The 141618-nt window shown below is 49.9% G+C and overlaps 6 protein-coding genes and 1 long non-coding RNA gene across 8 annotated transcripts; all 7 read right to left on the bottom strand.

Annotated features, from left to right (window-relative positions):
* Window positions 1-11319: 11319 nt before the first annotated feature.
* On the bottom strand, window positions 11320-69409 carry LOC127951887 (fibroin heavy chain-like). Its single transcript, XM_052550021.1, has 2 exons — window positions 67378-69409; window positions 11320-14451 (listed from the first exon to the last, which is right to left on the bottom strand). Exons 1-2 carry the CDS (start codon window positions 69153-69155, stop codon window positions 11484-11486), a joined length of 4746 nt encoding a protein of 1581 aa, XP_052405981.1. The 5' UTR covers window positions 69156-69409; the 3' UTR covers window positions 11320-11483.
* LOC127951900 (fibroin heavy chain-like) lies at window positions 26632-29798 on the bottom strand. The gene has a single exon (XM_052550034.1). The coding sequence runs from the start codon at window positions 29673-29675 to the stop codon at window positions 26796-26798; it is 2880 nt and encodes a 959-aa protein (XP_052405994.1). The 5' UTR covers window positions 29676-29798; the 3' UTR covers window positions 26632-26795.
* LOC127951893 (fibroin heavy chain-like) lies at window positions 40461-44489 on the bottom strand. The gene has a single exon (XM_052550027.1). It carries the CDS (start codon window positions 44336-44338, stop codon window positions 40625-40627), a length of 3714 nt encoding a protein of 1237 aa, XP_052405987.1. The 5' UTR covers window positions 44339-44489; the 3' UTR covers window positions 40461-40624.
* On the bottom strand, window positions 48197-52598 carry LOC127951891 (fibroin heavy chain-like). Its single transcript, XM_052550024.1, has one exon. The coding sequence runs from the start codon at window positions 52438-52440 to the stop codon at window positions 48361-48363; it is 4080 nt and encodes a 1359-aa protein (XP_052405984.1). The 5' UTR covers window positions 52441-52598; the 3' UTR covers window positions 48197-48360.
* Window positions 69410-73032: 3623 nt separating the features above from the next.
* LOC127951894 (fibroin heavy chain-like) lies at window positions 73033-77135 on the bottom strand. Its single transcript, XM_052550028.1, has one exon. It carries the CDS (start codon window positions 76878-76880, stop codon window positions 73197-73199), a length of 3684 nt encoding a protein of 1227 aa, XP_052405988.1. The 5' UTR covers window positions 76881-77135; the 3' UTR covers window positions 73033-73196.
* An 18904-nt stretch (window positions 77136-96039) lies between these two features.
* LOC127951899 (fibroin heavy chain-like) lies at window positions 96040-99280 on the bottom strand. Its single transcript, XM_052550033.1, has one exon. The coding sequence runs from the start codon at window positions 99147-99149 to the stop codon at window positions 96204-96206; it is 2946 nt and encodes a 981-aa protein (XP_052405993.1). The 5' UTR covers window positions 99150-99280; the 3' UTR covers window positions 96040-96203.
* Window positions 99281-111586: 12306 nt separating this feature from the next.
* LOC127951923 (uncharacterized) lies at window positions 111587-119532 on the bottom strand. Of its 2 annotated transcripts, XR_008152762.1 has the most exons (5): window positions 119433-119532; window positions 116014-116040; window positions 115722-115924; window positions 112262-112421; window positions 111587-112137 (listed from the first exon to the last, which is right to left on the bottom strand). It is a non-coding gene; the product is annotated as an uncharacterized LOC127951923 (long non-coding RNA). The 2 variants fall into 2 exon arrangements; XR_008152763.1 differs by lacking the exon at window positions 119433-119532 and having other exon boundaries at window positions 116014-116093.
* Between the last annotated feature and the right edge of the window lie 22086 nt (window positions 119533-141618).

The raw sequence follows: 141618 nt of genomic DNA, 5'->3' as shown, positions 1-141618 counted from the left end.
ATCGGTGCGTCAGGACAAGCAGACAGCAAAGAACACAAAACTAAAACGATTACTTGTTGCTGCAATACCAACTTCTGTAAAATGGGATTTTAAAGATTGAAGGAAAACAGGTTAATTCCAACCCTGATCAAACTCACCTGCCTGTAGCTTTCTAGTAATCTGAAATGCCTTGATTAGCTTGTTCAGGTGTGTATGATTGGGGTTGGACCTGCTGAATGCTACGTTCTAGCCATGTCATAAATTTACGCTGGGTACACGCCAGAAGATAATCGGTCTGATTTTGGGCCGATTTCTCCCCTTCCGACAATCATAGCTATGTCCCGATTATCTTGACTGTTCTACAGATTATGTTATCTGATTTTCTCTTGCCGTGAGGTGTGTTACGAGTGTCCGAATCTGATCGGAAGAACATCGGAGACGCCCCGATCGCGAATCGTAAATATTTAACACGTTTAATATTTACGATCAGAATCCTGATGTGTGGGGGGGAAGCCCGAGGAAAAATGCGTGCACGCTCTGGAGATTATCACGTGAAACGAAACCGTATCCAATCAGAAAGCGAGATGATGGAAGACTGAAGCCGTCATGGCGCAGCACAAAGTGAAATTGTTGCGGACAGCAGAGATGGAGGATCATCTTGTTGATTTGTGGCAACAGCACAAATGTTTATACGACGTGTCGTGTATAAAATCATTCCAAACACTATCATTGCAATTTCTTCCTGCATATCGTCCGCCATGATTATTCTGAAGTCTCGCGAGATTTCCTGTGTTCAGTCGAGACTCTGGTTGAAAATCTGTTTGTGTGGTGCACTGTCTTTGTCACATCAGACAGACCGAAGCGGTGCGTGCCGGTTCTTCTTAATCTTTTTTTTTTTTTTTTCTTAAAATTATCCAGAACAAAATTTACAACAGTAAATGTACAAGAGTGTGCAAACCATTTATTCAGTAAATCAACAACTGTATTAAAAAAAAATTACAAGTCTTGTTTTTATTAACGATGTTCTCCAAACTGGTGCGGTAGTCCTCAAGTCTCCTGAAGAAAATGGATGAAATTTGGCTTGAACCGATACCTTACCCAAAATAATAAAAAGTTATTACATTCATCTGAACGCATACGTATCAAAGTTATTTTACTGGGAAGCAATACTTTTTCCATTACATTTTGCACATCCACCCAAAAAACAAAAATTCATATAAACACAATTACAAAATACATGTATAATATAGACTCCTGTTCCATTGACCAAACAAATCGCAGGGATAATCAAGATCCAGATTAAATCTCTAACACACTTTAGCCACATATACCATTAAATAGGGCTGTCACGATAGTAGATTTTTCATATCACGGTTATTGTGGCCTTATCGATATACTATAGAAACCTTGGGGGGGCGGTAGTCAAATTATTTTTTGTCTTTCAGTTTGTCCTTTTTCACCCAACGAACAGAAGGATAAACGCAGGACACAATACTCTGGCTTTCTCCATCTTCTTTGTAGCTCCTATGAAATATCAAGAGAGAAAATATGGTCAAGTTCAACAGTGAGGAATAAATATTTATGGTAACTCCTTACAATGAGATGGTTTGTTAACATTAATGTATTAATTAACATGAACGAACAGTGAACAATACGTTATTTTTATTGACAAACAAAGATTAATAAATTGTGTAGAGTCATTCATTGTTCATGTTAGTTCACAGAACATTAATGTTTACAAAGACAACTTGAGATTTTATTAATTCATAAGCTAATGCTGAAATTAGCATGAACTAAGTGCTGTGGAAATATTGTTCATTATTATTTGTCATTTATATGTTAACTAATGAACCTGATTGAAGAATGACCGCAGATGAGGCATTAAGTGCATGGCACTGCGACCAACTTAACATTTTACAAGTTTAACGTAGCAATGTGTTTGCTCAGTTTTTCGTAGCTACGCACAGGCCATATTGATTGAAAATACAAAAACAAGACGAGCAAAGAAAACGTGGTACTTATTAAATAAAATCACCCTTTACTTAAATGTAGGAACACAGACAACCGCTGTTAACAGGTTAATATAACATTTCCCAGTCTAGGACTAGGAAAAGAATGGCAACTTACTCTGAGAAACACTGCTCTCCTCAGAGTGGCTGTGTCTTCTTGTGTGACAGGTGCCAGCGTTAAGACACAATACTGCCACCTGGGAGCTCAACCAGGTAGTGGCGCTGGAGTATTAACGTGGTGTAATCATAACAGAACTGTTCATATAAAATATTGCGGACATGCTAATATCGGTATATCGCGACACCCCTACCATGAAACATTTTAAATAAAGCCTCTTACTTTATTTAAACCGTATTTTTCACAAACACGCCAAGCTTTATTCCAATTATAAGTCCACAATAAGCTTTTGACCTGTAACATCGGTTATGCTATTCCTATATTTATTAGGACGACTGTTTAAGAATCGACGTCTCTTAGAAACATGCCATCTTTAATGTATTGCCTCAAGAATCACAAGAACTTATGGAACCAATTTCAGCATTCATGAAAGGTTTCTAGAGCACCAAATCGGCATAATACAATGACTTCCAACTGGAATAATGGCTGCAGACTATTCAGCTACCCAAGAATAAATTTAAATACACAAAACAGTTCTTTTAAATTGGCAAAAAAGATAGATCATAATTTGCTAATTGTCCAGTACTCGGGGAGAGGAACTTACAGCACTGATGCCAGAGAGCGGTTATGTGAGAGCAAAATGATACCAAACACAAACTCTTCAAATCAAGCAATTTTTTATTTATTTGAGGTGATAGTAGTGGTAGAGAGAGTCAGAAAATCTTTCTAAACAGTTTGAGCAAACAGGGAAAACATGACATCTGAACAAAAGCATTGGAAAAGACCCCCAGAAAGTATTATGCAAAATTCCCATGAACATGTCCCTAAAGGCGACATTGACCTTTGCCACATCCCCGACACTTCCCTTGACCACTTCCCTGTCCTGCTCCTGCTCCAGCGCCCTGGCCATAGCCGCTTCCTTGTCCTGCTCCAGCGCCGCTTCCCTGTCCTGCTCCAGCGCCCTGGCCATAGCCGCTTCCCTGTCCTGCTCCAGCGCCCTGGCCATAGCCGCTTCCCTGTCCTGCTCCAGCGCCGCTTCCCTGTCCTGCTCCAGCGCCCTGGCCATAGCCGCTTCCCTGTCCTGCTCCAGCGCCACTTCCCTGTCCTGCTCCAGCGCCCTGGCCAGCGCCGCTTCCCTGTCCTGCTCCAGCGCCCTGGCCATAGCCGCTTCCCTGTCCTGCTCCAGCGCCGCTTCCCTGTCCTGCTCCAGCGCCCTGGCCATAGCCGCTTCCCTGTCCAGCTCCAGCGCCGCTTCCCTGTCCTGCTCCAGCGCCGCTTCCCTGTCCTGCTCCAGCGCCGCTTCCCTGTCCTGCTCCAGCGCCCTGGCCATAGCCGCTTCCCTGTCCTGCTCCAGCGCCGCTTCCCTGTCCTGCTCCAGCACCCTGGCCATAACCGCTTCCCTGTCCTGCTCCAGCGCCCTGGCCATAACCGCTTCCCTGTCCTGCTCCAGCGCCGCTTCCCTGTCCTGCTCCAGCGCCCTGGCCATAGCCGCTTCCCTGTCCTGCTCCAGCGCCGCTTCCCTGTCCTGCTCCAGCGCCCTGGCCATAGCCGCTTCCCTGTCCTGCTCCAGCGCCACTTCCCTGTCCTGCTCCAGCGCCCTGGCCAGCGCCGCTTCCCTGTCCTGCTCCAGCGCCCTGGCCATAGCCGCTTCCCTGTCCTGCTCCAGCGCCGCTTCCCTGTCCTGCTCCAGCGCCCTGGCCATAGCCGCTTCCCTGTCCTGCTCCAGCGCCGCTTCCCTGTCCTGCTCCAGCGCCGCTTCCCTGTCCTGCTCCAGCGCCCTGGCCATAGCCGCTTCCCTGTCCTGCTCCAGCGCCGCTTCCCTGTCCTGCTCCAGCGCCCTGGCCATAGCCGCTTCCCTGTCCTGCTCCAGCGCCGCTTCCCTGTCCTGCTCCAGCGCCGCTGCCCTGTCCTGCTCCAGCGCCGCTGCCCTGTCCTGCTCCAGCGCCGCTGCCCTGTCCTGCTCCAGCGCCGCTGCCCTGTCCTGCTCCAGCGCCCTGGCCATAGCCGCTTCCCTGTCCTGCTCCAGCGCCGCTTCCCTGTCCTGCTCCAGCGCCGCTTCCCTGTCCTGCTCCAGCGCCGCTTCCCTGTCCTGCTCCAGCGCCGCTTCCCTGTCCTGCTCCAGCGCCGCTTCCCTGTCCTGCTCCAGCGCCGCTTCCCTGTCCTGCTCCAGCGCCCTGGCCATAGCCGCTTCCCTGTCCTGCTCCAGCGCCGCTTCCCTGTCCTGCTCCTGCGCCCTGGCCATAGCCGCTTCCATGTCCTGCTCCAGCGCCACTTCCCTGTCCGGCTCCTGCTCCAGCGCCACTTCCCTGTCCTGCTCCTGTTCCAGCACCCTGGCCAGCGCCGCTTCCCTGTCCGGCTCCTGCCCCAGCGCCGCTTCCCTGTCCGGCTCCTGCCCCAGCGCCGCTTCCCTGTCCGGCTCCAGAGCCCTGGCCAGCGCCGCTTCCCTGTCCGGCTCCAGAGCCCTGGCCAGCGCCGCTTCCCTGTCCGGCTCCAGAGCCCTGGCCAGCGCCGCTTCCCTGTCCGGCTCCAGAGCCCTGGCCAGCGCCGCTTCCCTGTCCTGCTCCAGCGCCCTGGCCAGCGCCGCTTCCCTGTCCTGCTCCTGCTCCAGCGCCGCTTCCCTGTCCTGCTCCTGCTCCAGCGCCGCTTCCCTGTCCTGCTCCAGCGCCGCTTCCCTGTCCTGCTCCTGCTCCAGCGCCGCTTCCCTGTCCTGCTCCTGCTCCAGCGCCGCTTCCCTGTCCGGCTCCTGCTCCAGCGCCGCTTCACTGTCCTGCTCCTGCTCCAGCGCCGCTTCCCTGTCCTGCTCCTGCTCCAGCGCCGCTTCCCTGTCCTGCTCCAGCGCCGCTTCCCTGTCCTGCTCCAGCGCCGCTTCCCTGTCCTGCTCCAGCGCCGCTTCCCTGTCCTGCTCCAGCGCCGCTTCCCTGTCCTGCTCCAGCGCCCTGGCCATAGCCGCTTCCCTGTCCTGCTCCAGCGCCACTTCCCTGTCCTGCTCCAGCGCCCTGGCCATAGCCGCTTCCCTGTCCTGCTCCAGCGCCGCTTCCCTGTCCTGCTCCAGCGCCCTGGCCATAGCCGCTTCCCTGTCCTGCTCCAGCGCCACTTCCCTGTCCTGCTCCAGCGCCCTGTCCAGCGCCGCTTCCCTGTCCTGCTCCAGCGCCCTGGCCATAGCCGCTTCCCTGTCCTGCTCCAGCGCCGCTTCCCTGTCCTGCTCCAGCGCCCTGGCCATAGCCGCTTCCCTGTCCTGCTCCAGCGCCGCTTCCCTGTCCTGCTCCAGCGCCCTGGCCATAGCCGCTTCCCTGTCCTGCTCCAGCGCCGCTTCCCTGTCCTGCTCCAGCGCCGCTGCCCTGTCCTGCTCCAGCGCCGCTGCCCTGTCCTGCTCCAGCTCCCTGGCCATAGCCGTTTCCCTGTCCTGCTCCAGCGCCGCTTCCCTGTCCTGCTCCAGCGCCGCTTCCCTGTCCTGCTCCAGCGCCGCTTCCCTGTCCTGCTCCAGCGCCGCTTCCCTGTCCTGCTCCAGCGCCGCTTCCCTGTCCTGCTCCAGCGCCCTGGCCATAGCCGCTTCCCTGTCCTGCTCCAGCTCCCTGGCCAGCACCGCTTCCCTGTCCTGCTCCAGTGCCGCTTCCGTGTCCTGCTCCTGCTCCAGCGCCGCTTCCGTGTCCAGCTCCTGCGCCCTGGCCATAGCCGCTTCCATGTCCTGCTCCAGCGCCACTTCCCTGTCCGGCTCCTGCTCCAGCGCCACTTCCCTGTCCTGCTCCTGTTCCAGCACCCTGGCCAGCGCCGCTTCCCTGTCCGGCTCCTGCCCCAGCGCCGCTTCCCTGTCCGGCTCCTGCCCCAGCGCCGCTTCCCTGTCCGGCTCCTGCCCCAGCGCCGCTTCCCTGTCCGGCTCCTGCTCCAGCGCCACTTCCCTGTCCTGCTCCTGCTCCAGCGCCACTTCCCTGTCCTGCTCCTGCTCCAGCGCCACTTCCCTGTCCGGCTCCTGCTCCAGCGCCACTTCCCTGTCCGGCTCCTGCTCCAGCGCCACTTCCCTGTCCGGCTCCTGCTCCAGCGCCACTTCCCTGTCCGGCTCCTGCTCCAGCGCCCTGGCCAGCGCCGCTTCCCTGTCCTGCTCCTGCTCCAGCGCCGCTTCCCTGTCCTGCTCCAGCGCCGCTTCCCTGTCCTGCTCCAGCGCCCTGGCCATAGCCGCTTCCCTGTCCTGCTCCTGCACCGCTTCCCTGTCCTGCTCCTGCTCCTGCGCCGCTTCCCTGTCCTGCTCCTGCGCCGCTTCCCTGTCCTGCTCCTGCGCCGCTTCCCTGTCCTGCTCCTGCGCCGCTTCCCTGTCCTGCTCCTGCGCCGCTTCCCTGTCCTGCTCCTGCGCCGCTTCCCTGTCCTGCTCCTGCGCTGCTTCCCTGTCCTGCTCCTGCGCCGCTTCCCTGTCCTGCTCCTGCGCCCTGGCCATAGCCGCTTCCCTGTCCTGCTCCAGCGCCCTGGCCATAGCCGCTTCCCTGTCCTGCTCCAGCGCCGCTTCCCTGTCCTGCTCCAGCGCCGCTTCCCTGTCCAGCTCCTGCGCCCTGGCCATAGCCGCTTCCCTGTCCAGCTCCTGCGCCCTGGCCATAGCCGCTTCCCTGTCCAGCTCCTGCGCCCTGGCCATAGCCGCTTCCCTGTCCAGCTCCTGCGCCCTGGCCATAGCCGCTTCCCTGTCCAGCTCCTGCGCCCTGGCCATAGCCGCTTCCCTGTCCAGCTCCTGCGCCCTGGCCATAGCCGCTTCCCTGTCCAGCTCCAGCGCCCTGGCCATAGCCGCTTCCCTGTCCTGCTCCAGCGCCCTGGCCATAGCCGCTTTCCTGTCCTGCTCCAGCGCCCTGGCCATAGCCGCTTCCCTGTCCTGCTCCAGCGCCCTGGCCATAGCCGCTTCCCTGTCCTGCTCCAGCACCCTGGCCATAGCCGCTTCCCTGTCCAACTCCTGCGCCACTTCCCTGTCCAGCTCCTGCACCCTGGCCATAGCCGCTTCCCAGGCCATAGCCGCTTCCCTGGCCAGCACCCTGTCCTGCACCCTGGCCAAAGCCGCTTCCCTGACCCGCGCCCTGGCCATAGCCGCTTCCCTGACCCGCGCCCTGGCCATAGCCGCTTCCCTGACCCGCGCCCTGGCCATAGCCGCTTCCCTGGCCAGAACCGTTTCCATGGCAAGTTGCCTGACCTCTTCCCTGGCCACGCGGTTCACTGCATGCAAAGCCACCGGTGGTTGGGCAACATTTCTGTGTGGCAGGACACTGGCCATCATTGAAACAGCTATCAGCACAGAGTGGGATCATCTCCGGTATGGGACATTGACCTGGCTTCACTGCATGAACACAGATAGTCAGCTTTAGTTTGTGCATATAGACCAGAGATCCTTAAATCTGGACTTCGAGATCCACATTCCTGCAGAGTTTAGCTCCAACCCTAGTCAAACACACCCGAGCATGTTAATCAGTGCCAGTCAATGTCTTTGGGATCATTAGAAAAATCTGAGGTAGGCGGCTTTGATCAGGGTTGGTGAATGGCAAGTTTTATCTAAAGAAAGAATTCCATTCCAAGTCAGTGGTTCTCAATTCCAGTCATGGAACACCCTTACTTAACACACCGGATTGAAATCATCAGCTTGTTGGTCCAGTTCCTGGATCTCTCTCCTGACAAGCTGATGATCACAATCTGGGGTGTTAAATAAGGGGGACATGCAAAGGGATGGCTTTAGCAAGGGACGAGCAAGGGGTCCCCGGGACTGGAATTGAGAACCACTGTTTGAAGCATTATTCCTTTTTATTTTGTAAATCCATCCGGTCCTTAAAGCCATCCCAAGGGATGATTTCAATCCGACTTTAGAGAACAACTAAAGGCAAACTCTCTGCTTAGGACTTACATTGAATCCAGAGTGTTACTAGTATGTGTGTGTGTGTGTGTGTGTGTGTGTGAGTTTAGCCTTAGCATCGATTATTAACTGAAACTCACTGAAAACAGGCAGCACGCAAACAGGCCCAAATTCAAATCGACAGCATTTGTGCCCTCCAGGGCAGTCTTCATCAGAGGAACAGCCTCGATGGGATGGTTCGACCATCAGCCTCTCCGGACAGAAACCATCCACTAGAGAATTCAAGAGGATTATAAGGGGAGTGCGGTTTCACCATTTGTAAATCTGTGGTTTTGCAATGGGTCTCAAACCGAAATTCAAAGTTCATGCATTTGTCTGCTTCATATCAAAAGCGGTTTAAAACCTACTACTCATTCATAAGCGATGTTAACTATTTTCAAAGACTGAAAGTCACTCATTTCTGCATTTCTTCAGGTTCTGTAATGAAATTAACAGATCTTTTCACCTGTGGTTCGTCTTTGAATAGCGCGAGCTATGCTGAAGTATCCAAACAGACAGAAAAAAACAGCAATCAACGAGAAATACATTCGAGCTGTCATCCTCCCAGCCTGTGATCTCTGCTGGAAAATGCAGTGAATCGGTGCGTCAGGACAAGCAGACAGCAAAGAACACAAAACTAAAACGATTACTTGTTGCTGCAATACCAACTTCTGTAAAATGGGATTTTAAAGATTGAAGGAAAACAGGTTAATTCCAACCCTGATCAAACTCACCTGCCTGTAGCTTTCTAGTAATCTGAAATGCCTTGATTAGCTTGTTCAGGTGTGTATGATTGGGGTTGGACCTGCTGAATGCTACGTTCTAGCCATGTCATACATTTACGCTGGGTACACGCCAGAAGATAATCGGTCTGATTTTGGGCCGATTTCTCCCCTTCCGACAATCATAGCTATGTCCCGATTATCTTGACTGTTCTACAGATTATGTTATCTGATTTTCTCTTGCCGTGAGGTGTGTTAAGAGTGTCCGAATCTGATCGGAAGAACATCGGAGACGCCCCGATCGCGAATCGTAAATATTTAACACGTTTAATATTTACGATCAGAATCCTGATGTGTGGGGGGGAAGCCCGAGGAAAAATGCGTGCACGCTCTGGAGATTATCACGTGAAACGAAACCGTATCCAATCAGAAAGCGAGATGATGGAAGACTGAAGCCGTCATGGCGCAGCACAAAGTGAAATTGTTGCGGACAGCAGAGATGGAGGATCATCTTGTTGATTTGTGGCAACAGCACAAATGTTTATACGACGTGTCGTGTATAAAATCATTCCAAACACTATCATTGCAATTTCTTCCTGCATATCGTCCGCCATGATTATTCTGAAGTCTCGCGAGATTTCCTGTGTTCAGTCGAGACTCTGGTTGAAAATCTGTTTGTGTGGTGCACTGTCTTTGTCACATCAGACAGACCGAAGCGGTGCGTGCCGGTTCTTCTTAATCTTTTTTTTTTTTTTTCTTAAAATTATCCAGAACAAAATTTACAACAGTAAATGTACAAGAGTGTGCAAACCATTTATTCAGTAAATCAACAACTGTATTAAAAAAAAATTACAAGTCTTGTTTTTATTAACGATGTTCTCCAAACTGGTGCGGTAGTCCTCAAGTCTCCTGAAGAAAATGGATGAAATTTGGCTTGAACCGATACCTTACCCAAAATAATAAAAAGTTATTACATTCATCTGAACGCATACGTATCAAAGTTATTTTACTGGGAAGCAATACTTTTTCCATTACATTTTGCACATCCACCCAAAAAACAAAAATTCATATAAACACAATTACAAAATACATGTATAATATAGACTCCTGTTCCATTGACCAAACAAATCGCAGGGATAATCAAGATCCAGATTAAATCTCTAACACACTTTAGCCACATATACCATTAAATAGGGCTGTCACGATAGTAGATTTTTCATATCACGGTTATTGTGGCCTTATCGATATACTATAGAAACCTTGGGGGGGCGGTAGTCAAATTATTTTTTGTCTTTCAGTTTGTCCTTTTTCACCCAACGAACAGAAGGATAAACGCAGGACACAATACTCTGGCTTTCTCCATCTTCTTTGTAGCTCCTATGAAATATCAAGAGAGAAAATATGGTCAAGTTCAACAGTGAGGAATAAATATTTATGGTAACTCCTTACAATGAGATGGTTTGTTAACATTAATGTATTAATTAACATGAACGAACAGTGAACAATACGTTATTTTTATTGACAAACAAAGATTAATAAATTGTGTAGAGTCATTCATTGTTCATGTTAGTTCACAGAACATTAATGTTTACAAAGACAACTTGAGATTTTATTAATTCATAAGCTAATGCTGAAATTAGCATGAACTAAGTGCTGTGGAAATATTGTTCATTATTATTTGTCATTTATATGTTAACTAATGAACCTGATTGAAGAATGACCGCAGATGAGGCATTAAGTGCATGGCACTGCGACCAACTTAACATTTTACAAGTTTAACGTAGCAATGTGTTTGCTCAGTTTTTCGTAGCTACGCACAGGCCATATTGATTGAAAATACAAAAACAAGACGAGCAAAGAAAACGTGGTACTTATTAAATAAAATCACCCTTTACTTAAATGTAGGAACACAGACAACCGCTGTTAACAGGTTAATATAACATTTCCCAGTCTAGGACTAGGAAAAGAATGGCAACTTACTCTGAGAAACACTGCTCTCCTCAGAGTGGCTGTGTCTTCTTGTGTGACAGGTGCCAGCGTTAAGACACAATACTGCCACCTGGGAGCTCAACCAGGTAGTGGCGCTGGAGTATTAACGTGGTGTAATCATAACAGAACTGTTCATATAAAATATTGCGGACATGCTAATATCGGTATATCGCGACACCCCTACCATGAAACATTTTAAATAAAGCCTCTTACTTTATTTAAACCGTATTTTTCACAAACACGCCAAGCTTTATTCCAATTATAAGTCCACAATAAGCTTTTGACCTGTAACATCGGTTATGCTATTCCTATATTTATTAGGACGACTGTTTAAGAATCGACGTCTCTTAGAAACATGCCATCTTTAATGTATTGCCTCAAGAATCACAAGAACTTATGGAACCAATTTCAGCATTCATGAAAGGTTTCTAGAGCACCAAATCGGCATAATACAATGACTTCCAACTGGAATAATGGCTGCAGACTATTCAGCTACCCAAGAATAAATTTAAATACACAAAACAGTTCTTTTAAATTGGCAAAAAAGATAGATCATAATTTGCTAATTGTCCAGTACTCGGGGAGAGGAACTTACAGCACTGATGCCAGAGAGCGGTTATGTGAGAGCAAAATGATACCAAACACAAACTCTTCAAATCAAGCAATTTTTTATTTATTTGAGGTGATAGTAGTGGTAGAGAGAGTCAGAAAATCTTTCTAAACAGTTTGAGCAAACAGGGAAAACATGACATCTGAACAAAAGAATTGGAAAAGACCCCCAGAAAGTATTATGCAAAATTCCCATGAACATGTCCCTAAAGGCGACATTGACCTTTGCCACATCCCCGACACTTCCCTTGACCACTTCCCTGTCCTGCTCCTGCTCCAGCGCCCTGGCCATAGCCGCTTCCTTGTCCTGCTCCAGCGCCGCTTCCCTGTCCTGCTCCAGCGCCCTGGCCATAGCCGCTTCCCTGTCCTGCTCCAGCGCCCTGGCCATAGCCGCTTCCCTGTCCTGCTCCAGCGCCGCTTCCCTGTCCTGCTCCAGCGCCCTGGCCATAGCCGCTTCCCTGTCCTGCTCCAGCGCCACTTCCCTGTCCTGCTCCAGCGCCCTGGCCAGCGCCGCTTCCCTGTCCTGCTCCAGCGCCCTGGCCATAGCCGCTTCCCTGTCCTGCTCCTGCTCCAGCGCCCTGGCCATAGCCGCTTCCTTGTCCTGCTCCAGCGCCGCTTCCCTGTCCTGCTCCAGCGCCCTGGCCATAGCCGCTTCCCTGTCCTGCTCCAGCGCCCTGGCCATAGCCGCTTCCCTGTCCTGCTCCAGCGCCGCTTCCCTGTCCTGCTCCAGCGCCCTGGCCATAGCCGCTTCCCTGTCCTGCTCCAGCGCCACTTCCCTGTCCTGCTCCAGCGCCCTGGCCAGCGCCGCTTCCCTGTCCTGCTCCAGCGCCCTGGCCATAGCCGCTTCCCTGTCCTGCTCCAGCGCCGCTTCCCTGTCCTGCTCCAGCGCCCTGGCCATAGCCGCTTCCCTGTCCTGCTCCAGCGCCGCATCCCTGTCCAGCTCCAGCGCCGCATCCCTGTCCTGCTCCAGCGCCGCTTCCCTGTCCTGCTCCAGCGCCGCTTCCCTGTCCTGCTCCAGCGCCGCTTCCCTGTCCTGCTCCAGCGCCGCTTCCCTGTCCTGCTCCAGCGCCGCTTCCCTGTCCTGCTCCAGCGCCGCTTCCCTGTCCTGCTCCAGCGCCGCTTCCCTGTCCTGCTCCAGCGCCCTGGCCATAACCGCTTCCCTGTCCTGCTCCAGCGCCCTGGCCATAACCGCTTCCCTGTCCTGCTCCAGCGCCGCTTCCCTGTCCTGCTCCAGCGCCCTGGCCATAGCCGCTTCCCTGTCCTGCTCCAGCGCCGCTTCCCTGTCCTGCTCCAGCGCCGCTTCCCTGTCCTGCTCCAGCGCCCTGGCCATAGCCGCTTCCCTGTCCTGCTCCAGTGCCCTGGCCATAGCCGCTTCCCTGTCCTGCTCCAGCGCCGCTTCCCTGTCCTGCTCCAGCGCCGCTTCCCTGTCCTGCTCCAGCGCCGCTTCCCTGTCCTGCTCCAGCTCCCTGGCCAGCACCGCTTCCCTGTCCTGCTCCAGTGCCGCTTCCGTGTCCTGCTCCAGCGCCGCTTCCGTGTCCAGCTCCTGCGCCCTGGCCATAGCCGCTTCCATGTCCTGCTCCAGCGCCACTTCCCTGTCCGGCTCCTGCTCCAGCGCCACTTCCCTGTCCTGCTCCTGTTCCAGCACCCTGGCCAGCGCCGCTTCCCTGTCCGGCTCCTGCCCCAGCGCCGCTTCCCTGTCCGGCTCCTGCCCCAGCGCCGCTTCCCTGTCCGGCTCCTGCCCCAGCGCCGCTTCCCTGTCCTGCTCCAGCGCCCTGGCCATAGCCGCTTCCCTGTCCTGCTCCAGCGCCCTGGCCATAGCCGCTTCCCTGTCCTGCTCCAGCGCCCTGGCCATAGCCGCTTCCCTGTCCTGCTCCAGCGCCCCTTCCCTGTCCTGCTCCAGCGCCCTGGCCATAGCCGCTTCCCTGTCCTGCTCCAGCGCCCTGGCCAGCGCCGCTTCCCTGTCCTGCTCCAGCGCCCTGGCCATAGCCGCTTCCCTGTCCTGCTCCAGCGCCGCTTCCCTGTCCTGCTCCAGCGCCGCTTCCCTGTCCTGCTCCAGCGCCGCTTCCCTGTCCTGCTCCAGCGCCGCTTCCCTGTCCTGCTCCAGCGCCGCTTCCCTGTCCTGCTCCAGCGCCGCTTCCCTGTCCTGCTCCAGCGCCCTGGCCATAGCCGCTTCCCTGTCCTGCTCCAGCGCCACTTCCCTGTCCTGCTCCAGCGCCCTGGCCAGCGCCGCTTCCCTGTCCTGCTCCAGCGCCCTGGCCATAGCCGCTTCCCTGTCCTGCTCCAGCGCCGCTTCCCTGTCCTGCTCCAGCGCCCTGGCCATAGCCGCTTCCCTGTCCTGCTCCAGCGCCGCTTCCCTGTCCTGCTCCAGCGCCCTGGCCATAGCCGCTTCCCTGTCCTGCTCCAGCGCCGCTTCCCTGTCCTGCTCCAGCGCCGCTGCCCTGTCCTGCTCCAGCGCCGCTGCCCTGTCCTGCTCCAGCGCCGCTGCCCTGTCCTGCTCCAGCTCCCTGGCCATAGCCGCTTCCCTGTCCTGCTCCAGCACCGCTTCCCTGTCCTGCTCCAGCGCCGCTTCCCTGTCCTGCTCCAGCGCCGCTTCCCTGTCCTGCTCCAGCGCCGCTTCCCTGTCCTGCTCCAGCGCCGCTTCCCTGTCCTGCTCCAGCGCCGCTTCCCTGTCCTGCTCCAGCGCCGCTTCCCTGTCCTGCTCCAGCGCCCTGGCCATAGCCGCTTCCCTGTCCTGCTCCAGCGCCGCTTCCCTGTCCTGCTCCAGCTCCCTGGCCAGCACCGCTTCCCTGTCCTGCTCCAGTGCCGCTTCCGTGTCCTGCTCCTGCTCCAGCGCCGCTTCCGTGTGCAGCTCCTGCGCCCTGGCCATAGCCGCTTCCATGTCCTGCTCCAGCGCCACTTCCCTGTCCGGCTCCTGCTCCAGCGCCACTTCCCTGTCCTGCTCCTGTTCCAGCACCCTGGCCAGCGCCGCTTCCCTGTCCGGCTCCTGCCCCAGCGCCGCTTCCCTGTCCGGCTCCTGCCCCAGCGCCGCTTCCCTGTCCGCCTCCAGAGCCCTGGCCAGCGCCGCTTCCCTGTCCGGCTCCAGCGCCCTGGCCAGCGCCGCTTCCCTGTCCTGCTCCAGCGCCCTGGCCAGCGCCGCTTCCCTGTCCTGCTCCTGCTCCAGCGCCACTTCCCTGTTCTGCTCCTGCTCCAGCGCCACTTCCCTGTCCTGCTCCTGCTCCAGCGCCACTTCCCTGTCCTGCTCCTGCTCCAGCGCCACTTCCCTGTCCTGCTCCTGCTCCAGCGCCACTTCCCTGTCCTGCTCCTGCTCCAGCGCCACTTCCCTGTCCGGCTCCTGCTCCAGCGCCCTGGCCAGCGCCGCTTCCCTGTCCTGCTCCTGCTCCAGCGCCGCTTCCCTGTCCTGCTCCAGCGCCGCTTCCCTGTCCTGCTCCAGCGCCGCTTCCCTGTCCTGCTCCAGCGCCGCTTCCCTGTCCTGCTCCAGCGCCCTGGCCATAGCCGCTTCCCTGTCCTGCTCCTGCACCGCTTCCCTGTCCTGCTCCAGCGCCCTGGCCATAGCCGCTTCCCTGTCCTGCTCCAGCGCCCTGGCCAGCGCCGCTTGCCTGTCCTGCTCCTGCTCCAGCGCCGCTTCCCTGTCCTGCTCCTGTGCCCTGGCCATAGCCGCTTCCCTGTCCTGCTCCTGCGCCTCTTCCCTGTCCTGCTCCTGCGCCGCTTCCCTGTCCTGCTCCTGCGCCGCTTCCCTGTCCTGCTCCTGCGCCGCTTCCCTGTCCTGCTCCTGCGCCGCTTCCCTGTCCTGCGCCGCTTCCCTGTCCTGCTCCTGCGCCGCTTCCCTGTCCTGCTCCTGCGCCCTGGCCATAGCCGCTTCCCTGTCCTGCTCCAGCGCCCTGGCCATAGCCGCTTCCCTGTCCTGCTCCAGCGCCGCTTCCCTGTCCTGCTCCAGCGCCGCTTCCCTGTCCAGCTCCTGCGCCCTGGCCATAGCCGCTTCCCTGTCCAGCTCCTGCGCCCTGGCCATAGCCGCTTCCCTGTCCAGCTCCTGCGCCCTGGCCATAGCCGCTTCCCTGTCCAGCTCCTGCGCCCTGGCCATAGCCGCTTCCCTGTCCAGCTCCAGCGCCCTGGCCATAGCCGCTTCCCTGTCCTGCTCCAGCGCCCTGGCCATAGCCGCTTCCCTGTCCTGCTCCAGCGCCCTGGCCATAGCCGCTTCCCTGTCCTGCTCCAGCGCCCTGGCCATAGCCGCTTCCCTGTCCTGCTCCAGCACCCTGGCCATAGCCGCTTCCCTGTCCAACTCCTGCGCCACTTCCCTGTCCAGCTCCTGCACCCTGGCCATAGCCGCTTCCCTGTCCAACTCCTGCGCCACTTCCCTGTCCAGCTCCTGCACCCTGGCCATAGCCGCTTCCCTGGCCAGCACCCTGTCCTGCACCCTGGCCAAAGCCGCTTCCCTGACCTGCGCCCTGGCCATAGCCGCTTCCCTGTCCTGCGCCCTGTCCCGCACCCTGGCCATAGCCGCTTCCCTGTCCTGCGCCCTGTCCCGCGCCCTGGCCATAGCCGCTTCCCTGACCCGCGCCCTGTCCCGCGCCCTGGCCATAGCCGCTTCCCTGACCCGCGCCCTGGCCATAGCCGCTTCCCTGACCCGCGCCCTGGCCATAGCCGCTTCCCTGACCCGCGCCCTGGCCATAGCCGCTTCCCTGACCCGCGCCCTGGCCATAGCCGCTTCCCTGGCCAGAACCGTTTCCATGGCAAGTTGCCTGACCTCTTCCCTGGCCACGCGGTTCACTGCATGCAAAGCCACCGGTGGTTGGGCAACATTTCTGTGTGGCAGGACACTGGCCATCATTGAAACAGCTATCAGCACAGAGTGGGATCATCTCCGGTATGGGACATTGACCTGGCTTCACTGCATGAACACAGATAGTCAGCTTTAGTTTGTGCATATAGACCAGAGATCCTTAAATCTGGACTTCGAGATCCACATTCCTGCAGAGTTTAGCTCCAACCCTAGTCAAACACACCCGAGCATGTTAATCAGTGCCAGTCAATGTCTTTGGGATCATTAGAAAAATCTGAGGTAGGCGGCTTTGATCAGGGTTGGTGAATGGCAAGTTTTATCTAAAGAAAGAATTCCATTCCAAGTCAGTGGTTCTCAATTCCAGTCATGGAACACCCTTACTTAACACACCGGATTGAAATCATCAGCTTGTTGGTCCAGTTCCTGGATCTCTCTCCTGACAAGCTGATGATCACAATCTGGGGTGTTAAATAAGGGGGACATGCAAAGGGATGGCTTTAGCAAGGGACGAGCAAGGGGTCCCCGGGACTGGAATTGAGAACCACTGTTTGAAGCATTATTCCTTTTTATTTTGTAAATCCATCCGGTCCTTAAAGCCATCCCAAGGGATGATTTCAATCCGACTTTAGAGAACAACTAAAGGCAAACTCTCTGCTTAGGACTTACATTGAATCCAGAGTGTTACTAGTATGTGTGTGTGTGTGAGTTTAACCTTAGCATCGATTATTAACTGAAACTCACTGAAAACAGGCAGCACGCAAACAGGCCCAAATTCAAATCGACAGCATTTGTGCCCTCCAGGGCAGTCTTCATCAGAGGAACAGCCTCGATGGGATGGTTCGACCATCAGCCTCTCCGGACAGAAACCATCCACTAGAGAATTCAAGAGGATTATAAGGGGAGTGCGGTTTCACCATTTGTAAATCTGTGGTTTTGCAATGGGTCTCAAACCGAAATACAAAGTTTATGCATTTGTCTGCTTCATATCAAAAGCGGTTTAAAACCTACTACGCATTCATAAGCGATGTTAACTATTTTCAAAGACTGAAAGTCACTCATTTCTGCATTTCTTCAGGTTCTGTAATGAAATTAACAAATCTTTTCACCTGTGGTTCGTCTTTGAATAGCGCGAGCTATGCTGAAGTATCCAAACAGACAGAAAAAAACAGCAATCAACGAGAAATACATTCGAGCTGTCATCCTCCCAGCCTGTGATCTCTGCTGGAAAATGCAGTGAATCGGTGCGTCAGGACAAGCAGACAGCAAAGAACACAAAACTAAAACGATTACTTGTTGCTGCAATACCAACTTCTGTAAAATGGGATTTTAAAGATTGAAGGAAAACAGGTTAATTCCAACCCTGATCAAACTCACCTGCCTGTAGCTTTCTAGTAATCTGAAATGCCTTGATTAGCTTGTTCAGGTGTGTATGATTGGGGTTGGACCTGCTGAATGCTACGTTCTAGCCATGTCATAAATTTACGCTGGGTACACGCCAGAAGATAATCGGTCTGATTTTGGGCCGATTTCTCCCCTTCCGACAATCATAGCTATGTCCCGATTATCTTGACTGTTCTACAGATTATGTTATCTGATTTTCTCTTGCCGTGAGGTGTGTTACGAGTGTCCGAATCTGATCGGAAGAACATCGGAGACGCCCCGATCGCGAATCGTAAATATTTAACACGTTTAATATTTACGATCAGAATCCTGATGTGTGGGGGGGAAGCCCGAGGAAAAATGCGTGCACGCTCTGGAGATTATCACGTGAAACGAAACCGTATCCAATCAGAAAGCGAGATGATGGAAGACTGAAGCCGTCATGGCGCAGCACAAAGTGAAATTGTTGCGGACAGCAGAGATGGAGGATCATCTTGTTGATTTGTGGCAACAGCACAAATGTTTATACGACGTGTCGTGTATAAAATCATTCCAAACACTATCATTGCAATTTCTTCCTGCATATCGTCCGCCATGATTATTCTGAAGTCTCGCGAGATTTCCTGTGTTCAGTCGAGACTCTGGTTGAAAATCTGTTTGTGTGGTGCACTGTCTTTGTCACATCAGACAGACCGAAGCGGTGCGTGCCGGTTCTTCTTAATCTTTTATTTTTTTTTTCTTAAAATTATCCAGAACAAAATTTACAACAGTAAATGTACAAGAGTGTGCAAACCATTTATTCAGTAAATCAACAACTGTATTAAAAAAAAATTACAAGTCTTGTTTTTATTAACGATGTTCTCCAAACTGGTGCGGTAGTCCTCAAGTCTCCTGAAGAAAATGGATGAAATTTGGCTTGAACCGATACCTTACCCAAAATAATAAAAAGTTATTACATTCATCTGAACGCATACGTATCAAAGTTATTTTACTGGGAAGCAATACTTTTTCCATTACATTTTGCACATCCACCCAAAAAACAAAAATTCATATAAACACAATTACAAAATACATGTATAATATAGACTCCTGTTCCATTGACCAAACAAATCGCAGGGATAATCAAGATCCAGATTAAATCTCTAACACACTTTAGACACATATACCATTAAATAGGGCTGTCACGATAGTAGATTTTTCATATCACGGTTATTGTGGCCTTATCGATATACTATAGAAACCTTGGGGGGGCGGTAGTCAAATTATTTTTTGTCTTTCAGTTTGTCCTTTTTCACCCAACGAACAGAAGGATAAACGCAGGACACAATACTCTGGCTTTCTCCATCTTCTTTGTAGCTCCTATGAAATATCAAGAGAGAAAATATGGTCAAGTTCAACAGTGAGGAATAAATATTTATGGTAACTCCTTACAATGAGATGGTTTGTTAACATTAATGTATTAATTAACATGAACGAACAGTGAACAATACGTTATTTTTATTGACAAACAAAGATTAATAAATTGTGTAGAGTCATTCATTGTTCATGTTAGTTCACAGAACATTAATGTTTACAAAGACAACTTGAGATTTTATTAATTCATAAGCTAATGCTGAAATTAGCATGAACTAAGTGCTGTGGAAATATTGTTCATTATTATTTGTCATTTATATGTTAACTAATGAACCTGATTGAAGAATGACCGCAGATGAGGCATTAAGTGCATGGCACTGCGACCAACTTAACATTTTACAAGTTTAACGTAGCAATGTGTTTGCTCAGTTTTTCGTAGCTACGCACAGGCCATATTGATTGAAAATACAAAAACAAGACGAGCAAAGAAAACGTGGTACTTATTAAATAAAATCACCCTTTACTTAAATGTAGGAACACAGACAACCGCTGTTAACAGGTTAATATAACATTTCCCAGTCTAGGACTAGGAAAAGAATGGCAACTTACTCTGAGAAACACTGCTCTCCTCAGAGTGGCTGTGTCTTCTTGTGTGACAGGTGCCAGCGTTAAGACACAATACTGCCACCTGGGAGCTCAACCAGGTAGTGGCGCTGGAGTATTAACGTGGTGTAATCATAACAGAACTGTTCATATAAAATATTGCGGACATGCTAATATCGGTATATCGCGACACCCCTACCATGAAACATTTTAAATAAAGCCTCTTACTTTATTTAAACCGTATTTTTCACAAACACGCCAAGCTTTATTCCAATTATAAGTCCACAATAAGCTTTTGACCTGTAACATCGGTTATGCTATTCCTATATTTATTAGGACAACTGTTTAAGAATCGACGTCTCTTAGAAACATGCCATCTTTAATGTATTGCCTCAAGAATCACAAGAACTTATGGAACCAATTTCAGCATTCATGAAAGGTTTCTAGAGCACCAAATCGGCATAATACAATGACTTCCAACTGGAATAATGGCTGCAGACTATTCAGCTACCCAAGAATAAATTTAAATACACAAAACAGTTCTTTTAAATTGGCAAAAAAGATAGATCATAATTTGCTAATTGTCCAGTACTCGGGGAGAGGAACTTACAGCACTGATGCCAGAGAGCGGTTATGTGAGAGCAAAATGATACCAAACACAAACTCTTCAAATCAAGCAATTTTTTATTTATTTGAGGTGATAGTAGTGGTAGAGAGAGTCAGAAAATCTTTCTAAACAGTTTGAGCAAACAGGGAAAACATGACATCTGAACAAAAGAATTGGAAAAGACCCCCAGAAAGTATTATGCAAAATTCCCATGAACATGTCCCTAAAGGCGACATTGACCTTTGCCACATCCCCGACACTTCCCTTGACCACTTCCCTGTCCTGCTCCTGCTCCAGCGCCCTGGCCATAGCCGCTTCCTTGTCCTGCTCCAGCGCCGCTTCCCTGTCCTGCTCCAGCGCCCTGGCCATAGCCGCTTCCCTGTCCTGCTCCAGCGCCCTGGCCATAGCCGCTTCCCTGTCCTGCTCCAGCGCCGCTTCCCTGTCCTGCTCCAGCGCCCTGGCCATAGCCGCTTCCCTGTCCTGCTCCAGCGCCACTTCCCTGTCCTGCTCCAGCGCCCTGGCCAGCGCCGCTTCCCTGTCCTGCTCCAGCGCCCTGGCCATAGCCGCTTCCCTGTCCTGCTCCAGCGCCGCTTCCCTGTCCTGCTCCAGCGCCCTGGCCATAGCCGCTTCCCTGTCCTGCTCCAGCGCCGCATCCCTGTCCAGCTCCAGCGCCGCTTCCCTGTCCTGCTCCAGCGCCGCTTCCCTGTCCTGCTCCAGCGCCGCTTCCCTGTCCTGCTCCAGCGCCGCTTCCCTGTCCTGCTCCAGCGCCGCTTCCCTGTCCTGCTCCAGCGCCGCTTCCCTGTCCTGCTCCAGCGCCACTTCCCTGTCCTGCTCCAGCGCCCTGGCCATAGCCGCTTCCCTGTCCTGCTCCAGCGCCGCTTCCCTGTCCTGCTCCAGCGCCCTGGCCATAGCCGCTTCCCTGTCCTGCTCCAGCGCCACTTCCCTGTCCTGCTCCAGCGCCCTGGCCAGCGCCGCTTCCCTGTCCTGCTCCAGCGCCCTGGCCATAGCCGCTTCCCTGTCCTGCTCCAGCGCCGCTTCCCTGTCCTGCTCCAGCGCCCTGGCCATAGCCGCTTCCCTGTCCTGCTCCAGCGCCGCTTCCCTGTCCTGCTCCAGCGCCCTGGCCATAGCCGCTTCCCTGTCCTGCTCCAGCGCCGCTTCCCTGTCCTGCTCCAGCGCCGCTGCCCTGTCCTGCTCCAGCGCCGCTGCCCTGTCCTGCTCCAGCGCCGCTGCCCTGTCCTGCTCCAGCTCCCTGGCCATAGCCGCTTCCCTGTCCTGCTCCAGCGCCGCTTCCCTGTCCTGCTCCAGCGCCGCTTCCCTGTCCTGCTCCAGCGCCGCTTCCCTGTCCTGCTCCAGCGCCGCTTCCCTGTCCTGCTCCAGCGCCCTGGCCATAGCCGCTTCCCTGTCCTGCTCCAGCGCCGCTTCCCTGTCCTGCTCCAGCTCCCTGGCCAGCACCGCTTCCCTGTCCTGCTCCAGTGCCGCTTCCGTGTCCTGCTCCTGCTCCAGCGCCGCTTCCGTGTCCAGCTCCTGCGCCCTGGCCATAGCCGCTTCCATGTCCTGCTCCAGCGCCACTTCCCTGTCCGGCTCCTGCTCCAGCGCCACTTCCCTGTCCTGCTCCTGTTCCAGCACCCTGGCCAGCGCCGCTTCCCTGTCCGGCTCCTGCCCCAGCGCCGCTTCCCTGTCCGGCTCCTGCCCCAGCGCCGCTTCCCTGTCCGGCTCCTGCCCCAGCGCCGCTTCCCTGTCCGCCTCCAGAGCCCTGGCCAGCGCCGCTTCCCTGTCCGGCTCCTGCCCCAGCGCCGCTTCCCTGTCCGGCTCCTGCTCCAGCGCCACTTCCCTGTCCGGCTCCTGCTCCAGCGCCGCTTCCCTGTCCTGCTCCTGCTCCAGCGCCACTTCCCTGTCCTGCTCCTGCTCCAGCGCCACTTCCCTGTCCTGCTCCTGCTCCAGCGCCACTTCCCTGTCCGGCTCCTGCTCCAGCGCCACTTCCCTGTCCTGCTCCTGCCCCAGCGCCGCTTCCCTGTCCTGCTCCAGCGCCGCTTCCCTGTCCTGCTCCAGCGCCGCTTCCCTGTCCTGCTCCAGCGCCGCTTCCCTGTCCTGCTCCAGCGCCCTGGCCATAGCCGCTTCCCTGTCCTGCTCCTGCACCGCTTCCCTGTCCTGCTCCAGCGCCCTGGCCATAGCCGCTTCCCTGTCCTGCTCCAGCGCCCTGGCCAGCGCCGCTTCCCTGTCCTGCTCCTGTGCCCTGCTCCTGCGCCGCTTCCCTGTCCTGCTCCTGCGCCGCTTCCCTGTCCTGCGCCGCTTCCCTGTCCTGCTCCTGCGCCGCTTCCCTGTCCTGCTCCTGCGCCGCTTCCCTGTCCTGCTCCTGCGCCGCTTCCCTGTCCTGCTCCTGCGCCCTGGCCATAGCCGCTTCCCTGTCCTGCTCCAGCGCCCTGGCCATAGCCGCTTCCCTGTCCTGCTCCAGCGCCGCTTCCCTGTCCTGCTCCAGCGCCGCTTCCCTGTCCAGCTCCTGCGCCCTGGCCATAGCCGCTTCCCTGTCCAGCTCCTGCGCCCTGGCCATAGCCGCTTCCCTGTCCTGCTCCAGCGCCCTGGCCATAGCCGCTTCCCTGTCCTGCTCCAGCACCCTGGCCATAGCCGCTTCCCTGTCCAACTCCTGCGCCACTTCCCTGTCCAGCTCCTGCACCCTGGCCATAGCCGCTTCCCAGGCCATAGCCGCTTCCCTGGCCAGCACCCTGTCCTGCACCCTGGCCAAAGCCGCTTCCCTGACCTGCGCCCTGGCCATAGCCGCTTCCCTGTCCTGCGCCCTGTCCCGCACCCTGGCCATAGCCGCTTCCCTGTCCTGCGCCCTGTCCCGCGCCCTGGCCATAGCCGCTTCCCTGACCCGCGCCCTGTCCCGCGCCCTGGCCATAGCCGCTTCCCTGACCCGCGCCCTGGCCATAGCCGCTTCCCTGACCCGCGCCCTGGCCATAGCCGCTTCCCTGACCCGCGCCCTGGCCATAGCCGCTTCCCTGACCCGCGCCCTGGCCATAGCCGCTTCCCTGGCCAGAACCGTTTCCATGGCAAGTTGCCTGACCTCTTCCCTGGCCACGCGGTTCACTGCATGCAAAGCCACCGGTGGTTGGGCAACATTTCTGTGTGGCAGGACACTGGCCATCATTGAAACAGCTATCAGCACAGAGTGGGATCATCTCCGGTATGGGACATTGACCTGGCTTCACTGCATGAACACAGATAGTCAGCTTTAGTTTGTGCATATAGACCAGAGATCCTTAAATCTGGACTTCGAGATCCACATTCCTGCAGAGTTTAGCTCCAACCCTAGTCAAACACACCCGAGCATGTTAATCAGTGCCAGTCAATGTCTTTGGGATCATTAGAAAAATCTGAGGTAGGCGGCTTTGATCAGGGTTGGTGAATGGCAAGTTTTATCTAAAGAAAGAATTCCATTCCAAGTCAGTGGTTCTCAATTCCAGTCATGGAACACCCTTACTTAACACACCGGATTGAAATCATCAGCTTGTTGGTCCAGTTCCTGGATCTCTCTCCTGACAAGCTGATGATCACAATCTGGGGTGTTAAATAAGGGGGACATGCAAAGGGATGGCTTTAGCAAGGGACGAGCAAGGGGTCCCCGGGACTGGAATTGAGAACCACTGTTTGAAGCATTATTCCTTTTTATTTTGTAAATCCATCCGGTCCTTAAAGCCATCCCAAGGGATGATTTCAATCCGACTTTAGAGAACAACTAAAGGCAAACTCTCTGCTTAGGACTTACATTGAATCCAGAGTGTTACTAGTATGTGTGTGTGTGTGTGTGTGTGTGTGAGTTTAGCCTTAGCATCGATTATTAACTGAAACTCACTGAAAACAGGCAGCACGCAAACAGGCCCAAATTCAAATCGACAGCATTTGTGCCCTCCAGGGCAGTCTTCATCAGAGGAACAGCCTCGATGGGATGGTTCGACCATCAGCCTCTCCGGACAGAAACCATCCACTAGAGAATTCAAGAGGATTATAAGGGGAGTGCGGTTTCACCATTTGTAAATCTGTGGTTTTGCAATGGGTCTCAAACCGAAATTCAAAGTTGATGCATTTGTCTGCTTCATATCAAAAGCGGTTTAAAACCTACTACTCATTCATAAGCGATGTTAACTATTTTCAAAGACTGAAAGTCACTCATTTCTGCATTTCTTCAGGTTCTGTAATGAAATTAACAGATCTTTTCACCTGTGGTTCGTCTTTGAATAGCGCGAGCTATGCTGAAGTATCCAAACAGACAGAAAAAAACAGCAATCAACGAGAAATACATTCGAGCTGTCATCCTCCCAGCCTGTGATCTCTGCTGGAAAATGCAGTGAATCGGTGCGTCAGGACAAGCAGACAGCAAAGAACACAAAACTAAAACGATTACTTGAAATGCGTGCACGCTCTGGAGATTATCACGTGAAACGAAACCGTATCCAATCAGAAAGCGAGATGATGGAAGACTGAAGCCGTCATGGCGCAGCACAAAGTGAAATTGTTGCGGACAGCAGAGATGGAGGATCATCTTGTTGATTTGTGGCAACAGCACAAATGTTTATACGACGTGTCGTGTATAAAATCATTCCAAACACTATCATTGCAATTTCTTCCTGCATATCGTCCGCCATGATTATTCTGAAGTCTCGCGAGATTTCCTGTGTTCAGTCGAGACTCTGGTTGAAAATCTGTTTGTGTGGTGCACTGTCTTTGTCACATCAGACAGACCGAAGCGGTGCGTGCCGGTTCTTCTTAATCTTTTTTTTTTTTTTTCTTAAAATTATCCAGAACAAAATTTACAACAGTAAATGTACAAGAGTGTGCAAACCATTTATTCAGTAAATCAACAACTGTATTAAAAAAAAATTACAAGTCTTGTTTTTATTAACGATGTTCTCCAAACTGGTGCGGTAGTCCTCAAGTCTCCTGAAGAAAATGGATGAAATTTGGCTTGAACCGATACCTTACCCAAAATAATAAAAAGTTATTACATTCATCTGAACGCATACGTATCAAAGTTATTTTACTGGGAAGCAATACTTTTTCCATTACATTTTGCACATCCACCCAAAAAACAAAAATTCATATAAACACAATTACAAAATACATGTATAATATAGACTCCTGTTCCATTGACCAAACAAATCGCAGGGATAATCAAGATCCAGATTAAATCTCTAACACACTTTAGCCACATATACCATTAAATAGGGCTGTCACGATAGTAGATTTTTCATATCACGGTTATTGTGGCCTTATCGATATACTATAGAAACCTTGGGGGGGCGGTAGTCAAATTATTTTTTGTCTTTCAGTTTGTCCTTTTTCACCCAACGAACAGAAGGATAAACGCAGGACACAATACTCTGGCTTTCTCCATCTTCTTTGTAGCTCCTATGAAATATCAAGAGAGAAAATATGGTCAAGTTCAACAGTGAGGAATAAATATTTATGGTAACTCCTTACAATGAGATGGTTTGTTAACATTAATGTATTAATTAACATGAACGAACAGTGAACAATACGTTATTTTTATTGACAAACAAAGATTAATAAATTGTGTAGAGTCATTCATTGTTCATGTTAGTTCACAGAACATTAATGTTTACAAAGACAACTTGAGATTTTATTAATTCATAAGCTAATGCTGAAATTAGCATGAACTAAGTGCTGTGGAAATATTGTTCATTATTATTTGTCATTTATATGTTAACTAATGAACCTGATTGAAGAATGACCGCAGATGAGGCATTAAGTGCATGGCACTGCGACCAACTTAACATTTTACAAGTTTAACGTAGCAATGTGTTTGCTCAGTTTTTCGTAGCTACGCACAGGCCATATTGATTGAAAATACAAAAACAAGACGAGCAAAGAAAACGTGGTACTTATTAAATAAAATCACCCTTTACTTAAATGTAGGAACACAGACAACCGCTGTTAACAGGTTAATATAACATTTCCCAGTCTAGGACTAGAAAAAGAATGGCAACTTACTCTGAGAAACACTGCTCTCCTCAGAGTGGCTGTGTCTTCTTGTGTGACAGGTGCCAGCGTTAAGACACAATACTGCCACCTGGGAGCTCAACCAGGTAGTGGCGCTGGAGTATTAACGTGGTGTAATCATAACAGAACTGTTCATATAAAATATTGCGGACCATGAAACATTTTAAATAAAGCCTCTTACTTTATTTAAACCGTATTTTTCACAAACACGCCAAGCTTTATTCCAATTATAAGTCCACAATAAGCTTTTGACCTGTAACATCGGTTATGCTATTCCTATATTTATTAGGACGACTGTTTAAGAATCGACGTCTCTTAGAAACATGCCATCTTTAATGTATTGCCTCAAGGATCACAAGAACTTATGGAACCAATTTCAGCATTCATGAAAGGTTTCTAGAGCACCAAATCGGCATAATACAATGACTTCCAACTGGAATAATGGCTGCAGACTATTCAGCTACCCAAGAATAAATTTAAATACACAAAACAGTTCTTTTAAATTGGCAAAAAAGATAGATCATAATTTGCTAATTGTCCAGTACTCGGGGAGAGGAACTTACAGCACTGATGCCAGAGAGCGGTTATGTGAGAGCAAAATGATACCAAACACAAACTCTTCAAATCAAGCAATTTTTTATTTATTTGAGGTGATAGTAGTGGTAGAGAGAGTCAGAAAATCTTTCTAAACAGTTTGAGCAAACAGGGAAAACATGACATCTGAACAAAAGCATTGGAAAAGACCCCCAGAAAGTATTATGCAAAATTCCCATGAACATGTCCCTAAAGGCGACATTGACCTTTGCCACATCCCCGACACTTCCCTTGACCACTTCCCTGTCCTGCTCCTGCTCCAGCGCCCTGGCCATAGCCGCTTCCTTGTCCTGCTCCAGCGCCGCTTCCCTGTCCTGCTCCAGCGCCCTGGCCATAGCCGCTTCCCTGTCCTGCTCCAGCGCCCTGGCCATAGCCGCTTCCCTGTCCTGCTCCAGCGCCCTGGCCATAGCCGCTTCCCTGTCCTGCTCCAGCGCCGCTTCCCTGTCCTGCTCCAGCGCCCTGGCCATAGCCGCTTCCCTGTCCTGCTCCAGCGCCCTGGCCAGCGCCGCTTCCCTGTCCTGCTCCAGCGCCCTGGCCATAGCCGCTTCCCTGTCCTGCTCCAGCGCCGCTTCCCTGTCCTGCTCCAGCGCCCTGGCCATAGCCGCTTCCCTGTCCTGCTCCAGCGCCGCTTCCCTGTCCTGCTCCAGCGCCGCTTCCCTGTCCTGCTCCAGCGCCGCTTCCCTGTCCTGCTCCAGCGCCGCTTCCCTGTCCTGCTCCAGCGCCGCTTCCCTGTCCTGCTCCAGCGCCCTGGCCATAGCCGCTTCCCTGTCCTGCTCCAGTGCCCTGGCCATAGCCGCTTCCCTGTCCTGCTCCAGCGCCGCTTCCCTGTCCTGCTCCAGCGCCGCTTCCCTGTCCTGCTCCAGCGCCACTTCCCTGTCCTGCTCCAGCGCCCTGGCCATAACCGCTTCCCTGTCCTGCTCCAGCGCCGCTTCCCTGTCCTGCTCCAGCGCCCTGGCCATAGCCGCTTCCCTGTCCTGCTCCAGCGCCGCTTCCCTGTCCTGCTCCAGCTCCCTGGCCAGCACCGCTTCCCTGTCCTGCTCCAGTGCCGCTTCCGTGTCCTGCTCCTGCTCCAGCGCCGCTTCCGTGTCCAGCTCCTGCGCCCTGGCCATAGCCGCTTCCATGTCCTGCTCCAGCGCCACTTCCCTGTCCGGCTCCTGCTCCAGCGCCACTTCCCTGTCCCGCTCCTGTTCCAGCACCCTGTCCAGCGCCGCTTCCCTGTCCGGCTCCTGCCCCAGCGCCGCTTCCCTGTCCGGCTCCTGCCCCAGCGCCGCTTCCCTGTCCGGCTCCTGCCCCAGCGCCGCTTCCCTGTCCGCCTCCAGAGCCCTGGCCAGCGCCGCTTCCCTGTCCGGCTCCAGAGCCCTGGCCAGCGCCGCTTCCCTGTCCGGCTCCAGCGCCCTGGCCAGCGCCGCTTCCCTGTCCTGCTCCTGCTCCAGCGCCACTTCCCTGTCCTGCTCCAGCGCCACTTCCCTGTCCTGCTCCTGCTCCAGCGCCACTTCCCTGTCCTGCTCCTGCTCCAGCGCCACTTCCCTGTCCTGCTCCTGCTCCAGCGCCACTTCCCTGTCCTGCTCCTGCTCCAGCGCCACTTCCCTGTCCTGCTCCAGCGCCACTTCCCTGTCCTGCTCCAGCGCCACTTCCCTGTCCTGCTCCTGCTCCAGCGCCACTTCCCTGTCCTGCTCCTGCTCCAGCGCCACTTCCCTGTCCGGCTCCTGCTCCAGCGCCACTTCCCTGTCCGGCTCCTGCTCCAGCGCCCTGGCCAGCGCCGCTTCCCTGTCCTGCTCCTGCTCCAGCGCCGCTTCCCTGTCCTGCTCCAGCGCCGCTTCCCTGTCCTGCTCCAGCGCCCTGGCCATAGCCGCTTCCCTGTCCTGCTCCTGCACCGCTTCCCTGTCCTGCTCCAGCGCCCTGGCCATAGCCGCTTCCCTGTCCTGCTCCAGCGCCCTGGCCAGCGCCGCTTCCCTGTCCTGCTCCAGCGCCCTGGCCAGCGCCGCTTCCCTGTCCTGCTCCTGCTCCAGCGCCGCTTCCCTGTCCTGCTCCTGTGCCCTGGCCATAGCCGCTTCCCTGTCCTGCTCCTGCGCCGCTTCCCTGTCCTGCTCCTGCGCCGCTTCCCTGTCCTGCTCCTGCGCCGCTTCCCTGTCCTGCTCCTGCGCCGCTTCCCTGTCCTGCTCCTGCGCCGCTTCCCTGTCCTGCTCCTGCGCCCTGGCCATAGCCGCTTCCCTGTCCTGCTCCAGCGCCCTGGCCATAGCCGCTTCCCTGTCCTGCTCCAGCGCCGCTTCCCTGTCCTGCTCCTGCGCCGCTTCCCTGTCCTGCTCCTGCGCCCTGGCCATAGCCGCTTCCCTGTCCAGCTCCTGCGCCCTGGCCATAGCCGCTTCCCTGTCCTGCTCCAGCGCCCTGGCCATAGCCGCTTCCCTGTCCTGCTCCAGCGCCCTGGCCATAGCCGCTTCCCTGTCCTGCTCCAGCGCCCTGGCCATAGCCGCTTCCCTGTCCTGCTCCAGCACCCTGGCCATAGCCGCTTCCCTGTCCAACTCCTGCGCCACTTCCCTGTCCAGCTCCTGCACCCTGGCCATAGCCGCTTCCCTGTCCTGCTCCAGCGCCGCTTCCCTGGCCAGCACCCTGTCCTGCACCCTGGCCAAAGCCGCTTCCCTGACCTGCGCCCTGGCCATAGCCGCTTCCCTGTCCTGCGCCCTGTCCCGCACCCTTGCCATAGCCGCTTCCCTGTCCTGCGCCCTGTCCCGCGCCCTGGCCATAGCCGCTTCCCTGACCCGCGCCCTGTCCCGCGCCCTGGCCATAGCCGCTTCCCTGACCCGCGCCCTGGCCATAGCCGCTTCCCTGACCCGCGCCCTGGCCATAGCCGCTTCCCTGGCCAGAACCGTTTCCATGGCAAGTTGCCTGACCTCTTCCCTGGCCACGCGGTTCACTGCATGCAAAGCCACCGGTGGTTGGGCAACATTTCTGTGTGGCAGGACACTGGCCATCATTGAAACAGCTATCAGCACAGAGTGGGATCATCTCCGGTATGGGACATTGACCTGGCTTCACTGCATGAACACAGATAGTCAGCTTTAGTTTGTGCATATAGACCAGAGATCCTTAAATCTGGACTTCGAGATCCACATTCCTGCAGAGTTTAGCTCCAACCCTAGTCAAACACACCCGAGCATGTTAATCAGTGCCAGTCAATGTCTTTGGGATCATTAGAAAAATCTGAGGTAGGCGGCTTTGATCAGGGTTGGTGAATGGCAAGTTTTATCTAAAGAAAGAATTCCATTCCAAGTCAGTGGTTCTCAATTCCAGTCATGGAACACCCTTACTTAACACACCGGATTGAAATCATCAGCTTGTTGGTCCGGTTCCTGGATCTCTCTCCTGACAAGCTGATGATCACAATCTGGGGTGTTAAATAAGGGGGACATGCAAAGGGATGGCTTTAGCAAGGGACGAGCAAGGGGTCCCCGGGACTGGAATTGAGAACCACTGTTTGAAGCATTATTCCTTTTTATTTTGTAAATCCATCCGGTCCTTAAAGCCATCCCAAGGGATGATTTCAATCCGACTTTAGAGAACAACTAAAGGCAAACTCTCTGCTTAGGACTTACATTGAATCCAGAGTGTTACTAGTATGTGTGTGTGTGGGAGTTTAACCTTAGCATCGATTATTAACTGAAACTCACTGAAAACAGGCAGCACGCAAACAGGCCCAAATTCAAATCGACAGCATTTGTGCCCTCCAGGGCAGTCTTCATCAGAGGAACAGCCTCGATGGGATGGTTCGACCATCAGCCTCTCCGGACAGAAACCATCCACTAGAGAATTCAAGAGGATTATAAGGGGAGTGCGGTTTCACCATTTGTAAATCTGTGGTTTTGCAATGGGTCTCAAACCGAAATACAAAGTTTATGCATTTGTCTGCTTCATATCAAAAGCGGTTTAAAACCTACTACGCATTCATAAGCGATGTTAACTATTTTCAAAGACTGAAAGTCACTCATTTCTGCATTTCTTCAGGTTCTGTAATGAAATTAACAAATCTTTTCACCTGTGGTTCGTCTTTGAATAGCGCGAGCTATGCTGAAGTATCCAAACAGACAGAAAAAAACAGCAATCAACGAGAAATACATTCGAGCTGTCATCCTCCCAGCCTGTGATCTCTGCTGGAAAATGCAGTGAATCGGTGCGTCAGGACAAGCAGACAGCAAAGAACACAAAACTAAAACGATTACTTGTTGCTGCAATACCAACTTCTGTAAAATGGGATTTTAAAGATTGAAGGAAAACAGGTTAATTCCAACCCTGATCAAACTCACCTGCCTGTAGCTTTCTAGTAATCTGAAATGCCTTGATTAGCTTGTTCAGGTGTGTATGATTGGGGTTGGACCTGCTGAATGCTACGTTCTAGCCATGTCATAAATTTACGCTGGGTACACGCCAGAAGATAATCGGTCTGATTTTGGGCCGATTTCTCCCCTTCCGACAATCATAGCTATGTCCCGATTATCTTGACTGTTCTACAGATTATGTTATCTGATTTTCTCTTGCCGTGAGGTGTGTTACGAGTGTCCGAATCTGATCGGAAGAACATCGGAGACGCCCCGATCGCGAATCGTAAATATTTAACACGTTTAATATTTACGATCAGAATCCTGATGTGTGGGGGGGAAGCCCGAGGAAAAATGCGTGCACGCTCTGGAGATTATCACGTGAAACGAAACCGTATCCAATCAGAAAGCGAGATGATGGAAGACTGAAGCCGTCATGGCGCAGCACAAAGTGAAATTGTTGCGGACAGCAGAGATGGAGGATCATCTTGTTGATTTGTGGCAACAGCACAAATGTTTATACGACGTGTCGTGTATAAAATCATTCCAAACACTATCATTGCAATTTCTTCCTGCATATCGTCCGCCATGATTATTCTGAAGTCTCGCGAGATTTCCTGTGTTCAGTCGAGACTCTGGTTGAAAATCTGTTTGTGTGGTGCACTGTCTTTGTCACATCAGACAGACCGAAGCGGTGCGTGCCGGTTCTTCTTAATCTTTTATTTTTTTTTTCTTAAAATTATCCAGAACAAAATTTACAACAGTAAATGTACAAGAGTGTGCAAACCATTTATTCAGTAAATCAACAACTGTATTAAAAAAAAATTACAAGTCTTGTTTTTATTAACGATGTTCTCCAAACTGGTGCGGTAGTCCTCAAGTCTCCTGAAGAAAATGGATGAAATTTGGCTTGAACCGATACCTTACCCAAAATAATAAAAAGTTATTACATTCATCTGAACGCATACGTATCAAAGTTATTTTACTGGGAAGCAATACTTTTTCCATTACATTTTGCACATCCACCCAAAAAACAAAAATTCATATAAACACAATTACAAAATACATGTATAATATAGACTCCTGTTCCATTGACCAAACAAATCGCAGGGATAATCAAGATCCAGATTAAATCTCTAACACACTTTAGCCACATATACCATTAAATAGGGCTGTCACGATAGTAGATTTTTCATATCACGGTTATTGTGGCCTTATCGATATACTATAGAAACCTTGGGGGGGCGGTAGTCAAATTATTTTTTGTCTTTCAGTTTGTCCTTTTTCACCCAACGAACAGAAGGATAAACGCAGGACACAATACTCTGGCTTTCTCCATCTTCTTTGTAGCTCCTATGAAATATCAAGAGAGAAAATATGGTCAAGTTCAACAGTGAGGAATAAATATTTATGGTAACTCCTTACAATGAGATGGTTTGTTAACATTAATGTATTAATTAACATGAACGAACAGTGAACAATACGTTATTTTTATTGACAAACAAAGATTAATAAATTGTGTAGAGTCATTCATTGTTCATGTTAGTTCACAGAACATTAATGTTTACAAAGACAACTTGAGATTTTATTAATTCATAAGCTAATGCTGAAATTAGCATGAACTAAGTGCTGTGGAAATATTGTTCATTATTATTTGTCATTTATATGTTAACTAATGAACCTGATTGAAGAATGACCGCAGATGAGGCATTAAGTGCATGGCACTGCGACCAACTTAACATTTTACAAGTTTAACGTAGCAATGTGTTTGCTCAGTTTTTCGTAGCTACGCACAGGCCATATTGATTGAAAATACAAAAACAAGACGAGCAAAGAAAACGTGGTACTTATTAAATAAAATCACCCTTTACTTAAATGTAGGAACACAGACAACCGCTGTTAACAGGTTAATATAACATTTCCCAGTCTAGGACTAGAAAAAGAATGGCAACTTACTCTGAGAAACACTGCTCTCCTCAGAGTGGCTGTGTCTTCTTGTGTGACAGGTGCCAGCGTTAAGACACAATACTGCCACCTGGGAGCTCAACCAGGTAGTGGCGCTGGAGTATTAACGTGGTGTAATCATAACAGAACTGTTCATATAAAATATTGCGGACCATGAAACATTTTAAATAAAGCCTCTTACTTTATTTAAACCGTATTTTTCACAAACACGCCAAGCTTTATTCCAATTATAAGTCCACAATAAGCTTTTGACCTGTAACATCGGTTATGCTATTCCTATATTTATTAGGACGACTGTTTAAGAATCGACGTCTCTTAGAAACATGCCATCTTTAATGTATTGCCTCAAGAATCACAAGAACTTATGGAACCAATTTCAGCATTCATGAAAGGTTTCTAGAGCACCAAATCGGCATAATACAATGACTTCCAACTGGAATAATGGCTGCAGACTATTCAGCTACCCAAGAATAAATTTAAATACACAAAACAGTTCTTTTAAATTGGCAAAAAAGATAGATCATAATTTGCTAATTGTCCAGTACTCGGGGAGAGGAACTTACAGCACTGATGCCAGAGAGCGGTTATGTGAGAGCAAAATGATACCAAACACAAACTCTTCAAATCAAGCAATTTTTTATTTATTTGAGGTGATAGTAGTGGTAGAGAGAGTCAGAAAATCTTTCTAAACAGTTTGAGCAAACAGGGAAAACATGACATCTGAACAAAAGAATTGGAAAAGACCCCCAGAAAGTATTATGCAAAATTCCCATGAACATGTCCCTAAAGGCGACATTGACCTTTGCCACATCCCCGACACTTCCCTTGACCACTTCCCTGTCCTGCTCCTGCTCCAGCGCCCTGGCCATAGCCGCTTCCTTGTCCTGCTCCAGCGCCGCTTCCCTGTCCTGCTCCAGCGCCCTGGCCATAGCCGCTTCCCTGTCCTGCTCCAGCGCCCTGGCCATAGCCGCTTCCCTGTCCTGCTCCAGCGCCGCTTCCCTGTCCTGCTCCAGCGCCCTGGCCATAGCCGCTTCCCTGTCCATAGCCGCTTCCCTGTCCTGCTCCAGCGCCACTTCCCTGTCCTGCTCCAGCGCCCTGGCCAGCGCCGCTTCCCTGTCCTGCTCCAGCGCCCTGGCCATAGCCGCTTCCCTGTCCTGCTCCAGCGCCGCTTCCCTGTCCTGCTCCAGCGCCCTGGCCATAGCCGCTTCCCTGTCCTGCTCCAGCGCCGCATCCCTGTCCAGCTCCAGCGCCGCTTCCCTGTCCTGCTCCAGCGCCGCTTCCCTGTCCTGCTCCAGCGCCGCTTCCCTGTCCTGCTCCAGCGCCGCTTCCCTGTCCTGCTCCAGCGCCGTGGCCATAGCCGCTTCCCTGTCCTGCTCCAGCGCCGCTTCCCTGTCCTGCTCCAGCGCCCTGGCCATAACCGCTTCCCTGTCCTGCTCCAGCGCCCTGGCCATAGCCGCTTCCCTGTCCTGCTCCAGCGCCGCTTCCCTGTCCTGCTCCAGCGCCCTGGCCATAGCCGCTTCCCTGTCCTGCTCCAGCGCCGCTTCCCTGTCCTGCTCCAGCGCCCTGGCCATAGCCGCTTCCCTGTCCTGCTCCAGCGCCGCATCCCTGTCCAGCTCCAGCGCCGCTTCCCTGTCCTGCTCCAGCGCCGCCTCCCTGTCCTGCTCCAGCGCCGCTTCCCTGTCCTGCTCCAGCGCCCTGGCCATAGCCGCTTCCCTGTCCTGCTCCAGCGCCGCTTCCCTGTCCTGCTCCAGCGCCCTGGCCATAACCGCTTCCCTGTCCTGCTCCAGCGCCCTGGCCATAACCGCTTCCCTGTCCTGCTCCAGCGCCGCTTCCCTGTCCTGCTCCAGCGCCCTGGCCATAGCCGCTTCCCTGTCCTGCTCCAGCGCCGCTTCCCTGTCCTGCTCCAGCGCCCTGGCCATAGCCGCTTCCCTGTCCTGCTCCAGCGCCACTTCCCTGTCCTGCTCCAGCGCCCTGGCCAGCGCCGCTTCCCTGTCCTGCTCCAGCGCCCTGGCCATAGCCGCTTCCCTGTCCTGCTCCAGCGCCGCTTCCCTGTCCTGCTCCAGCGCCGCTTCCCTGTCCTGCTCCAGCGCCCTGGCCATAGCCGCTTCCCTGTCCTGCTCCAGCGCCGCTTCCCTGTCCTGCTCCAGCGCCGCTTCCCTGTCCTGCTCCAGCGCCCTGGCCATAGACGCTTCCCTGTCCTGCTCCAGCGCCGCTTCCCTGTCCTGCTCCAGCGCCGCTTCCCTGTCCTGCTCCAGCGCCGCTGCCCTGTCCTGCTCCAGCGCCCTGGCCATAGCCGCTTCCCTGTCCTGCTCCAGCGCCGCTTCCCTGTCCTGCTCCAGCGCCGCTTCCCTGTCCTGCTCCAGCGCCGCTTCCCTGTCCTGCTCCAGCGCCGCTTCCCTGTCCTGCTCCAGCGCCGCTTCCCTGTCCTGCTCCAGCGCCGCTTCCCTGTCCTGCTCCAGCGCCGCTTCCCTGTCCTGCTCCAGCGCCCTGGCCATAGCCGCTTCCCTGTCCGGCTCCTGCTCCTGCGCCGCTTCCTGCGCCGCTTCCCTGTCCTGCTCCTGCGCCGCTTCCCTGTCCTGCTCCTGCGCCGCTTCCCTGTCCTGCTCCTGCGCCGCTTCCCTGTCCTGCTCCTGCGCCCTGGCCATAGCCGCTTCCCTGTCCTGCTCCAGCGCCCTGGCCATAGCCGCTTCCCTGTCCTGCTCCAGCGCCGCTTCCCTGTCCTGCTCCAGCGCCGCTTCCCTGTCCTGCTCCAGCGCCGCTTCCCTGTCCTGCTCCAGCGCCGCTTCCCTGTCCTGCTCCAGCGCCGCTTCCCTGTCCTGCTCCAGCGCCGCTTCCCTGTCCTGCTCCAGCGCCGCTTCCCTGTCCTGCTCCAGCGCCGCTTCCCTGTCCTGCTCCAACGCCGCTTCCCTGTCCTGCTCCAGCGCCGCTTCCCTGTCCAGCTCCTGCGCCCTGGCCATAGCCGCTTCCCTGTCCAGCTCCTGCGCCCTGGCCATAGCCGCTTCCCTGTCCAGCTCCTGCGCCCTGGCCATAGCCGCTTCCCTGTCCAGCTCCTGCGCCCTGGCCATAGCCGCTTCCCTGTCCTGCTCCAGCGCCCTGGCCATAGCCGCTTCCCTGTCCTGCTCCAGCGCCCTGGCCATAGCCGCTTCCCTGTCCTGCTCCAGCGCCCTGGCCATAGCCGCTTCCCTGTCCTGCTCCAGCGCCCTGGCCATAGCCGCTTCCCTGTCCAACTCCTGCGCCACTTCCCTGTCCAGCTCCTGCACCCTGGCCATAGCCGCTTCCCAGGCCATAGCCGCTTCCCTGGCCAGCACCCTGTCCTGCACCCTGTCCAAAGCCGCTTCCCTGACCTGCGCCCTGGCCATAGCCGCTTCCCTGACCCGCGCCCTGTCCCGCGCCCTGGCCATAGCCGCTTCCCTGACCCGCGCCCTGGCCATAGCCGCTTCCCTGACCCGCGCCCTGGCCATAAACGCTTCCCTGACCTGCGCCCTGGCCATAGCCGCTTCCCTGGCCAGAACCGTTTCCATGGCAAGTTGCCTGACCTCTTCCCTGGCCACGCGGTTCACTGCATGCAAAGCCACCGGTGGTTGGGCAACATTTCTGTGTGGCAGGACACTGGCCATCATTGAAACAGCTATCAGCACAGAGTGGGATCATCTCCGGTATGGGACATTGACCTGGCTTCACTGCATGAACACAGATAGTCAGCTTTAGTTTGTGCATATAGACCAGAGATCCTTAAATCTGGACTTCGAGATCCACATTCCTGCAGAGTTTAGCTCCAACCCTAGTCAAACACACCCGAGCATGTTAATCAGTGCCAGTCAATGTCTTTGGGATCATTAGAAAAATCTGAGGTAGGCGGCTTTGATCAGGGTTGGTGAATGGCAAGTTTTATCTAAAGAAAGAATTCCATTCCAAGTCAGTGGTTCTCAATTCCAGTCATGGAACACCCTTACTTAACACACCGGATTGAAATCATCAGCTTGTTGGTCCAGTTCCTGGATCTCTCTCCTGACAAGCTGATGATCACAATCTGGGGTGTTAAATAAGGGGGACATGCAAAGGGATGGCTTTAGCAAGGGACGAGCAAGGGGTCCCCGGGACTGGAATTGAGAACCACTGTTTGAAGCATTATTCCTTTTTATTTTGTAAATCCATCCGGTCCTTAAAGCCATCCCAAGGGATGATTTCAATCCGACTTTAGAGAACAACTAAAGGCAAACTCTCTGCTTAGGACTTACATTGAATCCAGAGTGTTACTAGTATGTGTGTGTGTGTGTGTGTGAGTTTAGCCTTAGCATCGATTATTAACTGAAACTCACTGAAAACAGGCAGCACGCAAACAGGCCCAAATTCAAATCGACAGCATTTGTGCCCTCCAGGGCAGTCTTCATCAGAGGAACAGCCTCGATGGGATGGTTCGACCATCAGCCTCTCCGGACAGAAACCATCCACTAGAGAATTCAAGAGGATTATAAGGGGAGTGCGGTTTCACCATTTGTAAATCTGTGGTTTTGCAATGGGTCTCAAACCGAAATACAAAGTTCATGCATTTGTCTGCTTCATATCAAAAGCGGTTTAAAACCTACTACTCATTCATAAGCGATGTTAACTATTTTCAAAGACTGAAAGTCACTCATTTCTGCATTTCTTCAGGTTCTGTAATGAAATTAACAGATCTTTTCACCTGTGGTTCGTCTTTGAATAGCGCGAGCTATGCTGAAGTATCCAAACAGACAGAAAAAAACAGCAATCAACGAGAAATACATTCGAGCTGTCATCCTCCCAGCCTGTGATCTCTGCTGGAAAATGCAGTGAATCGGTGCGTCAGGACAAGCAGACAGCAAAGAACACAAAACTAAAACGATTACTTGTTGCTGCAATACCAACTTCTGTAAAATGGGATTTTAAAGATTGAAGGAAAACAGGTTAATTCCAACCCTGATCAAACTCACCTGCCTGTAGCTTTCTAGTAATCTGAAATGCCTTGATTAGCTTGTTCAGGTGTGTATGATTGGGGTTGGACCTGCTGAATGCTACGTTCTAGCCATGTCATAAATTTACGCTGGGTACACGCCAGAAGATAATCGGTCTGATTTTGGGCCGATTTCTCCCCTTCCGACAATCATAGCTATGTCCCGATTATCTTGACTGTTCTACAGATTATGTTATCTGATTTTCTCTTGCCGTGAGGTGTGTTAAGAGTGTCCGAATCTGATCGGAAGAACATCGGAGACGCCCCGATCGCGAATCGTAAATATTTAACACGTTTAATATTTACGATCAGAATCCTGATGTGTGGGGGGGAAGCCCGAGGAAAAATGCGTGCACGCTCTGGAGATTATCACGTGAAACGAAACCGTATCCAATCAGAAAGCGAGATGATGGAAGACTGAAGCCGTCATGGCGCAGCACAAAGTGAAATTGTTGCGGACAGCAGAGATGGAGGATCATCTTGTTGATTTGTGGCAACCGCACAAATGTTTATACGACGTGTCGTGTATAAAATCATTCCAAACACTATCATTGCAATTTCTTCCTGCATATCGTCCGCCATGATTATTCTGAAGTCTCGCGAGATTTCCTGTGTTCAGTCGAGACTCTGGTTGAAAATCTGTTTGTGTGGTGCACTGTCTTTGTCACATCAGACAGACCGAAGCGGTGCGTGCCGGTTCTTCTTAATCTTTTTTTTTTTTTTCTTAAAATTATCCAGAACAAAATTTACAACAGTAAATGTACAAGAGTGTGCAAACCATTTATTCAGTAAATCAACAACTGTATTAAAAAAAAATTACAAGTCTTGTTTTTATTAACGATGTTCTCCAAACTGGTGCGGTAGTCCTCAAGTCTCCTGAAGAAAATGGATGAAATTTGGCTTGAACCGATACCTTACCCAAAATAATAAAAAGTTATTACATTCATCTGAACGCATACGTATCAAAGTTATTTTACTGGGAAGCAATACTTTTTCCATTACATTTTGCACATCCACCCAAAAAACAAAAATTCATATAAACACAATTACAAAATACATGTATAATATAGACTCCTGTTCCATTGACCAAACAAATCGCAGGGATAATCAAGATCCAGATTAAATCTCTAACACACTTTAGCCACATATACCATTAAATAGGGCTGTCACGATAGTAGATTTTTCATATCACGGTTATTGTGGCCTTATCGATATACTATAGAAACCTTGGGGGGGCGGTAGTCAAATTATTTTTTGTCTTTCAGTTTGTCCTTTTTCACCCAACGAACAGAAGGATAAACGCAGGACACAATACTCTGGCTTTCTCCATCTTCTTTGTAGCTCCTATGAAATATCAAGAGAGAAAATATGGTCAAGTTCAACAGTGAGGAATAAATATTTATGGTAACTCCTTACAATGAGATGGTTTGTTAACATTAATGTATTAATTAACATGAACGAACAGTGAACAATACGTTATTTTTATTGACAAACAAAGATTAATAAATTGTGTAGAGTCATTCATTGTTCATGTTAGTTCACAGAACATTAATGTTTACAAAGACAACTTGAGATTTTATTAATTCATAAGCTAATGCTGAAATTAGCATGAACTAAGTGCTGTGGAAATATTGTTCATTATTATTTGTCATTTATATGTTAACTAATGAACCTGATTGAAGAATGACCGCAGATGAGGCATTAAGTGCATGGCACTGCGACCAACTTAACATTTTACAAGTTTAACGTAGCAATGTGTTTGCTCAGTTTTTCGTAGCTACGCACAGGCCATATTGATTGAAAATACAAAAACAAGACGAGCAAAGAAAACGTGGTACTTATTAAATAAAATCACCCTTTACTTAAATGTAGGAACACAGACAACCGCTGTTAACAGGTTAATATAACATTTCCCAGTCTAGGACTAGGAAAAGAATGGCAACTTACTCTGAGAAACACTGCTCTCCTCAGAGTGGCTGTGTCTTCTTGTGTGACAGGTGCCAGCGTTAAGACACAATACTGCCACCTGGGAGCTCAACCAGGTAGTGGCGCTGGAGTATTAACGTGGTGTAATCATAACAGAACTGTTCATATAAAATATTGCGGACATGCTAATATCGGTATATCGCGACACCCCTACCATGAAACATTTTAAATAAAGCCTCTTACTTTATTTAAACCGTATTTTTCACAAACACGCCAAGCTTTATTCCAATTATAAGTCCACAATAAGCTTTTGACCTGTAACATCGGTTATGCTATTCCTATATTTATTAGGACGACTGTTTAAGAATCGACGTCTCTTAGAAACATGCCATCTTTAATGTATTGCCTCAAGAATCACAAGAACTTATGGAACCAATTTCAGCATTCATGAAAGGTTTCTAGAGCACCAAATCGGCATAATACAATGACTTCCAACTGGAATAATGGCTGCAGACTATTCAGCTACCCAAGAATAAATTTAAATACACAAAACAGTTCTTTTAAATTGGCAAAAAAGATAGATCATAATTTGCTAATTGTCCAGTACTCGGGGAGAGGAACTTACAGCACTGATGCCAGAGAGCGGTTATGTGAGAGCAAAATGATACCAAACACAAACTCTTCAAATCAAGCAATTTTTTATTTATTTGAGGTGATAGTAGTGGTAGAGAGAGTCAGAAAATCTTTCTAAACAGTTTGAGCAAACAGGGAAAACATGACATCTGAACAAAAGCATTGGAAAAGACCCCCAGAAAGTATTATGCAAAATTCCCATGAACATGTCCCTAAAGGCGACATTGACCTTTGCCACATCCCCGACACTTCCCTTGACCACTTCCCTGTCCTGCTCCTGCTCCAGCGCCCTGGCCATAGCCGCTTCCTTGTCCTGCTCCAGCGCCGCTTCCCTGTCCTGCTCCAGCGCCCTGGCCATAGCCGCTTCCCTGTCCTGCTCCAGCGCCCTGGCCATAGCCGCTTCCCTGTCCTGCTCCAGCGCCGCTTCCCTGTCCTGCTCCAGCGCCCTGGCCATAGCCGCTTCCCTGTCCTGCTCCAGCGCCACTTCCCTGTCCTGCTCCAGCGCCCTGGCCAGCGCCGCTTCCCTGTCCTGCTCCAGCGCCCTGGCCATAGCCGCTTCCCTGTCCTGCTCCAGCGCCGCTTCCCTGTCCTGCTCCAGCGCCCTGGCCATAGCCGCTTCCCTGTCCAGCTCCAGCGCCGCTTCCCTGTCCTGCTCCAGCGCCGCTTCCCTGTCCTGCTCCAGCGCCGCTTCCCTGTCCTGCTCCAGCGCCGCATCCCTGTCCTGCTCCAGCGCCGCTTCCCTGTCCTGCTCCAGCGCCGCTTCCCTGTCCTGCTCCAGCGCCCTGGCCATAGCCGCTTCCCTGTCCTGCTCCAGCGCCGCTTCCCTGTCCTGCTCCAGCACCCTGGCCATAACCGCTTCCCTGTCCTGCTCCAGCGCCCTGGCCATAACCGCTTCCCTGTCCTGCTCCAGCGCCGCTTCCCTGTCCTGCTCCAGCGCCCTGGCCATAGCCGCTTCCCTGTCCTGCTCCAGCGCCGCTTCCCTGTCCTGCTCCAGCGCCCTGGCCATAGCCGCTTCCCTGTCCTGCTCCAGCGCCACTTCCCTGTCCTGCTCCAGCGCCCTGGCCAGCGCCGCTTCCCTGTCCTGCTCCAGCGCCCTGGCCATAGCCGCTTCCCTGTCCTGCTCCAGCGCCGCTTCCCTGTCCTGCTCCAGCGCCCTGGCCATAGCCGCTTCCCTGTCCTGCTCCAGCGCCGCTTCCCTGTCCTGCTCCAGCGCCGCTTCCCTGTCCTGCTCCAGCGCCCTGGCCATAGCCGCTTCCCTGTCCTGCTCCAGCGCCGCTTCCCTGTCCTGCTCCAGCGCCGCTTCCCTGTCCTGCTCCAGCGCCCTGGCCATAGCCGCTTCCCTGTCCTGCTCCAGCGCCGCTGCCCTGTCCTGCTCCAGCGCCGCTGCCCTGTCCTGCTCCAGCGCCGCTGCCCTGTCCTGCTCCAGCGCCGCTGCCCTGTCCTGCTCCAGCGCCGCTTCCCTGTCCTGCTCCAGCGCCCTGGCCATAGCCGCTTCCCTGTCCTGCTCCAGCGCCGCTGCCCTGTCCTGCTCCAGCGCCGCTGCCCTGTCCTGCTCCAGCGCCGCTGCCCTGTCCTGCTCCAGCGCCGCTGCCCTGTCCTGCTCCAGCGCCGCTGCCCTGTCCTGCTCCAGCGCCCTGGCCATAGCCGCTTCCCTGTCCTGCTCCAGCGCCGCTTCCCTGTCCTGCTCCAGCGCCGCTTCCCTGTCCTGCTCCAGCGCCGCTTCCCTGTCCTGCTCCAGCGCCCTGGCCATAGCCGCTTCCCTGTCCTGCTCCAGCGCCGCTTCCCTGTCCTGCTCCTGCGCCCTGGCCATAGCCGCTTCCATGTCCTGCTCCAGCGCCACTTCCCTGTCCGGCTCCTGCTCCAGCGCCACTTCCCTGTCCTGCTCCTGTTCCAGCACCCTGGCCAGCGCCGCTTCCCTGTCCGGCTCCTGCCCCAGCGCCGCTTCCCTGTCCGGCTCCTGCCCCAGCGCCGCTTCCCTGTCCGGCTCCAGAGCCCTGGCCAACGCCGCTTCCCTGTCCGGCTCCAGAGCCCTGGCCAGCGCCGCTTCCCTGTCCGGCTCCAGAGCCCTGGCCAACGCCGCTTCCCTGTCCGGCTCCAGAGCCCTGGCCAGCGCCGCTTCCCTGTCCTGCTCCTGCTCCAGCGCCGCTTCCCTGTCCTGCTCCTGCTCCAGCGCCGCTTCCCTGTCCTGCTCCTGCTCCAGCGCCGCTTCCCTGTCCTGCTCCTGCTCCAGCGCCGCTTCCCTGTCCTGCTCCTGCTCCAGCGCCGCTTCCCTGTCCTGCTCCTGCTCCAGCGCCGCTTCCCTGTCCGGCTCCTGCTCCAGCGCCCTGGCCAGCGCCGCTTCCCTGTCCTGCTCCTGCTCCAGCGCCGCTTCCCTGTCCTGCTCCTGCTCCAGCGCCGCTTCCCTGTCCTGCTCCTGCTCCAGCGCCGCTTCCCTGTCCTGCTCCTGCTCCAGCGCCGCTTCCCTGTCCTGCTCCTGCTCCAGCGCCGCTTCCCTGTCCTGCTCCTGCTCCAGCGCCGCTTCCCTGTCCTGCTCCTGCTCCAGCGCCGCTTCCCTGTCCTGCTCCAGCGCCCTGGCCATAGCCGCTTCCCTGTCCTGCTCCAGCGCCCTGGCCAGCGCCGCTTCCCTGTCCTGCTCCAGCGCCCTGGCCAGCGCCGCTTCCCTGTCCTGCTCCTGTGCCCTGGCCATAGCCGCTTCCCTGTCCTGCTCCTGTGCCGCTTCCCTGTCCTGCTCCTGCGCCGCTTCCCTGTCCTGCTCCTGCGCCGCTTCCCTGTCCTGCTCCTGCGCCGCTTCCCTGTCCTGCTCCTGCGCCGCTTCCCTGTCCTGCTCCTGCGCCGCTTCCCTGTCCTGCTCCTGCGCCGCTTCCCTGTCCTGCTCCTGCGCCGCTTCCCTGTCCTGCTCCTGCGCCGCTTCCCTGTCCTGCTCCTGCGCCGCTTCCCTGTCCTGCTCCTGCGCCGCTTCCCTGTCCTGCTCCTGCGCCCTGGCCATAGCCGCTTCCCTGTCCTGCTCCAGCGCCCTGGCCATAGCCGCTTCCCTGTCCTGCTCCAGCGCCGCTTCCCTGTCCTGCTCCAGCGCCGCTTCCCTGTCCAGCTCCTGCGCCCTGGCCATAGCCGCTTCCCTGTCCAGCTCCTGCGCCCTGGCCATAGCCGCTTCCCTGTCCAGCTCCTGCGCCCTGGCCATAGCCGCTTCCCTGTCCAGCTCCTGCGCCCTGGCCATAGCCGCTTCCCTGTCCTGCTCCAGCGCCCTGGCCATAGCCGCTTCCCTGTCCTGCTCCAGCGCCCTGGCCATAGCCGCTTCCCTGTCCTGCTCCAGCGCCCTGGCCATAGCCGCTTCCCTGTCCTGCTCCAGCGCCCTGGCCATAGCCGCTTCCCTGTCCTGCTCCAGCACCCTGGCCATAGCCGCTTCCCTGTCCAACTCCTGCGCCACTTCCCTGTCCAGCTCCTGCACCCTGGCCATAGCCGCTTCCCAGGCCATAGCCGCTTCCCTGGCCAGCACCCTGACCTGCGCCCTGGCCATAGCCGCTTCCCTGTCCTGCGCCCTGTCCCGCACCCTGGCCATAGCCGCTTCCCTGTCCTGCGCCCTGTCCCGCGCCCTGGCCATAGCCGCTTCCCTGACCCGCGCCCTGTCCCGCGCCCTGGCCATAGCCGCTTCCCTGACCCGCGCCCTGGCCATAGCCGCTTCCCTGACCCGCGCCCTGGCCATAGCCGCTTCCCTGGCCAGAACCGTTTCCATGGCAAGTTGCCTGACCTCTTCCCTGGCCACGCGGTTCACTGCATGCAAAGCCACCGGTGGTTGGGCAACATTTCTGTGTGGCAGGACACTGGCCATCATTGAAACAGCTATCAGCACAGAGTGGGATCATCTCCGGTATGGGACATTGACCTGGCTTCACTGCATGAACACAGATAGTCAGCTTTAGTTTGTGCATATAGACCAGAGATCCTTAAATCTGGACTTCGAGATCCACATTCCTGCAGAGTTTAGCTCCAACCCTAGTCAAACACACCCGAGCATGTTAATCAGTGCCAGTCAATGTCTTTGGGATCATTAGAAAAATCTGAGGTAGGCGGCTTTGATCAGGGTTGGTGAATGGCAAGTTTTATCTAAAGAAAGAATTCCATTCCAAGTCAGTGGTTCTCAATTCCAGTCATGGAACACCCTTACTTAACACACCGGATTGAAATCATCAGCTTGTTGGTCCGGTTCCTGGATCTCTCTCCTGACAAGCTGATGATCACAATCTGGGGTGTTAAATAAGGGGGACATGCAAAGGGATGGCTTTAGCAAGGGACGAGCAAGGGGTCCCCGGGACTGGAATTGAGAACCACTGTTTGAAGCATTATTCCTTTTTATTTTGTAAATCCATCCGGTCCTTAAAGCCATCCCAAGGGATGATTTCAATCCGACTTTAGAGAACAACTAAATGCAAACTCTCTGCTTAGGACTTACATTGAATCCAGAGTGTTACTAGTATGTGTGTGTGTGTGAGTTTAACCTTAGCATCGATTATTAACTGAAACTCACTGAAAACAGGCAGCACGCAAACAGGCCCAAATTCAAATCGACAGCATTTGTGCCCTCCAGGGCAGTCTTCATCAGAGGAACAGCCTCGATGGGATGGTTCGACCATCAGCCTCTCCGGACAGAAACCATCCACTAGAGAATTCAAGAGGATTATAAGGGGAGTGCGGTTTCACCATTTGTAAATCTGTGGTTTTGCAATGGGTCTCAAACCGAAATACAAAGTTTATGCATTTGTCTGCTTCATATCAAAAGCGGTTTAAAACCTACTACGCATTCATAAGCGATGTTAACTATTTTCAAAGACTGAAAGTCACTCATTTCTGCATTTCTTCAGGTTCTGTAATGAAATTAACAAATCTTTTCACCTGTGGTTCGTCTTTGAATAGCGCGAGCTATGCTGAAGTATCCAAACAGACAGAAAAAAACAGCAATCAACGAGAAATACATTCGAGCTGTCATCCTCCCAGCCTGTGATCTCTGCTGGAAAATGCAGTGAATCGGTGCGTCAGGACAAGCAGACAGCAAAGAACACAAAACTAAAACGATTACTTGTTGCTGCAATACCAACTTCTGTAAAATGGGATTTTAAAGATTGAAGGAAAACAGGTTAATTCCAACCCTGATCAAACTCACCTGCCTGTAGCTTTCTAGTAATCTGAAATGCCTTGATTAGCTTGTTCAGGTGTGTATGATTGGGGTTGGACCTGCTGAATGCTACGTTCTAGCCATGTCATAAATTTACGCTGGGTACACGCCAGAAGATAATCGGTCTGATTTTGGGCCGATTTCTCCCCTTCCGACAATCATAGCTATGTCCCGATTATCTTGACTGTTCTACAGATTATGTTATCTGATTTTCTCTTGCCGTGAGGTGTGTTACGAGTGTCCGAATCTGATCGGAAGAACATCGGAGACGCCCCGATCGCGAATCGTAAATATTTAACACGTTTAATATTTACGATCAGAATCCTGATGTGTGGGGGGGAAGCCCGAGGAAAAATGCGTGCACGCTCTGGAGATTATCACGTGAAACGAAACCGTATCCAATCAGAAAGCGAGATGATGGAAGACTGAAGCCGTCATGGCGCAGCACAAAGTGAAATTGTTGCGGACAGCAGAGATGGAGGATCATCTTGTTGATTTGTGGCAACAGCACAAATGTTTATACGACGTGTCGTGTATAAAATCATTCCAAACACTATCATTGCAATTTCTTCCTGCATATCGTCCGCCATGATTATTCTGAAGTCTCGCGAGATTTCCTGTGTTCAGTCGAGACTCTGGTTGAAAATCTGTTTGTGTGGTGCACTGTCTTTGTCACATCAGACAGACCGAAGCGGTGCGTGCCGGTTCTTCTTAATCTTTTTTTTTTTTTTTTCTTAAAATTATCCAGAACAAAATTTACAACAGTAAATGTACAAGAGTGTGCAAACCATTTATTCAGTAAATCAACAACTGTATTAAAAAAAAATTACAAGTCTTGTTTTTATTAACGATGTTCTCCAAACTGGTGCGGTAGTCCTCAAGTCTCCTGAAGAAAATGGATGAAATTTGGCTTGAACCGATACCTTACCCAAAATAATAAAAAGTTATTACATTCATCTGAACGCATACGTATCAAAGTTATTTTACTGGGAAGCAATACTTTTTCCATTACATTTTGCACATCCACCCAAAAAACAAAAATTCATATAAACACAATTACAAAATACATGTATAATATAGACTCCTGTTCCATTGACCAAACAAATCGCAGGGATAATCAAGATCCAGATTAAATCTCTAACACACTTTAGCCACATATACCATTAAATAGGGCTGTCACGATAGTAGATTTTTCATATCACGGTTATTGTGGCCTTATCGATATACTATAGAAACCTTGGGGGGGCGGTAGTCAAATTATTTTTTGTCTTTCAGTTTGTCCTTTTTCACCCAACGAACAGAAGGATAAACGCAGGACACAATACTCTGGCTTTCTCCATCTTCTTTGTAGCTCCTATGAAATATCAAGAGAGAAAATATGGTCAAGTTCAACAGTGAGGAATAAATATTTATGGTAACTCCTTACAATGAGATGGTTTGTTAACATTAATGTATTAATTAACATGAACGAACAGTGAACAATACGTTATTTTTATTGACAAACAAAGATTAATAAATTGTGTAGAGTCATTCATTGTTCATGTTAGTTCACAGAACATTAATGTTTACAAAGACAACTTGAGATTTTATTAATTCATAAGCTAATGCTGAAATTAGCATGAACTAAGTGCTGTGGAAATATTGTTCATTATTATTTGTCATTTATATGTTAACTAATGAACCTGATTGAAGAATGACCGCAGATGAGGCATTAAGTGCATGGCACTGCGACCAACTTAACATTTTACAAGTTTAACGTAGCAATGTGTTTGCTCAGTTTTTCGTAGCTACGCACAGGCCATATTGATTGAAAATACAAAAACAAGACGAGCAAAGAAAACGTGGTACTTATTAAATAAAATCACCCTTTACTTAAATGTAGGAACACAGACAACCGCTGTTAACAGGTTAATATAACATTTCCCAGTCTAGGACTAGGAAAAGAATGGCAACTTACTCTGAGAAACACTGCTCTCCTCAGAGTGGCTGTGTCTTCTTGTGTGACAGGTGCCAGCGTTAAGACACAATACTGCCACCTGGGAGCTCAACCAGGTAGTGGCGCTGGAGTATTAACGTGGTGTAATCATAACAGAACTGTTCATATAAAATATTGCGGACATGCTAATATCGGTATATCGCGACACCCCTACCATGAAACATTTTAAATAAAGCCTCTTACTTTATTTAAACCGTATTTTTCACAAACACGCCAAGCTTTATTCCAATTATAAGTCCACAATAAGCTTTTGACCTGTAACATCGGTTATGCTATTCCTATATTTATTAGGACGACTGTTTAAGAATCGACGTCTCTTAGAAACATGCCATCTTTAATGTATTGCCTCAAGAATCACAAGAACTTATGGAACCAATTTCAGCATTCATGAAAGGTTTCTAGAGCACCAAATCGGCATAATACAATGACTTCCAACTGGAATAATGGCTGCAGACTATTCAGCTACCCAAGAATAAATTTAAATACACAAAACAGTTCTTTTAAATTGGCAAAAAAGATAGATCATAATTTGCTAATTGTCCAGTACTCGGGGAGAGGAACTTACAGCACTGATGCCAGAGAGCGGTTATGTGAGAGCAAAATGATACCAAACACAAACTCTTCAAATCAAGCAATTTTTTATTTATTTGAGGTGATAGTAGTGGTAGAGAGAGTCAGAAAATCTTTCTAAACAGTTTGAGCAAACAGGGAAAACATGACATCTGAACAAAAGCATTGGAAAAGACCCCCAGAAAGTATTATGCAAAATTCCCATGAACATGTCCCTAAAGGCGACATTGACCTTTGCCACATCCCCGACACTTCCCTTGACCACTTCCCTGTCCTGCTCCTGCTCCAGCGCCCTGGCCATAGCCGCTTCCTTGTCCTGCTCCAGCGCCGCTTCCCTGTCCTGCTCCAGCGCCCTGGCCATAGCCGCTTCCCTGTCCTGCTCCAGCGCCCTGGCCATAGCCGCTTCCCTGTCCTGCTCCAGCGCCGCTTCCCTGTCCTGCTCCAGCGCCCTGGCCATAGCCGCTTCCCTGTCCTGCTCCAGCGCCACTTCCCTGTCCTGCTCCAGCGCCCTGGCCAGCGCCGCTTCCCTGTCCTGCTCCAGCGCCCTGGCCATAGCCGCTTCCCTGTCCTGCTCCAGCGCCGCTTCCCTGTCCTGCTCCAGCGCCCTGGCCATAGCCGCTTCCCTGTCCAGCTCCAGCGCCGCTTCCCTGTCCTGCTCCAGCGCCGCTTCCCTGTCCTGCTCCAGCGCTGCTTCCCTGTCCTGCTCCAGCGCCGCTTCCCTGTCCTGCTCCAGCGCCGCTTCCCTGTCCTGCTCCAGCGCCCTGGCCATAGCCGCTTCCCTGTCCTGCTCCAGCGCCGCTTCCCTGTCCTGCTCCAGCACCCTGGCCATAACCGCTTCCCTGTCCTGCTCCAGCGCCCTGGCCATAACCGCTTCCCTGTCCTGCTCCAGCGCCGCTTCCCTGTCCTGCTCCAGCGCCCTGGCCATAGCCGCTTCCCTGTCCTGCTCCAGCGCCGCTTCCCTGTCCTGCTCCAGCGCCCTGGCCATAGCCGCTTCCCTGTCCTGCTCCAGCGCCACTTCCCTGTCCTGCTCCAGCGCCCTGGCCAGCGCCGCTTCCCTGTCCTGCTCCAGCGCCCTGGCCATAGCCGCTTCCCTGTCCTGCTCCAGCGCCGCTTCCCTGTCCTGCTCCAGCGCCCTGGCCATAGCCGCTTCCCTGTCCTGCTCCAGCGCCGCTTCCCTGTCCTGCTCCAGCGCCGCTTCCCTGTCCTGCTCCAGCGCCCTGGCCATAGCCGCTTCCCTGTCCTGCTCCAGCGCCGCTTCCCTGTCCTGCTCCAGCGCCGCTTCCCTGTCCTGCTCCAGCGCCCTGGCCATAGCCGCTTCCCTGTCCTGCTCCAGCGCCGCTTCCCTGTCCTGCTCCAGCGCCCTGGCCATAGCCGCTTCCCTGTCCTGCTCCAGCGCCACTTCCCTGTCCTGCTCCAGCGCCCTGGCCAGCGCCGCTTCCCTGTCCTGCTCCAGCGCCCTGGCCATAGCCGCTTCCCTGTCCTGCTCCAGCGCCGCTTCCCTGTCCTGCTCCAGCGCCCTGGCCATAGCCGCTTCCCTGTCCTGCTCCAGCGCCGCTTCCCTGTCCTGCTCCAGCGCCGCTTCCCTGTCCTGCTCCAGCGCCCTGGCCATAGCCGCTTCCCTGTCCTGCTCCAGCGCCGCTTCCCTGTCCTGCTCCAGCGCCGCTTCCCTGTCCTGCTCCAGCGCCCTGGCCATAGCCGCTTCCCTGTCCTGCTCCAGCGCCGCTGCCCTGTCCTGCTCCAGCGCCGCTGCCCTGTCCTGCTCCAGCGCCGCTGCCCTGTCCTGCTCCAGCGCCGCTGCCCTGTCCTGCTCCAGCGCCCTGGCCATAGCCGCTTCCCTGTCCTGCTCCAGCGCCGCTGCCCTGTCCTGCTCCAGCGCCGCTGCCCTGTCCTGCTCCAGCGCCGCTGCCCTGTCCTGCTCCAGCGCCGCTGCCCTGTCCTGCTCCAGCGCCCTGGCCATAGCCGCTTCCCTGTCCTGCTCCAGCGCCGCTTCCCTGTCCTGCTCCAGCGCCGCTTCCCTGTCCTGCTCCAGCGCCGCTTCCCTGTCCTGCTCCAGCGCCGCTTCCCTGTCCTGCTCCAGCGCCGCTTCCCTGTCCTGCTCCAGCGCCCTGGCCATAGCCGCTTCCCTGTCCTGCTCCAGCGCCGCTTCCCTGTCCTGCTCCTGCGCCCTGGCCATAGCCGCTTCCATGTCCTGCTCCAGCGCCACTTCCCTGTCCGGCTCCTGCTCCAGCGCCACTTCCCTGTCCTGCTCCTGTTCCAGCACCCTGGCCAGCGCCGCTTCCCTGTCCGGCTCCTGCCCCAGCGCCGCTTCCCTGTCCGGCTCCTGCCCCAGCGCCGCTTCCCTGTCCGGCTCCAGAGCCCTGGCCAGCGCCGCTTCCCTGTCCGGCTCCAGAGCCCTGGCCAGCGCCGCTTCCCTGTCCGGCTCCAGAGCCCTGGCCAGCGCCGCTTCCCTGTCCTGCTCCTGCTCCAGCGCCGCTTCCCTGTCCTGCTCCTGCTCCAGCGCCGCTTCCCTGTCCTGCTCCTGCTCCAGCGCCGCTTCCCTGTCCTGCTCCTGCTCCAGCGCCGCTTCCCTGTCCTGCTCCTGCTCCAGCGCCGCTTCCCTGTCCTGCTCCTGCTCCAGCGCCGCTTCCCTGTCCGGCTCCTGCTCCAGCGCCCTGGCCAGCGCCGCTTCCCTGTCCTGCTCCTGCTCCAGCGCCGCTTCCCTGTCCTGCTCCTGCTCCAGCGCCGCTTCCCTGTCCTGCTCCTGCTCCAGCGCCGCTTCCCTGTCCTGCTCCTGCTCCAGCGCCGCTTCCCTGTCCTGCTCCTGCTCCAGCGCCGCTTCCCTGTCCTGCTCCTGCTCCAGCGCCGCTTCCCTGTCCTGCTCCAGCGCCGCTTCCCTGTCCTGCTCCAGCGCCGCTTCCCTGTCCTGCTCCAGCGCCGCTTCCCTGTCCTGCTCCAGCGCCGCTTCCCTGTCCTGCTCCAGCGCCCTGGCCAGCGCCGCTTCCCTGTCCTGCTCCTGCTCCAGCGCCGCTTCCCTGTCCTGCTCCAGCGCCGCTTCCCTGTCCTGCTCCTGCTCCGCTTCCCTGTCCTGCTCCTGTGCCCTGGCCATAGCCGCTTCCCTGTCCTGCGCCGCTTCCCTGTCCTGCTCCTGCGCCGCTTCCCTGTCCTGCTCCTGCGCCGCTTCCCTGTCCTGCTCCTGCGCCGCTTCCCTGTCCTGCTCCTGCGCCGCTTCCCTGTCCTGCTCCTGCGCCGCTTCCCTGTCCTGCTCCTGCGCCGCTTCCCTGTCCTGCTCCTGCGCCGCTTCCCTGTCCTGCTCCTGCGCCGCTTCCCTGTCCTGCTCCTGCGCCGCTTCCCTGTCCTGCTCCTGCGCCCTGGCCATAGCCGCTTCCCTGTCCTGCTCCAGCGCCCTGGCCATAGCCGCTTCCCTGTCCTGCTCCAGCGCCGCTTCCCTGTCCTGCTCCAGCGCCGCTTCCCTGTCCAGCTCCTGCGCCCTGGCCATAGCCGCTTCCCTGTCCAGCTCCTGCGCCCTGGCCATAGCCGCTTCCCTGTCCAGCTCCTGCGCCCTGGCCATAGCCGCTTCCCTGTCCAGCTCCTGCGCCCTGGCCATAGCCGCTTCCCTGTCCAGCTCCTGCGCCCTGGCCATAGCCGCTTCCCTGTCCTGCTCCAGCGCCCTGGCCATAGCCGCTTCCCTGTCCTGCTCCAGCGCCCTGGCCATAGCCGCTTCCCTGTCCTGCTCCAGCGCCCTGGCCATAGCCGCTTCCCTGTCCTGCTCCAGCACCCTGGCCATAGCCGCTTCCCTGTCCAACTCCTGCGCCACTTCCCTGTCCAGCTCCTGCACCCTGGCCATAGCCGCTTCCCAGGCCATAGCCGCTTCCCTGGCCAGCACCCTGACCTGCGCCCTGGCCATAGCCGCTTCCCTGTCCTGCGCCCTGTCCCGCACCCTGGCCATAGCCGCTTCCCTGTCCTGCGCCCTGTCCCGCGCCCTGGCCATAGCCGCTTCCCTGACCCGCGCCCTGTCCCGCGCCCTGGCCATAGCCGCTTCCCTGACCCGCGCCCTGGCCATAGCCGCTTCCCTGACCCGCGCCCTGGCCATAGCCGCTTCCCTGGCCAGAACCGTTTCCATGGCAAGTTGCCTGACCTCTTCCCTGGCCACGCGGTTCACTGCATGCAAAGCCACCGGTGGTTGGGCAACATTTCTGTGTGGCAGGACACTGGCCATCATTGAAACAGCTATCAGCACAGAGTGGGATCATCTCCGGTATGGGACATTGACCTGGCTTCACTGCATGAACACAGATAGTCAGCTTTAGTTTGTGCATATAGACCAGAGATCCTTAAATCTGGACTTCGAGATCCACATTCCTGCAGAGTTTAGCTCCAACCCTAGTCAAACACACCCGAGCATGTTAATCAGTGCCAGTCAATGTCTTTGGGATCATTAGAAAAATCTGAGGTAGGCGGCTTTGATCAGGGTTGGTGAATGGCAAGTTTTATCTAAAGAAAGAATTCCATTCCAAGTCAGTGGTTCTCAATTCCAGTCATGGAACACCCTTACTTAACACACCGGATTGAAATCATCAGCTTGTTGGTCCGGTTCCTGGATCTCTCTCCTGACAAGCTGATGATCACAATCTGGGGTGTTAAATAAGGGGGACATGCAAAGGGATGGCTTTAGCAAGGGACGAGCAAGGGGTCCCCGGGACTGGAATTGAGAACCACTGTTTGAAGCATTATTCCTTTTTATTTTGTAAATCCATCCGGTCCTTAAAGCCATCCCAAGGGATGATTTCAATCCGACTTTAGAGAACAACTAAATGCAAACTCTCTGCTTAGGACTTACATTGAATCCAGAGTGTTACTAGTATGTGTGTGTGTGTGAGTTTAACCTTAGCATCGATTATTAACTGAAACTCACTGAAAACAGGCAGCACGCAAACAGGCCCAAATTCAAATCGACAGCATTTGTGCCCTCCAGGGCAGTCTTCATCAGAGGAACAGCCTCGATGGGATGGTTCGACCATCAGCCTCTCCGGACAGAAACCATCCACTAGAGAATTCAAGAGGATTATAAGGGGAGTGCGGTTTCACCATTTGTAAATCTGTGGTTTTGCAATGGGTCTCAAACCGAAATACAAAGTTTATGCATTTGTCTGCTTCATATCAAAAGCGGTTTAAAACCTACTACGCATTCATAAGCGATGTTAACTATTTTCAAAGACTGAAAGTCACTCATTTCTGCATTTCTTCAGGTTCTGTAATGAAATTAACAAATCTTTTCACCTGTGGTTCGTCTTTGAATAGCGCGAGCTATGCTGAAGTATCCAAACAGACAGAAAAAAACAGCAATCAACGAGAAATACATTCGAGCTGTCATCCTCCCAGCCTGTGATCTCTGCTGGAAAATGCAGTGAATCGGTGCGTCAGGACAAGCAGACAGCAAAGAACACAAAACTAAAACGATTACTTGTTGCTGCAATACCAACTTCTGTAAAATGGGATTTTAAAGATTGAAGGAAAACAGGTTAATTCCAACCCTGATCAAACTCACCTGCCTGTAGCTTTCTAGTAATCTGAAATGCCTTGATTAGCTTGTTCAGGTGTGTATGATTGGGGTTGGACCTGCTGAATGCTACGTTCTAGCCATGTCATAAATTTACGCTGGGTACACGCCAGAAGATAATCGGTCTGATTTTGGGCCGATTTCTCCCCTTCCGACAATCATAGCTATGTCCCGATTATCTTGACTGTTCTACAGATTATGTTATCTGATTTTCTCTTGCCGTGAGGTGTGTTACGAGTGTCCGAATCTGATCGGAAGAACATCGGAGACGCCCCGATCGCGAATCGTAAATATTTAACACGTTTAATATTTACGATCAGAATCCTGATGTGTGGGGGGGAAGCCCGAGGAAAAATGCGTGCACGCTCTGGAGATTATCACGTGAAACGAAACCGTATCCAATCAGAAAGCGAGATGATGGAAGACTGAAGCCGTCATGGCGCAGCACAAAGTGAAATTGTTGCGGACAGCAGAGATGGAGGATCATCTTGTTGATTTGTGGCAACAGCACAAATGTTTATACGACGTGTCGTGTATAAAATCATTCCAAACACTATCATTGCAATTTCTTCCTGCATATCGTCCGCCATGATTATTCTGAAGTCTCGCGAGATTTCCTGTGTTCAGTCGAGACTCTGGTTGAAAATCTGTTTGTGTGGTGCACTGTCTTTGTCACATCAGACAGACCGAAGCGGTGCGTGCCGGTTCTTCTTAATCTTTTTTTTTTTTTTTTCTTAAAATTATCCAGAACAAAATTTACAACAGTAAATGTACAAGAGTGTGCAAACCATTTATTCAGTAAATCAACAACTGTATTAAAAAAAAATTACAAGTCTTGTTTTTATTAACGATGTTCTCCAAACTGGTGCGGTAGTCCTCAAGTCTCCTGAAGAAAATGGATGAAATTTGGCTTGAACCGATACCTTACCCAAAATAATAAAAAGTTATTACATTCATCTGAACGCATACGTATCAAAGTTATTTTACTGGGAAGCAATACTTTTTCCATTACATTTTGCACATCCACCCAAAAAACAAAAATTCATATAAACACAATTACAAAATACATGTATAATATAGACTCCTGTTCCATTGACCAAACAAATCGCAGGGATAATCAAGATCCAGATTAAATCTCTAACACACTTTAGCCACATATACCATTAAATAGGGCTGTCACGATAGTAGATTTTTCATATCACGGTTATTGTGGCCTTATCGATATACTATAGAAACCTTGGGGGGGCGGTAGTCAAATTATTTTTTGTCTTTCAGTTTGTCCTTTTTCACCCAACGAACAGAAGGATAAACGCAGGACACAATACTCTGGCTTTCTCCATCTTCTTTGTAGCTCCTATGAAATATCAAGAGAGAAAATATGGTCAAGTTCAACAGTGAGGAATAAATATTTATGGTAACTCCTTACAATGAGATGGTTTGTTAACATTAATGTATTAATTAACATGAACGAACAGTGAACAATACGTTATTTTTATTGACAAACAAAGATTAATAAATTGTGTAGAGTCATTCATTGTTCATGTTAGTTCACAGAACATTAATGTTTACAAAGACAACTTGAGATTTTATTAATTCATAAGCTAATGCTGAAATTAGCATGAACTAAGTGCTGTGGAAATATTGTTCATTATTATTTGTCATTTATATGTTAACTAATGAACCTGATTGAAGAATGACCGCAGATGAGGCATTAAGTGCATGGCACTGCGACCAACTTAACATTTTACAAGTTTAACGTAGCAATGTGTTTGCTCAGTTTTTCGTAGCTACGCACAGGCCATATTGATTGAAAATACAAAAACAAGACGAGCAAAGAAAACGTGGTACTTATTAAATAAAATCACCCTTTACTTAAATGTAGGAACACAGACAACCGCTGTTAACAGGTTAATATAACATTTCCCAGTCTAGGACTAGGAAAAGAATGGCAACTTACTCTGAGAAACACTGCTCTCCTCAGAGTGGCTGTGTCTTCTTGTGTGACAGGTGCCAGCGTTAAGACACAATACTGCCACCTGGGAGCTCAACCAGGTAGTGGCGCTGGAGTATTAACGTGGTGTAATCATAACAGAACTGTTCATATAAAATATTGCGGACATGCTAATATCGGTATATCGCGACACCCCTACCATGAAACATTTTAAATAAAGCCTCTTACTTTATTTAAACCGTATTTTTCACAAACACGCCAAGCTTTATTCCAATTATAAGTCCACAATAAGCTTTTGACCTGTAACATCGGTTATGCTATTCCTATATTTATTAGGACGACTGTTTAAGAATCGACGTCTCTTAGAAACATGCCATCTTTAATGTATTGCCTCAAGAATCACAAGAACTTATGGAACCAATTTCAGCATTCATGAAAGGTTTCTAGAGCACCAAATCGGCATAATACAATGACTTCCAACTGGAATAATGGCTGCAGACTATTCAGCTACCCAAGAATAAATTTAAATACACAAAACAGTTCTTTTAAATTGGCAAAAAAGATAGATCATAATTTGCTAATTGTCCAGTACTCGGGGAGAGGAACTTACAGCACTGATGCCAGAGAGCGGTTATGTGAGAGCAAAATGATACCAAACACAAACTCTTCAAATCAAGCAATTTTTTATTTATTTGAGGTGATAGTAGTGGTAGAGAGAGTCAGAAAATCTTTCTAAACAGTTTGAGCAAACAGGGAAAACATGACATCTGAACAAAAGCATTGGAAAAGACCCCCAGAAAGTATTATGCAAAATTCCCATGAACATGTCCCTAAAGGCGACATTGACCTTTGCCACATCCCCGACACTTCCCTTGACCACTTCCCTGTCCTGCTCCTGCTCCAGCGCCCTGGCCATAGCCGCTTCCTTGTCCTGCTCCAGCGCCGCTTCCCTGTCCTGCTCCAGCGCCCTGGCCATAGCCGCTTCCCTGTCCTGCTCCAGCGCCCTGGCCATAGCCGCTTCCCTGTCCTGCTCCAGCGCCGCTTCCCTGTCCTGCTCCAGCGCCCTGGCCATAGCCGCTTCCCTGTCCTGCTCCAGCGCCACTTCCCTGTCCTGCTCCAGCGCCCTGGCCAGCGCCGCTTCCCTGTCCTGCTCCAGCGCCCTGGCCATAGCCGCTTCCCTGTCCTGCTCCAGCGCCGCTTCCCTGTCCTGCTCCAGCGCCCTGGCCATAGCCGCTTCCCTGTCCAGCTCCAGCGCCGCTTCCCTGTCCTGCTCCAGCGCCGCTTCCCTGTCCTGCTCCAGCGCCGCTTCCCTGTCCTGCTCCAGCGCCGCTTCCCTGTCCTGCTCCAGCGCCGCTTCCCTGTCCTGCTCCAGCGCCCTGGCCATAGCCGCTTCCCTGTCCTGCTCCAGCGCCGCTTCCCTGTCCTGCTCCAGCACCCTGGCCATAACCGCTTCCCTGTCCTGCTCCAGCGCCCTGGCCATAACCGCTTCCCTGTCCTGCTCCAGCGCCGCTTCCCTGTCCTGCTCCAGCGCCCTGGCCATAGCCGCTTCCCTGTCCTGCTCCAGCGCCGCTTCCCTGTCCTGCTCCAGCGCCCTGGCCATAGCCGCTTCCCTGTCCTGCTCCAGCGCCACTTCCCTGTCCTGCTCCAGCGCCCTGGCCAGCGCCGCTTCCCTGTCCTGCTCCAGCGCCCTGGCCATAGCCGCTTCCCTGTCCTGCTCCAGCGCCGCTTCCCTGTCCTGCTCCAGCGCCCTGGCCATAGCCGCTTCCCTGTCCTGCTCCAGCGCCGCTTCCCTGTCCTGCTCCAGCGCCGCTTCCCTGTCCTGCTCCAGCGCCCTGGCCATAGCCGCTTCCCTGTCCTGCTCCAGCGCCGCTTCCCTGTCCTGCTCCAGCGCCCTGGCCATAGCCGCTTCCCTGTCCTGCTCCAGCGCCGCTTCCCTGTCCTGCTCCAGCGCCGCTGCCCTGTCCTGCTCCAGCGCCGCTGCCCTGTCCTGCTCCAGCGCCGCTGCCCTGTCCTGCTCCAGCGCCGCTGCCCTGTCCTGCTCCAGCGCCCTGGCCATAGCCGCTTCCCTGTCCTGCTCCAGCGCCGCTTCCCTGTCCTGCTCCAGCGCCGCTTCCCTGTCCTGCTCCAGCGCCGCTTCCCTGTCCTGCTCCAGCGCCGCTTCCCTGTCCTGCTCCAGCGCCGCTTCCCTGTCCTGCTCCAGCGCCGCTTCCCTGTCCTGCTCCAGCGCCCTGGCCATAGCCGCTTCCCTGTCCTGCTCCAGCGCCGCTTCCCTGTCCTGCTCCTGCGCCCTGGCCATAGCCGCTTCCATGTCCTGCTCCAGCGCCACTTCCCTGTCCGGCTCCTGCTCCAGCGCCACTTCCCTGTCCTGCTCCTGTTCCAGCACCCTGGCCAGCGCCGCTTCCCTGTCCGGCTCCTGCCCCAGCGCCGCTTCCCTGTCCGGCTCCTGCCCCAGCGCCGCTTCCCTGTCCGGCTCCAGAGCCCTGGCCAGCGCCGCTTCCCTGTCCGGCTCCAGAGCCCTGGCCAGCGCCGCTTCCCTGTCCGGCTCCAGAGCCCTGGCCAGCGCCGCTTCCCTGTCCTGCTCCAGCGCCCTGGCCAGCGCCGCTTCCCTGTCCTGCTCCTGCTCCAGCGCCGCTTCCCTGTCCTGCTCCTGCTCCAGCGCCGCTTCCCTGTCCTGCTCCTGCTCCAGCGCCGCTTCCCTGTCCTGCTCCTGCTCCAGCGCCGCTTCCCTGTCCTGCTCCTGCTCCAGCGCCGCTTCCCTGTCCGGCTCCTGCTCCAGCGCCGCTTCCCTGTCCGGCTCCTGCTCCAGCGCCCTGGCCAGCGCCGCTTCACTGTCCTGCTCCTGCTCCAGCGCCGCTTCCCTGTCCTGCTCCTGCTCCAGCGCCGCTTCCCTGTCCTGCTCCAGCGCCGCTTCCCTGTCCTGCTCCAGCACCGCTTCCCTGTCCTGCTCCAGCGCCGCTTCCCTGTCCTGCTCCAGCGCCGCTTCCCTGTCCTGCTCCAGCGCCCTGGCCATAGCCGCTTCCCTGTCCTGCTCCAGCGCCACTTCCCTGTCCTGCTCCAGCGCCCTGGCCATAGCCGCTTCCCTGTCCTGCTCCAGCGCCGCTTCCCTGTCCTGCTCCAGCGCCCTGGCCATAGCCGCTTCCCTGTCCTGCTCCAGCGCCACTTCCCTGTCCTGCTCCAGCGCCCTGGCCAGCGCCGCTTCCCTGTCCTGCTCCAGCGCCCTGGCCATAGCCGCTTCCCTGTCCTGCTCCAGCGCCGCTTCCCTGTCCTGCTCCAGCGCCCTGGCCATAGCCGCTTCCCTGTCCTGCTCCAGCGCCGCTTCCCTGTCCTGCTCCAGCGCCCTGGCCATAGCCGCTTCCCTGTCCTGCTCCAGCGCCGCTTCCCTGTCCTGCTCCAGCGCCGCTGCCCTGTCCTGCTCCAGCGCCGCTGCCCTGTCCTGCTCCAGCTCCCTGGCCATAGCCGTTTCCCTGTCCTGCTCCAGCGCCGCTTCCCTGTCCTGCTCCAGCGCCGCTTCCCTGTCCTGCTCCAGCGCCGCTTCCCTGTCCTGCTCCAGCGCCGCTTCCCTGTCCTGCTCCAGCGCCCTGGCCATAGCCGCTTCCCTGTCCTGCTCCAGCTCCCTGGCCAGCACCGCTTCCCTGTCCTGCTCCAGTGCCGCTTCCGTGTCCTGCTCCTGCTCCAGCGCCGCTTCCGTGTCCAGCTCCTGCGCCCTGGCCATGGCCGCTTCCATGTCCTGCTCCAGCGCCACTTCCCTGTCCGGCTCCTGCTCCAGCGCCACTTCCCTGTCCTGCTCCTGTTCCAGCACCCTGGCCAGCGCCGCTTCCCTGTCCGGCTCCTGCCCCAGCGCCGCTTCCCTGTCCGGCTCCTGCCCCAGCGCCGCTTCCCTGTCCGGCTCCTGCCCCAGCGCCGCTTCCCTGTCCGGCTCCTGCTCCAGCGCCACTTCCCTGTCCGGCTCCTGCTCCAGCGCCACTTCCCTGTCCTGCTCCTGCTCCAGCGCCACTTCCCTGTCCGGCTCCTGCTCCAGCGCCACTTCCCTGTCCGGCTCCTGCTCCAGCGCCACTTCCCTGTCCGGCTCCTGCTCCAGCGCCACTTCCCTGTCCGGCTCCTGCTCCAGCGCCCTGGCCAGCGCCGCTTCCCTGTCCTGCTCCTGCTCCAGCGCCGCTTCCCTGTCCTGCTCCAGCGCCGCTTCCCTGTCCTGCTCCAGCGCCCTGGCCATAGCCGCTTCCCTGTCCTGCTCCTGCACCGCTTCCCTGTCCTGCTCCTGCTCCTGCGCCGCTTCCCTGTCCTGCTCCTGCGCCGCTTCCCTGTCCTGCTCCTGCGCCGCTTCCCTGTCCTGCTCCTGCGCCGCTTCCCTGTCCTGCTCCTGCGCCGCTTCCCTGTCCTGCTCCTGCGCCGCTTCCCTGTCCTGCTCCTGCGCCCTGGCCATAGCCGCTTCCCTGTCCTGCTCCAGCGCCCTGGCCATAGCCGCTTCCCTGTCCTGCTCCAGCGCCGCTTCCCTGTCCTGCTCCAGCGCCGCTTCCCTGTCCAGCTCCTGCGCCCTGGCCATAGCCGCTTCCCTGTCCAGCTCCTGCGCCCTGGCCATAGCCGCTTCCCTGTCCAGCTCCTGCGCCCTGGCCATAGCCGCTTCCCTGTCCAGCTCCTGCGCCCTGGCCATAGCCGCTTCCCTGTCCAGCTCCTGCGCCCTGGCCATAGCCGCTTCCCTGTCCAGCTCCTGCGCCCTGGCCATAGCCGCTTCCCTGTCCAGCTCCTGCGCCCTGGCCATAGCCGCTTCCCTGTCCAGCTCCAGCGCCCTGGCCATAGCCGCTTCCCTGTCCTGCTCCAGCGCCCTGGCCATAGCCGCTTTCCTGTCCTGCTCCAGCGCCCTGGCCATAGCCGCTTCCCTGTCCTGCTCCAGCGCCCTGGCCATAGCCGCTTCCCTGTCCTGCTCCAGCACCCTGGCCATAGCCGCTTCCCTGTCCAACTCCTGCGCCACTTCCCTGTCCAGCTCCTGCACCCTGGCCATAGCCGCTTCCCAGGCCATAGCCGCTTCCCTGGCCAGCACCCTGTCCTGCACCCTGGCCAAAGCCGCTTCCCTGACCCGCGCCCTGGCCATAGCCGCTTCCCTGACCCGCGCCCTGGCCATAGCCGCTTCCCTGACCCGCGCCCTGGCCATAGCCGCTTCCCTGGCCAGAACCGTTTCCATGGCAAGTTGCCTGACCTCTTCCCTGGCCACGCGGTTCACTGCATGCAAAGCCACCGGTGGTTGGGCAACATTTCTGTGTGGCAGGACACTGGCCATCATTGAAACAGCTATCAGCACAGAGTGGGATCATCTCCGGTATGGGACATTGACCTGGCTTCACTGCATGAACACAGATAGTCAGCTTTAGTTTGTGCATATAGACCAGAGATCCTTAAATCTGGACTTCGAGATCCACATTCCTGCAGAGTTTAGCTCCAACCCTAGTCAAACACACCCGAGCATGTTAATCAGTGCCAGTCAATGTCTTTGGGATCATTAGAAAAATCTGAGGTAGGCGGCTTTGATCAGGGTTGGTGAATGGCAAGTTTTATCTAAAGAAAGAATTCCATTCCAAGTCAGTGGTTCTCAATTCCAGTCATGGAACACCCTTACTTAACACACCGGATTGAAATCATCAGCTTGTTGGTCCAGTTCCTGGATCTCTCTCCTGACAAGCTGATGATCACAATCTGGGGTGTTAAATAAGGGGGACATGCAAAGGGATGGCTTTAGCAAGGGACGAGCAAGGGGTCCCCGGGACTGGAATTGAGAACCACTGTTTGAAGCATTATTCCTTTTTATTTTGTAAATCCATCCGGTCCTTAAAGCCATCCCAAGGGATGATTTCAATCCGACTTTAGAGAACAACTAAAGGCAAACTCTCTGCTTAGGACTTACATTGAATCCAGAGTGTTACTAGTATGTGTGTGTGTGTGTGTGTGTGTGTGTGAGTTTAGCCTTAGCATCGATTATTAACTGAAACTCACTGAAAACAGGCAGCACGCAAACAGGCCCAAATTCAAATCGACAGCATTTGTGCCCTCCAGGGCAGTCTTCATCAGAGGAACAGCCTCGATGGGATGGTTCGACCATCAGCCTCTCCGGACAGAAACCATCCACTAGAGAATTCAAGAGGATTATAAGGGGAGTGCGGTTTCACCATTTGTAAATCTGTGGTTTTGCAATGGGTCTCAAACCGAAATTCAAAGTTCATGCATTTGTCTGCTTCATATCAAAAGCGGTTTAAAACCTACTACTCATTCATAAGCGATGTTAACTATTTTCAAAGACTGAAAGTCACTCATTTCTGCATTTCTTCAGGTTCTGTAATGAAATTAACAGATCTTTTCACCTGTGGTTCGTCTTTGAATAGCGCGAGCTATGCTGAAGTATCCAAACAGACAGAAAAAAACAGCAATCAACGAGAAATACATTCGAGCTGTCATCCTCCCAGCCTGTGATCTCTGCTGGAAAATGCAGTGAATCGGTGCGTCAGGACAAGCAGACAGCAAAGAACACAAAACTAAAACGATTACTTGTTGCTGCAATACCAACTTCTGTAAAATGGGATTTTAAAGATTGAAGGAAAACAGGTTAATTCCAACCCTGATCAAACTCACCTGCCTGTAGCTTTCTAGTAATCTGAAATGCCTTGATTAGCTTGTTCAGGTGTGTATGATTGGGGTTGGACCTGCTGAATGCTACGTTCTAGCCATGTCATAAATTTACGCTGGGTACACGCCAGAAGATAATCGGTCTGATTTTGGGCCGATTTCTCCCCTTCCGACAATCATAGCTATGTCCCGATTATCTTGACTGTTCTACAGATTATGTTATCTGATTTTCTCTTGCCGTGAGGTGTGTTAAGAGTGTCCGAATCTGATCGGAAGAACATCGGAGACGCCCCGATCGCGAATCGTAAATATTTAACACGTTTAATATTTACGATCAGAATCCTGATGTGTGGGGGGGAAGCCCGAGGAAAAATGCGTGCACGCTCTGGAGATTATCACGTGAAACGAAACCGTATCCAATCAGAAAGCGAGATGATGGAAGACTGAAGCCGTCATGGCGCAGCACAAAGTGAAATTGTTGCGGACAGCAGAGATGGAGGATCATCTTGTTGATTTGTGGCAACAGCACAAATGTTTATACGACGTGTCGTGTATAAAATCATTCCAAACACTATCATTGCAATTTCTTCCTGCATATCGTCCGCCATGATTATTCTGAAGTCTCGCGAGATTTCCTGTGTTCAGTCGAGACTCTGGTTGAAAATCTGTTTGTGTGGTGCACTGTCTTTGTCACATCAGACAGACCGAAGCGGTGCGTGCCGGTTCTTCTTAATCTTTTTTTTTTTTTTTCTTAAAATTATCCAGAACAAAATTTACAACAGTAAATGTACAAGAGTGTGCAAACCATTTATTCAGTAAATCAACAACTGTATTAAAAAAAAATTACAAGTCTTGTTTTTATTAACGATGTTCTCCAAACTGGTGCGGTAGTCCTCAAGTCTCCTGAAGAAAATGGATGAAATTTGGCTTGAACCGATACCTTACCCAAAATAATAAAAAGTTATTACATTCATCTGAACGCATACGTATCAAAGTTATTTTACTGGGAAGCAATACTTTTTCCATTACATTTTGCACATCCACCCAAAAAACAAAAATTCATATAAACACAATTACAAAATACATGTATAATATAGACTCCTGTTCCATTGACCAAACAAATCGCAGGGATAATCAAGATCCAGATTAAATCTCTAACACACTTTAGCCACATATACCATTAAATAGGGCTGTCACGATAGTAGATTTTTCATATCACGGTTATTGTGGCCTTATCGATATACTATAGAAACCTTGGGGGGGCGGTAGTCAAATTATTTTTTGTCTTTCAGTTTGTCCTTTTTCACCCAACGAACAGAAGGATAAACGCAGGACACAATACTCTGGCTTTCTCCATCTTCTTTGTAGCTCCTATGAAATATCAAGAGAGAAAATATGGTCAAGTTCAACAGTGAGGAATAAATATTTATGGTAACTCCTTACAATGAGATGGTTTGTTAACATTAATGTATTAATTAACATGAACGAACAGTGAACAATACGTTATTTTTATTGACAAACAAAGATTAATAAATTGTGTAGAGTCATTCATTGTTCATGTTAGTTCACAGAACATTAATGTTTACAAAGACAACTTGAGATTTTATTAATTCATAAGCTAATGCTGAAATTAGCATGAACTAAGTGCTGTGGAAATATTGTTCATTATTATTTGTCATTTATATGTTAACTAATGAACCTGATTGAAGAATGACCGCAGATGAGGCATTAAGTGCATGGCACTGCGACCAACTTAACATTTTACAAGTTTAACGTAGCAATGTGTTTGCTCAGTTTTTCGTAGCTACGCACAGGCCATATTGATTGAAAATACAAAAACAAGACGAGCAAAGAAAACGTGGTACTTATTAAATAAAATCACCCTTTACTTAAATGTAGGAACACAGACAACCGCTGTTAACAGGTTAATATAACATTTCCCAGTCTAGGACTAGGAAAAGAATGGCAACTTACTCTGAGAAACACTGCTCTCCTCAGAGTGGCTGTGTCTTCTTGTGTGACAGGTGCCAGCGTTAAGACACAATACTGCCACCTGGGAGCTCAACCAGGTAGTGGCGCTGGAGTATTAACGTGGTGTAATCATAACAGAACTGTTCATATAAAATATTGCGGACATGCTAATATCGGTATATCGCGACACCCCTACCATGAAACATTTTAAATAAAGCCTCTTACTTTATTTAAACCGTATTTTTCACAAACACGCCAAGCTTTATTCCAATTATAAGTCCACAATAAGCTTTTGACCTGTAACATCGGTTATGCTATTCCTATATTTATTAGGACGACTGTTTAAGAATCGACGTCTCTTAGAAACATGCCATCTTTAATGTATTGCCTCAAGAATCACAAGAACTTATGGAACCAATTTCAGCATTCATGAAAGGTTTCTAGAGCACCAAATCGGCATAATACAATGACTTCCAACTGGAATAATGGCTGCAGACTATTCAGCTACCCAAGAATAAATTTAAATACACAAAACAGTTCTTTTAAATTGGCAAAAAAGATAGATCATAATTTGCTAATTGTCCAGTACTCGGGGAGAGGAACTTACAGCACTGATGCCAGAGAGCGGTTATGTGAGAGCAAAATGATACCAAACACAAACTCTTCAAATCAAGCAATTTTTTATTTATTTGAGGTGATAGTAGTGGTAGAGAGAGTCAGAAAATCTTTCTAAACAGTTTGAGCAAACAGGGAAAACATGACATCTGAACAAAAGAATTGGAAAAGACCCCCAGAAAGTATTATGCAAAATTCCCATGAACATGTCCCTAAAGGCGACATTGACCTTTGCCACATCCCCGACACTTCCCTTGACCACTTCCCTGTCCTGCTCCTGCTCCAGCGCCCTGGCCATAGCCGCTTCCTTGTCCTGCTCCAGCGCCGCTTCCCTGTCCTGCTCCAGCGCCCTGGCCATAGCCGCTTCCCTGTCCTGCTCCAGCGCCCTGGCCATAGCCGCTTCCCTGTCCTGCTCCAGCGCCGCTTCCCTGTCCTGCTCCAGCGCCCTGGCCATAGCCGCTTCCCTGTCCTGCTCCAGCGCCACTTCCCTGTCCTGCTCCAGCGCCCTGGCCAGCGCCGCTTCCCTGTCCTGCTCCAGCGCCCTGGCCATAGCCGCTTCCCTGTCCTGCTCCTGCTCCAGCGCCCTGGCCATAGCCGCTTCCTTGTCCTGCTCCAGCGCCGCTTCCCTGTCCTGCTCCAGCGCCCTGGCCATAGCCGCTTCCCTGTCCTGCTCCAGCGCCCTGGCCATAGCCGCTTCCCTGTCCTGCTCCAGCGCCGCTTCCCTGTCCTGCTCCAGCGCCCTGGCCATAGCCGCTTCCCTGTCCTGCTCCAGCGCCACTTCCCTGTCCTGCTCCAGCGCCCTGGCCAGCACCGCTTCCCTGTCCTGCTCCAGCGCCCTGGCCATAGCCGCTTCCCTGTCCTGCTCCAGCGCCGCTTCCCTGTCCTGCTCCAGCGCCCTGGCCATAGCCGCTTCCCTGTCCTGCTCCAGCGCCGCATCCCTGTCCAGCTCCAGCGCCGCTTCCCTGTCCTGCTCCAGCGCCGCTTCCCTGTCCTGCTCCAGCGCCGCTTCCCTGTCCTGCTCCAGCGCCGCTTCCCTGTCCTGCTCCAGCGCCGCTTCCCTGTCCTGCTCCAGCGCCCTGGCCATAGCCGCTTCCCTGTCCTGCTCCAGCGCCGCTTCCCTGTCCTGCTCCAGCGCCTTGGCCATAGCCGCTTCCCTGTCCTGCTCCAGCGCCACTTCCCTGTCCTGCTCCAGCGCCCTGGCCATAGCCGCTTCCCTGTCCTGCTCCAGCGCCGCTTCCCTGTCCTGCTCCAGCGCCCTGGCCATAGCCGCTTCCCTGTCCTGCTCCAGCGCCACTTCCCTGTCCTGCTCCAGCGCCCTGGCCAGCGCCGCTTCCCTGTCCTGCTCCAGCGCCCTGGCCATAGCCGCTTCCCTGTCCTGCTCCAGCGCCGCTTCCCTGTCCTGCTCCAGCGCCCTGGCCATAGCCGCTTCCCTGTCCTGCTCCAGCGCCGCTTCCCTGTCCTGCTCCAGCGCCCTGGCCATAGCCGCTTCCCTGTCCTGCTCCAGCGCCGCTTCCCTGTCCTGCTCCAGCGCCGCTGCCCTGTCCTGCTCCAGCGCCGCTGCCCTGTCCTGCTCCAGCGCCGCTGCCCTGTCCTGCTCCAGCGCCGCTGCCCTGTCCTGCTCCAGCTCCCTGGCCATAGCCGCTTCCCTGTCCTGCTCCAGCGCCGCTTCCCTGTCCTGCTCCAGCGCCGCTTCCCTGTCCTGCTCCAGCGCCGCTTCCCTGTCCTGCTCCAGCGCCGCTTCCCTGTCCTGCTCCAGCGCCGCTTCCCTGTCCTGCTCCAGCGCCCTGGCCATAGCCGCTTCCCTGTCCTGCTCCAGCGCCGCTTCCCTGTCCTGCTCCAGCTCCCTGGCCAGCACCGCTTCCCTGTCCTGCTCCAGTGCCGCTTCCGTGTCCTGCTCCTGCTCCAGCGCCGCTTCCGTGTCCAGCTCCTGCGCCCTGGCCATAGCCGCTTCCATGTCCTGCTCCAGCGCCACTTCCCTGTCCGGCTCCTGCTCCAGCGCCACTTCCCTGTCCTGCTCCTGTTCCAGCACCCTGGCCAGCGCCGCTTCCCTGTCCGGCTCCTGCCCCAGCGCCGCTTCCCTGTCCGGCTCCTGCCCCAGCGCCGCTTCCCTGTCCGGCTCCTGCCCCAGCGCCGCTTCCCTGTCCGCCTCCAGAGCCCTGGCCAGCGCCGCTTCCCTGTCCGGCTCCTGCCCCAGCGCCGCTTCCCTGTCCGGCTCCTGCTCCAGCGCCACTTCCCTGTCCTGCTCCTGCTCCAGCGCCACTTCCCTGTCCTGCTCCTGCTCCAGCGCCACTTCCCTGTCCTGCTCCAGCGCCACTTCCCTGTCCTGCTCCTGCTCCAGCGCCACTTCCCTGTCCGGCTCCTGCTCCAGCGCCACTTCCCTGTCCGGCTCCTGCTCCAGCGCCCTGGCCAGCGCCGCTTCCCTGTCCTGCTCCAGCGCCGCTTCCCTGTCCTGCTCCAGCGCCGCTTCCCTGTCCTGCTCCAGCGCCGCTTCCCTGTCCTGCTCCAGCGCCGCTTCCCTGTCCTGCTCCTGCTCCAGCGCCGCTTCCCTGTCCTGCTCCTGCGCCACTTCCCTGTCCTGCTCCTGCTCCAGCGCCACTTCCCTGTCCTGCTCCTGCTCCAGCGCCACTTCCCTGTCCTGCTCCTGCTCCAGCGCCACTTCCCTGTCCGGCTCCTGCTCCAGCGCCACTTCCCTGTCCGGCTCCTGCTCCAGCGCCACTTCCCTGTCCGGCTCCTGCTCCAGCGCCCTGGCCAGCGCCGCTTCCCTGTCCTGCTCCTGCTCCAGCGCCGCTTCCCTGTCCTGCTCCAGCGCCGCTTCCCTGTCCTGCTCCAGCGCCGCTTCCCTGTCCTGCTCCAGCGCCGCTTCCCTGTCCTGCTCCAGCGCCCTGGCCATAGCCGCTTCCCTGTCCTGCTCCTGCACCGCTTCCCTGTCCTGCTCCAGCGCCCTGGCCATAGCCGCTTCCCTGTCCTGCTCCAGCGCCCTGGCCAGCGCCGCTTCCCTGTCCTGCTCCAGCGCCCTGGCCAGCGCCGCTTCCCTGTCCTGCTCCTGCTCCAGCGCCGCTTCCCTTTCCTGCTCCTGTGCCCTGGCCATAGCCGCTTCCCTGTCCTGCTCCTGCGCCGCTTCCCTGTCCTGCTCCTGCGCCGCTTCCCTGTCCTGCTCCTGCGCCGCTTCCCTGTCCTGCTCCTGCGCCGCTTCCCTGTCCTGCTCCTGCGCCGCTTCCCTGTCCTGCTCCTGCGCCGCTTCCCTGTCCTGCTCCTGCGCCGCTTCCCTGTCCTGCTCCTGCGCCCTGGCCATTGCCGCTTCCCTGTCCTGCTCCAGCGCCCTGGCCATAGCCGCTTCCCTGTCCTGCTCCAGCGCCCTGGCCATAGCCGCTTCCCTGTCCTGCTCCAGCGCCGCTTCCCTGTCCTGCTCCAGCGCCGCTTCCCTGTCCAGCTCCTGCGCCCTGGCCATAGCCGCTTCCCTGTCCAGCTCCTGCGCCCTGGCCATAGCCGCTTCCCTGTCCAGCTCCTGCGCCCTGGCCATAGCCGCTTCCCTGTCCAGCTCCTGCGCCCTGGCCATAGCCGCTTCCCTGTCCAGCTCCAGCGCCCTGGCCATAGCCGCTTCCCTGTCCTGCTCCAGCGCCCTGGCCATAGCCGCTTTCCTGTCCTGCTCCAGCGCCCTGGCCATAGCCGCTTCCCTGTCCTGCTCCAGCGCCCTGGCCATAGCCGCTTCCCTGTCCTGCTCCAGCACCCTGGCCATAGCCGCTTCCCTGTCCAACTCCTGCGCCACTTCCCTGTCCAGCTCCTGCACCCTGGCCATAGCCGCTTCCCAGGCCATAGCCGCTTCCCTGGCCAGCACCCTGTCCTGCACCCTGGCCAAAGCCGCTTCCCTGACCTGCGCCCTGGCCATAGCCGCTTCCCTGTCCTGCGCCCTGTCCCGCACCCTGGCCATAGCCGCTTCCCTGTCCTGCGCCCTGTCCCGCGCCCTGGCCATAGCCGCTTCCCTGACCCGCGCCCTGTCCCGCGCCCTGGCCATAGCCGCTTCCCTGACCCGCGCCCTGGCCATAGCCGCTTCCCTGACCCGCGCCCTGGCCATAGCCGCTTCCCTGACCCGCGCCCTGGCCATAGCCGCTTCCCTGGCCAGAACCGTTTCCATGGCAAGTTGCCTGACCTCTTCCCTGGCCACGCGGTTCACTGCATGCAAAGCCACCGGTGGTTGGGCAACATTTCTGTGTGGCAGGACACTGGCCATCATTGAAACAGCTATCAGCACAGAGTGGGATCATCTCCGGTATGGGACATTGACCTGGCTTCACTGCATGAACACAGATAGTCAGCTTTAGTTTGTGCATATAGACCAGAGATCCTTAAATCTGGACTTCGAGATCCACATTCCTGCAGAGTTTAGCTCCAACCCTAGTCAAACACACCCGAGCATGTTAATCAGTGCCAGTCAATGTCTTTGGGATCATTAGAAAAATCTGAGGTAGGCGGCTTTGATCAGGGTTGGTGAATGGCAAGTTTTATCTAAAGAAAGAATTCCATTCCAAGTCAGTGGTTCTCAATTCCAGTCATGGAACACCCTTACTTAACACACCGGATTGAAATCATCAGCTTGTTGGTCCAGTTCCTGGATCTCTCTCCTGACAAGCTGATGATCACAATCTGGGGTGTTAAATAAGGGGGACATGCAAAGGGATGGCTTTAGCAAGGGACGAGCAAGGGGTCCCCGGGACTGGAATTGAGAACCACTGTTTGAAGCATTATTCCTTTTTATTTTGTAAATCCATCCGGTCCTTAAAGCCATCCCAAGGGATGATTTCAATCCGACTTTAGAGAACAACTAAAGGCAAACTCTCTGCTTAGGACTTACATTGAATCCAGAGTGTTACTAGTATGTGTGTGTGTGTGTGTGTGTGTGTGTGTGTGTGAGTTTAGCCTTAGCATCGATTATTAACTGAAACTCACTGAAAACAGGCAGCACGCAAACAGGCCCAAATTCAAATCGACAGCATTTGTGCCCTCCAGGGCAGTCTTCATCAGAGGAACAGCCTCGATGGGATGGTTCGACCATCAGCCTCTCCGGACAGAAACCATCCACTAGAGAATTCAAGAGGATTATAAGGGGAGTGCGGTTTCACCATTTGTAAATCTGTGGTTTTGCAATGGGTCTCAAACCGAAATTCAAAGTTCATGCATTTGTCTGCTTCATATCAAAAGCGGTTTAAAACCTACTACTCATTCATAAGCGATGTTAACTATTTTCAAAGACTGAAAGTCACTCATTTCTGCATTTCTTCAGGTTCTGTAATGAAATTAACAGATCTTTTCACCTGTGGTTCGTCTTTGAATAGCGCGAGCTATGCTGAAGTATCCAAACAGACAGAAAAAAACAGCAATCAACGAGAAATACATTCGAGCTGTCATCCTCCCAGCCTGTGATCTCTGCTGGAAAATGCAGTGAATCGGTGCGTCAGGACAAGCAGACAGCAAAGAACACAAAACTAAAACGATTACTTGTTGCTGCAATACCAACTTCTGTAAAATGGGATTTTAAAGATTGAAGGAAAACAGGTTAATTCCAACCCTGATCAAACTCACCTGCCTGTAGCTTTCTAGTAATCTGAAATGCCTTGATTAGCTTGTTCAGGTGTGTATGATTGGGGTTGGACCTGCTGAATGCTACGTTCTAGCCATGTCATAAATTTACGCTGGGTACACGCCAGAAGATAATCGGTCTGATTTTGGGCCGATTTCTCCCCTTCCGACAATCATAGCTATGTCCCGATTATCTTGACTGTTCTACAGATTATGTTATCTGATTTTCTCTTGCCGTGAGGTGTGTTAAGAGTGTCCGAATCTGATCGGAAGAACATCGGAGACGCCCCGATCGCGAATCGTAAATATTTAACACGTTTAATATTTACGATCAGAATCCTGATGTGTGGGGGGGAAGCCCGAGGAAAAATGCGTGCACGCTCTGGAGATTATCACGTGAAACGAAACCGTATCCAATCAGAAAGCGAGATGATGGAAGACTGAAGCCGTCATGGCGCAGCACAAAGTGAAATTGTTGCGGACAGCAGAGATGGAGGATCATCTTGTTGATCTGTGGCAACAGCACAAATGTTTATACGACGTGTCGTGTATAAAATCATTCCAAACACTATCATTGCAATTTCTTCCTGCATATCGTCCGCCATGATTATTCTGAAGTCTCGCGAGATTTCCTGTGTTCAGTCGAGACTCTGGTTGAAAATCTGTTTGTGTGGTGCACTGTCTTTGTCACATCAGACAGACCGAAGCGGTGCGTGCCGGTTCTTCTTAATCTTTTTTTTTTTTTTTCTTAAAATTATCCAGAACAAAATTTACAACAGTAAATGTACAAGAGTGTGCAAACCATTTATTCAGTAAATCAACAACTGTATTAAAAAAAAATTACAAGTCTTGTTTTTATTAACGATGTTCTCCAAACTGGTGCGGTAGTCCTCAAGTCTCCTGAAGAAAATGGATGAAATTTGGCTTGAACCGATACCTTACCCAAAATAATAAAAAGTTATTACATTCATCTGAACGCATACGTATCAAAGTTATTTTACTGGGAAGCAATACTTTTTCCATTACATTTTGCACATCCACCCAAAAAACAAAAATTCATATAAACACAATTACAAAATACATGTATAATATAGACTCCTGTTCCATTGACCAAACAAATCGCAGGGATAATCAAGATCCAGATTAAATCTCTAACACACTTTAGCCACATATACCATTAAATAGGGCTGTCACGATAGTAGATTTTTCATATCACGGTTATTGTGGCCTTATCGATATACTATAGAAACCTTGGGGGGGCGGTAGTCAAATTATTTTTTGTCTTTCAGTTTGTCCTTTTTCACCCAACGAACAGAAGGATAAACGCAGGACACAATACTCTGGCTTTCTCCATCTTCTTTGTAGCTCCTATGAAATATCAAGAGAGAAAATATGGTCAAGTTCAACAGTGAGGAATAAATATTTATGGTAACTCCTTACAATGAGATGGTTTGTTAACATTAATGTATTAATTAACATGAACGAACAGTGAACAATACGTTATTTTTATTGACAAACAAAGATTAATAAATTGTGTAGAGTCATTCATTGTTCATGTTAGTTCACAGAACATTAATGTTTACAAAGACAACTTGAGATTTTATTAATTCATAAGCTAATGCTGAAATTAGCATGAACTAAGTGCTGTGGAAATATTGTTCATTATTATTTGTCATTTATATGTTAACTAATGAACCTGATTGAAGAATGACCGCAGATGAGGCATTAAGTGCATGGCACTGCGACCAACTTAACATTTTACAAGTTTAACGTAGCAATGTGTTTGCTCAGTTTTTCGTAGCTACGCACAGGCCATATTGATTGAAAATACAAAAACAAGACGAGCAAAGAAAACGTGGTACTTATTAAATAAAATCACCCTTTACTTAAATGTAGGAACACAGACAACCGCTGTTAACAGGTTAATATAACATTTCCCAGTCTAGGACTAGGAAAAGAATGGCAACTTACTCTGAGAAACACTGCTCTCCTCAGAGTGGCTGTGTCTTCTTGTGTGACAGGTGCCAGCGTTAAGACACAATACTGCCACCTGGGAGCTCAACCAGGTAGTGGCGCTGGAGTATTAACGTGGTGTAATCATAACAGAACTGTTCATATAAAATATTGCGGACATGCTAATATCGGTATATCGCGACACCCCTACCATGAAACATTTTAAATAAAGCCTCTTACTTTATTTAAACCGTATTTTTCACAAACACGCCAAGCTTTATTCCAATTATAAGTCCACAATAAGCTTTTGACCTGTAACATCGGTTATGCTATTCCTATATTTATTAGGACGACTGTTTAAGAATCGACGTCTCTTAGAAACATGCCATCTTTAATGTATTGCCTCAAGAATCACAAGAACTTATGGAACCAATTTCAGCATTCATGAAAGGTTTCTAGAGCACCAAATCGGCATAATACAATGACTTCCAACTGGAATAATGGCTGCAGACTATTCAGCTACCCAAGAATAAATTTAAATACACAAAACAGTTCTTTTAAATTGGCAAAAAAGATAGATCATAATTTGCTAATTGTCCAGTACTCGGGGAGAGGAACTTACAGCACTGATGCCAGAGAGCGGTTATGTGAGAGCAAAATGATACCAAACACAAACTCTTCAAATCAAGCAATTTTTTATTTATTTGAGGTGATAGTAGTGGTAGAGAGAGTCAGAAAATCTTTCTAAACAGTTTGAGCAAACAGGGAAAACATGACATCTGAACAAAAGAATTGGAAAAGACCCCCAGAAAGTATTATGCAAAATTCCCATGAACATGTCCCTAAAGGCGACATTGACCTTTGCCACATCCCCGACACTTCCCTTGACCACTTCCCTGTCCTGCTCCTGCTCCAGCGCCCTGGCCATAGCCGCTTCCTTGTCCTGCTCCAGCGCCGCTTCCCTGTCCTGCTCCAGCGCCCTGGCCATAGCCGCTTCCCTGTCCTGCTCCAGCGCCCTGACCATAGCCGCTTCCCTGTCCTGCTCCAGCGCCGCTTCCCTGTCCTGCTCCAGCGCCCTGGCCATAGCCGCTTCCCTGTCCTGCTCCAGCGCCACTTCCCTGTCCTGCTCCAGCGCCCTGGCCAGCGCCGCTTCCCTGTCCTGCTCCAGCGCCCTGGCCATAGCCGCTTCCCTGTCCTGCTCCAGCGCCGCTTCCCTGTCCTGCTCCAGCGCCCTGGCCATAGCCGCTTCCCTGTCCAGCTCCAGCGCCGCTTCCCTGTCCTGCTCCAGCGCCGCTTCCCTGTCCTGCTCCAGCGCCGCTTCCCTGTCCTGCTCCAGCGCCCTGGCCATAGCCGCTTCCCTGTCCTGCTCCAGCGCCGCTTCCCTGTCCTGCTCCAGCGCCCTGGCCATAGCCGCTTCCCTGTCCTGCTCCAGCGCCGCTTCCCTGTCCTGCTCCAGCGCCCTGGCCATAACCGCTTCCCTGTCCTGCTCCGGCGCCCTGGCCATAACCGCTTCCCTGTCCTGCTCCAGCGCCGCTTCCCTGTCCTGCTCCAGCGCCCTGGCCATAGCCGCTTCCCTGTCCTGCTCCAGCGCCGCTTCCCTGTCCTGCTCCAGCGCCCTGGCCATAGCCGCTTCCCTGTCCTGCTCCAGCGCCCTGGCCATAGCCGCTTCCCTGTCCTGCTCCAGCGCCGCTTCCCTGTCCTGCTCCAGCGCCCTGGCCATAGCCGCTTCCCTGTCCTGCTCCAGCGCCACTTCCCTGTCCTGCTCCAGCGCCGCTTCCCTGTCCTGCTCCAGCGCCCTGGCCATAGCCGCTTCCCTGTCCTGCTCCAGCGCCGCTTCCCTGTCCTGCTCCAGCGCCCTGGCCATAGCCGCTTCCCTGTCCTGCTCCAGCGCCGCTTCCCTGTCCTGCTCCAGCGCCCTGGCCATAGCCGCTTCCCTGTCCTGCTCCAGCGCCGCTTCCCTGTCCTGCTCCAGCGCCCTGGCCATAGCCGCTTCCCTGTCCTGCTCCAGCGCCGCTTCCCTGTCCTGCTCCAGCGCCGCTGCCCTGTCCTGCTCCAGCGCCGCTGCCCTGTCCTGCTCCAGCGCCCTGGCCATAGCCGCTTCCCTGTCCTGCTCCAGCGCCGCTTCCCTGTCCTGCTCCAGCGCCGCTTCCCTGTCCTGCTCCAGCGCCGCTTCCCTGTCCTGCTCCAGCGCCCTGGCCATAGCCGCTTCCCTGTCCTGCTCCAGCGCCGCTTCCCTGTCCTGCTCCAGCTCCCTGGCCAGCACCGCTTCCCTGTCCTGCTCCAGTGCCGCTTCCGTGTCCTGCTCCTGCTCCAGCGCCGCTTCCGTGTCCAGCTCCTGCGCCCTGGCCATAGCCGCTTCCATGTCCTGCTCCAGCGCCACTTCCCTGTCCGGCTCCTGCTCCAGCGCCACTTCCCTGTCCTGCTCCTGTTCCAGCACCCTGGCCAGCGCCGCTTCCCTGTCCGGCTCCTGCCCCAGCGCCGCTTCCCTGTCCGGCTCCTGCCCCAGCGCCGCTTCCCTGTCCGCCTCCAGAGCCCTGGCCAGCGCCGCTTCCCTGTCCGGCTCCAGCGCCCTGGCCAGCGCCGCTTCCCTGTCCTGCTCCAGCGCCCTGGCCAGCGCCGCTTCCCTGTCCTGCTCCAGCGCCCTGGCCAGCGCCGCTTCCCTGTCCTGCTCCTGCTCCAGCGCCGCTTCCCTGTCCTGCTCCTGCTCCAGCGCCACTTCCCTGTCCTGCTCCTGCTCCAGCGCCACTTCCCTGTCCTGCTCCTGCTCCAGCGCCACTTCCCTGTCCTGCTCCTGCTCCAGCGCCACTTCCCTGTCCTGCTCCTGCTCCAGCGCCACTTCCCTGTCCTGCTCCTGCTCCAGCGCCACTTCCCTGTCCGGCTCCTGCTCCAGCGCCACTTCCCTGTCCGGCTCCTGCTCCAGCGCCCTGGCCAGCGCCGCTTCCCTGTCCTGCTCCTGCTCCAGCGCCGCTTCCCTGTCCTGCTCCAGCGCCGCTTCCCTGTCCTGCTCCAGCGCCGCTTCCCTGTCCTGCTCCAGCGCCGCTTCCCTGTCCTGCTCCAGCGCCCTGGCCATAGCCGCTTCCCTGTCCTGCTCTTGCACCGCTTCCCTGTCCTGCTCCAGCGCCCTGGCCATAGCCGCTTCCCTGTCCTGCTCCAGCGCCCTGGCCAGCGCCGCTTCCCTGTCCTGCTCCAGCGCCCTGGCCAGCGCCGCTTCCCTGTCCTGCTCCTGCGCCCTGGCCATAGCCGCTTCCCTGTCCTGCTCCTGCGCCGCTTCCCTGTCCTGCTCCTGCGCCGCTTCCCTGTCCTGCTCCTGCGCCGCTTCCCTGTCCTGCTCCTGCGCCGCTTCCCTGTCCTGCTCCTGCGCCGCTTCCCTGTCCTGCTCCTGCGCCGCTTCCCTGTCCTGCTCCTGCGCCGCTTCCCTGTCCTGCTCCTGCGCCGCTTCCCTGTCCTGCTCCTGCGCCGCTTCCCTGTCCTGCTCCTGCGCCGCTTCCCTGTCCTGCTCCTGCGCCGCTTCCCTGTCCTGCTCCTGCGCCCTGGCCATAGCCGCTTCCCTGTCCTGCTCCAGCGCCCTGGCCATAGCCGCTTCCCTGTCCTGCTCCAGCGCCGCTTCCCTGTCCTGCTCCAGCGCCGCTTCCCTGTCCAGCTCCTGCGCCCTGGCCATAGCCGCTTCCCTGTCCAGCTCCTGCACCCTGGCCATAGCCGCTTCCCTGTCCAGCTCCTGCGCCCTGGCCATAGCCGCTTCCCTGTCCAGCTCCTGCGCCCTGGCCATAGCCGCTTCCCTGTCCAGCTCCAGCGCCCTGGCCATAGCCGCTTCCCTGTCCTGCTCCAGCGCCCTGGCCATAGCCGCTTCCCTGTCCTGCTCCAGCGCCCTGGCCATAGCCGCTTCCCTGTCCTGCTCCAGCGCCCTGGCCATAGCCGCTTCCCTGTCCTGCTCCAGCACCCTGGCCATAGCCGCTTCCCTGTCCAACTCCTGCGCCACTTCCCTGTCCAACTCCTGCACCCTGGCCATAGCCGCTTCCCAGGCCATAGCCGCTTCCCTGGCCAGCACCCTGTCCTGCACCCTGACCAAAGCCGCTTCCCTGACCTGCGCCCTGGCCATAGCCGCTTCCCTGTCCTGCGCCCTGTCCCGCACCCTGGCCATAGCCGCTTCCCTGTCCTGCGCCCTGTCCCGCGCCCTGGCCATAGCCGCTTCCCTGTCCCGCGCCCTGGCCATAGCCGCTTCCCTGACCCGCGCCCTGGCCATAGCCGCTTCCCTGACCCGCGCCCTGGCCATAGCCGCTTCCCTGACCCGCGCCCTGGCCATAGCCGCTTCCCTGGCCAGAACCGTTTCCATGGCAAGTTGCCTGACCTCTTCCCTGGCCACGCGGTTCACTGCATGCAAAGCCACCGGTGGTTGGGCAACATTTCTGTGTGGCAGGACACTGGCCATCATTGAAACAGCTATCAGCACAGAGTGGGATCATCTCCGGTATGGGACATTGACCTGGCTTCACTGCATGAACACAGATAGTCAGCTTTAGTTTGTGCATATAGACCAGAGATCCTTAAATCTGGACTTCGAGATCCACATTCCTGCAGAGTTTAGCTCCAACCCTAGTCAAACACACCCGAGCATGTTAATCAGTGCCAGTCAATGTCTTTGGGATCATTAGAAAAATCTGAGGTAGGCGGCTTTGATCAGGGTTGGTGAATGGCAAGTTTTATCTAAAGAAAGAATTCCATTCCAAGTCAGTGGTTCTCAATTCCAGTCATGGAACACCCTTACTTAACACACCGGATTGAAATCATCAGCTTGTTGGTCCAGTTCCTGGATCTCTCTCCTGACAAGCTGATGATCACAATCTGGGGTGTTAAATAAGGGGGACATGCAAAGGGATGGCTTTAGCAAGGGACGAGCAAGGGGTCCCCGGGACTGGAATTGAGAACCACTGTTTGAAGCATTATTCCTTTTTATTTTGTAAATCCATCCGGTCCTTAAAGCCATCCCAAGGGATGATTTCAATCCGACTTTAGAGAACAACTAAAGGCAAACTCTCTGCTTAGGACTTACATTGAATCCAGAGTGTTACTAGTATGTGTGTGTGTGTGTGTGTGAGTTTAGCCTTAGCATCGATTATTAACTGAAACTCACTGAAAACAGGCAGCACGCAAACAGGCCCAAATTCAAATCGACAGCATTTGTGCCCTCCAGGGCAGTCTTCATCAGAGGAACAGCCTCGATGGGATGGTTCGACCATCAGCCTCTCCGGACAGAAACCATCCACTAGAGAATTCAAGAGGATTATAAGGGGAGTGCGGTTTCACCATTTGTAAATCTGTGGTTTTGCAATGGGTCTCAAACCGAAATTCAAAGTTCATGCATTTGTCTGCTTCATATCAAAAGCGGTTTAAAACCTACTACTCATTCATAAGCGATGTTAACTATTTTCAAAGACTGAAAGTCACTCATTTCTGCATTTCTTCAGGTTCTGTAATGAAATTAACAGATCTTTTCACCTGTGGTTCGTCTTTGAATAGCGCGAGCTATGCTGAAGTATCCAAACAGACAGAAAAAAACAGCAATCAACGAGAAATACATTCGAGCTGTCATCCTCCCAGCCTGTGATCTCTGCTGGAAAATGCAGTGAATCGGTGCGTCAGGACAAGCAGACAGCAAAGAACACAAAACTAAAACGATTACTTGTTGCTGCAATACCAACTTCTGTAAAATGGGATTTTAAAGATTGAAGGAAAACAGGTTAATTCCAACCCTGATCAAACTCACCTGCCTGTAGCTTTCTAGTAATCTGAAATGCCTTGATTAGCTTGTTCAGGTGTGTATGATTGGGGTTGGACCTGCTGAATGCTACGTTCTAGCCATGTCATACATTTACGCTGGGTACACGCCAGAAGATAATCGGTCTGATTTTGGGCCGATTTCTCCCCTTCCGACAATCATAGCTATGTCCCGATTATCTTGACTGTTCTACAGATTATGTTATCTGATTTTCTCTTGCCGTGAGGTGTGTTAAGAGTGTCCGAATCTGATCGGAAGAACATCGGAGACGCCCCGATCGCGAATCGTAAATATTTAACACGTTTAATATTTACGATCAGAATCCTGATGTGTGGGGGGGAAGCCCGAGGAAAAATGCGTGCACGCTCTGGAGATTATCACGTGAAACGAAACCGTATCCAATCAGAAAGCGAGATGATGGAAGACTGAAGCCGTCATGGCGCAGCACAAAGTGAAATTGTTGCGGACAGCAGAGATGGAGGATCATCTTGTTGATTTGTGGCAACAGCACAAATGTTTATACGACGTGTCGTGTATAAAATCATTCCAAACACTATCATTGCAATTTCTTCCTGCATATCGTCCGCCATGATTATTCTGAAGTCTCGCGAGATTTCCTGTGTTCAGTCGAGACTCTGGTTGAAAATCTGTTTGTGTGGTGCACTGTCTTTGTCACATCAGACAGACCGAAGCGGTGCGTGCCGGTTCTTCTTAATCTTTTTTTTTTTTTTTCTTAAAATTATCCAGAACAAAATTTACAACAGTAAATGTACAAGAGTGTGCAAACCATTTATTCAGTAAATCAACAACTGTATTAAAAAAAAATTACAAGTCTTGTTTTTATTAACGATGTTCTCCAAACTGGTGCGGTAGTCCTCAAGTCTCCTGAAGAAAATGGATGAAATTTGGCTTGAACCGATACCTTACCCAAAATAATAAAAAGTTATTACATTCATCTGAACGCATACGTATCAAAGTTATTTTACTGGGAAGCAATACTTTTTCCATTACATTTTGCACATCCACCCAAAAAACAAAAATTCATATAAACACAATTACAAAATACATGTATAATATAGACTCCTGTTCCATTGACCAAACAAATCGCAGGGATAATCAAGATCCAGATTAAATCTCTAACACACTTTAGCCACATATACCATTAAATAGGGCTGTCACGATAGTAGATTTTTCATATCACGGTTATTGTGGCCTTATCGATATACTATAGAAACCTTGGGGGGGCGGTAGTCAAATTATTTTTTGTCTTTCAGTTTGTCCTTTTTCACCCAACGAACAGAAGGATAAACGCAGGACACAATACTCTGGCTTTCTCCATCTTCTTTGTAGCTCCTATGAAATATCAAGAGAGAAAATATGGTCAAGTTCAACAGTGAGGAATAAATATTTATGGTAACTCCTTACAATGAGATGGTTTGTTAACATTAATGTATTAATTAACATGAACGAACAGTGAACAATACGTTATTTTTATTGACAAACAAAGATTAATAAATTGTGTAGAGTCATTCATTGTTCATGTTAGTTCACAGAACATTAATGTTTACAAAGACAACTTGAGATTTTATTAATTCATAAGCTAATGCTGAAATTAGCATGAACTAAGTGCTGTGGAAATATTGTTCATTATTATTTGTCATTTATATGTTAACTAATGAACCTGATTGAAGAATGACCGCAGATGAGGCATTAAGTGCATGGCACTGCGACCAACTTAACATTTTACAAGTTTAACGTAGCAATGTGTTTGCTCAGTTTTTCGTAGCTACGCACAGGCCATATTGATTGAAAATACAAAAACAAGACGAGCAAAGAAAACGTGGTACTTATTAAATAAAATCACCCTTTACTTAAATGTAGGAACACAGACAACCGCTGTTAACAGGTTAATATAACATTTCCCAGTCTAGGACTAGGAAAAGAATGGCAACTTACTCTGAGAAACACTGCTCTCCTCAGAGTGGCTGTGTCTTCTTGTGTGACAGGTGCCAGCGTTAAGACACAATACTGCCACCTGGGAGCTCAACCAGGTAGTGGCGCTGGAGTATTAACGTGGTGTAATCATAACAGAACTGTTCATATAAAATATTGCGGACATGCTAATATCGGTATATCGCGACACCCCTACCATGAAACATTTTAAATAAAGCCTCTTACTTTATTTAAACCGTATTTTTCACAAACACGCCAAGCTTTATTCCAATTATAAGTCCACAATAAGCTTTTGACCTGTAACATCGGTTATGCTATTCCTATATTTATTAGGACGACTGTTTAAGAATCGACGTCTCTTAGAAACATGCCATCTTTAATGTATTGCCTCAAGAATCACAAGAACTTATGGAACCAATTTCAGCATTCATGAAAGGTTTCTAGAGCACCAAATCGGCATAATACAATGACTTCCAACTGGAATAATGGCTGCAGACTATTCAGCTACCCAAGAATAAATTTAAATACACAAAACAGTTCTTTTAAATTGGCAAAAAAGATAGATCATAATTTGCTAATTGTCCAGTACTCGGGGAGAGGAACTTACAGCACTGATGCCAGAGAGCGGTTATGTGAGAGCAAAATGATACCAAACACAAACTCTTCAAATCAAGCAATTTTTTATTTATTTGAGGTGATAGTAGTGGTAGAGAGAGTCAGAAAATCTTTCTAAACAGTTTGAGCAAACAGGGAAAACATGACATCTGAACAAAAGAATTGGAAAAGACCCCCAGAAAGTATTATGCAAAATTCCCATGAACATGTCCCTAAAGGCGACATTGACCTTTGCCACATCCCCGACACTTCCCTTGACCACTTCCCTGTCCTGCTCCTGCTCCAGCGCCCTGGCCATAGCCGCTTCCTTGTCCTGCTCCAGCGCCGCTTCCCTGTCCTGCTCCAGCGCCCTGGCCATAGCCGCTTCCCTGTCCTGCTCCAGCGCCCTGGCCATAGCCGCTTCCCTGTCCTGCTCCAGCGCCGCTTCCCTGTCCTGCTCCAGCGCCCTGGCCATAGCCGCTTCCCTGTCCTGCTCCAGCGCCACTTCCCTGTCCTGCTCCAGCGCCCTGGCCAGCGCCGCTTCCCTGTCCTGCTCCAGCGCCCTGGCCATAGCCGCTTCCCTGTCCTGCTCCTGCTCCAGCGCCCTGGCCATAGCCGCTTCCTTGTCCTGCTCCAGCGCCGCTTCCCTGTCCTGCTCCAGCGCCCTGGCCATAGCCGCTTCCCTGTCCTGCTCCAGCGCCCTGGCCATAGCCGCTTCCCTGTCCTGCTCCAGCGCCGCTTCCCTGTCCTGCTCCAGCGCCCTGGCCATAGCCGCTTCCCTGTCCTGCTCCAGCGCCACTTCCCTGTCCTGCTCCAGCGCCCTGGCCAGCGCCGCTTCCCTGTCCTGCTCCAGCGCCCTGGCCATAGCCGCTTCCCTGTCCTGCTCCAGCGCCGCTTCCCTGTCCTGCTCCAGCGCCCTGGCCATAGCCGCTTCCCTGTCCTGCTCCAGCGCCGCATCCCTGTCCAGCTCCAGCGCCGCTTCCCTGTCCTGCTCCAGCGCCGCATCCCTGTCCTGCTCCAGCGCCGCTTCCCTGTCCTGCTCCAGCGCCGCTTCCCTGTCCTGCTCCAGCGCCGCTTCCCTGTCCTGCTCCAGCGCCGCTTCCCTGTCCTGCTCCAGCGCCGCTTCCCTGTCCTGCTCCAGCGCCGCTTCCCTGTCCTGCTCCAGCGCCCTGGCCATAACCGCTTCCCTGTCCTGCTCCAGCGCCCTGGCCATAACCGCTTCCCTGTCCTGCTCCAGCGCCGCTTCCCTGTCCTGCTCCAGCGCCCTGGCCATAGCCGCTTCCCTGTCCTGCTCCAGCGCCGCTTCCCTGTCCTGCTCCAGCGCCGCTTCCCTGTCCTGCTCCAGCGCCCTGGCCATAGCCGCTTCCCTGTCCTGCTCCAGTGCCCTGGCCATAGCCGCTTCCCTGTCCTGCTCCAGCGCCGCTTCCCTGTCCTGCTCCAGCGCCGCTTCCCTGTCCTGCTCCAGCGCCGCTTCCCTGTCCTGCTCCAGCTCCCTGGCCAGCACCGCTTCCCTGTCCTGCTCCAGTGCCGCTTCCGTGTCCTGCTCCAGCGCCGCTTCCGTGTCCAGCTCCTGCGCCCTGGCCATAGCCGCTTCCATGTCCTGCTCCAGCGCCACTTCCCTGTCCGGCTCCTGCTCCAGCGCCACTTCCCTGTCCTGCTCCTGTTCCAGCACCCTGGCCAGCGCCGCTTCCCTGTCCGGCTCCTGCCCCAGCGCCGCTTCCCTGTCCGGCTCCTGCCCCAGCGCCGCTTCCCTGTCCGGCTCCTGCCCCAGCGCCGCTTCCCTGTCCTGCTCCAGCGCCCTGGCCATAGCCGCTTCCCTGTCCTGCTCCAGCGCCCTGGCCATAGCCGCTTCCCTGTCCTGCTCCAGCGCCCTGGCCATAGCCGCTTCCCTGTCCTGCTCCAGCGCCCCTTCCCTGTCCTGCTCCAGCGCCCTGGCCATAGCCGCTTCCCTGTCCTGCTCCAGCGCCCTGGCCAGCGCCGCTTCCCTGTCCTGCTCCAGCGCCCTGGCCATAGCCGCTTCCCTGTCCTGCTCCAGCGCCGCTTCCCTGTCCTGCTCCAGCGCCGCTTCCCTGTCCTGCTCCAGCGCCGCTTCCCTGTCCTGCTCCAGCGCCGCTTCCCTGTCCTGCTCCAGCGCCGCTTCCCTGTCCTGCTCCAGCGCCGCTTCCCTGTCCTGCTCCAGCGCCCTGGCCATAGCCGCTTCCCTGTCCTGCTCCAGTGCCCTGGCCATAGCCGCTTCCCTGTCCTGCTCCAGCGCCGCTTCCCTGTCCTGCTCCAGCGCCGCTTCCCTGTCCTGCTCCAGCGCCGCTTCCCTGTCCTGCTCCAGCGCCCTGGCCATAACCGCTTCCCTGTCCTGCTCCAGCGCCGCTTCCCTGTCCTGCTCCAGCGCCCTGGCCATAGCCGCTTCCCTGTCCTGCTCCAGCGCCGCTTCCCTGTCCTGCTCCAGCTCCCTGGCCAGCACCGCTTCCCTGTCCTGCTCCAGTGCCGCTTCCGTGTCCTGCTCCTGCTCCAGCGCCGCTTCCGTGTCCAGCTCCTGCGCCCTGGCCATAGCCGCTTCCATGTCCTGCTCCAGCGCCACTTCCCTGTCCGGCTCCTGCTCCAGCGCCACTTCCCTGTCCTGCTCCTGTTCCAGCACCCTGGCCAGCGCCGCTTCCCTGTCCGGCTCCTGCCCCAGCGCCGCTTCCCTGTCCGGCTCCTGCCCCAGCGCCGCTTCCCTGTCCGGCTCCTGCCCCAGCGCCGCTTCCCTGTCCGGCTCCAGAGCCCTGGCCAGCGCCGCTTCCCTGTCCGGCTCCTGCCCCAGCGCCGCTTCCCTGTCCGGCTCCTGCTCCAGCGCCACTTCCCTGTCCTGCTCCTGCTCCAGCGCCACTTCCCTGTCCTGCTCCTGCTCCAGCGCCACTTCCCTGTCCTGCTCCTGCTCCAGCGCCACTTCCCTGTCCTGCTCCTGCTCCAGCGCCACTTCCCTGTCCGGCTCCTGCTCCAGCGCCACTTCCCTGTCCGGCTCCTGCTCCAGCGCCACTTCCCTGTCCGGCTCCTGCTCCAGCGCCCTGGCCAGCGCCGCTTCCCTGTCCTGCTCCTGCTCCAGCGCCGCTTCCCTGTCCTGCTCCAGCGCCGCTTCCCTGTCCTGCTCCAGCGCCCTGGCCATAGCCGCTTCCCTGTCCTGCTCCTGCACCGCTTCCCTGTCCTGCTCCAGCGCCCTGGCCATAGCCGCTTCCCTGTCCTGCTCCAGCGCCCTGGCCAGCGCCGCTTCCCTGTCCTGCTCCAGCGCCCTGGCCAGCGCCGCTTCCCTGTCCTGCTCCTGCCCCAGCGCCGCTTCCCTGTCCGGCTCCTGCTCCAGCGCCACTTCCCTGTCCTGCTCCTGCTCCAGCGCCACTTCCCTGTCCTGCTCCTGCTCCAGCGCCACTTCCCTGTCCTGCTCCTGCTCCTGCTCCAGCGCCACTTCCCTGTCCTGCTCCTGCTCCAGCGCCACTTCCCTGTCCGGCTCCTGCTCCAGCGCCACTTCCCTGTCCGGCTCCTGCTCCAGCGCCACTTCCCTGTCCGGCTCCTGCTCCAGCGCCCTGGCCAGCGCCGCTTCCCTGTCCTGCTCCTGCTCCAGCGCCGCTTCCCTGTCCTGCTCCAGCACCGCTTCCCTGTCCTGCTCCAGCGCCCTGGCCATAGCCGCTTCCCTGTCCTGCTCCTGCACCGCTTCCCTGTCCTGCTCCAGCGCCCTGGCCATAGCCGCTTCCCTGTCCTGCTCCAGCGCCCTGGCCAGCGCCGCTTCCCTGTCCTGCTCCTGCTCCAGCGCCGCTTCCCTGTCCTGCTCCTGTGCCCTGGCCATAGCCGCTTCCCTGTCCTGCTCCTGCGCCGCTTCCCTGTCCTGCTCCTGCGCCGCTTCCCTGTCCTGCTCCTGCGCCGCTTCCCTGTCCTGCTCCTGCGCCGCTTCCCTGTCCTGCTCCTGCGCCGCTTCCCTGTCCTGCTCCTGCGCCGCTTCCCTGTCCTGCTCCTGCGCCGCTTCCCTGTCCTGCTCCTGCGCCCTGGCCATAGCCGCTTCCCTGTCCTGCTCCAGCGCCCTGGCCATAGCCGCTTCCCTGTCCTGCTCCAGCGCCGCTTCCCTGTCCTGCTCCAGCGCCGCTTCCCTGTCCAGCTCCTGCGCCCTGGCCATAGCCGCTTCCCTGTCCAGCTCCTGCGCCCTGGCCATAGCCGCTTCCCTGTCCAGCTCCTGCGCCCTGGCCATGGCCGCTTCCCTGTCCAGCTCCTGCGCCCTGGCCATGGCCGCTTCCCTGTCCAGCTCCAGCGCCCTGGCCATAGCCGCTTCCCTGTCCTGCTCCAGCGCCCTGGCCATAGCCGCTTCCCTGTCCTGCTCCAGCGCCCTGGCCATAGCCGCTTCCCTGTCCTGCTCCAGCACCCTGGCCATAGCCGCTTCCCTGTCCAACTCCTGCGCCACTTCCCTGTCCAGCTCCTGCACCCTGGCCATAGCCGCTTCCCAGGCCATAGCCGCTTCCCTGGCCAGCACCCTGTCCTGCACCCTGGCCAAAGCCGCTTCCCTGACCTGCGCCCTGGCCATAGCCGCTTCCCTGTCCTGCGCCCTGTCCCGCACCCTGGCCATAGCCGCTTCCCTGTCCTGCGCCCTGTCCCGCGCCCTGGCCATAGCCGCTTCCCTGACCCGCGCCCTGTCCCGCGCCCTGGCCATAGCCGCTTCCCTGACCCGCGCCCTGGCCATAGCCGCTTCCCTGACCCGCGCCCTGGCCATAGCCGCTTCCCTGACCCGCGCCCTGGCCATAGCCGCTTCCCTGGCCAGAACCGTTTCCATGGCAAGTTGCCTGACCTCTTCCCTGGCCACGCGGTTCACTGCATGCAAAGCCACCGGTGGTTGGGCAACATTTCTGTGTGGCAGGACACTGGCCATCATTGAAACAGCTATCAGCACAGAGTGGGATCATCTCCGGTATGGGACATTGACCTGGCTTCACTGCATGAACACAGATAGTCAGCTTTAGTTTGTGCATATAGACCAGAGATCCTTAAATCTGGACTTCGAGATCCACATTCCTGCAGAGTTTAGCTCCAACCCTAGTCAAACACACCCGAGCATGTTAATCAGTGCCAGTCAATGTCTTTGGGATCATTAGAAAAATCTGAGGTAGGCGGCTTTGATCAGGGTTGGTGAATGGCAAGTTTTATCTAAAGAAAGAATTCCATTCCAAGTCAGTGGTTCTCAATTCCAGTCATGGAACACCCTTACTTAACACACCGGATTGAAATCATCAGCTTGTTGGTCCAGTTCCTGGATCTCTCTCCTGACAAGCTGATGATCACAATCTGGGGTGTTAAATAAGGGGGACATGCAAAGGGATGGCTTTAGCAAGGGACGAGCAAGGGGTCCCCGGGACTGGAATTGAGAACCACTGTTTGAAGCATTATTCCTTTTTATTTTGTAAATCCATCCGGTCCTTAAAGCCATCCCAAGGGATGATTTCAATCCGACTTTAGAGAACAACTAAAGGCAAACTCTCTGCTTAGGACTTACATTGAATCCAGAGTGTTACTAGTATGTGTGTGTGTGTGTGTGTGAGTTTAGCCTTAGCATCGATTATTAACTGAAACTCACTGAAAACAGGCAGCACGCAAACAGGCCCAAATTCAAATCGACAGCATTTGTGCCCTCCAGGGCAGTCTTCATCAGAGGAACAGCCTCGATGGGATGGTTCGACCATCAGCCTCTCCGGACAGAAACCATCCACTAGAGAATTCAAGAGGATTATAAGGGGAGTGCGGTTTCACCATTTGTAAATCTGTGGTTTTGCAATGGGTCTCAAACCGAAATACAAAGTTTATGCATTTGTCTGCTTCATATCAAAAGCGGTTTAAAACCTACTACGCATTCATAAGCGATGTTAACTATTTTCAAAGACTGAAAGTCACTCATTTCTGCATTTCTTCAGGTTCTGTAATGAAATTAACAAATCTTTTCACCTGTGGTTCGTCTTTGAATAGCGCGAGCTATGCTGAAGTATCCAAACAGACAGAAAAAAACAGCAATCAACGAGAAATACATTCGAGCTGTCATCCTCCCAGCCTGTGATCTCTGCTGGAAAATGCAGTGAATCGGTGCGTCAGGACAAGCAGACAGCAAAGAACACAAAACTAAAACGATTACTTGTTGCTGCAATACCAACTTCTGTAAAATGGGATTTTAAAGATTGAAGGAAAACAGGTTAATTCCAACCCTGATCAAACTCACCTGCCTGTAGCTTTCTAGTAATCTGAAATGCCTTGATTAGCTTGTTCAGGTGTGTATGATTGGGGTTGGACCTGCTGAATGCTACGTTCTAGCCATGTCATAAATTTACGCTGGGTACACGCCAGAAGATAATCGGTCTGATTTTGGGCCGATTTCTCCCCTTCCGACAATCATAGCTATGTCCCGATTATCTTGACTGTTCTACAGATTATGTTATCTGATTTTCTCTTGCCGTGAGGTGTGTTACGAGTGTCCGAATCTGATCGGAAGAACATCGGAGACGCCCCGATCGCGAATCGTAAATATTTAACACGTTTAATATTTACGATCAGAATCCTGATGTGTGGGGGGGAAGCCCGAGGAAAAATGCGTGCACGCTCTGGAGATTATCACGTGAAACGAAACCGTATCCAATCAGAAAGCGAGATGATGGAAGACTGAAGCCGTCATGGCGCAGCACAAAGTGAAATTGTTGCGGACAGCAGAGATGGAGGATCATCTTGTTGATTTGTGGCAACAGCACAAATGTTTATACGACGTGTCGTGTATAAAATCATTCCAAACACTATCATTGCAATTTCTTCCTGCATATCGTCCGCCATGATTATTCTGAAGTCTCGCGAGATTTCCTGTGTTCAGTCGAGACTCTGGTTGAAAATCTGTTTGTGTGGTGCACTGTCTTTGTCACATCAGACAGACCGAAGCGGTGCGTGCCGGTTCTTCTTAATCTTTTATTTTTTTTTTCTTAAAATTATCCAGAACAAAATTTACAACAGTAAATGTACAAGAGTGTGCAAACCATTTATTCAGTAAATCAACAACTGTATTAAAAAAAAATTACAAGTCTTGTTTTTATTAACGATGTTCTCCAAACTGGTGCGGTAGTCCTCAAGTCTCCTGAAGAAAATGGATGAAATTTGGCTTGAACCGATACCTTACCCAAAATAATAAAAAGTTATTACATTCATCTGAACGCATACGTATCAAAGTTATTTTACTGGGAAGCAATACTTTTTCCATTACATTTTGCACATCCACCCAAAAAACAAAAATTCATATAAACACAATTACAAAATACATGTATAATATAGACTCCTGTTCCATTGACCAAACAAATCGCAGGGATAATCAAGATCCAGATTAAATCTCTAACACACTTTAGACACATATACCATTAAATAGGGCTGTCACGATAGTAGATTTTTCATATCACGGTTATTGTGGCCTTATCGATATACTATAGAAACCTTGGGGGGGCGGTAGTCAAATTATTTTTTGTCTTTCAGTTTGTCCTTTTTCACCCAACGAACAGAAGGATAAACGCAGGACACAATACTCTGGCTTTCTCCATCTTCTTTGTAGCTCCTATGAAATATCAAGAGAGAAAATATGGTCAAGTTCAACAGTGAGGAATAAATATTTATGGTAACTCCTTACAATGAGATGGTTTGTTAACATTAATGTATTAATTAACATGAACGAACAGTGAACAATACGTTATTTTTATTGACAAACAAAGATTAATAAATTGTGTAGAGTCATTCATTGTTCATGTTAGTTCACAGAACATTAATGTTTACAAAGACAACTTGAGATTTTATTAATTCATAAGCTAATGCTGAAATTAGCATGAACTAAGTGCTGTGGAAATATTGTTCATTATTATTTGTCATTTATATGTTAACTAATGAACCTGATTGAAGAATGACCGCAGATGAGGCATTAAGTGCATGGCACTGCGACCAACTTAACATTTTACAAGTTTAACGTAGCAATGTGTTTGCTCAGTTTTTCGTAGCTACGCACAGGCCATATTGATTGAAAATACAAAAACAAGACGAGCAAAGAAAACGTGGTACTTATTAAATAAAATCACCCTTTACTTAAATGTAGGAACACAGACAACCGCTGTTAACAGGTTAATATAACATTTCCCAGTCTAGGACTAGGAAAAGAATGGCAACTTACTCTGAGAAACACTGCTCTCCTCAGAGTGGCTGTGTCTTCTTGTGTGACAGGTGCCAGCGTTAAGACACAATACTGCCACCTGGGAGCTCAACCAGGTAGTGGCGCTGGAGTATTAACGTGGTGTAATCATAACAGAACTGTTCATATAAAATATTGCGGACATGCTAATATCGGTATATCGCGACACCCCTACCATGAAACATTTTAAATAAAGCCTCTTACTTTATTTAAACCGTATTTTTCACAAACACGCCAAGCTTTATTCCAATTATAAGTCCACAATAAGCTTTTGACCTGTAACATCGGTTATGCTATTCCTATATTTATTAGGACAACTGTTTAAGAATCGACGTCTCTTAGAAACATGCCATCTTTAATGTATTGCCTCAAGAATCACAAGAACTTATGGAACCAATTTCAGCATTCATGAAAGGTTTCTAGAGCACCAAATCGGCATAATACAATGACTTCCAACTGGAATAATGGCTGCAGACTATTCAGCTACCCAAGAATAAATTTAAATACACAAAACAGTTCTTTTAAATTGGCAAAAAAGATAGATCATAATTTGCTAATTGTCCAGTACTCGGGGAGAGGAACTTACAGCACTGATGCCAGAGAGCGGTTATGTGAGAGCAAAATGATACCAAACACAAACTCTTCAAATCAAGCAATTTTTTATTTATTTGAGGTGATAGTAGTGGTAGAGAGAGTCAGAAAATCTTTCTAAACAGTTTGAGCAAACAGGGAAAACATGACATCTGAACAAAAGAATTGGAAAAGACCCCCAGAAAGTATTATGCAAAATTCCCATGAACATGTCCCTAAAGGCGACATTGACCTTTGCCACATCCCCGACACTTCCCTTGACCACTTCCCTGTCCTGCTCCTGCTCCAGCGCCCTGGCCATAGCCGCTTCCTTGTCCTGCTCCAGCGCCGCTTCCCTGTCCTGCTCCAGCGCCCTGGCCATAGCCGCTTCCCTGTCCTGCTCCAGCGCCCTGGCCATAGCCGCTTCCCTGTCCTGCTCCAGCGCCGCTTCCCTGTCCTGCTCCAGCGCCCTGGCCATAGCCGCTTCCCTGTCCTGCTCCAGCGCCACTTCCCTGTCCTGCTCCAGCGCCCTGGCCAGCGCCGCTTCCCTGTCCTGCTCCAGCGCCCTGGCCATAGCCGCTTCCCTGTCCTGCTCCAGCGCCGCTTCCCTGTCCTGCTCCAGCGCCCTGGCCATAGCCGCTTCCCTGTCCTGCTCCAGCGCCGCATCCCTGTCCAGCTCCAGCGCCGCTTCCCTGTCCTGCTCCAGCGCCGCTTCCCTGTCCTGCTCCAGCGCCGCTTCCCTGTCCTGCTCCAGCGCCGCTTCCCTGTCCTGCTCCAGCGCCGCTTCCCTGTCCTGCTCCAGCGCCGCTTCCCTGTCCTGCTCCAGCGCCACTTCCCTGTCCTGCTCCAGCGCCCTGGCCATAGCCGCTTCCCTGTCCTGCTCCAGCGCCGCTTCCCTGTCCTGCTCCAGCGCCCTGGCCATAGCCGCTTCCCTGTCCTGCTCCAGCGCCACTTCCCTGTCCTGCTCCAGCGCCCTGGCCAGCGCCGCTTCCCTGTCCTGCTCCAGCGCCCTGGCCATAGCCGCTTCCCTGTCCTGCTCCAGCGCCGCTTCCCTGTCCTGCTCCAGCGCCCTGGCCATAGCCGCTTCCCTGTCCTGCTCCAGCGCCGCTTCCCTGTCCTGCTCCAGCGCCCTGGCCATAGCCGCTTCCCTGTCCTGCTCCAGCGCCGCTTCCCTGTCCTGCTCCAGCGCCGCTGCCCTGTCCTGCTCCAGCGCCGCTGCCCTGTCCTGCTCCAGCGCCGCTGCCCTGTCCTGCTCCAGCTCCCTGGCCATAGCCGCTTCCCTGTCCTGCTCCAGCGCCGCTTCCCTGTCCTGCTCCAGCGCCGCTTCCCTGTCCTGCTCCAGCGCCGCTTCCCTGTCCTGCTCCAGCGCCGCTTCCCTGTCCTGCTCCAGCGCCCTGGCCATAGCCGCTTCCCTGTCCTGCTCCAGCGCCGCTTCCCTGTCCTGCTCCAGCTCCCTGGCCAGCACCGCTTCCCTGTCCTGCTCCAGTGCCGCTTCCGTGTCCTGCTCCTGCTCCAGCGCCGCTTCCGTGTCCAGCTCCTGCGCCCTGGCCATAGCCGCTTCCATGTCCTGCTCCAGCGCCACTTCCCTGTCCGGCTCCTGCTCCAGCGCCACTTCCCTGTCCTGCTCCTGTTCCAGCACCCTGGCCAGCGCCGCTTCCCTGTCCGGCTCCTGCCCCAGCGCCGCTTCCCTGTCCGGCTCCTGCCCCAGCGCCGCTTCCCTGTCCGGCTCCTGCCCCAGCGCCGCTTCCCTGTCCGCCTCCAGAGCCCTGGCCAGCGCCGCTTCCCTGTCCGGCTCCTGCCCCAGCGCCGCTTCCCTGTCCGGCTCCTGCTCCAGCGCCACTTCCCTGTCCGGCTCCTGCTCCAGCGCCGCTTCCCTGTCCTGCTCCTGCTCCAGCGCCACTTCCCTGTCCTGCTCCTGCTCCAGCGCCACTTCCCTGTCCTGCTCCTGCTCCAGCGCCACTTCCCTGTCCGGCTCCTGCTCCAGCGCCACTTCCCTGTCCTGCTCCTGCCCCAGCGCCGCTTCCCTGTCCTGCTCCAGCGCCGCTTCCCTGTCCTGCTCCAGCGCCGCTTCCCTGTCCTGCTCCAGCGCCGCTTCCCTGTCCTGCTCCAGCGCCCTGGCCATAGCCGCTTCCCTGTCCTGCTCCTGCACCGCTTCCCTGTCCTGCTCCAGCGCCCTGGCCATAGCCGCTTCCCTGTCCTGCTCCAGCGCCCTGGCCAGCGCCGCTTCCCTGTCCTGCTCCTGTGCCCTGCTCCTGCGCCGCTTCCCTGTCCTGCTCCTGCGCCGCTTCCCTGTCCTGCGCCGCTTCCCTGTCCTGCTCCTGCGCCGCTTCCCTGTCCTGCTCCTGCGCCGCTTCCCTGTCCTGCTCCTGCGCCGCTTCCCTGTCCTGCTCCTGCGCCGCTTCCCTGTCCTGCGCCGCTTCCCTGTCCTGCTCCTGCGCCGCTTCCCTGTCCTGCTCCTGCGCCGCTTCCCTGTCCTGCTCCTGCGCCGCTTCCCTGTCCTGCTCCTGCGCCGCTTCCCTGTCCTGCTCCTGCGCCCTGGCCATAGCCGCTTCCCTGTCCTGCTCCAGCGCCCTGGCCATAGCCGCTTCCCTGTCCTGCTCCAGCGCCGCTTCCCTGTCCTGCTCCAGCGCCGCTTCCCTGTCCAGCTCCTGCGCCCTGGCCATATCCGCTTCCCTGTCCAGCTCCTGCGCCCTGGCCATAGCCGCTTCCCTGTCCTGCGCCCTGTCCCGCACCCTGGCCATAGCCGCTTCCCTGTCCTGCGCCCTGTCCCGCGCCCTGGCCATAGCCGCTTCCCTGACCCGCGCCCTGTCCCGCGCCCTGGCCATAGCCGCTTCCCTGACCCGCGCCCTGGCCATAGCCGCTTCCCTGACCCGCGCCCTGGCCATAGCCGCTTCCCTGACCCGCGCCCTGGCCATAGCCGCTTCCCTGACCCGCGCCCTGGCCATAGCCGCTTCCCTGGCCAGAACCGTTTCCATGGCAAGTTGCCTGACCTCTTCCCTGGCCACGCGGTTCACTGCATGCAAAGCCACCGGTGGTTGGGCAACATTTCTGTGTGGCAGGACACTGGCCATCATTGAAACAGCTATCAGCACAGAGTGGGATCATCTCCGGTATGGGACATTGACCTGGCTTCACTGCATGAACACAGATAGTCAGCTTTAGTTTGTGCATATAGACCAGAGATCCTTAAATCTGGACTTCGAGATCCACATTCCTGCAGAGTTTAGCTCCAACCCTAGTCAAACACACCCGAGCATGTTAATCAGTGCCAGTCAATGTCTTTGGGATCATTAGAAAAATCTGAGGTAGGCGGCTTTGATCAGGGTTGGTGAATGGCAAGTTTTATCTAAAGAAAGAATTCCATTCCAAGTCAGTGGTTCTCAATTCCAGTCATGGAACACCCTTACTTAACACACCGGATTGAAATCATCAGCTTGTTGGTCCAGTTCCTGGATCTCTCTCCTGACAAGCTGATGATCACAATCTGGGGTGTTAAATAAGGGGGACATGCAAAGGGATGGCTTTAGCAAGGGACGAGCAAGGGGTCCCCGGGACTGGAATTGAGAACCACTGTTTGAAGCATTATTCCTTTTTATTTTGTAAATCCATCCGGTCCTTAAAGCCATCCCAAGGGATGATTTCAATCCGACTTTAGAGAACAACTAAAGGCAAACTCTCTGCTTAGGACTTACATTGAATCCAGAGTGTTACTAGTATGTGTGTGTGTGTGTGTGTGTGTGTGAGTTTAGCCTTAGCATCGATTATTAACTGAAACTCACTGAAAACAGGCAGCACGCAAACAGGCCCAAATTCAAATCGACAGCATTTGTGCCCTCCAGGGCAGTCTTCATCAGAGGAACAGCCTCGATGGGATGGTTCGACCATCAGCCTCTCCGGACAGAAACCATCCACTAGAGAATTCAAGAGGATTATAAGGGGAGTGCGGTTTCACCATTTGTAAATCTGTGGTTTTGCAATGGGTCTCAAACCGAAATTCAAAGTTGATGCATTTGTCTGCTTCATATCAAAAGCGGTTTAAAACCTACTACTCATTCATAAGCGATGTTAACTATTTTCAAAGACTGAAAGTCACTCATTTCTGCATTTCTTCAGGTTCTGTAATGAAATTAACAGATCTTTTCACCTGTGGTTCGTCTTTGAATAGCGCGAGCTATGCTGAAGTATCCAAACAGACAGAAAAAAACAGCAATCAACGAGAAATACATTCGAGCTGTCATCCTCCCAGCCTGTGATCTCTGCTGGAAAATGCAGTGAATCGGTGCGTCAGGACAAGCAGACAGCAAAGAACACAAAACTAAAACGATTACTTGAAATGCGTGCACGCTCTGGAGATTATCACGTGAAACGAAACCGTATCCAATCAGAAAGCGAGATGATGGAAGACTGAAGCCGTCATGGCGCAGCACAAAGTGAAATTGTTGCGGACAGCAGAGATGGAGGATCATCTTGTTGATTTGTGGCAACAGCACAAATGTTTATACGACGTGTCGTGTATAAAATCATTCCAAACACTATCATTGCAATTTCTTCCTGCATATCGTCCGCCATGATTATTCTGAAGTCTCGCGAGATTTCCTGTGTTCAGTCGAGACTCTGGTTGAAAATCTGTTTGTGTGGTGCACTGTCTTTGTCACATCAGACAGACCGAAGCGGTGCGTGCCGGTTCTTCTTAATCTTTTTTTTTTTTTTTCTTAAAATTATCCAGAACAAAATTTACAACAGTAAATGTACAAGAGTGTGCAAACCATTTATTCAGTAAATCAACAACTGTATTAAAAAAAAATTACAAGTCTTGTTTTTATTAACGATGTTCTCCAAACTGGTGCGGTAGTCCTCAAGTCTCCTGAAGAAAATGGATGAAATTTGGCTTGAACCGATACCTTACCCAAAATAATAAAAAGTTATTACATTCATCTGAACGCATACGTATCAAAGTTATTTTACTGGGAAGCAATACTTTTTCCATTACATTTTGCACATCCACCCAAAAAACAAAAATTCATATAAACACAATTACAAAATACATGTATAATATAGACTCCTGTTCCATTGACCAAACAAATCGCAGGGATAATCAAGATCCAGATTAAATCTCTAACACACTTTAGCCACATATACCATTAAATAGGGCTGTCACGATAGTAGATTTTTCATATCACGGTTATTGTGGCCTTATCGATATACTATAGAAACCTTGGGGGGGCGGTAGTCAAATTATTTTTTGTCTTTCAGTTTGTCCTTTTTCACCCAACGAACAGAAGGATAAACGCAGGACACAATACTCTGGCTTTCTCCATCTTCTTTGTAGCTCCTATGAAATATCAAGAGAGAAAATATGGTCAAGTTCAACAGTGAGGAATAAATATTTATGGTAACTCCTTACAATGAGATGGTTTGTTAACATTAATGTATTAATTAACATGAACGAACAGTGAACAATACGTTATTTTTATTGACAAACAAAGATTAATAAATTGTGTAGAGTCATTCATTGTTCATGTTAGTTCACAGAACATTAATGTTTACAAAGACAACTTGAGATTTTATTAATTCATAAGCTAATGCTGAAATTAGCATGAACTAAGTGCTGTGGAAATATTGTTCATTATTATTTGTCATTTATATGTTAACTAATGAACCTGATTGAAGAATGACCGCAGATGAGGCATTAAGTGCATGGCACTGCGACCAACTTAACATTTTACAAGTTTAACGTAGCAATGTGTTTGCTCAGTTTTTCGTAGCTACGCACAGGCCATATTGATTGAAAATACAAAAACAAGACGAGCAAAGAAAACGTGGTACTTATTAAATAAAATCACCCTTTACTTAAATGTAGGAACACAGACAACCGCTGTTAACAGGTTAATATAACATTTCCCAGTCTAGGACTAGAAAAAGAATGGCAACTTACTCTGAGAAACACTGCTCTCCTCAGAGTGGCTGTGTCTTCTTGTGTGACAGGTGCCAGCGTTAAGACACAATACTGCCACCTGGGAGCTCAACCAGGTAGTGGCGCTGGAGTATTAACGTGGTGTAATCATAACAGAACTGTTCATATAAAATATTGCGGACATGCTAATATCGGTATATCGCGACACCCCTACCATGAAACATTTTAAATAAAGCCTCTTACTTTATTTAAACCGTATTTTTCACAAACACGCCAAGCTTTATTCCAATTATAAGTCCACAATAAGCTTTTGACCTGTAACATCGGTTATGCTATTCCTATATTTATTAGGACGACTGTTTAAGAATCGACGTCTCTTAGAAACATGCCATCTTTAATGTATTGCCTCAAGGATCACAAGAACTTATGGAACCAATTTCAGCATTCATGAAAGGTTTCTAGAGCACCAAATCGGCATAATACAATGACTTCCAACTGGAATAATGGCTGCAGACTATTCAGCTACCCAAGAATAAATTTAAATACACAAAACAGTTCTTTTAAATTGGCAAAAAAGATAGATCATAATTTGCTAATTGTCCAGTACTCGGGGAGAGGAACTTACAGCACTGATGCCAGAGAGCGGTTATGTGAGAGCAAAATGATACCAAACACAAACTCTTCAAATCAAGCAATTTTTTATTTATTTGAGGTGATAGTAGTGGTAGAGAGAGTCAGAAAATCTTTCTAAACAGTTTGAGCAAACAGGGAAAACATGACATCTGAACAAAAGCATTGGAAAAGACCCCCAGAAAGTATTATGCAAAATTCCCATGAACATGTCCCTAAAGGCGACATTGACCTTTGCCACATCCCCGACACTTCCCTTGACCACTTCCCTGTCCTGCTCCTGCTCCAGCGCCCTGGCCATAGCCGCTTCCTTGTCCTGCTCCAGCGCCGCTTCCCTGTCCTGCTCCAGCGCCCTGGCCATAGCCGCTTCCCTGTCCTGCTCCAGCGCCCTGGCCATAGCCGCTTCCCTGTCCTGCTCCAGCGCCCTGGCCATAGCCGCTTCCCTGTCCTGCTCCAGCGCCGCTTCCCTGTCCTGCTCCAGCGCCCTGGCCATAGCCGCTTCCCTGTCCTGCTCCAGCGCCCTGGCCAGCGCCGCTTCCCTGTCCTGCTCCAGCGCCCTGGCCATAGCCGCTTCCCTGTCCTGCTCCAGCGCCGCTTCCCTGTCCTGCTCCAGCGCCCTGGCCATAGCCGCTTCCCTGTCCTGCTCCAGCGCCGCTTCCCTGTCCTGCTCCAGCGCCGCTTCCCTGTCCTGCTCCAGCGCCGCTTCCCTGTCCTGCTCCAGCGCCGCTTCCCTGTCCTGCTCCAGCGCCCTGGCCATAGCCGCTTCCCTGTCCTGCTCCAGTGCCCTGGCCATAGCCGCTTCCCTGTCCTGCTCCAGCGCCGCTTCCCTGTCCTGCTCCAGCGCCGCTTCCCTGTCCTGCTCCAGCGCCACTTCCCTGTCCTGCTCCAGCGCCCTGGCCATAACCGCTTCCCTGTCCTGCTCCAGCGCCGCTTCCCTGTCCTGCTCCAGCGCCCTGGCCATAGCCGCTTCCCTGTCCTGCTCCAGCGCCGCTTCCCTGTCCTGCTCCAGCTCCCTGGCCAGCACCGCTTCCCTGTCCTGCTCCAGTGCCGCTTCCGTGTCCTGCTCCTGCTCCAGCGCCGCTTCCGTGTCCAGCTCCTGCGCCCTGGCCATAGCCGCTTCCATGTCCTGCTCCAGCGCCACTTCCCTGTCCGGCTCCTGCTCCAGCGCCACTTCCCTGTCCCGCTCCTGTTCCAGCACCCTGTCCAGCGCCGCTTCCCTGTCCGGCTCCTGCCCCAGCGCCGCTTCCCTGTCCGGCTCCTGCCCCAGCGCCGCTTCCCTGTCCGGCTCCTGCCCCAGCGCCGCTTCCCTGTCCGCCTCCAGAGCCCTGGCCAGCGCCGCTTCCCTGTCCGGCTCCAGCGCCCTGGCCAGCGCCGCTTCCCTGTCCTGCTCCTGCTCCAGCGCCACTTCCCTGTCCTGCTCCAGCGCCACTTCCCTGTCCTGCTCCTGCTCCAGCGCCACTTCCCTGTCCTGCTCCTGCTCCAGCGCCACTTCCCTGTCCTGCTCCAGCGCCACTTCCCTGTCCTGCTCCAGCGCCACTTCCCTGTCCTGCTCCAGCGCCACTTCCCTGTCCTGCTCCTGCTCCAGCGCCACTTCCCTGTCCTGCTCCTGCTCCAGCGCCACTTCCCTGTCCTGCTCCTGCTCCAGCGCCACTTCCCTGTCCTGCTCCAGCGCCACTTCCCTGTCCTGCTCCAGCGCCACTTCCCTGTCCTGCTCCTGCTCCAGCGCCACTTCCCTGTCCTGCTCCTGCTCCAGCGCCACTTCCCTGTCCGGCTCCTGCTCCAGCGCCACTTCCCTGTCCGGCTCCTGCTCCAGCGCCACTTCCCTGTCCGGCTCCTGCTCCAGCGCCCTGGCCAGCGCCGCTTCCCTGTCCTGCTCCTGCTCCAGCGCCGCTTCCCTGTCCTGCTCCAGCGCCGCTTCCCTGTCCTGCTCCAGCGCCCTGGCCATAGCCGCTTCCCTGTCCTGCTCCTGCACCGCTTCCCTGTCCTGCTCCAGCGCCCTGGCCATAGCCGCTTCCCTGTCCTGCTCCAGCGCCCTGGCCAGCGCCGCTTCCCTGTCCTGCTCCAGCGCCCTGGCCAGCGCCGCTTCCCTGTCCTGCTCCTGCTCCAGCGCCGCTTCCCTGTCCTGCTCCTGTGCCCTGGCCATAGCCGCTTCCCTGTCCTGCTCCTGCGCCGCTTCCCTGTCCTGCTCCTGCGCCGCTTCCCTGTCCTGCTCCGCTTCCCTGTCCTGCTCCTGCGCCGCTTCCCTGTCCTGCTCCTGCGCCGCTTCCCTGTCCTGCTCCTGCGCCCTGGCCATAGCCGCTTCCCTGTCCTGCTCCAGCGCCCTGGCCATAGCCGCTTCCCTGTCCTGCTCCAGCGCCGCTTCCCTGTCCTGCTCCTGCGCCGCTTCCCTGTCCTGCTCCTGCGCCCTGGCCATAGCCGCTTCCCTGTCCAGCTCCTGCGCCCTGGCCATAGCCGCTTCCCTGTCCTGCTCCAGCGCCCTGGCCATAGCCGCTTCCCTGTCCTGCTCCAGCGCCCTGGCCATAGCCGCTTCCCTGTCCTGCTCCAGCGCCCTGGCCATAGCCGCTTCCCTGTCCTGCTCCAGCACCCTGGCCATAGCCGCTTCCCTGTCCAACTCCTGCGCCACTTCCCTGTCCAGCTCCTGCACCCTGGCCATAGCCGCTTCCCTGTCCTGCTCCAGCGCCGCTTCCCTGGCCAGCACCCTGTCCTGCACCCTGGCCAAAGCCGCTTCCCTGACCTGCGCCCTGGCCATAGCCGCTTCCCTGTCCTGCGCCCTGTCCCGCACCCTTGCCATAGCCGCTTCCCTGTCCTGCGCCCTGTCCCGCGCCCTGGCCATAGCCGCTTCCCTGACCCGCGCCCTGTCCCGCGCCCTGGCCATAGCCGCTTCCCTGACCCGCGCCCTGGCCATAGCCGCTTCCCTGACCCGCGCCCTGGCCATAGCCGCTTCCCTGGCCAGAACCGTTTCCATGGCAAGTTGCCTGACCTCTTCCCTGGCCACGCGGTTCACTGCATGCAAAGCCACCGGTGGTTGGGCAACATTTCTGTGTGGCAGGACACTGGCCATCATTGAAACAGCTATCAGCACAGAGTGGGATCATCTCCGGTATGGGACATTGACCTGGCTTCACTGCATGAACACAGATAGTCAGCTTTAGTTTGTGCATATAGACCAGAGATCCTTAAATCTGGACTTCGAGATCCACATTCCTGCAGAGTTTAGCTCCAACCCTAGTCAAACACACCCGAGCATGTTAATCAGTGCCAGTCAATGTCTTTGGGATCATTAGAAAAATCTGAGGTAGGCGGCTTTGATCAGGGTTGGTGAATGGCAAGTTTTATCTAAAGAAAGAATTCCATTCCAAGTCAGTGGTTCTCAATTCCAGTCATGGAACACCCTTACTTAACACACCGGATTGAAATCATCAGCTTGTTGGTCCGGTTCCTGGATCTCTCTCCTGACAAGCTGATGATCACAATCTGGGGTGTTAAATAAGGGGGACATGCAAAGGGATGGCTTTAGCAAGGGACGAGCAAGGGGTCCCCGGGACTGGAATTGAGAACCACTGTTTGAAGCATTATTCCTTTTTATTTTGTAAATCCATCCGGTCCTTAAAGCCATCCCAAGGGATGATTTCAATCCGACTTTAGAGAACAACTAAAGGCAAACTCTCTGCTTAGGACTTACATTGAATCCAGAGTGTTACTAGTATGTGTGTGTGTGGGAGTTTAACCTTAGCATCGATTATTAACTGAAACTCACTGAAAACAGGCAGCACGCAAACAGGCCCAAATTCAAATCGACAGCATTTGTGCCCTCCAGGGCAGTCTTCATCAGAGGAACAGCCTCGATGGGATGGTTCGACCATCAGCCTCTCCGGACAGAAACCATCCACTAGAGAATTCAAGAGGATTATAAGGGGAGTGCGGTTTCACCATTTGTAAATCTGTGGTTTTGCAATGGGTCTCAAACCGAAATACAAAGTTTATGCATTTGTCTGCTTCATATCAAAAGCGGTTTAAAACCTACTACGCATTCATAAGCGATGTTAACTATTTTCAAAGACTGAAAGTCACTCATTTCTGCATTTCTTCAGGTTCTGTAATGAAATTAACAAATCTTTTCACCTGTGGTTCGTCTTTGAATAGCGCGAGCTATGCTGAAGTATCCAAACAGACAGAAAAAAACAGCAATCAACGAGAAATACATTCGAGCTGTCATCCTCCCAGCCTGTGATCTCTGCTGGAAAATGCAGTGAATCGGTGCGTCAGGACAAGCAGACAGCAAAGAACACAAAACTAAAACGATTACTTGTTGCTGCAATACCAACTTCTGTAAAATGGGATTTTAAAGATTGAAGGAAAACAGGTTAATTCCAACCCTGATCAAACTCACCTGCCTGTAGCTTTCTAGTAATCTGAAATGCCTTGATTAGCTTGTTCAGGTGTGTATGATTGGGGTTGGACCTGCTGAATGCTACGTTCTAGCCATGTCATAAATTTACGCTGGGTACACGCCAGAAGATAATCGGTCTGATTTTGGGCCGATTTCTCCCCTTCCGACAATCATAGCTATGTCCCGATTATCTTGACTGTTCTACAGATTATGTTATCTGATTTTCTCTTGCCGTGAGGTGTGTTACGAGTGTCCGAATCTGATCGGAAGAACATCGGAGACGCCCCGATCGCGAATCGTAAATATTTAACACGTTTAATATTTACGATCAGAATCCTGATGTGTGGGGGGGAAGCCCGAGGAAAAATGCGTGCACGCTCTGGAGATTATCACGTGAAACGAAACCGTATCCAATCAGAAAGCGAGATGATGGAAGACTGAAGCCGTCATGGCGCAGCACAAAGTGAAATTGTTGCGGACAGCAGAGATGGAGGATCATCTTGTTGATTTGTGGCAACAGCACAAATGTTTATACGACGTGTCGTGTATAAAATCATTCCAAACACTATCATTGCAATTTCTTCCTGCATATCGTCCGCCATGATTATTCTGAAGTCTCGCGAGATTTCCTGTGTTCAGTCGAGACTCTGGTTGAAAATCTGTTTGTGTGGTGCACTGTCTTTGTCACATCAGACAGACCGAAGCGGTGCGTGCCGGTTCTTCTTAATCTTTTATTTTTTTTTTCTTAAAATTATCCAGAACAAAATTTACAACAGTAAATGTACAAGAGTGTGCAAACCATTTATTCAGTAAATCAACAACTGTATTAAAAAAAAATTACAAGTCTTGTTTTTATTAACGATGTTCTCCAAACTGGTGCGGTAGTCCTCAAGTCTCCTGAAGAAAATGGATGAAATTTGGCTTGAACCGATACCTTACCCAAAATAATAAAAAGTTATTACATTCATCTGAACGCATACGTATCAAAGTTATTTTACTGGGAAGCAATACTTTTTCCATTACATTTTGCACATCCACCCAAAAAACAAAAATTCATATAAACACAATTACAAAATACATGTATAATATAGACTCCTGTTCCATTGACCAAACAAATCGCAGGGATAATCAAGATCCAGATTAAATCTCTAACACACTTTAGCCACATATACCATTAAATAGGGCTGTCACGATAGTAGATTTTTCATATCACGGTTATTGTGGCCTTATCGATATACTATAGAAACCTTGGGGGGGCGGTAGTCAAATTATTTTTTGTCTTTCAGTTTGTCCTTTTTCACCCAACGAACAGAAGGATAAACGCAGGACACAATACTCTGGCTTTCTCCATCTTCTTTGTAGCTCCTATGAAATATCAAGAGAGAAAATATGGTCAAGTTCAACAGTGAGGAATAAATATTTATGGTAACTCCTTACAATGAGATGGTTTGTTAACATTAATGTATTAATTAACATGAACGAACAGTGAACAATACGTTATTTTTATTGACAAACAAAGATTAATAAATTGTGTAGAGTCATTCATTGTTCATGTTAGTTCACAGAACATTAATGTTTACAAAGACAACTTGAGATTTTATTAATTCATAAGCTAATGCTGAAATTAGCATGAACTAAGTGCTGTGGAAATATTGTTCATTATTATTTGTCATTTATATGTTAACTAATGAACCTGATTGAAGAATGACCGCAGATGAGGCATTAAGTGCATGGCACTGCGACCAACTTAACATTTTACAAGTTTAACGTAGCAATGTGTTTGCTCAGTTTTTCGTAGCTACGCACAGGCCATATTGATTGAAAATACAAAAACAAGACGAGCAAAGAAAACGTGGTACTTATTAAATAAAATCACCCTTTACTTAAATGTAGGAACACAGACAACCGCTGTTAACAGGTTAATATAACATTTCCCAGTCTAGGACTAGAAAAAGAATGGCAACTTACTCTGAGAAACACTGCTCTCCTCAGAGTGGCTGTGTCTTCTTGTGTGACAGGTGCCAGCGTTAAGACACAATACTGCCACCTGGGAGCTCAACCAGGTAGTGGCGCTGGAGTATTAACGTGGTGTAATCATAACAGAACTGTTCATATAAAATATTGCGGACATGCTAATATCGGTATATCGCGACACCCCTACCATGAAACATTTTAAATAAAGCCTCTTACTTTATTTAAACCGTATTTTTCACAAACACGCCAAGCTTTATTCCAATTATAAGTCCACAATAAGCTTTTGACCTGTAACATCGGTTATGCTATTCCTATATTTATTAGGACGACTGTTTAAGAATCGACGTCTCTTAGAAACATGCCATCTTTAATGTATTGCCTCAAGAATCACAAGAACTTATGGAACCAATTTCAGCATTCATGAAAGGTTTCTAGAGCACCAAATCGGCATAATACAGTGACTTCCAACTGGAATAATGGCTGCAGACTATTCAGCTACCCAAGAATAAATTTAAATACACAAAACAGTTCTTTTAAATTGGCAAAAAAGATAGATCATAATTTGCTAATTGTCCAGTACTCGGGGAGAGGAACTTACAGCACTGATGCCAGAGAGCGGTTATGTGAGAGCAAAATGATACCAAACACAAACTCTTCAAATCAAGCAATTTTTTATTTATTTGAGGTGATAGTAGTGGTAGAGAGAGTCAGAAAATCTTTCTAAACAGTTTGAGCAAACAGGGAAAACATGACATCTGAACAAAAGCATTGGAAAAGACCCCCAGAAAGTATTATGCAAAATTCCCATGAACATGTCCCTAAAGGCGACATTGACCTTTGCCACATCCCCGACACTTCCCTTGACCACTTCCCTGTCCTGCTCCTGCTCCAGCGCCCTGGCCATAGCCGCTTCCTTGTCCTGCTCCAGCGCCGCTTCCCTGTCCTGCTCCAGCGCCCTGGCCATAGCCGCTTCCCTGTCCTGCTCCAGCGCCCTGGCCATAGCCGCTTCCCTGTCCTGCTCCAGCGCCCTGGCCATAGCCGCTTCCCTGTCCTGCTCCAGCGCCGCTTCCCTGTCCTGCTCCAGCGCCCTGGCCATAGCCGCTTCCCTGTCCTGCTCCAGCGCCCTGGCCAGCGCCGCTTCCCTGTCCTGCTCCAGCGCCCTGGCCATAGCCGCTTCCCTGTCCTGCTCCAGCGCCGCTTCCCTGTCCTGCTCCAGCGCCCTGGCCATAGCCGCTTCCCTGTCCTGCTCCAGCGCCGCTTCCCTGTCCTGCTCCAGCGCCGCTTCCCTGTCCTGCTCCAGCGCCGCTTCCCTGTCCTGCTCCAGCGCCGCTTCCCTGTCCTGCTCCAGCGCCCTGGCCATAGCCGCTTCCCTGTCCTGCTCCAGTGCCCTGGCCATAGCCGCTTCCCTGTCCTGCTCCAGCGCCGCTTCCCTGTCCTGCTCCAGCGCCGCTTCCCTGTCCTACTCCAGCGCCACTTCCCTGTCCTGCTCCAGCGCCCTGGCCATAACCGCTTCCCTGTCCTGCTCCAGCGCCGCTTCCCTGTCCTGCTCCAGCGCCGCTTCCCTGTCCTGCTCCAGCGCCCTGGCCATAGCCGCTTCCCTGTCCTGCTCCAGCGCCCTGGCCATAGCCGCTTCCCTGTCCAGCTCCTGCGCCCTGGCCATAGCCGCTTCCCTGTCCAGCTCCTGCGCCCTGGCCATAGCCGCTTCCCTGTCCAGCTCCTGCGCCGCTTCCCTGTCCTGCTCCTGCGCCGCTTCCCTGTCCTGCTCCTGCGCCGCTTCCCTGTCCTGCTCCTGCGCCGCTTCCCTGTCCTGCTCCTGCGCCCTGGCCATAGCCGCTTCCCTGTCCTGCTCCTGCGCCCTGGCCATAGCCGCTTCCCTGTCCTGCTCCTGCGCCCTGGCCATAGCCGCTTCCCTGTCCTGCTCCTGCTCCAGTGCCGCTTCCCTGTCCAGCACCCTGGCCATAGCCGCTTCCCTGTCCTGCTCCAGCGCCCTGGCCAGTGCCGCTTCCCTGTCCCGCTCCAGCGCCGCTTCCCTGTCCAGCTCCTGCGCCCTGGCCATAGCCGCTTCCCTGTCCAGCTCCTGCGCCCTGGCCATAGCCGCTTCCCTGTCCAGCTCCTGCGCCCTGGCCATAGCCGCTTCCCTGTCCAGCTCCTGCGCCCTGGCCATAGCCGCTTCCCTGTCCAGCTCCTGCGCCCTGGCCATAGCCGCTTCCCTGTCCAGCTCCTGCGCCCTGGCCATAGCCGCTTCCCTGTCCTGCTCCAGCGCCCTGGCCATAGCCGCTTCCCTGTCCAGCTCCTGCGCCACTTCCCTGTCCAGCTCCTGCACCCTGGCCATAGCCGCTTCCCAGGCCATAGCCACTTCCCTGGCCAGCACCCTGTCCTGCACCCTGGCCAAAGCCGCTTCCCTGACCTGCGCCCTGGCCATAGCCGCTTCCCTGTCCTGCGCCCTGTCCCGCACCCTGGCCATAGCCGCTTCCCTGTCCTGCGCCCTGTCCCGCGCCCTGGCCATAGCCGCTTCCCTGTCCTGCTCCAGCGCCCTGGCCATAGCCGCTTCCTTGTCCTGCTCCAGTGCCGCTTCCCTGTCCTGCTCCAGCGCCCTGGCCATAGCCGCTTCCCTGTCCTGCTCCAGCGCCCTGGCCATAGCCGCTTCCCTGTCCTGCTCCAGCGATCTGGCCATAGCTGCTTCCTTGTCCTGCTCCAGCGCCGCTTCCCTGTCCAGCTCTTGCGCCCTGGCCATAGCCGCTTCCCTGTCCAGCTCCTGCGCCCTGGCCATAGCCGCTTCCCTGTCCTGCTCCAGCACCCTGGCCATAGCCGCTTCCCTGTCCTGCTCCAGCGCCCTGGCCATAGCCCCTTCCCTGTCCAGCTCCAGCGCCCTGGCCATAGCCGCTTCCTTGTCCTGCTCCAGCGCCGCTTCCCTGTCCAGCTCTTGCGCCCTGGCCATAGCCGCTTCCCTGTCCAGCTCCTGCGCCCTGGCCATAGCCGCTTCCCTGTCCTGCTCCAGCGCCCTGGCCATAGCCGCTTCCCTGACATGCGCCCTGGCCATAGCCGCTTCCCTGACCTGCGGCCGGGCCATAACCGCTTCCCTGGCTAGAACCGCTTCCATGGCACGTTGCCTGACCTCTTCCCTGGCCACGCGGTTCACTGCATGCAAAGCCACTGGTGGTTGGGCAACATTTCTGTGTGGCAGGACACTGGCCATCATTGAAACAGCTATCAGCACACAGTGGAATCATCTCCGGTATGTGACATTGACCTGGCTTCACTGCATGAACACAGATAATCAGCTTTAGTTTGTGCATATAGACCAGAGATCCTCAAATCTGGCCTTCGAGATCCACATTCCTGCAGAGTTTAGTTCCAACCATAATCAAACACACCCAAGCATGTTAATCAGTGCCAATCAATATCTTTGGGATCATTAGAAAAATCTGAGGTAGGCGGCTTTGATCAGGGTTGGTGAATAGCAAGTTTTATCTAAAGAAAGAATTCCATTCCAAGTCAGTGGTTCTCAATTCCAGTCATGGGGGACCTCTTGCTCTGCACGTCTCCCTTACTTAAAGCTCCAATATGGAGGAATTTTTTTATAAAATTTTCGAAAATAACAATTTTGTAATAAAATTTTCGAAAATAACAATTTTGTAATAAAATTTTCGAAAATAACAATTTTGTAATAAAATTTCCGAAAATAACTTGCACAGTGTGATAGATTTCCTCCAGTTGTGTACTTACAATATCTCAAAATTCTCCAAAGATTTTTTATTTCAGAGAAATTCCGATTTTAAATAACTTGCCGTCCTGGAAAAGAAATGTCGCCTCTCAGTGATGCAATGTCCGTTCTATACTCTGTTTCCGGTGTAGACCATGTGATGTTCCACCACACCGGAATATCACATGGTCAAATGCGGAAGTGGTGGTTATGTTATAGCCGTGCGTATGGTTTGGTTGTAATTGTTATGGATCACGATTACTCTTTGGCGAGTATTTAAGTGCCAGTAAAACATAAGCATCCATATTCGGATACACGCAGACAGTGTGACAAACGAAGGAATAAAACCAGGATAAATATCGGCCAGGCGTTTACGAGATGGAGAGAGCTGCGCGAAAATTTTGGACTTGACAGAGACTCTGCTCTCACGAGTGTATTGATGGACAGGTAAGCTAATCAATTATTTATTTTGTTATTGTACAAGTAACATAATAGTTACAGTAAAGATGATTTTAATAGATATGAATTACACCGCATGCCTGTACATTGTGTCACTGTAGCATTTTTTTATTATAATATTATAATAATAAGTTATGGCAGTACAATTAAATACAATCAGATATGTGTTGTCAAAAATATATTTAGTCATTATTTGCAAATGTTCGTTCAAATTCACTTTTAGAACGATTGGTTTGAGCACGTTAAACAACACAGCATTAACTATAAACACATAACACTACACAACTCCTTGTTAGTGCGTCCGCCTCCCATGCCGAAGACCCGGAGCGTCAGAGAGGACCCGGGAGAGAGGGGTATTACATAAAATAATACGATCAGATATATAGGTAATACAAAAACGAATAAATTACCTCATCCGTGATCATGATTCGTTTATCCAATTTAGATACATTGCTATGGTGAAAATGCATTAAAAACAACATCTCCCATCGTCACCTGCTTCATAGCGTCATCAAGCTTCGCCTTTGTTATTGTTGGAAATGCGCCCTCTTGTGGTCAATTACAAAAATCACATATTGCAGCTTTAACACACCGGATTGAAATCATCAGCTTGTTGGTCCAGTTCATGGATCTCTCTCCTGACAAGCTGATGATCATAATCTGGGGTGTTAAATAAGGGGGACATGCAAAGGGATGGCTTTAGCAAGGGACGAGCTTAATTCGAAGTATTATTCCTTTTTATTTTGTAAATCCATCCGGTCCGTAAAACCATCCCAAGGGATGATTTCAATCCGACTTTAGAGGAGAACAACTAAAGGCAAACTCTCTGCTTAGAACTTACATTGAATCCAGAGTGATACTAGTATGTGTGTGTGAGTTTAGCCTTAGCATCGATTATTAACTGAAACTCACTGAAAACAGGCAGCACGCAAACAGGCCCAAATTCAAATCGACAGCATTTGTGCCCTCCAGGGCAGTCTTCATCAGGGGAACATCCTCGATGGGATAGTTCGACCATCAGCCTCTCCGGACAGAAACCATCCACTAGAGAATTCAAGAGGATTATAAGGGGAGGCCAGGGGAGTGCGGTTTCAGCATTTGTAAATCTGTGGTTTTGCAATGGGTCTCAAACCGAAATACAAAGTTTATGCATTTGTCTGCTTCAAATCAAAAGCGGTTTAAAACCTACTACTCATTCATAAGCTATGTTAATTACTTTCAAAGACTGAAAGTCACGTATTTCTGCATTTCTTCAGGTTCTGTAATGAAATTAACAGATCTTTTCACCTGTGGTTCGTCTTTGAATAGCGCGAGCTATGCTGAAGTATCCAAACAGACAGAAAAAAACAGCAATCAACGAGAAATACATTCGAGCTGTCATCCTCCCAGCCTGTGATCTCTGCTGGAAAATGCAGTGAATCGGTGCGTCAGGAGAAGCAGACAGCAAAGCGCACAAAACTAAAACGATTACGTTTTGCTGCAATATCAACCTCTGTAAAATGGTATTTTAAAGATTCAAGGAAAACAGGTTAACCCTTTCGAGTCGATTAACGCATACATGCGTTTTTAGTCATTTTCTCCTGATAACCCCGAAAAGAACTTAAATTACACTCTCAGTTTTAATCGTACAGATAAGAGCAATACATCAATCGAATCTGTAAAGGGTCTAGTTTATTTTTGGATACAGACATAATAACAAAAAACCTTTGTGCACTTATAAAATAAAGATAACAAACAAGGTGCGCTGTATGCAGCCTTTGTCTCCGCTGATCGTCATGTTTTGTCACATCATTAAAATGAACTGTAACTCCGTGAATACTCAACTAAGAGACATGAGAGAGATATCTATAGAAAGCCTGACATGTCTACTTTTAAACTAAATAAGTGCTGTCGAAAACAATTATTCTGAGATAAAGTAATCCATATGAAAACAATGCGATGTCTGTTTTTGATTCAAACTGAAGCGCCGCGGCTTGAATACGCCCACACAGAAGAAAAAGCAGCAAGTCTGTTCTTCAAGATTTTATTTTATTTTACTGTTTGCTTTGCAATGAGAGGAATAAGACATAATTCACCCCAAAAAGATGTGATGTGGTTGAGGATTTGAGAAATGGATTTCCTCAGAAAAAAGAATGAAGCACTTTATTCAGCAGAGATCATAAACATGAGTAAGTCTCTTTTTATTTATTTATATACTTGTACTAGTTTTCACATAACGTGTAAACATTTTACTAGTTAGACTTTTTCCAAATACTTTTCCCAAACTATAATTCCTGACTAAATGTATAATCAAGTGAAACATTATGAAGTTTCAATAACAATACACAATACTATAACATTCAAAAGCTTGATGTAAATAATATAAATGTAACAAGTAGAGATAACTCTAACAAATGTAAATAACAGATGATAATGTAATGAGAAGGAAATAATTGGAATTAGGTGTTAATGTATACGCCCCTTAATTTGCAGCAAGGTAAATCCCATTATTGCCTTGAACTGATGAGGCCAAATGAAAAAAAATTATCTTGCTTTGGGGCAGGCATTCGGTCTATGATGCCTGCCTCCTCTCGTTTCCCTGCACATAAGGGCAGTCTCTCCTAATATGGCGATCACAACCACATTCCCAACAACCGCCTCCAACAGGTTGCACCTGTCGTTTCCCAACCCCACTTATAGTTGACGGTTCAACAATGCTATTCTTTAAAAGTGTAGGAACTACCTCACAAAGTTGTACAGATTTTTGCAATGTCTGAACTTCCTTACGAAGCGCATCCACCACCTCCGTCAGCGAATCTACCTTACTTTCTGCTGCAGGAAGATGAAGACCACGAACTCGCGCATCAGGGATAATCGTACATTGTTCTAATCCCTGAATAAGTTCGAATTCACTGGCAATATTAATGGCTTCTTCTAAAGTAATAAGTTTAATACTACGTAATCGAATACGAGTCTCCCCATTTCCCACATGTGCAATAAAGTGATCTCTAGCCAATAAATCCTGTGTATCTGCTCCTACTGAAAAATACGCCTTAGTCACTAACCTCCGCAGCGCATTACCAAACTCACGTAAAGTCTCGTTCGGTATGCGCTTGATGAAAAACTAATGCGATTCCATTCTGCGGGTTTCACATGGTTCAAAACATTTACCTAAAGCATCTTTCAATAAAACATAACTGCGCTTGGCCTCCACCGAAAGACCACTATAGATATCTCAAGCTCACCCCGATAATAAGAGTGACATAAATTTCAATTTAATTCCGTCATTCCAATTATTTACCACAGCTGCCGTCTCAAACTGTTCCTTCCAATCAGACCATTCTTGACCCGTACCGGTAAAGGTCTCTGGCATAAACACAGGACGCGCCATAGACACGTTTGATGATGCAGCTGGGGCTAAAGACGATGGTTCCATTACCATTGTTGAGGTAGATGGGGTAGCCACTGACGCATCCCTGTGCCTATCTCTGCCCTCCATCGTACGGCTATTTTATTATCATTAGGGATTAAATCCCACCGCTGCCACCAGTGTAACAACCGCACAAAGAACAGGGAAGGCAGAGACGCGCACAATCAGATGGCAGTTTATTTGCTTAAATTGCTTGTTAAAATATGGCATTCTCTCATAAAACAGATTACCTCCCTTGTTAGCCGAAATTGGCCCACATACACAACGGACGAGCTCACGTAAGACAAGGAGGATACACAGGAAATCTTCAATTATCAATTTATGAGTCCACCTAATCAGCTTCTCCACTCTCTGTATTATCTCAAACAGTTACATCAGTCACAAGCTCTCCTAGCCCAAAATCATGTCCCTAGCTGTCTAACACATTTAGCCACCACTGACTGCCTATCTTCACTGCCGGAGATACTAATTATCCCGAGCGGCCGTCTAGCGTTTCCCCATCAGTGAAAGCTCGCGGAATCTCTCCCGAATAGTACTCAACCCATCCTTAAATAATCATCATCTCCTCCTACATCAGCTGTACACTTTAATTTAATTAAGCCACAATTCATTCAAATTAAGGGGCGTATACATTAACACCTAATTCCAATTATTTCCTTCTCATTACGATAATAATTAATGGGGTTTTTTTGGTAGAAAATAAGATTGTTAAAAGGATTTCTGAAGGATTGTGTTACTGGAGTAAGGATGCCAAAAAATTTGTTTGAAAGTAAGCTTTGATTGTTCCTAATAAACTGTTTAACTGCTCCCCTTAGTGGATATTAAATTATGTTGTGGGATAATTAAATATATTCTAAATAAACTACAAACATAAAATTATATACTTTTATTTTGTTCTCAAATTCTTTCTTGTAACTCCTCACTCACAGTGGCAAAGCTGAATAAGAAGCTCATTATGCGGCCCTTTGTCTTCTCTGGTGTAAATCACAATGATATTCATGATAGTTGACGCCTACTCACATATGACTTTTACCAACAAAAAGTGTCTTAGAAAATTTCAATCAATATATTGTTTTCTGTGAGTGAGTAAACAAGATGATTTTCACATAATTTAGAAAGAAAAATTCTAGGCTACAAGCTCCAATTCTCTACAGTCCCGGGAACCAATGTTATGTATGTGTTTTATGGCCTTATTCAAGTGATTTAACATTTTTAGTTTTTCACTAACCATGCATAACATTTTTTTTCTCAAAAATACAATCATTTACATGCATGCATTTCACATATTATTATAGCCCAGTTTGTGCTGATTACAGTGATATTAGACTTTACCCATTTAGATATTTATAAGAAACTGAAAAAAGCACAAATATCAGGGCATGACAAAACTTCTCCCACATAGCAAATGACATCTGGCCCAGTTGTGGCCCACATCTTCCATATTCTTCTGGCCCACATACCACATGGAATGACGGCGATGACTCAACCCGAGTGTGGCAGCTAGAAGTCAGCCACAATCGGGCCAGACATGGGCCACATCTGGGCCAGATCTCAGAAATGGCATGGGCCACATCTGGGCCAAATCTCAAAAATGCCATGGGCCACATCTGGCCAAGATCTAATTATCATATATTAAAGAAAATACTCAAATAATCAGTCAAAAGTGATTTAATAAATATATTTCATGAATACATTTAAATGTATAAAAATCAAAAACAGGAAACAATACATTCTATATACATATTATATAAATAACAAATATAAAATAAAAACAGGCAGGGTCCAGAAAGGGAGGACAGCCAGAAATCAGTCCAAAGAAAACATTAGACAAGGTCTACATATTTTGAACAAGGTCAAGCAAGTGTCACTTAAAACCAGGAGAATTTAATAAAACAAGCGTAGAATTGGATCTATAGTTAAAAAAACAGAGCAAGGCAAAAGGGCAGTCGGTTGAACAGGCAGGGCGAGCGACTGTCAGAACCAGGAGAATTTAATAAACAAGTGGAGTATCAGATCTATAGTTCAAAAACAGCAAAGCAAAAGGGCAGTCCGTTGAACAAGCAAGTGTCAGAACAAGGAAATTTTTTTGTCTTGCCCGACGGCCTCCATCCCTCTCTGCGGAAAGCTGCAGCCATCTCTTGATCCAGTTTTCTACTTCTTGGTCTGTTGCAGTGGAAGTCAAACGGTTTCTTCTGACTGCAGCTACAATGACACCTAACCAACGGTAAATAACCAAATTATTATTATGTATTATAAAATCTAACATTTATAGGGAATTGTTTTTTCAGCTGACACCAAACACAAATAAAACACAGTAGTTGATTTCAGAAAGCCATACCATTAATTACAGTTTTCAGAGAGGTGTCTTTGAATGCCGCTTTTCCATTGATTCCCCTCCAGTTCATTTGCAGGGCCATGTCGTTTGATAGAAGGAAACTCAGAATCCGCCATACACTTTCCTTTACTGTTGTGCCTCCCCTCAAGGCTAACGTGTTTATCTGTAAAAATAAATATATGCACAAATAAAGGAACAAGCAAACATCATACTTGATTAAAATGTTCAAAAACGGGTTGGGCTTTTACAGGTCAATATAACAGTTCATTTGAAATTATTTTGCCTATAAAAGGATAGTAGAATAACCGTTTCTGTTTTGAAGTGCAAAAGTACGTCCATCCATCATAAAGTGCTCCACACAGCTCTGGGGGGGGGGTTAAAGGACAATTCCGGTGAAAAATGAACCTAGGGGTAATTAACACATGGTTATGGAGTCGATCGTTCCCTGGGATGCGTTTTCATGATAATCGAATGTAAAGAGTTACATCTCTAAAAACAGATTAGCTTATAACGTTAGCTTATAACGTTTACAGGCATTCGTCATCTTGGAAAACGGTGTCGACTAATTGAGCCACGAACGGCATGCTACGTGAGCTGGTCGATAAGAATTATGTTTGTGAAATCTAACGTAGCACTGCGTTCATGGCTCGACTAGTCGAGACTGTTTTCCAAGATGACGAATGCCTGTAAACGCGTAACGTACTGTCTTTATAAAGTATCTTCTTATTAAACTGTCTGTACAATTACAAAGTTCTCAATGCTTCGGTTTGCATGTAGGGACCCTCATTATGCTACTGTGCTAGTGTGAGGCTATTTTGAGCCTAGTTAGTGGTATTAACTAGTGATTTACTTTTTACACCGCCTGCGGTTCCAACACACGATCGTAACCCTTTTTCGTTGGGACTGCATTATCCTTAAAAAATAAACGATATGCAAATCTGGCGTCAAACTGGGCCTTGTTTGTAAAACAAGCATCTTCGAAATGCAGGGAACAAACAAAAACACTTGCACAACTCCGTTGATGCTCTGCAAAAATAAACTCCATCCACTGGTCCCTTAATGCTGTTTTTTTTTTTTTTTGGTAATCTGTGCAGGGTTGTCTTGCCCTGGCAACCAAAAACACACTTCTTTTGTGACAATTTGGTCTCTCGCTCTGGTCAGTGAATGTCTCTGCTCTGCTATACGGGAGCGCGCGCTCTTCCGGGAGAAGTGCCCTTAGGACCCATATAAGGAAATTCCGCTCGTCACAGACCCATACTCGAAAAAAACTTTCCGAAACTTGTGACAAACTGGAAGAGGTATTTTTGGAACAAAAATACTCCTTCAAACGTACAACTTAATTTTTGAAACTTTGTCCATGTTTAGCATGGGAATCCAACTCTAACAGTGTAAAAAACTCAGTATGCATGAAATAGCATTTCACCCCCCTTTAATGAGTCGGTCAGTCATTTAATCAATGGATTCGTTAGAAACAGATGATTCATTCAGAAAAAAAATAAGCAACAGTTTTTATGAATGGGTCAGTGAATCATTTACTCAAGCAAATTAATTCAGTAAACACCGCTGTGTGTTGCTGCAGAGCACAACAACACGCTTTGTTTGGAACCATTTCCTTTGCGAAATATGTCTTTTTTATTATCTTGTTTATTGCATTGTTGCCCTGACACAAAAAGTATGTCACATACCGTGCTAACCAAACATTAAAACTGCTGTGTGTGTGTCCTAAAGACTGTGCTGCCGCGCAACCATTAACTTTTAGATATTCAAAATGTAACATTAAATCAGACACAATTTAAAACCAAAAAAGAAATATAATAGTATGATTAAAATTTACAGATACCTAAAGCTGTTGTATCTTGGCGTTCAAGTGTTGACTGGGGGTGTTTTACTTTCTTTTTTTCTTTTTTTTTGAATTTTGAAATGTCCATTTTAATTTTCAAATAAATTGATCAAGTAAAATACTACACGCCAACAAACTGCCTGGCTCCAAAAGATCTAATTTCATTGGCTGGATCGGACAGACGCTCATCAATGGTTGGCCAGTTTCCAGACATCCCAAGTCTCCCGGAAGTTCCGGGAGTCTCCCGCATATTGAAAGCGGCTCCCTGAGACCCGCGAATTAGTTAAAATCTCCCGGAATCTAGACCGAGCGAGCAAAAGCGCGCTTGCGAAAGAGATACTGTGTTTCAAACCGTGTAGTGCACGCACGGGGGAGAGGGAGAGGGAGCGAGAGACCTTGCGTGTGTGTGCGAAGCGCATGTCAGACAGAGAGCATCCTGATTGGCCTGTTTCTGCAAATCAACCAATCAATTGTCAGTGTGGGCGGGCTTTTATCTCTTCTCCCGAACAAAATTAACCAGTTATGTCTATCTAGAAACAGGAGCACCAGGGCAGAGGGAGAGTGCCACAAAACAAAAAAAGTATGTTGAGGTGAGTTGACAAGTTTCATTTCATCTGCATATTATTCAGGCTAGTTGCCAATGCTACACGAAAAAACATGTTTAGACATGTTTAAAGTTGCAATGGAAAATAAATAAAAGCAGTTTACATAAATTGTATAAGCAGATTATATGTAATATGTTATATGTCCACTACATGTTAGGGAGGCTAAGCGCAGGGAAGGCTGCTCCAATATATCTCTGTTCTCCCATTCAGTCTCACTGAGAAGGTGACTACAGCTGAGATGTATTTCCTTCCTGTGGGGGGGGGGGGGGGGGGGGGGGGGTGTACCTCCCTGAAATGACTTTTTGCAGGTTGGGATGTCTGAGTTTCCATGTCAGTCAGAAGCAATAGACTCAGGCGGTTTTCGTCTTGTGTGAATGACAACGCGTAAATTGACAGATGCTGTAGACGTGAGAGTCGAGAGATACTTATTCATTTAAATTCTAACAGAAATTACTTTATTGGGCATAAACTCATTGATGGCATGGTGGTTATAAAAACATTCGGGGCTTTACTGAAAACATTCGGGGCTCCAGCCCCCTTAGCCCACCCCTAACGCCGCCCCTGCCTTGGAATATACAGCCATTCACTGCCATTATAAAACTCGGAAGAGCCAGGACATTTTTTTTATATAACTGATTGTATTTGTCTGAAAGAATAATGTCATATACACATAGGATGACTTGAGGGTGAGTAAATAATTTGCTAATTTACATTCATTTCAATTCCTTCAGCAGTAGGTGGAACTTATTCGCAACCACCAATCTCATTGGTTAGTGCCAACTATTACCATACACATTTTGACTCAAGCAAATCAGTTAGAGAGTAAAATGGTCGCTTCTTCACCAAGCCAAACCTTTCTTGTTGCTTAACCATTCCATGTCGAACCGACCCAGCCAGTACAGATATGATTTTAACATGTGGTTGACTACCTTCTGTACCATGCACAATGAATAAAAGATGAAAACGCAGAACAATTAACTGCTCAATTAACTGTGTCAATTGAAATATGAAATCTTACCACAGCTGTTTTGTAGTCTTCCTGCTGCAGCTGCCCCTCCATGACTTCAAGTTGTTGAAAACTTGACAGTGGAAAACAGTCTGTGTTTAATGTTGGGCTGTCTTCTGTAATTGATAATTTTTTGAGGTGGTAGACCAATTTAACCAATGTTCCCATCTGTTCTTTAATCATTTCTTGGTTTGCAAGAATTTTGCGTATCCAAGCTATAAAAAAGAAAAAGCTATGAGAAAAAATACATTACTGTGTTAAAAAAAAAAAGCATAAAAAAAAAAAAAAAAAAGTCAGTACCAACCTTCACTGCAACCAGTGTGGGATGATGCTAAAGAGGGGAACACCACAACATATTAGTTTGAACATGTTAAATGACAGTAGAAGGAATTAAAACTCTTTTACTCTGCAGATTTGGTTGTACAAAATTTAGTTTAATAGGTTAATGAGTTAAACACGGTCAGTTTTAGAACTTAAATTGTTGTGAAAGATAACGCATGTTGTGTAACAGTATTTTGGATATATGGGTAAACCTGTAATTTTTGAATGCAGTGTTAGTGAACTGACACAGTATTACTTACAACTTAAGACCTCTGCCTCTCGATGTCTAAATTGTGGGGTGCGATTCCTTGCTGTCAAGGCTAATTAGTGTCAAAGGCCAAAGTTTAGCAGTAGATTTTAGCACATGTTATATGGCTAAAAAATATGGGTATGGGTTAAATGGGAAGAAAAGGTTTTATCGTAAATTTACGGGTTACTGATGTCTGTTTCAATGGTGTTGATGTCCTCCTTTGGTTGCTGTGGATTTCTTTTTGGCGCCCTGATGGCATCAAAACAAGCCATAAATAATGTCATCCCTGAATTTGGCTAACATTAGATATTAACACAAAACACAAAGATATAAGCTGTGTCTGAAATCACTCCCTATCCACTATATAGTGCACTATTTAGGGTGTCGGCCATTTTGTAGTGGTGTCCGAATTCTGAGTGAACGACATCATTCCCTACATTAGTTCACTACTTTAACCCACAATCCTCTCTGAACTAGAGCGTACATCCAATGTACACTTAAAGCACAATTTCCCACAATCCAATGCGTAGAGGACTGAGCTCGCATGAAAGTGCAGGAGCGAGTGAGCTTAAACCAGAGATTACTTTACAGCTGTCTTATTTCTGCTTTAACATTTATTTAATCCTTATTTTTACCATTTGTTTATTTGTGATTGAATAAAACGTATTAAAATATTGAGACTATATATTTGACTTGTTAAAATTAAATGAAATATTGATAAGGTAATTTTTATTAAAATATTATTTAGGCATTAAAACAATGTTTTTTTAACTCGTTAAACTGTGAGGAATAGATGATAATTTGGTGGATGATTTGAAAAATATTCGTTCACCATCTATCATTCGAATGTAATCATAACGTTGTCATCTGTGCGTGTGAGTTAACAATTTTAATCGATGAAACTACAAAGCTGGCACAGAGGTATATACAAAACGTCAATATGACTGTTGTTAATATTATTTTTTATATATTATAAGTAACATGTAAGATAAAAGGAGTTTTATCACGTGTGACGAAGCCTTTACTGGGACAGCAGTAATACATTATAAGAAACATATTAATATATTATAAGAAATATAATATTTCTTCCTTTATTTCACAAAGGAAGATATTTGGAAGAATGTTTATAACCAAACAGATCTCGGTCCCCATTGACTACCATAGTATTTATTTTTTCCTACTATGGAAGTCAATGGGGACCGAGATCTGTTGATTACAAACATTCTTCCAAATACCTTCCTTTGTGTTCAGCAGAACAAAGAAACTCATACAGGTCTGGAACAACTTGAGGGCGAGTAGATGACAGAATTTAAATTTTTGGGTGAACTATCCCTTTAAGGTTGCTGCAATTTTAAGACCTGATCCAATATCCTTCTGAGACCCATAAGGGAAATTTTTTTTTATATATAGACGGTTTCATCGGGCACACGCGCCTGGACCTAAGTTAACTTCCGGTCTGTGTTGTGTATATGGGTATGGCTGCGGTGCCGTCTACAAACGCAGTTAAAGTTAAGGTGATGAGTAGACTGAAGTTGGGCTCAGGTGGTTGTGCTGCGGGATGTGTTTCCCATTTATTTATTTTTGGAGACTCACCACAATTTTAAAACTGATCGATTTTCAAAGAGGCTTCGTTAAATAAACATGAGTAACGTAACGTTACGTACTGCACGTTTAATAATAATAATTCCTTACATTTATATGTTTAAATATCAAAACGAGGCACAGGTGTTTTTATATCGCTGTATTTTTGAAGGAAGACTTGCATGTTATATGCCTGATAAAGCAGCGTGTGAGCGTACCAGCTCTGCTTTGTTCACAGCTGTTACTGGGGATACCTTCCTTACGAAAGGAAAATATATTTACCAATATATTTCTTAAAATATATTGTGATATATTGTAATATATTATTTTCCCTTTTTATTTTCTAATATTTTATATATTTGAATACATTTAATAATATATTGATGGTACATATATTATATAATATATTGCAAAATATACAAATGATTGCCCCTTTCAATATATTGCAATATATATATTTATTTTTTCCAATATAAGAATATATGCCTAATATATTACATGATATTTTCCAATATACTGCAATATATTTTTGTTTCATAAGGGCTCTATTTCTCGCGCTTTATATCTATGCTTTAAAACATCTCCTGTTGGCAAAGAATGAATTTGCATTTTCATTAAGTCCGCCTGATCCACTCAGCAAACATATTTTGTTTGTTATCAAAAAATATCTACTCTAGAGGGACTTGGCTGTTGTTATTGATTCTATTTAGAGTCTACCGGAAGTTAAGTTAGGTCCACAAAAGCGCACACGCACAGTAACGTTTGTTTATGTTGATGCCGTTGAAACTGTCTATACACACGTCTTTACATTATTTGTAAACATGGCCAAAAATTTGGTTTTCCATTATATGCGATATGTATATTTTCATTGTCTCTAATTTGAACAGTAATGTGTTTTTGGGAAACATGAAAGGGCTATAATGAAAAATAGCTATAACGAGTAATAAATTGACAACAGTTTTATAATATCTCATAAATATTGATTTTTCGAATCATATTTCTATAAGAGTGCTGAATTTAATCATCCAGTTAATGTCAGTCAGGATGGGGGGGTTGTCATGATGAAAACGCCAAACATTTGGTAACGTGATCTCTGAAAAGCCCTGATTTTTTAACATTACAGGACAAAATGGTCTAAAAAAATAATCTAAGTTACAATGGAAAACTTCTCAGGCAGATATAATGATAACATGGGCACATATATTAATGTTTCTGCCACACAAGCGCCGAGAACCGCTGTTGAGGTTAAAAGAGAATATCGTATTTTCCCGTGAGCGTTCAGCCATTTCTGTGTGTGCTTGAGCAGTGTTCAAGCGCGGTCTATAAAAAGTGGCAGCATCTGTGAGGATATATATAGTTTTTAAAATACTTTATTGTAATTATTATTAATAAGTAGGGCCAAACGTTAACATGACAGACATGCGCACGCACAAGTGATGTAACAGATTTAACAGCAATAGGTTGTTTGCCTCTGTTAATAGATTGTGCAATTTACTTAGTTCATCTTTTTAAATGTCATTGATAATTGTAGTTATAATTTGAGAAGGATATCGAATAATTAAAGTACTTACCTCCAGAAAACTCATCAGTCCTCTCAGCAGGGAGTAGACAGTACGGATGTGTGCACGCGCTGGCTCTGACTGGCCAGACTTCCGCTTTTTCGCGGGCTTTGCACGCGCTGGCTCTGACTGGCCATACTTCTGCTTTTAGTCTGGCAGCAAAGTTTATATATTTTAATATTTATACATATATAAAATGTATATCATCACCCAGCATACCTTGTTAAATCATGCTGGCATTCAATTATTAATAATAATACAACTGCTGTGATTGGTTAATAGAGCTTCGCAGCTTGTCACGGTTCTAGCGCCGCGGTGGCTGATGGGTAAAATAGCCATTTTGTGAGGCCACTTTTTAATGCCCCAAGGAGGGATTTTTTAAATATTAATATTTTATGCTTAAAACAATATACAGATAATAACAGAGAACTAAAATAAATAAAATAAAAATCACAATGGGGGAATCGTGTAAATTAAACACATTGATAAATCATATGAGAATTACATGACACTGAAAAAAAAGGAAAAGAATTACAAACAGATAATGTTTTTAAGTCCTTTTTGTTCTCAGACAACTTATTTGAAATAGGTATTTTTCAAGTTTTTTAAAAAATGTAAGAAAAAGTAAGTTACATATTTAAATATTTTGATTTATGAATATGAAACTTTGCTAAGTAACAAGATCTGGTTAATTACATAAAAAGACCTTTTTTAGATTGATTATTGTCACAGCCACACCTTCTACACTCCCGGAATCGGACACTTACGCCACACCCACTCGTCCCCAATCACCCGAATTCTGAACTCCTGTGCATCACCAGAACCACATATAAAGCCATCAGTCACCATCACTCATCGTCTGGTCTTGCACCGATCTCCTCACTTGCCTGAACGCCATTATTAAACCTACCTAAACTCTTGAATCCTCTTCATCCTCGTCAGTCTTCCTGTCCCCATCGTCTTCATCTGAGCACCATCTGGATCACCGTTCACCATAAGGGAAGTTGTGTTGTCACCGTTCTATCCACGTGTCAAGATTCACCTGTGTCTGAAACCTCTGATTCACATTAAACTACCTTATCACTGAATCCTCTGTGTCCTCGTCTGTGTCTGACAATTATAACCTACAAAGCAATCCTATCCATCCAAAAAAAAAAAAAGAACTACAGTTTCGTAAGAGTTGTCACAGAAAGAACAACTGGAGTAAATATCCTTTTTGAACTTTTTGGGTTAATGACTTGCAGAGTAGTATTTATGAATTATTTATTAAAAAGAAATCTCTTTTACTTTATTGGTAAAAAGAAAAAAAAAAGATGTGGAAGCATCCAAACTTTTTTCCAACAGATATTCCCAACTGCATTATTCCAGTAAGCGGTCACAGATGGTAAAGAAACAATGTTTTCCTGAAAAAAGTGAACGGACTGATCGATTGTTTTTACAGGGAGAAGCAAAGCACAATTTGCCAACAGGAGTATTGACCAAACTCATAGAGACTAGAGGTTGAGTTCCTCTCAACAAAGCAAGAGAACCTGATGGGACTGAACCCATAACTATTGAAAATTCTTTGGGAGAAACAGGAAATTGAAAGTGATAAAAAAAAACTCCTTATATGAAAATAACAACCCTTGAGAATTGATTAATTGACTAACAAGACATTTTTATCAAACCAATTCTGAAAAAATATAGACAGTTACATATTAAAGTTATAATATTATAATATTGCTGGTAATTCTTCAATTTTGTACATAACAGAAGAAAGTCATGGAATTTATGGGAAGAACATGTTGTGTTGTTGGATGTAATGTCCATTCACACATTCGATTTTTACATTCAACCTATTTGTATTTAACTTTGTTTTTGTTTGTCAATAAGCCCATCTCACAATTTTTTATTTTATTCTGTGCTCTCAGACTCTTTTACACAGTAAATTACAATTTGTTAAGCTCCCTCAAAAAATCATGCAAACTGATTGCCTTTAACTTAGTAAAATGGAAGAATATAATGCAGTAACAAATGCTTATTTAGTGGTGTAATTTGAGCTAAATAATGTAATATTTCCTGCAACTTGGAATTTCAGTTGTATTTAATTATACTGTACATCTTGTTAAAACAATGCAAACTGATTTCCTTAAAATATGTTTTACTCCACTTAAGCACTTCACACATACATTAAAAAATCTATAAAAAAGGTTCCATTCATCACATTTACAAATACACAAACAAATTAATGACATTGCAAACTATTTTAAAATTGTTCAACAACAGGGGTCGTCAATCTTTTTGTCATAAAGTTCCATTTTAAAGTCCCATGGGACTTCCTGCTTAGAATGACGCAAAATTATGATTTTATGTCATTATAAGCAGGAACTGCAACAATGAAATCCTTATTTCTGCCTTCTCAGTGGCAAATTAGGGAATAATACAGGAGCATTCAAAAATATGACTGGGTTTCTAACAATACATAGCTTAATGCATATTGGCTGAAGTGTCCCTTTAAGCAAAGTCTGTGTTGATGCTCTAACCTTTAAGGGTTGTTATTTGTTCTTCTGTGCCCACAGTTTTGTCAGATCTGGCTCACACACAGTAAGCCACGACTCAAAAAAAGCCGGTTTGTTGCACACGGGCCAGATCTGGCTCATAAAAAGCATGCCACAACTAAACTAAAACAGGCTTGATGTGTGTGGGCCAGAGATGGCCCATATAACCTCTGCCGCTGCCAGAACTGAGCCAGATGTGCCATAGTTGGCCCAGATGAGGCCCGGATATGTATGCTATCTGGGCTCCAGGCCCCAAAAATACCCTTAGACTCCAGAGGGTTAATTCCAAACTCACCTGCCTGTAGCTTTCTAGTAATCTGAAATGCCTTGATTAGCTTGTTCAGGTGTGTATGATTGGGGTTGGACCTGCTGAATGCTACGTTCTAGCCATGTCATAAATTTACGCTGGGTACACGCCAAAAGATAATCGGTCTGATTTTGGGCCGATTTCTCCCCTTCCGACAATCATAGCTATGTCCAGATTATCTTGACTGTTTTACAGATTATTTTATCTGATTTTCTCTTGCCGTGAGGTGTGTTAAGAGTGTCCGAATCTGATCGGAAGAACATCGGAGACGCCCCGATCGCGAATCGTAAATATTTAACACGTTTAATATTTATGCTCAGAATCCTGATGTGTGGGGGGGAAGCCCGAGGAAAAATGCGTGCACGCTCTGGAGATTATCACGTGAAACGAAACCGTATCCAATCAGAAAGCGAGATGATGGAAGACTGAAGCCGTCATGGCGCAGCACAAAGTGAAATTGTTGCGGACAGCAGAGATGGAGGATCAACTTGTTGATTTGTGGCAACAGCACAAATGTTTATACGACGTGTCGTGTATAAAATCATTCCAAACACTGTCATTGCAATTTCTTCCTGCATTTTGTCCGCCATGATTATTCTGAAGTCTCGCGAGATTTCCTGTGTTCAGTCGAGATTCTGGTTGAAAATCTGTTTGTGTGGTGCGCTGTCTTTGTCACATCATGGCAAGCCAGACAGTTTAGGAACAAAACGGTTAAATCTAGGATTTGTTATCCTCATGTTTGTGGTCTATTACATTTTGAAAATCTTATAAGATGTAAAAAATATTTTGTTGTTTACCCAGCAATAGCTAGCCTAATTAAGAGAGGATTGTGCTTTTCTATGGCGACACTATCAACTGCAAAATGAATCTGCAGCGATCATGTAATCCAATAAGTCTGTTCGACTTCATGCAGCACCATGCAGACCGAAGTGGTGTGTGCCGGTTCTTCTAAATCTTTTTTTTTTTTTTTTTTATTATCCAGAACAAAATTTACAACAGTAAATGTACAAGAGTGTGCAAACCATTTATTCAGTTAATCAACTACTGTATATAAAAAAAATTAACGATGTTCTCCAAACTGGTGCAGTAGTCCTCAAGTCTCCTGAAGAAAATGGATGAAATTTGGCTTGAACCCTTACCTTACCCAAGCTTGGGAAGCAATACTTTTTCCTTTTCCATTACATTTTGCACATCCACCCAAAAAAATAAATAAAAAATTAATATAAACACAATTACAAAATACATTGATAATATAGCCTCCTTTTCCATTGTGCAAACAAATCGTAGGGAAAATTAAGTATTGAAGCAAATAAGAGACATAATTATTTGAAATTTAAAAGCCAGTGAATACTTAGTTTTGAAATATTTTATTTTGAAAAACATTTATCTGAATTTATTTACTCTGAATTCACCCCTTTGAAATAATTTTACTTTGGAAACCATGTATCTGAATTTATTTGTTTCGAATTTGTTCTGTCTGTCGCGATCGGCATGGAGGGTGTTAAACCTGTAAATATGACTTCCAGGAAAAACAAAAGCACCCCGGTAATTTGCCGTTCATGTAACGTTAACTTACAATCGGACTCAGGGCTCGACAGAACAGAAGTATGTTGTTGCTAATTATGTTTGAAACACATAGCTATGGTTTGTGTGACTCGTCTCTATGTAGGTAAGTCAGCTAGGCAACGGTACATGTATTCACATTGAAACGAGACGGTATGGGGGTCACGGTTCGGTGCATGAATTTATAATAACTAAAACTGGTGTGCAAATTAATTAATGTAGTGCAGAACTACTGTTAGATACTCTGGTTCTTTAGGGGAAACCTAATCTGTAGCCATGCCTTATCTCTGAAGCTCTGTGGCTATGGCTATAATGAACAGACTGTGATGTCCAAGATTACAATGCTGGAATATGGTGTGTCTGTGTATGTGTGTGTGAGAGAGTGAGAGAGTGAGAGAGCGGGAGAGGCGTGTGTCATGATCCTGGTCTTTTCCTCTGTCTCTGTCTCCCTCTTGTGATCACTTACTCACTCTATCACGCACACTCCTCCGCTCATTATCACTTTCAGCTGTCTCCCCTTTCATTCCCTCACCTGTCCCTCTTTTGCCCTTGATTGTCTCTGCTTCTTATTCTCTCTTTCTAGCCCTGTCTCATTGTCGGATTATTCGATGACCTTTCGTGAGACACGTCTGTTTCCTAGTCCTGTCCTGTCTTGTCCGTGGATTGTTTAGTCATTATTGCAACTGAGAGTTATACTGTCATTGGACTGTGTATTATCCAGCTGTGCCTGTTTGCAGAGAACCTGTGCAGCACCTGCCCTTGTCTTTTCACACCGCCGGCGGTCTTCTCTGTTTTTGGACCGGGAGTTGGCATCCCGGGATCCCTGCCTCTCCTCTCATGGAGATCTATGTAGTTTTTTCCCTTAGACCCTGTCGTCTGGCAGTTTCTGTTTTGGCTGAAAGAAGTCCGTGATTTTGTTCTCTTTATGCTGTGAAAGACTATTTTCTTTATTAAAGACTGTCAATTGCACCCCGCCCTGGTCTACCATCGTTCTTACCTCCTAACAGAATAATCCGACCAGAAGATGGACCAGGCGAGTGGTAATCCCCTCCAGCGTGCGGTGGAGCTCCAGGGTGCTCTGCTGGGGAGACATGAGGGGGATTTATCCACCACGAGACGAGCCGTAGAATCCCTGACCGCCCAGCTCTCAGGTCTAACTCAGCAGTTCCATCACTACCGTCATGAGACCACTGCAGCAGCCGGACAGCGCGACCCTTCTGAGCCACGCATAAACAACCCTCCGTGCTATTCTGGTGAGCCTTTACAATGCCGAGCCTTTCTCACCCAATGCGAGGTTGTTTTTTCTCTCCAGCCGTCCACCTACGCCAGGGATCGATCTAAGGTGGCCTATGTGATCTCTCTTCTCAATGGACGGGCTCGAGAGTGGGCAGCGGCGAACTGGGAGGCAGAGGTAGACTGCGTCTTTAAGTTTTCTCTGTTCAAGGAGGAGATGATCCGAGTATTCGACCGGTCTGCTCATGGTGGTGAAGCGTCCCGTCTCCTATCCACCTTGCGCCAGGGGAGGAGGTCAGTCACAGACTTTTCTATTGAGTTTCGTACTCTGGCCACTACTAGTGGATGGAACGGCCCGGCACTAATCTCCCGCTTTCTCGAGGGCCTCAACTCTGAGATTAAGGATGAGATCGTTGTCCGAGAGGTTCCTGACAATTTCGACTCCCTAGTCGAGCTGGCCCTTCGCATTGAAGGACGCTTCGAGAGGCGACGGTGGGCTCGCGGATTGGAGGCTCCGTTACTCCCCTCTTCCACAGCTACTCGTCCGCCACTGCCCTCTGCTGCTAATCCTGAGCCTATGCAGCTAGGGGGGCTTCACATTTCTACACGGGAACGCCAGCGCAGGATTATGGATCGTCTATGTATGTACTGCGCTGCCGCTGATCATTTTGTCTCCAGTTGCCCAGTAAAAGCCAGCGCAGGGTTGCTGGCGAGCGCTACATCATGGGTCTCTCCGTCTAAGTCCTGCACTTCCCTTCCTGTTCACCTCCGGTGGCTGGGATCGTCTGTTTCCTGCTCAGCATTACTGGATTCGGGGGCGGAGGGGAACTTCATTGATGAGACTTGGGCTTTAAGACAAGGTATTCCCCTCTTAGATTTGCAAGACTCCACCCCCCTGTTTGCCCTAGATGGTAGTTCCCTTCCTAGGGTACAGAAGAGGACTTCACCATTGACTCTTACTGTTTCTGGAAATCATAGAGAAACTATTTCTTTTTTTATTTTTCATTCCCCTTTTTCTCCCGTGGTTTTAGGCCACCCGTGGTTAGTGCTTCACAACCCCCAGATTAACTGGGCAGAAGGCACTATTCTTTCTTGGAAATTGTCCTGTCATGTAGATTGTCTGTCTTCTGCTGTGCCCCCTGTCTTGCCCGTAACTGTTTTTCAGGAGGAGCCAGGTGACTTGTCTGGGGTTCCGGAGGAGTATCACGATTTGCGGGAGGTCTTCAGTCGTTCCCGGGCCACTTCTCTCCCCCCTCATCGCCCTTATGACTGCAGTATAGATCTTCTCCCAGGTACAACGCCCCCCCGTGGTAGACTATACTCATTATCCGCCCCCGAGAGGGAGGCACTCGAGAAATACCTTTCTGAATCACTGAATGCGGGTACCATCGTTCCTTCCTCGTCTCCAGCGGGAGCCGGTTTCTTCTTTGTTAAGAAGAAAGATGGCTCCCTGCGTCCCTGCATAGACTATCGGGGTTTAAATGATATCACTGTGAAGAATCGTTATCCATTACCCCTGATGTCCTCCGCCTTCGAGATCTTGCAGGGAGCTAAGATATTCACTAAGCTCGACTTGCATAACGCCTATCACTTAGTACGTATAAAGGAGGGGGATGAATGGAAGACCGCGTTTAATACGCCCCTCGGACACTTTGAATACCGGGTTCTTCCCTTCGGATTGGTTAACGCCCCCGCGGTTTTTCAAGCCTTAATCAATGATGTCCTACGAGACATGCTCAATGTTTTCGTATTCGTCTACCTAGATGACATTCTGATTTTTTCGCCGTCTCTCCAGGTGCACGTCCAACATGTTCGTCGTGTTCTTCAGCGTCTATTAGAAAATCGACTTTATGTTAAGGCCGAGAAGTGTTCTTTCCATGCTCCCTCAGTTACGTTTCTGGGCTCTATCATCTCGGCAGAGGGGATTAGTATGGACCCTGCTAAGGTCCAGGCTGTTACCGACTGGCCCGTGCCCGATTCCCGCCTCGCACTACAACGTTTTCTCGGGTTTGCAAATTTTTATCGTCGTTTTATACGTAATTTTAGTCAAGTAGCCGCACCCCTTACAGCTCTGACCTCCGTCAAGTCCCAGTTTAGATGGTCCGCTTCTGCGCAGACTGCGTTCGACACTCTTAAATCGCTTTTTACTACCGCACCTATCCTTCTCACCCCTGACTTCTCTAAACAATTTATAGTCGAGGTCGATGCCTCTGAAGTAGGGGTCGGGGCGGTGCTATCCCAGCGCTCCTCTGCTGACGGCAAGATACACCCCTGCGCCTTTTTCTCCCACCGTCTTTCTCCTGCTGAACGCAATTACGACGTAGGCAACCGCGAACTGCTCGCCATCCGTCTAGCGTTAGGCGAATGGCGACAGTGGCTAGAGGGAGCTCCCGTTCCTTTTATCGTCTGGACAGATCACCGAAACCTAGAATATATCCGCAAGGCCAAGAGACTAAATGCTCGTCAGGCCCGCTGGGCGTTATTCTTTACCCGTTTCGATTTCACCATCTCGTTCCGTCCGGGTACCAAGAACGTCAAGCCTGATGCACTATCCCGTCTTTTTGACTCCTCTGCTTCTTCTGAGCCTGAGGAGATTATTCCCCCGGGTCATGTTATTGGCACGGCCGTCTGGGGAATAGAGAGGCTGGTTAAGCGTTCCCTTTCTCGTGTCATAGTTCCGCGCAACTGCCCTAGGGGGCTGCTTTTTGTCCCTGTGTCAGCGCGTCGGGCAGTCCTTCAATGGGGACACACCTCTAGATTGACAGTCCATCCCGGCGTCCGGGGCACCATCGCTTTTATCCGTCAGCGTTTTTGGTGGGCCTCTTTAGAACGGGACGTGCGACGATTTATTGCCTCCTGCAATACGTGCGCTCAAACTAAGACTGACAGTTCTCCTCCGGCCGGTCTACTTCGTCCACTACCGGTTCCGTCTCGACCGTGGTCTCACTTAACACTCGACTTTATCACCGGTCTTCCTCCCTCAGGGGGTAACACCGTTATTCTAACCGTGGTAGATCGTTTTTCTAAGTCGGCCCATTTTATTCCTCTCGCCAAACTCCCTTCTGCCAAAGAGACCGCCCAGATCATGGTTGATCATGTTTTTAAGCTACATGGGTTACCCATTGATATTGTGTCTGATAGAGGCCCCCCATTTTCTTCTCAATTTTGGAAAGAGTTTTGTCGTCTGATTGGGGCATCCGTTAGCCTTTCGTCCGGGTTTCATCCCCAGACGAACGGTCAAGCTGAACGGACCAATCAAATTGTCGCCCGTATGCTCCGCAGTCTCACCCATCAGAATCCCGCGTCATGGTCACAGCAACTCTCTTGGGCCGAATACGCCCATAATTCGCTCCCCTCCTCTGCTACGGGTCTTTCGCCCTTTCATTGCTGTCTCGGTTATCAACCTCCGTTATTTGCGTCCCAAGACTCTGAATCTAATGTTCCGTCCGTGCAAGCTTTTATTAGCCGATGCAAACGCACCTGGAGGAGAGTGCGATCTGCTCTCTGTCGAGCTAGAAGACGCATGACTGTTACGGCCAATAGGCGCAGAGTTAAGAGCCCTCGTTACGTTTGCGGCCAGAGAGTGTGGTTGTCCACTTCAAATTTACCTCTCCGGTCCGATTCACGTAAATTGTCTCCCCGCTTTATTGGACCATTTCGCATTGTAAGAGTCATTAACCCCGTCGCAGTTAAACTTCACCTTCCGCCTAATCTGCGCCGGGTCCACCCCGTGTTTCACGTCTCTTGCATTAAACCAGTCATCCGTCCCCCTTCTCGCCCTGTGCGCGTCCCTAGTCTTGTCGATGATACCCCTGTCTACAGGGTTCGCCGCATCCTCGACATGCGCCGTCGGGGACGCGGTCGTCAATATCTGGTCGATTGGGAGGGGTATGGTCCTGAGGAGAGAAGTTGGGTTCCCTCCCGGGACGTCCTGGATCCTTCACTCATCGATGATTTCCTCCGGTCCCGCCAGTTGTCCTCAGGAGCGCCAGGAGGCGCTCGTTGAGAGAGGGGTACTGTCATGATCCTGGTCTTTTCCTCTGTCTCTGTCTCCCTCTTGTGATCACTTACTCACTCTATCACGCACACTCCTCCGCTCATTATCACTTTCAGCTGTCTCCCCTTTCATTCTCTCACCTGTCCCTCTTTTGCCCTTGATTGTCTCTGCTTCTTATTCTCTCTTTCTAGCCCTGTCTCATTGTCGGATTATTCGATGACCTTTCGTGAGACACGTCTGTTTCCTAGTCCTGTCCTGTCTTGTCCGTGGATTGTTTAGTCATTATTGCAACTGAGAGTTATACTGTCATTGGACTGTGTATTATCCGGCTGTGCCTGTTTGCAGAGAACCTGTGCAGCACCTGCCCTTGGCTTTTCACACCGCCGGCGGTCTTCTCTGTTTTTGGACCGGGAGTTGGCATCCCGGGATCCCTGCCTCTCCTCTCATGGAGATCTATGTAGTTTTTTCCCTTAGACCCTGTCGTCTGGCAGTTTCTGTTTTGGCTGAAAGAAGTCCGTGATTTTGTTCTCTTTATGCTGTGAAAGACTATTTTCTTTATTAAAGACTGTCAATTGCACCCCGCCCTGGTCTACCATCGTTCTTACCTCCTAACAGCGTGAGCGTGATCGAACAGTGGTAAAATAAAAATGTACTGCGCCATTTTGTTCATACAGGACATCATCCAAACTGCAAAGTGTTTACTTATAATTGTGTACACTCGCAATAAGACACAACATTGTGCTTTTGTCAAACTAAAAACTCTTGTCAAACTGTAACCTACAACCAAAATCCAAAAACCAAAATCTCTCTCCAATTATTTTTTTTTTTAAACGGCAAAAAAAAAAAAAAAGATTTAAATGGTAGAAGCTCACAGACAGACTGGGAGCCATCAATGTAGATGGATACGGTTAAAAGAGTCAAAACATACAGTATAAAGTAACATTACAGCGGGGTATTTTTGTGATATAAACAGCTGTCTATGCAGATTACCTATACTGACCATACCTGTAGGCTGGTCAATGATATCCCACATAAAACACTTCAGAGTAGGATAAAGTTACGTCAGACGTGAAGTTAATATATTAGCTTTAAGGAATCAGTTGGATTTGTCATGGTAATGAATAAGCTAAAGTTAAGGATTCATTGGTTGTGTGTGAGCTTTCAGTGATTTACTACAAGCCTACTACTAAATTACTAATACACTCTTATCATAGTTCTAAGATAATAACCATTGCTTTAAACATATTGTTGAATATTGACCCTGAAACTGCATTTAAATTATTGGGAGAATGTTAGGGTTTGAAATGTAATTACTGTATGTTCATTAATGCAGCTGATTTTTCTGACTTCCATTTTTTTTTTTGTCTCTAAGGAAAGGTTGCTTGACCACATTTTGGAACGACTCCGTTCTCGTTAAGAGCATATTCTTGGACAATTGCCTCTGGATTTGGACTACTTGGAGTTCATTAGAACACAAGAATTTGTGTTTTTAAATGCCATATCCAGTCATGTAGCTGTTTCATAGCCTATTCTAGATGCCTTGACAGAGCTAAAGTCTTGTAAATGTAGAAAAAGAAAAAAGTAAGCAACACTATAAAACTGTGCAATTTGAGCAAGGACCAGTTGGACGACCAAGATTGGTCCTGTCTTTGAAGTACATTTCCAACCTTTTGGAGCCTTAATCTGTCCGTCCCATGTATAGCTGCACTTTTGGGGGTGTCAAGACGAACAGCCCATCGACGCATGGCTGAGTCTAATCTCTCAGTTAGAGAACTGTACAGCACTCTGACAGATGAAGAAGTGTGCAATAGACACAAAATCCAGCCACCCTCATTCTGGATATCGAATGGTGAAAGGACTTCTTCAAGCTCAAGGACTGCGGGTGCAGTATGAATGGGTCAGAGCTTCCATGCACCATGTTGACACCATCGGAGTCATATCCCTAATTACCAACTTTGCTTTGCATTGTTCGAAGAACCTACTCTGTTCCTAGCCCACGGTCCTTGAAGCACATTGATACAAATCATAAACTAATCCGGTAAGTTTTTAAAGTCCTTTTATTGACAAAGGACAGATTAATTAAAAACAGTAAGATAATATTGTAATGAAATAATTATACTTTTGTATAGGCCTATTCATCATACCATCTTTATTTAATAGTGCTGCTTTATGCTACTGCACACACATTCTCCATCAAACATGATAACTGTGTTGTTCACATTCACTTTTGACATACTAAATTACTTTTGATTGCTTCTAAAAACGACAGTAATAGTCTAGGGTTTTAGAAATTGCTCTATTTAATTTTGCAGTTGTTAAAAACATTTAACTTATTCACAAGTATAAGTTCACAATACAGATGCTTTTTCAAAAGCTTACCTGTGGAAAAGCAAACAACTAACATTTTCTCTAAGTTATATTTATCTTTTTTGTATGTGTGTTTTGCTACAGCTACAACATTGTCATCTTTGGTGGCATAGATGGCTTTTCACGGAAGGTAAGCACAATATTCAGTGATAAATACAAAGTACACGTTTGTCATTCTTATATACATTTGTGTTTCATCCAAGTAGTAAAACTGCATTGTATTGCAGATTATGTATTTTGGTGCAGCTTCAAACAATCTTGCTGCAACATCCCGGGGCCCGTATTCATAAAGAATCTTAATGCAAAAAGTAGCTCCTATTGACAAAATTGTAAGAAAATTCTTAGAAATGTGGGCATTTACTCTTAAAATTAAAGAAAAAATCCTAGTAAAGAAAAAAGTAATTCAGAAAGCATCTTAACCCTTAAAAGAGGTCTTAAGGTCAAACTTGTTAGGAGCACAGACGAGGACTTTTAAGAGGCTTAAGAGTTTCTTTAGCAGAAGAGAAAATGGCAGAAAGACGAAGAGGCAGAAGAAATGTGTTGCAGACAATGGATGACAGTGAGTTAATAAGACGCTATAGATTAGATCATGCAGGGATCATGTTTGTGACTGATCTTATTAGAGACATGCTAACATCTCCGACACAGCGCAGAAATGCCATAGCGCCAGAAATTAAAGTGATCACTACATTACAATATTTGGCAACTGGGAAAATGCAACAATGCAATAGTGATGATTTGGGTCTGTCACAACCCACTGTAAGAAGAGTGATCACAAACAATTACAGCACTTTCAGAACATCTTATTGTGTCACAGTTCATTTCGTTTCACTGGACATTCCCATCTTGCAGGTTAAAAAAATTGCATTTATGAATATAGCAGGCTTATAGGTGCCCACAAGCAGAGGGAATGAACTGTTAATAGTTTGTGCTATACGCTCCCATGTCTGCTTCTTGTCCCTTGCTGTGACACCCGGCCAGAATTTTCCTTTAAGAATGGCCTTGTGTACATCCATTAACGGGGCTAACAGTAAACACTGTTCCTCTGTCCAGTTGGGCTTTCTCGCCCTTCTTGGTTTTGATTCCATGTTTGATACATTAAAACCAACATTCAAACTGCCACTTAAATAGGACAGCAATCACTGTAATTGGAAAGAGTGGAACAATTTTTATCATTCTAAGCCAAGCAAATACCTTATAGGAAATGACAAGCATGGTAAATAAAAAAAAAGGATTTATATACACACATATTATGTGTGCGTGTGTGTGTGTGTGTGTTTGTGAGAGAGAATGGTCAAATAGGAAAAATTACGCATGTAAATTCAAAGTGAGAATTAGAATACACCCTATACTTAAAATCACTCTATTTTTCCTTCTTGTACAACCAACCAATCACAGTCTTCAAAAGATTGTGTCATACATAGCAATGGGGTCAACCCCGCCTCCTCACTAAAATGAAAGTTTTTGTCTTTTCCTTACTCAGAGTTGCTCTCAGATCGGTCCCGAATCGCTCTTAAACTAAGACTCCTACGTAAAAGTTTTTAAGCTAAATTAAAAGTTTTCTGAGAGGAATCTTAGAATCTTTATGAATACGGGCCCTGGCATTTTTCCAAGAATCTGTTGAGAAGTTTGGTTTCCCTCTTAGGTAAGTATTTTACTTAAGAATGTTTAAGCCCAGCCAGCAATGACATGTGGGGCCCAGATGAGGGCTTCATGGGCGGCAAATGTGGGCTCAATTATGGGCTTGCACCCGGGTTCCATATTGGGGCAAGCCATGGAAGCCCAGACGTACTAAAAGTGGGACCTGTAAGGGTACTGCATGGGTCTTAATCGGGCAATTCATGTCAGTGTGGGTTAAAGTGGGTTTGCACCCAGATGGGGATTAAAATTTATCTTTAAGGGTGTTATGTGCGATCTTAACCGGGCAATTCATGACAGACCCATTTGGCCCCCACCTGCCTAAAGGGGTTTACATTTACATTACTTTTATCTGACGCTTTTATCCAAAGTGTCTTTACAATTGCTATTTTTGTCGCCTCTGGAGTGTCTTGCTCAGGGACACATTGGTGTCTCACAGTGGATTTGAACCCAGGTCTCTCACAACAGAAACATGCGTCTTATCCACTGCGCCAACACCACCCCAAAGTTTAAAGTAGTTTAAAGTAGTTTAAAGTGGGCTTGCACCAGAATTTAACTGTGAATGCCCCTATGGGCTTAAAGTGGGCTCTGTAAGGATCTTTAAACCGATACCGATATTTACCAATATTGAATTTTAAAGCCAATATTGGCCAATAATATCGAGCATCCCTAGTTGTTTAAATATGTGTTTCTGCCCCAAGGGACAGGCGTCTGGGACTGGACTATTATTAGAAGTGTTACGGTAGGCAACCTACTAATCATCATAATTCAACACAGCATAAACTTTGACCTATTATGATGTTTTTTACATTTTTGGGAAGTTACATTTTCATTTTCTGCACGACTAACAAAAATGACTGATGGATTGTTTTGGCAAAAGATCTACATGTATGCAATGTTTGTTCTTTGGTGACTAGCATGACTTGAAATGTATTGAGTTACAATAACTCAATCTCAACATGCTTGATTAGCCTACATGTAGAGCTAATACAAGTTACTAAAAATTGTACACTAAGTAATTACATAACTCTATAGACCTACATAGTTACTTTGCGCCTCTGCCATGCAGGACCCATGTGTTCCCAGTTCAAACCCAACTTAGAATATAAATATGCCATGCAGGACCCATATTTGCGTTCCCAGATCAAACCCATCCAGCTATCCCCACTCAGCCCATAAATATGCCATGCAGGACCCATATATGTGGTTTCCAGTTCAAACCCATGCCCACTTGGACCATAAATATGCTATGCAGGACCCATATATGTGTTCTCATTTCAAACCCATGCCCAGTTGGACCATAAATATGCTATGCAGGACCCATATATGTGTTCTCAGTTCAAACCCATGCCCAGTTGGCCCATTCCTGTCCCTTATGGGGCCCATGTAATCAGCTCATATGAGCTTCCTATGTGGGACTCATACTACAAAACCTACATGGGACCCGCTGATTTCACCCAGCCAAAGCCCATGCCCACACAGTAACCAAGGAACCCGTACTTAACCCATCTATGCCCCACATCTCATTGCTGGCTGGGAGTTTTACAGTCATGCTTGAATGGATTTAAACCTCTTTGAAATAACCAACAGTCCACTTTTGTGTGGTATTTTCCTAAAACACTGTTTCTACATTTTTGTATGAATTGAATGAAGATCATGCTGTATTTCAGGAGCCATTTATACAGGTTTTCCTACGAGAGTACTCTCGTGTTGTGTAAACTAGCTTATGCTATGGGAAACCCTCCTTTTCTCGAGAATACTGAAGGCAAAAATTATCCATAATTTTGCATTTCTTGTCAATCAATGCATTGCAGCAGCAAGCAGACCTGGCCGAGCTCGCACGCCCTTTGGCTGCTCTGCAGCAAACTGCAGCAGCCTATAGAGAGCCTAAGTCCCTCCCCTCTGCTTCCAGCTCATGGGACCTTATATTATACACAAAAAATATGTATGGTAGTCCATGGCAAGAGACAACTTATCTTTTTAATCTGTCTGAACTGTGCCCTGAATTTACACATATGATGTTTGTCAATATAAATGATAATTATGAAAGTCAATAAAAGCCCCAGTTTGTCATAAAACAGAAGAGTAACATTTAGTTTTATGTGAAAATCACTCCATGAACTACATCTCTTGTCTCACATTATGTACGTCACCAACATGGTAAGATCCGTTGCTCATTTGTGTGCAGTCTGGTACAAAACATTCAGGCATGACGGTGTAACTTTACGATTATGTAAGATTATAGAAAAAATGAGTTACCTTCATTCATTGAGAGAAAAGGTATGATGTCACGTGCACCTTTTGGGTTAGTAGTCTTTGTAATTGCGTATTTTCACAGTCTTATACCTCAACAGTTTTACATCAAATTGTGACTTTCTTGACTTTAAAATGTATCTTTTAAATTGACAAACATCATATGTGTAATTCAGGGCACAATTCAATCCAAATATTTGTTGTCTCTCGCCATTTGACTACCATACAGAATTTTTCCAAAGTAAGGTCCCATGGTGGTCAACCGGAAGGGGAGGGACTTAGGCTCTCTATCGACAAGCCGCCAGTGACGTCAGCACCAATGAAGGTGATCGCGCCTTAGCACGTCATTTCCCACTGAAATAGGCATGGCTTATGGCTATAAATACTGGGCTCGGATAAGCTAGCTTATGCAACACCCGTTCCCTCTTCTAGAGAGAACCGAGGTTACGTTAGTAACCGAGATGATTTCAGTTATTTTTGTATGACTGTATAGATCTGTTTTTGTTACAGCAAAGTCTTTATAGAAATAATGGGGTACCCTTTATAACTAAGTTAAAGGCATGCATAATGTTCCACATTAATGTTTTGTAAAGATCTATAAAAAAAAAAACATTACTCTTGTAAATGTTACTCTGTTTTAAGGGTACGGGCTGATCAGGGTGTGGAAAAAGTAGACATTGCATGCCTCATGTTTACAGTCCGTGGCACTGGAAGGGGCAGCTTCATATCCGGCAAGAGTGTTCACAATCAACGGTCAATCCAAAACTTCAGATAATGCTAGCTGAAAGATACCACCTCACTGCTGCCACGCAAGAATATTATTATTTGCTACAAATACAGCATATCAGCTTTCAGCAGGACTACTATTTGAGGAGTGTGAGCTGAAAGTCCTATCTCCAGTGGAAGCTGCTATCAGTTAAAGGGTACTGAATAGCAACCTCCTTAGCATGCAAATTCAACAGCCTTTTTCTTGCTGCATAAGTTAGTTTTTTGCTGGGCAATGGGTCTGGAATTACATCTGTATTTCACTTATGTTTTGATAGCATGCAGTGACATTATATTCCATTAAACATTGTTTCTCCTAAACAAATAAAAGTAGATAAAGAAAAACACAACTATGCATTGAACAACCTGTTTAAATGCATTGAACAACCTAAGTTTAAAGATTCCTATTGAACTTGACTGTTTTCCAGAATCGAGAGGCTTTGGAGAGACCTGTGGGTAGCTGTCACAAACATCTACTATGATGTTCTCCACTACCTTGAAGAGGAGGGCTTCCTCAACATCCCCAGTGCTACACACCTCCTCTGTTGCCATTATGCGTTTCTGCCATGGCTGCAAGATTCCCTGGACACTTTCCGCAGTGGCTGGGACAATCATCCAATAAGAACAGAAGGCCATATGACCCCAAATCAGCTGTGGGAGCTGGGCCGAATCCATCACCCAATTCAAGGCCCAGAAAATATGGAGGTATGTATCAAATGTACAACTTGAATGCTTTCATTAGTATAAATCCCTACATTTATGCTTGCAAACATTAGTTTTGAAGATATTGCACGTATGTCAATACTCCCTTACCAAAGGCTGGCCTTAAAGGAATACTTCACTGATTAGAATTAAGCTTTGTATCCGTAGTATCCCGTTAGTATTTTCGAACGAAAGTGCATCGGTCCCTCATAACCCACTGCGATGAGGAATCTGTTTTGTGTGTGGGAAAAATGCCTCCCTCCGATTATGCAAAAAAAAGAAATGGATATGAGGGAAAGACGCATGTTAGTTTGAAAATACTACCGAGATACTATGGATACAAAGCCTAACGCTAATTGGTGAAGTATTCCTTTAAGTTAATAAATATTTAGCAAAGTGGTTTACAAAAGTGTAGGTTACAATAAATTTATAGGATAAATAATACTGCAAACAAGTAAGATTTCTCTATTTTGCTTTGATAGAGTATGGATATTCCTCACATTGAGTGGGAAAACAGTGGACTTATTGCTGATGGCTACTCAAGTGTCATTGTCCCAAACACAGAAAGCCCACTGACTGATGGACAAATGGCAGCTTTAAGATAGGTTGCTGACCCAAAAGCTGCATCCCAGTCCTTTGGCTGTGATATCTATGTTGCTGCTGTTAAATTTTGTGAGCATGTTCTATCTGAAAACTGAAGACACACACATGCCCTTTTTTTTTTCATAGTGTGTCAGATCAGTGCAAGCTAACTACCGACATTTACAGGACATAAATACATTTTAGGCATTTCTTGTAATTGTTTTATTAACGGGCTTTTATACTGTACAGATGTGAACAACTTAATTAAACTGGCAATTAAAAACCCTTTCTAAGACTGGCTGCAGCTGCTAATGTGTCTATTTGAGCAAACGCCCCACAAATTAATAATTACATTAGTTCTAGTAACCTACCGTATTTAACTCTTATTCAATTGACAAGTCATCACTTTGACAGACATCCATTGCACAATGTGCTATTACCACTGAAGATCAAACTGACCTTCACAATATACACATTTTCCTTGAATAACCCGAGGATTACACATGCACTATTTTCATATTTAGAATGTTATGAAGTTAATCAGAATGAAAACTGTTGCAGTCAAATAACCCTTAAAAGCACAGATGGGTGTTAAGATGATCAGTGTCATGTCTTTATATAAGTTATTTGGTACCAAAGATTGGAAAAGCAACAAAGGTTATAGTGGATTTGTTCTAGGCTTTGAATATTCACGCTGGAGACAGATGGATTTCTGCATAAGATGTGAAGCACAGTGAAATAAAACAGGCATCATAAGAGTTAATATCATTCTAATCTGAAATAATAAATGTCAATCACTGATGAATTTTTATGAAATGAAAACACTGACGGATCTGTCATGAACACAATGATACATTTATTATAAGAACCTCGCAGACAAACACTGATGAAGTTATCTGAGAAAAGCAGCAGCAGCAAAATATACTTCATCCAATACTTCATCCAAACATTCTGTGCTTAACTGCATTTTTACATAACTAAAATAACACTTAACTTTCCTTAAAACTTTTTTTTAAAAGGACATTTACTTTGAAGTTACTACATTGCCATTGCTAGCAGGTTGCATGCCACTTAATATAACTGTCCATCAAAAAACATAACAATGGACTTTGTATTCGTAATTTAGCATATTAATACGCAATAATTTAAATATTTAACATTAACGTTATTCAGTAACAGTAAGTATATGGTTATTCACCACTGCTTTGTCTCTACACAAGACTAAATCAACATACAACATTAAAAAGCAGTTTAAAATGTAAAAACATTAAGGAGAATATAAAAAAGCTAAAACAGCAGTCTTCACCCCCTCTGCCTTTTTTCCATAAAATATTAGAGCCCACTGAAAAAACTAATTGGCCAAGGGGGTGGAGACTTTCTTTCTTGATTGTATATATCAGGGAAGAATTAATGAGGTTATATAAAAAAAAAAAAAACATACAGGCCTGATTGTTTCACGGATGTCTAGGTCTGGACCAGAGCCGTTAAATATGAGAGTTGCGACACTCTTTGATCTCGCCGCCACGCTGTCACGTGGTGCATGTAGCTCTCAATAGTTCCAAACAACTCCGCGCTGTCAAACCACTTTGAATGGTTTTAAGCGGGACAGACAAGGTTAAACTATATTTGCAACAATTATAGTTAAATATTGACGCATAATATGTATTGATTATTACGTTGACACTTGCATTACATACATATAATAGCATTTTTTTCTGTGGAGTGGTGAAACACGGCATTAATCACTTTTTGTGTTTAATTTTGGAGGGAAGATCGTGCGGCTCCTATAAAATACATTTACAGAAACAACTATATTACAGCATTTTCCCGGCAACCAAGAAGGGACATGTAAATAAATATGAGCTGAACACGTGCTTTTTCTTTTTTACAGATTGTTTCAAAGCAGCTTTACAGACATAACAAGAAAATGTTGTAAAAATATGGTTAAATATAAGTAGGTAATATGTCATACCTATTGCTTGAAAAAAAAAAATATATATATATATATATATATTTCTCATTTTTGCCTATGTAAGAGATCCCTATTTATTATAATTCTAATTCTAATGATGACATGAGTAATGATACATGGTGATATTATTAATACACATGTTTATTCTTTCTCTGTCTCTCTTTCTGCCTACAGATGGCTGAAAAAGGTGAGTGCAGTAGCAGCAAAGTGTGGGACTACTTCTGCAAATACTTTAACTTTAGTGTTTATTTACAGTACACACACAGACTGTTAAAACCAGCTTCAACTGGAAGAAAGTAAAAGTGTTAAATGTTTAAAATCAGACTGTTTTTTGATCATTAAAAAATATATACTTTTGATGTGAAATTGTTTAGTCATTGAGACCGTAATCTAAGGCTTTTTTTTTTTTAACATAAATCCCTTCTGGAAAATGATTTTTACAGCCCACATACATAGAACAGGCAGATATTTTGCTATTGAATGTTGTGTAAGTGCAGTTTATAGGAAATGGGTCTAATATCCAGTTTATTTTCAAAATCAAAATATTGGCTTATAAATCGGCTCTTTTCGAGTTAATATCAGCATCGGCCCCCAAAAATCCATATCGGTCGGGCTCTAATATTAACCTACATTCATACAAAAAAAAAAAGTTCTCCTAAGAACTAATTTGTCCTAATAAGAAGGATTTAGGACAACTTTAGATTCATTTCAAATGATATATATAAATATATATATATATAGATAGATAGGTAGATAGATATGCACACACCCACACATGCATATACACATATGTACATAAACACACATACTTTACATATAGTGAGTTTGTGTGTACAACTGCAGCCATATCACCCTGGAGCCCAAGACCAGTTGCCCACTAAAGCTAAGCAGGGCTGAGCCTGGTCAGTACCTGGATGGGAGACCTCCTGAGAAAACTAGATTGCTGCTGGAAGAGGTGCTAGTAAGGCCAGCAGGGGGTGCTCACCCTGTGGTCTGTGTGGGTCCTAGCGCCCCAGTGTAGTGTTGGGGACATGATACTGTCAACAAGCACAGTCCTTCAGATGAGACGTTAAACTGAGGTCCTGACTCTCTGTGGTCATTAAAAATCCCAGGATGGCCTCCCTAACAATCCCCATATCTACTGATTGGCTTCATCACTCTGTCTCCTCTCCACCAGTAAGCTGGTGTGTGGTGGGCGTTCTGACGCAATATGGCTGCCGTTGCATCATCCAGGTGGATGCTGCACACTGGTGGTGGATGAGGAGATACCCCCTGACTATGTTATCGCTTTGAGTGCCTAGAAAAGTGCTATATAAATGTAATGAATTATTATTATTATTATATATATGTATACACACACACACACACACACACGTACACAGATAAACATTATATGTAATGTGTTTATTATACACACACACACATACATACATGTACAGTCCCTGACAAAAGTTTTTTCGCTTATCTATTTTGTAGAAACACCTGCTAATAACCTGACTTTTTTAATTAATTAATTGGTATTAGAAATAGCTTATATGAAAAGCTAAAAGCCTCCCAAATGATGTTTAATGCACTGAAATATATTAGTTTCACTGAAAAAATATTTATCATTTAATCAAGGTCAAACATCAGAAGTTTTGTCACCTATAGAGAAATTGATCAAATTTACTGCAAATACAAAAATATGTCAGCAAATTAAGTAATGGTGCTGTGAGATCCAAATTTAATATATTGTATGACTTCCATGAGCTTGAAGGACTGCATCCATGCGGTTTGGCAAGGATTCATACAATTTATTGATCAAGTCATCAGGAATAGCAAAGAAAGCTGCGTTTGGTCTCGTACTCTATCGCATACGTTGTCAGTGTTGTGCGCTTGCTTAGACCTTTGTTGTGATAAACAGTAAAGTGTGTTCAAGCACCAGCCAAGAGAGTGTAAAGAAATACCCTTTGTGAGAAACAGTTAAATCAGCGGGAGTTAAAAGCAGATCGTAAGTGTATTTATTTCTTGTCTCATTAGTGTTTAGCGCAGTTGTCGTTGCTAGGAAACAGTTGTTTGTTTACTGTGTTGAGACATGCTGCGTTTGGTCTCGTACTCTATCGTATACGTTGTCAGTGTTGTGCGCTTGCTTAGACCTTTGTTGTGATAAACAGTAAAGTACGTTCAGCTGAATTCAATTTCCGTTTTGTCGGGTTTAAAAAAGATTAGTATACCGCGGCAGCCCTCCAGTTAAGCCCTCCTCGTTTGAAGACCATCGACTCTACCTTGCGACTCCACCGGGC

The sequence above is a fragment of the Carassius gibelio genome, chromosome B3 (genome assembly GCF_023724105.1).
Source record: "Carassius gibelio isolate Cgi1373 ecotype wild population from Czech Republic chromosome B3, carGib1.2-hapl.c, whole genome shotgun sequence".
Lineage (NCBI taxonomy): Eukaryota > Metazoa > Chordata > Actinopteri > Cypriniformes > Cyprinidae > Carassius > Carassius gibelio.
The sequence above is the reverse complement of the archived record's forward strand: the minus strand, read 5'-3'. Positions and strand labels throughout refer to the sequence as shown.

Coding starts and splice junctions, on each gene's coding strand:
- LOC127951894 (XM_052550028.1), bottom strand. CDS start 76,880: ATGCACAAACTAAAGCTGACTATCTGTGTTCATGCAGTGAAGCCAGGT.
- LOC127951900 (XM_052550034.1), bottom strand. CDS start 29,675: ATGCACAAACTAAAGCTGACTATCTGTGTTCATGCAGTGAAGCCAGGT.
- LOC127951899 (XM_052550033.1), bottom strand. CDS start 99,149: ATGCACAAACTAAAGCTGACTATCTGTGTTCATGCAGTGAAGCCAGGT.
- LOC127951887 (XM_052550021.1), bottom strand. CDS start 69,155: ATGCACAAACTAAAGCTGACTATCTGTGTTCATGCAGTGAAGCCAGGT. Junction 14,452..67,377: donor GGAAGTGGCGCAGGAGCAGG/ACAGGGAAGCGG, acceptor AGCAGGAGCAGA/ACAGGGAAGTGGCGCTGGAG.
- LOC127951893 (XM_052550027.1), bottom strand. CDS start 44,338: ATGCACAAACTAAAGCTGACTATCTGTGTTCATGCAGTGAAGCCAGGT.
- LOC127951891 (XM_052550024.1), bottom strand. CDS start 52,440: ATGCACAAACTAAAGCTGACTATCTGTGTTCATGCAGTGAAGCCAGGT.